We start from the raw sequence: 144,179 nt of genomic DNA on the forward strand, positions 1-144,179 counted from the left end.
TAGACCCAGATGAAGAAATCCAACCTGAAGTGTCTGTTCTACGTACAGTGACTTTAGACCACCAGCTCAAGTCCCATCGTTTCAACAGGTTCTCCACCTGAATGTTGCTCGTTCATGCTATAGCCTGTCTAGTTCATATAGCTCAGTCTTACAAGTCGACATTACCTGTGAGCCAGAGGCCCTGCAAGGGTTGGCATCACTGTAAACACGCCTTTACTGCTGCCAATCTGGAAAAGTCCAAAAATATAATAATTCGCACTATACAACACAAATGTTATGCTAAAGAAATAGTCTACCTCAGCAAAAGCCAAATAGTCTCCAAAGATAGCGCTTTGAAAAAGCTTGATCCCACCATTGACCAAAATGGGTTGCTAAGAAAGAAGGATTCAGTAGTGGCGTCTGTTGACGCCAGACGGGAAGTGTTCTGCCCAGCAGGGTTAGAAAATGATTCTAGTTCATTCTGCCAGAGTCATGGTATTCCTGAAGTGGTTAGTGTGGTTATAGCACCATCTAGCTGTGTTAAATTGAGGCCTCCAGGACACATCAGCAGAGCTTGCAATAGAAAGACCAGCACTCCGTAATTCCAATAATGAAGAAAAGCTTTCTTTATTCGTCACCCATATGTGACGCGCGTTTCGACACCAATCTGTGTCTTTGTCAAAGTACAGGTGATAACAGCTCAATTGCACATACATAAGATACCATTTAAATACCTATTGACCGTGCACCTGGACCCCGACTGAAGCGCAGTGCCGCCCATTTGCTTCTAATTGACATCAGCAGAGCTGTCCTTTTGCATATCTCCTTCTTAAACTTCACGATCCTTGTAAAAGCAAATCTGTTTTACCAAACAATCCTGTTTTACCAATCAATCAATCACATATGTACAACCTGTTGACCAATAAACAAGTTAGACTACAAAGAACAGTCCTCTTATTTGGAAGATAGGAATGGTTTATGTTGAATGTGAGACTGCACACTGTTTGAACGTGTATGAAGACAGAACAGTGATCATTATACCATCGCTCTTCCCCATAATGAATAATTGTTTGCTGGCAGCAGATTGTGATTTTTAACCTGTCAAAAGATTTGGATTGCACGTTCATTGGGGAATCAGCGTCAGTATTAGACTGCCAGATGAAAATCGGCAGGTGTAATACAGGTTTTTAGTAGACACTGAAGCAGAAAAACTGTCCATAGCTTACCGAATTTCATCTTTAACCATAATCTTGATATCATTCATAAACACTAGTGTCTTCTCTGGATAATTTTAATTGTATTATCAGGGCATAGTGGTTTCTTATTAGGGTCCATTCACATGTCCGTAGAACGGGCCCATTCATTCTCTAACTGGGTCGGAAGAGATGCGGACAGCACACTGTGTTTCCGGAGCCCGCCCCTGATCTTTCGGTCCACGGCTCCCGAAAAAAATAGACCATGTTCTATTCTAGGCAGTTCTATGGAGGTGCCGGCCGGGTGTAGTGCGATACACTACGGACGTGTGAATGGACCCCAAGATGATTCCTGCTTTTTAGTACACAATGCACATCTATTAGATGGTTGCACTTTAGGTTTGTTACTCATTTTCTTTTCACCCTACAAACATGAAAGAGGTATGATTATAATTAATTATAATAATTGAGCCCCCAGACATATAACACTGTGTACCGCTAGCACTCTTCCCCGCACAGTGATAATCATCTTAGAGTAGGTAGCTTTCAGAATACAATGATGCTGCTGTCAGTTTCTGTGCGGGGCCTCTATCCATGACATCTGCACCTGCTCCATACTCTGGTCTCACAGCCTGGACCCTCAAACTCCTCTGAGCGCCATGCTCACTGGAAGTGACAATATCTCCCTGATCCGGCCTCTGACCCGGAAGTAGAATAAAACTTAACGCTCTGTATCTTGCTGAAGCTTCTGGCCAGACATACAGTCTCAACAGTAAGCGCTTGATTTCTCTTGGGGGGAGGGATGGCTTACACTTACTTAAGTATCGCGATCCCAAGCAGAGACTTTGTGAGGGAGCTACTGGCTATACCACCTTTTTCTGCTATTCTTAGTTTCTGTGGGCTAACAAAGCCCCAACCTCTCCGCAATAGTCTGTCCTATACAGGGACAGGAAAAATAATGATGGTGAGAAGGGGAGGGGAAAATGCAACTTCTCTGAGCAATTTTCCTGCCCATTGCAGAAGTGGAGTCAATATCAGGGTGCTGTTGTGAAGACGACTAGAGAAAAGTAAAGTTACAGTTATAATAATCGTTCTCTATTGAATGATAGCTACCACACCCTAAAATATGATATAGCAGAATAATACACAATGTGGAAGTTTACTTGATAAAACAATATTTTCTACAATTAACACACCCATTTGTTGTAATTATAATTACACAATTGTACAGCTATGCTGAATAATGCTGATGTAAGTCTGCCACCTTGTGGATAATGTTAGAATAAATAAAAAAATTCTGGATTACAGATTTATTTTTTTTCTTTAGTAAAGATAAATAAATATGTATACACAGAGTGGTAAGTATAGCAACCTGCAGCAGGTCAATTTGGGCTCAATGCCCTTCCTACTATACATACATATCTCCAACATTTCAGACTGTTGCACCTGCAGAAGAGAAATTGTGGAAAATACCAGCAATGCTTAAAAAAGTAGGGATCTAAAAGGGTGAGCATGGACTTGTTTATAATGGTAATGCTGAGCTCCAATGAGACAGGGGAGAGAGCTGTTGGAAAACCAATGCATTCTGCCAACAGATATTTGAGGTGTATTGGCAAGCCTTACAGAGCCTAGCCAAACGGTCCAGCGCCATTTCTCAATTTAGTTTATGGATCCTTACAGGTTGCACTAGTGATGACGTGCCCCATTGGCATGTGACCGTTGCAAGTGATCATGTGCCATACACACTGGCACTACCTCTGCAGCAGGTTTGTAGGTAGCGGTTTTTATCCCTTTCACTGGAAACAGCATAGAATGTTTTCTCTGATATATTTTATACTATTTTCACCAACTATTTAAATGAAACTAACAAGCTGGAACACACAGTTAGGAACTTGAAATACTTTGTTTAATATGCAAGATTTCCCCAATGTTCATAAGCTGTGCTGTCACCAAACAAAACATCCAAATAGTACAAGTTGTCACATGGTGGGGGGGGGGGGGGGGGGGGGGGGGGTTGGGAGTAGTCCGTTCCGCTAATCAGGAGGCTTCTTCAGTGGCAGATTGCACTGTGGACTCTGGTTGGCTTTCTGGTACAGAAGACTGCCGGTGCGAGACCTAGAACGAGAATAACAACAGCTGTAATGAGGATTGTTAAAGGGATCCCGTCACCCCATAATGTAGTGACAGACATGCAGAAATCAGTGCTAACAGGAAGTAGTTTTAAAGAACTTAAATCTGAAACTGTGTGGCGTGCAGCCATAGATGCTACGTAAGCTGCTCTCGCCCTCTGGCTGCCGATTGTCAGTTTTCCCCTGATGTTCATAGGAATAAAATGGTCATAGCGGCCAGAGGCGGGGGCAGTAGGCATATCATTGGGCTCATCTATCGCGGCGATGTGAGTGCAGCATAAGGCGGCTAAGACATTCCCTTAAAAGAGAATTTATCACTATTCTTGAATTGTCTGTTTAAGCAAATACATTTGCATTCTCCATAAAATAAGCATCTTTTCTTGGAACTTCTTTTTGTGTCATTCCTTCTAGAAATTCATGAACAATTGGACAATTTACCCTACATCCCTACACAGTGACACCAGCAGCACTAGCTGAATAGTGTCAGACTGTGAAGGGACACACTCCCAACCCAGTTCTCATTGTATAAATTTCTAGGAGGAGTAATGTGATAAACTACAATAATGGTCAGAAAACGTCGGCACTCCAGCTGCTGTGAAACTACAACTCCCAGCATACAAACTTGCTTAGCTGTTCTTGTATCGCTTATAGAAATGAAAGGAGGATTCGGGGAATACTTTCAGATCAGCAGAAGAGGCTAAAATTTAATGTTGATAAGTGCAAGATAATGCACCTGGGACGTAAAAACCCAAGAGCAGAATATAAAATGAGTGATACAGTCCTAACCTCAGTATCTGAGGAAAGGGATTTAGGGGTCATTATTTCAGAAGACTTAAAGGTAGGCAGACAATGTCATAGAGCAGCAGGAAATGCTAGCAGAATGCTTGGGTGTATAGGGAGAGGCATTACCAGTAGAAAGAGGGAGGTGCTCATGCCGCTCTACAGAGCACTAGTGAGACCTCATTTGGAGTATTGTGCTCAGTACTGGAGACCATATCTCCAGAAGGATATTGATACTTTGGAGAGAGTTCATAGAAGAGCTACTAAACTGGTAAATGGATTGCAGGATAAAACTTACCAGGAAAGATTAAAGGACCTTAACATGTATAGCTTGGAAGAAAGGCGAGACAGAGGGGATATGATAGAAACTTTTAAATACATAAAGGGAATCAACAAGGTAAAAGAGGAGAGAATATTTAAAAGAAGAAAAACTGCTACAAGAGGACATAGTTTTAAATTAGAGGGGCAAAGGTTTAAAAGTAATATCAGGAAGTATTACTTTACTGAGAGAGTAGTGGATGCATGGAATAGCCTTCCTGCAGTAGTGGCAGCTGCAAATACAGTGGAGGAGTTTAAGCATGCATGGGATAGGCATAAGGCCATCCTTCATATAAGATAGGGCCAGGGGCTATTCATAGTATTCAGTATATTGGGCAGACTAGATGGGCCATATGGTTCTTATCTGCCGACACATTCTATGTTTCTATGTTTCTAGGTTGCTGATCCATTAGCTGGAAGCCGGGGGCATATTTATTTAAAGGGGTTGTTCAAAGTGGCACATCTATTCAATTCCACAGTTATACATTTAGTGCCTTTCTGATATATGTAATATATTCAGCTGCAAGTATTCCAGGAAGCAAATAAAGTTTGGAATCGATGAATTTTCCTAAGACTCAGAAAATAGAAGCTTTAAAAAAAATGTCTTTTTGATAATAACTTTATTTTCTTTGACTATACTTTGCACAGAAGTATTACCGTAGTTGTGGGGATTAAAAGGAACACAGAAAATACACAAAGAACATTTTTAAAAACTTCCATAATCCTCCTTTAATTTAATTCGAGCCAGTCTCACGTAGATAAGACCTTTCCATTTTTTCAAGCAAAAGTCTATACGGATCAGGTGGACAGTGTAAACCACCTTCCCGACATCTGCCGCACAATTATGGCAGATGTCAGGTCTTTAACCCCCTAACTGTTTTGCCCCAGTCCAGCTCCAGCAGTGGGAAAAAGAGCTAACTGGAGGGGGAGGGCTGCTTTAGATGCTGCTATCTCCTGAATGGTAGCAGCAGGAAACATGCAACTGGTCCTGTTTGAAAGCGGACATTCCAAGCTTTCAGACAATACCAGTATATACAATGTCATACAATTACAGCAATATGTTCAGTACAGGGGAAGATATCACTGATAGAAATTGGGATGTGGTGAATGCAGCTGAAAGTGAAAGTAAAAACAGGTTTTACCTGTGATTATTCCAGACTCGATTTCTAACAGTGATTTCTCCTCTGTTGCTTAGACTTTAGCGGTCAGCTAAATGACAGCTAAAGTCTAAGCATTAACTTGTATTAACTTCCTCTACTTGATAAATGCCATTTGCTTAATGAAGGAATAAAAAAAAAATAATAATTGAAAATACTTAAATATTATTTTATAATAACTATATTCACAAATACCTTTCATTACTTAGAATGAATTGTTTTGTCTAGGGAGCAATTATTAGGAGAAATAAAATGGCCGCTGTCCTATCAGTACACACAAAACCTGTCCTAATCACACAGGAGGACAAGTTACTTCACCACAATGAGCCATAGTGCTGCCCCATCCTCCTCTCTGCTTGTCAGGAATCATGATCCTGAATGTAAGTGAATCTCTGTGGGAATGGAGAAGATGAGGAGACATGAGATGAGCAGCAGCACTTGTTTACAGTCTCCATTACCACAGCCTGTCCTCTGTACTTCTTTTCTCTTCATGAACTACATTCCCCAGAGATTCAGCTAAAGTTCTTATCATCTGTATTCAGGATCATAATCCCTCACAAGTAGAGAGGAGGAGGAGGAGGAGGATGAGGCAGCTCTTTACTTTAGTGTTGCAAAGTAACTTGTCCTCCTGTGTGATTAGAACAGGTTTTGTGTGAACTAATCGGACAGCTGCCATTTTGTTTCCCCTGATGACTGCTCCCCAGACAAAATGAGCCATTATAAATCATGAAAGGTATTTGGGAATATATTTATAATAAAGTAATATTTTAAGCATTTTATTTTAAGTATTTTCATTTTCTTAATTCCCAGAGAACCCCTTTAAGGGCGACAACCCCTTTAAAGAGCTGACATCTGCCATAATTGTACGGCAGATGTCGGGAAGGGGGTTAACAATGTCCACCTGATCCGTGATAAATGAAATCACCTGAACGGAGACAACCACTTTAAAGATAGTGCCAGGTGGCGGAGCCTGAACGCGCATGGAGAAGGAAGCTTAGTCCGGAGCTCCTCTCTTACTCGTCGCTATAACCGGCTTTTAAACAGCTTTTCACAACTCCATCATGGCGAAAGTCGGCAGGGATAAAAGCAAGGAGGCCCCAGGATCACTCAGACCTTTGAAACAACAGGCAGAAATGGAGAAGTACTGGAAAAAGAAGGACTTCGGTGCTGGCACACTGGCGTCCAAGATGGCGCCGGATCCGACACTTTAGACTCAGATGCTGCAGAGGACTCAGACAGCGCAGCAGGAGGGGTGAGTGATGCAGAACCCATCACCCGTTTTTTTTTTTAAAGCAAACCATTACGCTAGCCCTGCGGCCCCTTATGAAGGAACTAAAAGATATTGGGGCGGACCTCCGCCATCTTGGGGGCCGCGTGGATGCTCTGGAGGAACAGTCTGTGGCGTTACTTACCTTTAGCGGTACAGTGAGATCCAAATTCCTGGAACAACAGCGCTAATTAAATGAAGCCTTTAATCAAATAGAGGACTTGGAAAATCGCAACCGTAGGAATAACCTGCGTTTTAAGGGCATACCAGAGAGGCACTGTACAGTACACCTACCTCAAGTATCCACCTCCATTTTCGCTGACATATTGGGTCAGGATAGAGCTGCATCTATAACAAACATATCCACAGAGCCCTGCGCCCTAAACCGGGCACGTCTGACCCTCCTAGGGACGTAATTTGTAAACTGCTAAACTTTGCAGACACCTCTGCAGTTTTACACCAAGCGCGGGAAAAAGGTGAAATCCTGCTGGATTCCCCTCCGGTGCATATATACCAGGATCTCTCTCCCACAACCCTGGCAAAGAGGAGGACACTGAAGCCTCTGTTAGAGCACATCAAAGCACATGGTTTACTATACAGATGGCTTCATCCTTTTGGGTTGGCGATTTTGAAAAACAACAAACAGCTGATTATTCGGACCCCAGAGGACTTACAAGCAGCCTGGTCCAAGTTGGAGATCCCTCCGGTGCAGGTGCCCTCCTGGATGCCGATGGAAGATGGCCTTTCGGGCCTTCCTACAGCACCGGACTCCTGGTACACAGCAAGGGAAAGAAGGCGACTTCAGCGGGTGAAAAAAGTCAGCACAAAGGACTCCGCAAGTTGAGCTAACCGAGCGTAAGGGCCTTACGCAAGTGTTCATTTATCCTCAAGGTCCCATTATTTGTTCTCTATGAGGCTACTGTTTCCTGTTTAGAGACTAGGAGGTTTATATTTTGAGTTCACCTATTTTATTTTATTGGATACTTAGAAATTTACACCATGTAGAAGAATCCTGTGTTATGGTCTCTCCTCCACTTACATAGAAATTATCTACGATCTTATGTTTCTATCTAGTCTGCTTTTGTTCAATATCGGAGTCTTTTCCCCCCCCCCCCCCCTCCTCCTCTCCATTTCTCCACTATTCTCCTGATGCAATACCTTCCTGTTGCCATATTGTGTCTCACCACAGTAGGCAATCCCTCAATCCGCTCTCTGCTGTACGTTCTCGTAGTAATGTGCCAGCCGGTTTGGCTGCCTATGTGAGACAGGCTAAATTATGGTGCTACTTTCACACCACTTCCCCCCCCCCCCCCCCTCCCCAACTATCTTGCTACAGTTGATGGGCCCAATCCGGACGAGCTGTTGACTGCCCTGGGTGCCCTCTTTTGGGCCTTGGGGTTAGGCCAGCTTGGACTCAAACAATTGCTTTCTATATTACTGTTTTTGCAATTTTTATGTTATGTTTTATCTTACCTGTTTGCTGGGGCACGCTGAAACAAGGAAACATGTTTCAACTGCTTACAAGGGACCTATTTCTATCCAGCATGTGACATGACCAAACATACAACATACCTCAAAAGAGATCGCAGGTTTTCACGCTGTTACACAAGAACTCACCTTCTATACTATTGTTGCAGGAGACATTTTAAAATACATAAGATTCCCAAACTTCAATACTCCTCTTACGACAAATGGTTTCATAGCTGCAATGGCTCTCAGGCAGCGAAAGGGGTCAGTATTGCTTTTAAAATAGGCTTAGCCTATACATGTGTCCAATCCAAGTCTGACTCAAAAGGTAGATTTATATTTGTAAAAGGGAGACTGGATAATATATCACTTTAGCAAATATATATGCCCCAAATTAAGGGCAAGTGAAATGGCTAACTAATACTATTCAACAGCTGCAAATATTTGCGGAGGGTTTGATACTTCTGGGAGGGGACTTCAATGTTACACTTAACCCTTTGTTAGACTCATCATCTTCACGCTCTGCTATTTCGTTCACAGGTTTAAGTAATCTGAAATCGTATTTAGACACAGTCTCCATTTAGTAGATATCTGGAGAACGCTTCATCCAGATGTTAAAGATTCTACCTTTTTTTCGCAGGTACATCATTCATATCAACGTATTGATTATTATTTTTATATCCCAAGCGCATTTAGCCGAGGTGGGGTCTGCAGGCATAGAGTCGATCTCGATCTCAGACCATGCTCCTATTCATGTCACTCTACGGCTTTCTACATTTGAAAGGAAAGCCTGGTCCTGGAGATTGAATGAGACTTTTTTTTCTCCTCTTCTACTTAAAGATCTATTAGGGACCAGATTCGCAAAACATTTAATGTATGCAAAGCAACGTATATACGCTCATGGAGATAGGGGAGGGAAGATGATGACCTCTTTACTTAAAAAGGTTTCTCGGGTCGCACTCATATAGCCTCTGTACGTTCCTCCACAAACTCTGTTACATCAAACTGATGAAATCGCTTCCCAATTTACTACTTTTTATGGGCAGCTATATAACCTAAATGTAGAAGAAGAACTGGGGAGGAGAGAGAAATGTACAGAGGACATCAGGATCTTCTTGGAGTCTTTGCATCTACCAGTGCTTTCCCAAGGGAATGTATCATTATTATTGGAACCTATATCAGAGTCAGAAATTCGGCAAGCTCTGTCATCGACACCCATAGGGAAAAGTCCAGGTCCTAATGGCTTGCCCATAAGTTATTATAAGAAGTTCCAAACTGTCCTACTACCCCACTTTCAATCTCTGCCATACGCTGCAGAAGGGTGGTGAATTTCCCAGACAGGCGTTAAAGGCTCACATTGCTATCCTGCCGAAAGATGGCAAAGATCCGGAGCTCTGCAGTAGCTACCGTCCAATCTCACTTCTGAATTGTGATGTGAAATTATGGGCAAAAATCTTGGCCAGACGCATACAAGCATTCCTTCCTTCTTTGATACATAAGGAGCAGACAGGCTTTGTACCCTCCAGAGAAGGCAAGGACAATGCAACTAGGGTTCTAAACGCTATACACTTTGCAAAGTCCAATAAGATTCCCATGGTCCTTCTTGGCACGGACGCCGAGAAGGCCTTTGATAGGATTGAATGGATTTTTATGAAAAAACTTTGCTAAGATTTGGCATCCCAATACCCTTTCTTAATGCTATTTTCTCACTATATACAGTCCTGATCAAAAGTTTAAGACCACTTGAAAATTTGCAAAAAATGTGCGATTTTTTTGCGCGAGTGCTAAACATTTTAATGCTTTTTGCACGCGCGTGAGAAAAATCGGCATGTTTGGTACTTGGTTAGGTGTTGTGTAGATTGTATTATTTTCCCCTATAACATAGTTATAAAAGAAAATAATAGCATTCTTAATACAGAATGCTTAGGAATATAGTGATGGAGGGGTTAAAAAAAATAAATAAAAATAATTTAACTCACCTTAATCCACTTGTTCGCGCAGCCCGACTTCTCTTCTTTCTTCAGGACCTGGTTAAAGGACCTTTGATGACATCACCGCCCTCATCACATGATCCATCACCATGGTGATGATCATGTGACGGACCATGTGATGAGCGCAGTGACGTCACCACAGGTCCTTTTCCTACTGCACAGCAAAGATGAAGACAGAAGAGCAGCAGGGTTGCGCGAACAAGTGGATTAAGGTGAGTTAAATTATTTTTATTATTATTTTTTAACCCTTCCAGACCCATTTTACTAAGCATTCTGTATTAAGAATGCTATTATTTTCCCTTATAACCATGTTCTAAGGGAAAATAATAATCCCGAGCGTCTCTTAGCAACAGTGCGTGAAAATCGCACCGCATCCGCAATTGCTTGCGGATGCTTGTGATTTTCACGCAGCCCCATTCACTTCTATGGGGCCTGCGTTGCGTGAAAAACTCACAAAGTAGAGCATGCTGCGATTTTCACACAACGCACAAGTGATGCGTGAAAATCACTGCTTACTTGCACAGCCCCATAGAAATGAATAGGTCCGGATTCAGTGCTGGTGCAATGTGTTCACCTCACGCATTGCACCCGCGTGGAAATCTCGCCCGTGTGAAAGAGGCGTTAAAGTCCCTTAGGGGGACTAATTATAAATGAAAAAATTTTAAGATGTTTTTATAAATATAAAAAAAATGTAAGCAATATATAAATTTTTAAAACACCCAACTTTCCCCATTTAAAAAATAAACAATAAAAAAATAATCATCATTAGGATCACCATGTACTAAAACACCACTATTGAAACAAAAAAAAGTACTTCTCCTATATGGTGAATGGTGTAATGGAAAAAAAAAATCAAAATGACCAACTTAAGTGGTTTTTTTTTATTCCTTCACTCGCCCAAAAAAATTAATAAAAAGTCATAATATAAAAAGTCATACACACCCAAAAATGGTATGTTACTGGAGGATATAGAAACAAAATTGTAAATGTGTCAAATGTACTTACCCCTGAAGGACCTGGCCTCCTTAAAATAATGCCTTCTGCAAGCAGTGCTTTAGAGGTCTCCTCAAACAGCTTGTCTTCACTCACTTCTCCTGCTTTTTGAAGTTCTGTGTATGTTTCCACAAATCTGAGCCAAAGAAGAGTTACCAGACAATGATTGAAGATGTTCAACCAAATATGTTCCCATCTTTAAAGGGAGTCTGTCACCTACATATGGCCAAATACAGTGCTTACATTGCCCTATAGCACATCTATACATGAATGTAATAGTACCTTTGTCTTTACACTTGCAGAAGCTGGAAAAACTAACTTTGATTGATATGCAAATGAGCACTCGCAAGTGCCCAGGGGCGGCGTTCACTGTGTTGGTGCCCAGGCTGCCTGCCTTTTTTCATTGTTCCCCCGCCCCAGCCTCTGCATATGCCCGCCCTGGGCACTGCCTCGCTGGGCCGGAGCATGTGCATTGCGATGCCCATCGTTGGCACGGCATCGCTTTAACTACTGCGCATGCTCGGGCGAACGGCGCAAAAACCAGCGGCAATGTGGCGTTTTCTGACGCATGCACAGTAGTTAAAGCGATGCAATACCCACAATGGGCATCGCAGTGCGCATGCTCCGGCCCGGCGAGGCAGTGCACAGTCGCGGGATCTCGGCCGGACCTTAGGATGACGCAAGGGAATAGGAGGGCGGGCATATGCAGAGGCTGGGGAACAATGAAAAAAGGCAGGGCAGCCTGGGCACCAACACAGTGAACGCCGTCCCTGGGCACTTACGAGTGCTCATTTGCATATCAATCAAAATTCTTTTTTCCAGCTTCTGCAAGTCTAAAGACAAAAACAAAAGGTACCATTACATTCATGTATAGATGTGCTATAGGGCAAAGTAAGCACTGTATATGGCCATATGGAGGTGACAGACTACCATTTGTCTACAGGAGTTTCACACTAGTACAGTGACTTTTGGTGGCCACTGCAGCCAGATGATACATACTCGCCAATCAGACATTATGGAACTACAAACATTGCTTTATGTGGTGGTGTTTTAAGACCGCTTCCTGCCATTTTTTGCCCCCTCGTGTGTTATTTTTTTTCTTAAATTTTTTTTTTGTTCGTGCAGCAGGCATTGGCTTCTTTCAGGACCTGCAAAAGGACCTTTAATGACGTAATCGCGCTCACCACGTGGTGAGCGTGGTGACGTCAGCACAGGTCCTGCTGAATGAAGATAGAATCTTCTGTCTTCATTCAACAGGACCTGCGCTGACGTCACGGCGCTCACCACGCAGTGAGCGCGATTACGTCATCAAAAGGTCGTTTGGCAGGTCCTGAAAAAAGAAGAAAGAAGACTATGCCGACTGCGTGAACAAGTGGATGAGGTGAGTTAATTATTTTTATTTTTTAACCCCTCATGCCACATTTAGTAAGCATTCTGTATTAAGAATGCTATTATTTTCCCTTATAACCATGTTATAAGGAAAAATAATACAGTAAATAGACTTTAATGGGGTTACTCATCCCGATCATCTACTAGCAACCATGCGTGAAAATCGCACCGCATCCGCACTTGCTTGCGATTTTCACGCATCCCCATTCATTTCTATGGGGCCTGCGTTGCGTGAAAAACGCAGAATATAGAATATGCGTGAAAATTGCAGCAATGCACAAGTGATGCGTGAAAATAAATGTTCATCTGAACCGCCCCATTGAAGTGAATGGGTCCGGATTCAGTGCGGGTGCAATGCGTTCACCTCACGCATTGCACCCGCACGGAATTCTCGCCTGTGTGAAAGGGGCCTAAGATAGCTAACAAGTGAATTGGATCAAGTCTGCAAGGAGCGCTTTGCCAACCAAAAACTTTCCCTGTTTTGTTTTGGCATAAAACATGCAGGGTTGTATGGAGAAATTATGGCCATCTTAAAGCAGCCCAATATCTGCATACCTAGATTTTTTTTGTACTATAAAATTTTAATTAACATTAATGAGTCCCTGTACTTTCACACAATTTCATTTAAAAAATATGTCAGCATCCACCTGAAGCTGTAAAGTCATGGTCACTAGTGGTCTCACTTCCACCGAATTTGCAGTCCTATTGTCAGGCAAGATTGGCACTGGTAACAGCCAGCATTTCAAATGACCCACTAACCCAGGAGGTCAATTCTAATATTCCAATAGTCTTCTGACTATAATTTCCTGTTTCTGGTCCTATAATTAAAATATAACTTTTATTTTCCTTTTATTAAACACTATGTTCCACACAAAAAAACACTTATTAAAATACACTGCTCAAAAAAAAAAGGGAACACAAAAATAACATCCTAGATCTGAATTAATTAAATATTTTTCTGAAATACTTTGTTCTTTACATAGTTGAATGTGCTGACAACAAAATCACACAAAAATAAAAAAAATGGAAATCAAATTTTTTAACCCATGGAGGTCTGGATTTGGAGTCACCCTCAAAATTAAAGTGGAAAAACACACTACAGGCTGATCCAACTTTGATGTAATGTTCTTAAAACAAGTCAAAATGAGGCTCAGTAGTGTGTGTGGCCTCCACGTGCCTGTATGACCTCCCTACAACGCCTGTGCATGCTCCTGATGAGGTGGCGGACGGTCTCCTGAGGGATCTCCTCCCAGACCTGGACTAAAGCATCTGCCAACTCCTGGACAGTCTGTGGTGCAACGTGACGTTGGTGGATAGAGCGAGACATGATGTCCCAGATGTGCTCAATTGGATTCAGGTCTGGGGAACGGGGCGGGCCAGTCCATAGCATCAATGCCTTCGTCTTGCAGGAACTGCTGACACACTCCAGCCACATGAGGTCTAGCATTGTCTTGCATTAGGAGGAACCCAGGGCCAACCGCACCAGCATATGGTCTCACAAGGGGTCTGAGGATCTCATCTCTGTACCTAATGGCAGTCCGGCTACCTCTGGCAAGCACATGGAGGGCTGTGCGGCCCTCCAAAGAAATGCCACCCCACACCATTACTGACCCAATGCTAAACCGGTCATGCTGGAGGATGTTGCAGGCAGCAGAACGTTCTCCACGGCGTCTCCAGACTCTGTCACATCTGTCACATGTGCTCAGTGTGAACCTGCTTTCATCTGTGAAGAGCACAGGGTGCCAGTGGCGAATTTGCCAATCTTGGTGTTCTCTGGGAAATGCCAAACGTCTTGCACGGTGTTGGGCTGTAAGCACAACCCCCACCTGTGGACGTCGGGCCCTCATATCACCCTCATGGAGTCTTTTTCTGACCGTTTGAGCAGACACATGCACATTTGTGGCCTGCTGGAGGTCATTTTGCAGGGCTCTTGCAGTGCTCCTCCTGTTCCTCCTTGCACAAAGGCGGAGGTAGCGGTCCTGCTGCTGGGTTGTTGCCCTCCTACGGCCTCCTCCACGTCTCCTGATGTACTGGCCTGTCTCCTGGTAGCGCCTCCATGCTCTGGACACTACGCTGACAGACACAGCAAACCTTCTTGCCACAGCTCCCATTGATGTGCCATCCTGGATAAGCTGCACTACCTGAGCCACTTGTGTGGGTTGTAGACTCCGTCTCATGCTACCACTAGAGTGAAAGCACCGCCAGCATTCAAAAGTGACCAAAACATCAGCCAGGAAGCATAGGAACTGAGAAGTGGTCTGTGGTTACCACCTGCAGAACCACTCCTTTATTGGGGGTGTCTTGCTAATTGCCTATAATTTCCACCTGTTGTCTAACCCATTTGCACAACAGCATGTGAAATCGATTGTCACTCAGTGTTGCTTCCTAAGTGGACAGTTTGATTTCACAGAAGTGTGATTGACTTGGAGTTACATTGTGTTGTTTAAGTGTTCCCTTTATTTTTTTGAGCAGTGTATATATGGAGGGCTTGGACCTGTGGGCTCAGTGTCTGTATGATTCTGAATGATCAGGAGGACTTTACTCTTACACATAAGGATCACATACAGGCTAATTGTATCTAACCTGTGTGATTACACTTTAGTGCCTGTAGGTGTCGCCCGACACCAGGCATATAATCAATTACGCCGCACTTTGTTACTAAATGTTGCGTCCTAGGCTCTGCCTTAGTTACAATGTCCCTCACTGACTATTTCTGAGTATCTATACTATTCATGTATTTCTAATCTGGCCCTCAGGAGGGTTCGGCGTCTGCAGATCGCCTTTCCCAAAGGCGATCTGCAGACGCCGAACCCTCCTGAGGGCCAGATTAGAAATACATGAATAGTATAGATACTCAGAAATAGTCAGTGAGGGACATTGCAACTAAGGCAGAGCCTAGGACGCAACATTTAGTAACAAAGTGCGGCGTAATTGATTATATGCCTGGTGTCGGGCGACACCTACAGGCACTAAAGTGTAATCACACAGGTTAGATACAATTAGCCTGTATGTGATCCTTATGTGTAAGAGTAAAGTCCTCCTGATCATTCAGAATAATACAGACACTGAGCCCACAGGTCCAAGCCCTCCATATATATTTTAATAAGTGTTTTTTTATGTGAAACATAGTGTTTAATAAAAAGGAAAATAAAAGTTATGTTTTAATTATAGGACCAGAAACAGGAAATTATAGTCAGCAGACTATTGGAATATTAGCACTGGTAACAGAGACTCAGAATACGGCCGAGAGGAAGTGGAGGCGTGTCAGAACTAGTTTCTACACTGCTTCTGAACATCACAGGAGCATCCTGCCTATCTGTAACGGTCCATTCACACGTCCTGGTGTATTGCGGACAAGAATAGGACATGTTCTATTTTTTTGTGGAGCCGCGTCCCGGAAGTTCAGGGCCGAAGCCCAGAAGTTTGGGGCCGCGCTCCGGAAATGCGGATGCATCCATTACTGCCCCATTGAGAATGAATGGGTCCACCCCCATTCCCGATATTGCGGAACGGATGCGGACGTGTGAATGGACCCTTAGGCCTCTTTCACACGAGCGTGATGGATTAGGTCCGGATGCGTTCAGGGTGCGCTCAGTGAATCTCGCACCATTTTGCAAGCAAGTTCAGTCAGTTTTGTCTGCGATTGCGTTCAGTTGCAAAATTTTTCCCGCGCAGGTGCAATGCGTTTTGATGCGTTTTTCACGCGCGTGATAAAAAACTGAAGGTTTACAAACAACATCTCTTAGCAAATATCAGTGAAAAACGCATCGCACCCGCATTTGCTTGCGGATGCAATGCGTTTTTCACGCAGCCCCATTCACTTCTATGGAGCCAGGGCTGCGTGAAAAACGCAGAATATAGAACATGCTGCGATTTTCACGCAACGCAGAACTCATGCGTGAAAAACAACGCTCATGTACACAGACCCATTGAAATGAATGGGTCAGGATTCAGTGCGGGTGCCATGCGTTCACGTCACGCATTGCACCCGCGCGGAAAACTCGCTCGTGTGAAAGGGGCCTTAGTGTGATTTATTCCTCCTTATCAGCTTTCTGAGCTCCTTAGAAGAAAACAAACATAGTGGGAGGTAAGGATACACACATTGCTTCTGAGAGAAATGCATCTATCTATGCAGCGGAAACAGTGAGCAATATTGCAGAACGAGACATTAGGGAAGCCCAAACATAACTGTTCCTTCATAGTTATGATTGTACAAAGACGCACAGTCATTATGCAAACTTTATTTTTATTTTATTTATTTTTTTAACTCAGGTACAGGCCACGGTAGATGTGTATTGATAAATATGTGGAAATAGTGGTATGCGGTGAGCATCATGTCATACTAATTCCAAAATAAAAGCTACCTGGGTTTTCAGAAATATAATTGGAATTTTTTTCAATTACTTTTTCTTACCTTTGACAAATAGATTTGAAGTTTTTTCGGTATAAATGAAATATTCCTGCACCACCATAAGTCTCATAAAATTTACTGATGAAAGAAAGAAAAATAACATGGTCAAAACAACAAAACTATAATATTGTGTGTAAACGAGAGTCCATGGAATCTATTGTATTACACTGACATAATGCTGTAGTTTATTACAATAGATTCAAGGACTCTCAGGCTCACAAAGAATTATATATCATTATAATACTGTGCGATCCTGTCAGAGGAGCGGAGGTCAGAATAGGAACTCTAAGGTCTGGAGGCGTTCAGGGAAACTTGCACTATTTTGCAAGCAAGTTCAGTCAGTTTTGTCTGCGATTGCGTTCAGTTGTTCATTTTTTTTCCGTGCGGTGCAATGCATTTTGATGCGTTTTTCACACGCGTGATAAAAAACGGAAGGTTTACAAATAACATCTCTTAGCAACCATTAGTGAAAAACACATCGCATCCACACTTGCTTCCAGATGCAATGCGTTTTTCCCTGAAGCCCCATTCACTTCTATGGGGTCAGGGTTGCGTGAAAAACGCAGAATATAGAACTCGCTGCGTTTTTCACGCGAAGCAGTTCTAATGCGTGAAAAAAAAACGCTCATGTACACAGACCCATTGAAATGAATGGGTCAGGATTCAGTGCGGGTGCTATGCGTTCACGTCAAGCATAGAAAACTCGTTCGTGTGAAAGGGGCCTAACTGCCACATGCTGTGAGTTTCTCGCATTGAACTCACTTGTGTGTGTCTGGCCTAACTCTGGAGTCTCATAGCATCATATTGATTTATGATGCTATGTAACCTTTATAGTTCTGGAATGTATTAGATAACACTGACAGCAATACGTTCTAAGGGTTACATAGTGTGCTAAATCAATAAAATGCTATGTGACCCCAGCAGTGCTGGAAGGGCAGGACGGGTGCTGTTGAATACTCACGCTGCGAGTCCGGAGCGTAACACTCGCTCGTCTGAAAGGGGCCTAATAGATAAGAGTTCAGTCTCAGTGCTGCCCAATCACCACTCGTGAATCTCTCTAGTCTGAATGAGCCCTTAGTTAGTACCTCTACTTTTATGCATCTTATACCTATAAGCAAAGCAAATCAAGCAGATCATAAACTCACGCGCGTATGACATCTTCACTGTACAGAATTGCAGGCACATTGTCCGGCAGCTTGTTCCTGCGGTTGAGCGGTTTCTCATAGGTTGGCTCCCTTTTTGGTGGAAAAGCAGCATATACATCGTACCAGATGGGCTTCTCATTTCGCTTTATTACCCCAGCTCGCATGAGATCTCGTGTTCTATTAAAGATACAAGCCACAGTTACAAACATCTGTCCCAGTTGTATAGTAATAGGTAGATCTTCTGGAGAATGGTGTAGGTAAAAAGGTTCTTTAGTTTGGAAACCCCTCCCAATACTTTCGGTCTGTGACGGCTAACCTAAAGCTGTAGTAGAAATGAATGGAGCATGCTGGGAGTTGTAGTTTCACCACAGCTGGAGTGCCAGGGTTAGCTATCACTGCTTTAGGTTCTCCAACAATGATCAGTTTCCGAGCCAGTGCACCACCAGGACCCCAGTATTAGAGGTCACTAGGACTTTCACACTACTGTTTTTCCTGGCTACCTGCACATGTTGTGGATTACACGTGGAAAAACTACAGCGTAATATGGTACCAGCAAAGTGAATGAGATTTGACATAACTCATGTACACTTTGACATTTTTCCCAGTGCCTAAAATGACCTGCCATGCAGATTTTTTATTTTTTTATGTGCATTTCACCCTTTTCAACATCAAAATCCACAAGTAACATGCGGAGTTGGGTGTGGAAATGCTGAGAAATCCACACAAAAATCGGCAAGGAATTTCTGTCTTGAAACCCACACCCATGTGCAGGCCCCCTAAGGCCTCTTTCACAAGGGCGTCATGTTTTTGGCCCGGATAAGCTGCGGGTGCGTTGCGGGAAAATGCGCGATTTTTCCGCGCGAGTGAAAAACATTGTAATGCGTTTTGCACACGCGTGAGAAAAATTGGCATGTTTGGTACCCAGACCCGAACTTCTTCACAGAAGTTCAGGTTTGGGTTAGGTGTTGTGTAGATTTTATTATTTTCCCTTATAACATGGTTATAATACAGAATGCATAGTACAATAGGGCTGGGAGGGGTTAAAAAAATAAAATAAATAATTTAACTCGCCTTAATGCACTTGATCGCGCAGCCGGCTTCTCTTCTGTCTTCTTCTTTGAGGAATAGGACCTTTGATGACGTCGCTGCGCTCATCACATGGTCCATCACATGATCTTTTACCATGATGATGGATCATGTGACGGACCATGTGATGACTGCAGTGACGTCACCACAGGTCCTATTCCTGTGCACAGCAAAGATGAAGCCAGAAGGAGATGCCGGGCCGTGATCAAGTGGATTAAGGCAGGGCTCGACAAATCCCAGGCGCCAGGTCGCCATGGCGACCAGGAATTTAGTCCTGGCGCTTGGGTATTTGTCAGCCCGTTTTCAAAGGTGCCCGGGAGCTGCCGTTCTGTCCGGAGGCAGCACCGTGTGAAACAGCTCCGTCACAGCACACAATAGCAGAGACGCTGGCAGCAGGGAGGGGAGGGACTCGGGAGGAGTGTAATCTGATCCTAGAGTGGAAGCTTTTTTGAGTTAAAAGAACCGTCAGTCAGACTCTAGAACAGTTTACACTGAGGCTGTGGCTGATGCTTTTGCAGCAGTGATAAGATTAGGGACAGGAGCAGAGAGATGAGAGAAGTGACAGGACAGAGTTTAGATTAGTTTGAATTAACCCTTTAGGATCAAATTAGCTTCTCAAGGAGATCTATATGTTAAAAGGCATCCCTTCTTCGGTCTCATTCAGTAGCTATATAACTAAGGGTACTTTCACACTTGCGGCAGGACGGATACGGCTGTTCACCCTGTCGGATCCGTCCTTCCGCTGTTTCGCCGGACCGCAGCTCTGTCCCCATTGACTATAATGGGGGCAGAGCTCTGGCGCAGCACGGCAGTGCATGGTGAAAGGCCGCCGGACTAAAAGTACTGCATGTCCAACTTTTTAGTCCGGCGGCCTTTCACCGCGAACTGCCATGCTGCGCCGGAGCTCAACCCCCGTCCCCATTATAGTCAATAGGGTCCGGGAACGGAGCGGCGGTATATGTAACATGGTATACAGCATTATTGGGGGGCTCTCTGGAAAAGTGGGGGGGGAGCGCTATGGGGGCACCTACTGGGGGCTTTATGACGCGGCTCCGCCTGGCTCCTAACTTTTTTAGCTGGCTCCTAGATTCCAAGGAAATTTGTCAAGCCCTGGATTAAGGTGAGTTAAATTATTTTTATTTATTTTTTTAACCCCTCCAGCCCTATTTTACTTTGCATTCTGTATTAAGAATGCTATTATTTCCCCCTATAACCATGTTATAAGGGAAAATAATAATGATCGGGTCTCCATCCTTCTTTGCGTGGAAAACATACAAAGAGGAGCATGCTGCCATTTTCACGCAACGCACAAGTGATGCGTGAAAATCACCGCTCATGTGCACAGCCCCATAGAAATTAATGGGACCGGATTCAGTGCGGGTGCAATGTGTTCACCTCACACATTGCACCCGTGGTGAAATCTCACCCGTGTGAAAGGGGCCTAAAGAGTTTGCCCAGTATTCTGGTATTTAAAGGGAACCTGTCATCACCTTTATGTTGCCCATACTAATGGAAGAATAAAGTAGAGACAGGTGAGTTGATTTCAACGATCTGTCATTTATTAGTTAAAAGTAAGTGATTGCCGAGAACCAACATCGAAATCATTGCAGACTGGGCCTGGAAAAGAGTCCCGGCCACCTGAGAAGAGTCCTGGTTACTCATGAATTCCTGCTCTCCTGCCCACCTGCTGATGACTGACAGGCTTCTACCTAGTTTTCTCCCTTTCTCTTTAGGAGAGAACTGACAATCATCAGCAGATGGGTGAGAGAGCAGGAGATTATAATAACCAGGACTCTTCTCAGGTAGATTTGACTCTTCTGAAGGCCTGGGCTGCAATGATTATGATGCTGGTTCTCGGCAACCACTTACTTTTAGCTCATGAGTGACACGTCGCTGAAATCAGCATTTCTGTCACTAGTTTATACTGCCCTCAGTGAAGTCAGCACAAGGTTGATGACAGGTTCCCTTTATGTCTACTCTCAGGGTAGGTCCAACACTCAGCTATTCACTGATCATTTGTTCGGGAGCAGCTCCGACACCCTGCACCCACGCATTTCTCTACACAATGGATGGAGCTGTGTAGTTCTGGTGCTGGACCTACAACAAAATAGCTGAGGATAAGCCCATCAATACCAAAATCTTTTAAAGATGACCTGCTGACATATCTCACTTAGCAAATAATATTGTTCCCCACAAAACAGCGATTCGGGAGTTACTTTTCTTAGAACACTATGTTGTGCTGTTCCTCTGTTATTCCTCTCAGAAATGTGAGAAGAAATTCATGACTGAGTGTTACCAGCTGGGGTAGTGCAGGCTGATGTCCAGACTGCACAGGAACAGAACCCTTCACCAAGGGAAACACCAGCACCTAGTTATCAATTCAGTCATCAGGAGGAAACACAGGGAGATGGTACAATGCTGAGGTCTAAGAAAAGAGGTTTCAGATTTGTTCTTTATAGGAAATACAGGTATTTATTACGACAGATGTGTCATAAGCAGCGACAGGTCCTCTTTATGGTGGCCATACACAGTTGGGGAACGCAGCCTGAACCCTCGGTTTTTGTAGAACTGGGTGACCATCTTAGTATGTACGGGGATGACCAATTCTGCCCGATCAATTTTTTCCCAGAGGAGATAAGCTACCATGAAAGGAGTGTGATGGCTCCTTACTCCCTTCTACCCCATTCAGAACAGGTCTGCATTGGAATTTAGATGTATATGGGGCCGCCTAAAATAGCAGATTGCTGGCTCGGCTATTTCCGTCTGCCCCATAGAAATGAAAGGGAGCAGGGGCCACAGGTGCGTGGTGCACTCCTATTCACTTCTATGGGAGCAGCGCTTGGTGGTGGTGGACGGACCCTGGGAAATCCAGGGTCCTCTAGCCAAAGCTCTTCCCGCCCCATTCTCGTTGTAGGTGCAGGTCCCAGAGGTGGGATCCGCACCTATTAGACAATGGGGGCCATATCCTAGCGATAGCATTAGTTCATTCATCGGGAAATGGTCAGCAGTATTAGGGTGCCATCGCACGCGGCAGAAAATTCTGCCACTGAAAACCAGTTCCATTCATATGAATGGGGCAGCAAACACAGATTTCTGCAAGCCCCATTAAGGTGAATGGAACCGATTTTCAGTCACAGAATTTTCTGCCACAAAATCCGTGTGTGAATGCACCCTCAGACTGCCAGATGATCGCTGACTACTTACTACGACCACTCGTTAGCGATCATCGTCAGGTGTGATACAGGCTTTATACTCCAAGCCTGTGCTAACATACAACCCAAGTGACTGGTATCTGTGGGCCCAGCTGGTGATGTTACTGACTGGCATTGCCATACCCCTTCATTTTGATGCAAGTACACCGAAAAGGGGTTTGATACATTAGCGGGGGCCTTATTTAGACGTGGTACAAGATATTATTGGCGCAGTATGTGAGCGAGGAGAGCTTACAAATGCTAGAACAAAGGGCAGTGGTGGCAATGTAGTTCACAGGTGTACACACCCGTAATGATCATAAGGGCATGACCGCGTAACTGTGGCGTGCCCACCCTGCTTTCGAGTACTGCACAATCATCCGAACAGCGGCCTCAAACTAAACTAATTATGATTGCATTATTTAGTTGGTCTGTATCGTTAAGGATGCAGTCACACGAACGTATCCGTTTTGTGGCAAAATACAGATGCAGTCCGTGTGCATGCCGCAGTTCTCGCGTGTGCCATTGTAAAAACGGATAAGAATTCTCCATGTTCTATAATTTGCGGCTCAGCTGCATGGATGCGGACAGCATGCAGATGATATCCATGTGCTGTTCACATTTTTGCAGCCCCATAAACATAAAAAGATGTGGATTGGACATGGACCATATATGACCAATATGGTCATGCACAAACTTATTTTCTGTCTGTGTCGTTCTGTTTTTTTATGCGGAACCATTCATTTTAATGGTTCCGCAAAAAAAAAAAACAGAAGTTACTCCGAGTGCATCCCGTTTGCCTGTAAAAATAAAACATGTCCTATTATTGTCCACATTACGGACAAGGATAGGACTGTTCTATTAGGGGCCGGCTGTTCTGTTCCGCAAAATACAGAATGCACATCCGTATTCTTTTGCGTATACGTGTTTAGTGGACCGCAAAATACATACGATCTCGTGCATGAGCCCTAAGGTTAAGGCTACATTGGATCTAACTACTGTCAATGGTATCACAGCGCAACACGACTTTTACTCCATTGACTTTAATGTAAAGAGTCGCGTGACAGCAAGCTGCTCATGTTTTAGTTTTTTTCCCCCCTGACATATCAAGGTATAACTACAAAGGCTATTTTCACACTAGCGTTGTTTAAATCCGGCGAGGAATTCCATCGCCGGAACTGGCCGCCGGATCCGGAAAAACGTGTGAAAACAGATTACATTTGAATCCTGATCAGGATTCTGATCACAATGAAAAAATACATTGAAAAAAACGGATCCGCCATTTATGGACTTTAACTTTTTTTTTTTTTTTTTCGGGTTTAACATGCAAAAGCCGGATCCGGTTTGACTGAACACACGGCGCCGGATCCGGCATTAATGCAAGTCAATGGGAAAAAGACCGGATCCGGCGTTCAGTCAAAGTGTTCAGGATTTTTGTCCGGAGGTAAAAATACAACATTGTACGTTTTTCTGAAAAGCCTGATCAGTCAAAAAGACTGAACTGAAGACATCCTGAACAGATTACTCTCCATTCAGAATGCATGAGGATAAAACTGATCAGTTCTTTTCCGGATTTGAGCCCCTAGGACGGAACTCAGTGCCGGAAAAGAAAAACGCTAGTGTGAAAGTAGCCTAATGGTCATGCAATAATGCGGACGATGTGCGGCCAGTAAAGCTCCATTCACACGTCCGTGGTGTGTTGCGGATCCGCAACACACCCGCCCGGCACCCCTACAGAGATGCCTATTCTTGTCCGCAAGCTGCGGACAAGAATAGGACATGTTCTATCTTTTGTGGAGCTGCGGACCCGAAGATCGGGGCCGCGCTGCGCAAATGCGGACAGCACACTGTGCATCCATTCCGTCCCCATAGAAAATGAATGGGTCCGCACCCGTTTCACAAAATTGCGGAATGGATGCGGAGCCATTTGTAAGTGTTTTGCGGATCCGCTAAACACGGACACCGGCAATCTGCATTTTGCAATTTGCGGACAGCATATCACCGGCACTATAATAGAGAATGCCTAATCTTGTCCGCAATTGCGGACAAGAATAGGACAAGTTCTATTTTTTTGCGGAAACGGAACCCCGGATGCGGAAGTGCGGATCCGCAAATGCGGATGCGAACAGAACATTCTGGACCCATTGAAAATGAATGGGTCTGCACCCATTCCGCAAAATTGCGGAACGGATGTGGACGTGTGAATGGACCCTAATAGTAAAGACCAACTAAATTGTCCGGTCCTAATTAGTATAATTAGGCCACGTCACAACCACGCTGTGTGGTCGTACCTTCTTTCAGACAGACCACACCAGTTAGAGCAGTACAGAAAATACTACATGCAGCTATATGTGAGGGTGGTAGTAGGAGCAGATCCAAGGTGGTGTGACTAATAAACCCCATGCACTATACCATAATACAGCCCAGAAGCCAGAGTCCCCTCTAACAAGGGCACAGTATGTACCTGGTGAACACAGTTCCCAGCTTCTCCAGTCTGCTGCCAGCCATGCTGCCTATGATGTTCCCGATTCGTCAAATACATGCATCGGTCATCTATAACTCGTCCTGGCTAAAGAACGCCCAGCGGCCATATTTGTTACTGGAGAAAGCTGCCCAAAGTCGAAATACAAAAAAAGCTATGGATTTTATTAATACATCACAACACTCTAGCCCTTCCTTCTACTTCTGCAGTGTGCTTATAATAGGACGGCAACCTCATGGCACCAAGATGGATGCGCTATTTACTACAGGACAGGCGTACTAATCAAACGCTGAGTAATCAGATCGAGAATAGCACTTTGAAACACCTTCATCGAGCCCTCACAAAATAGTTACCATTAGAGTTAGTTCTACAAAGCTACAATGTAGAGACGTTATACTGTCCAGTGCTTAGAAATGAGTAAAGTGAGTTTCGTAGATTGAATATCAGACTGTGACCTCAGAAGACTAATGGGTTCGGCGCATACTTCCGGTTGACATTGGTCTCCGAGAACATGGCCGCCAATGAGGAGATGGTGTTGGTGACGTCACGTACCAGTGTTCCGATCCTCCAGCCAATGAGGGCGCGGCGTGCGGAGTTTGAATCATATCCTAGGAGCACGGCAGATAAGTGTCAGTGAAAAGGCTGCAAAATGGAGAAGAAGTCAAGGAAGTTTAAGGTAACAAGGGGCTGGGTGTCCCCAATACATTAGCGGAGATGTCACTGCACTGTCCCCTCCCCGAGTATCCTGCCCGCACTCTTTATGTATTCTGCAGACGGCTTCTTGCCACTGGGACTAAATCCATTTGTGTCACTTTTTTGTGAGATGGCAGTAATCCTCCATAAAGTTAGATGTGCTTATCCTGGGGGTCTCCCTGTCTGGACCCCGTACGGATCCATAGTATACCAGGTAGGCCTGCACACACAAAGGTTGATGCATTGGCCCTGGTGCAGACATGTTGTAGGCGGGTCCAAATTGACAGAAGGCGAGGCAACAGAAATAGGCAGGGTTAGCAATACCACAGTGCAGTATAAACTACCGCCCCAGCAGAACCAGATACCACAGTGTAGTATAAACTACCGCCCCAGCAGAACCAGATACCACAGTGTAGTATAAACTACCGCCCCAGCAGAACCAGATACCACAGTGCAGTATAAACTACCGCCCCAGCAGAACCAGATACCACAGTGCAGTATAAACTACCACCCCAGCAGAACCAGATACCACAGTGCAGTATAAACTACCGCCCCAGCAGAACCAGATACCACAGTGCAGTATAAACTACCGCCCCAGCAGAACCAGATACCACAGTGCAGTATAAACTACCGCCCCAGCAGAACCGGATACCACAGTGTAGTATAAACTACTGCCCCAGCAGAACCGGATACCACAGTGCAGTATAAACTACCACCCCAGCAGAACCAGATACCACAGTGCAGTATAAACTACCGCCCCAGCAGAACCAGATACCACAGTGCAGTATAAACTACCGCCCCAGCAGAACCAGATACCACAGTGCAGTATATACTACCGCCCCAGCAGAACCAGATACCACAGTGCAGTATAAACTACCGCCCCAGCAGAACCAGATACCACAGTGCAGTATAAACTACCGCCCCAGCAGAACCAGATACCACAGTGTAGTATAAACTACCGCCCCAGCAGAACCAGATACCACAGTGCAGTATAAACTACCGCCCCAGCAGAACCAGATACCACAGTGCAGTATAAACTACCACCCCAGCAGAACCAGATACCACAGTGCAGTATAAACTACCGCCCCAGCAGAACCAGATACCACAGTGCAGTATAAACTACCGCCCCAGCAGAACCAGATACCACAGTGCAGTATAAACTACCGCCCCAGCAGAACCGGATACCACAGTGCAGTATAAACTACCGCCCCAGCAGAACCGGATACCACAGTGCAGTATAAAATACCGCCCCAGCAGAACCAGATACCACAGTGCAGTATAAACTACTGCCCCAGCAGAACCAGATACCACAGTGCAGTATAAACTACCGCCCCAGCAGAACCAGATACCACAGTGCAGTATAAACTACCGCCCCAGCAGAACCAGATACCACAGTGTAGTATAAACTACCGCCCCAGCAGAACCAGATACCACAGTGCAGTATAAACTACCGCCCCAGCAGAACCAGATACCACAGTGTAGTATAAACTACCGCCCCAGCAGAACCAGATACCACAGTGTAGTATAAACTACCGCCCCAGCAGAACCAGATACCACAGTGCAGTATAAACTACCGCCCCAGCAGAACCAGATACCACAGTGCAGTATAAACTACCGCCCCAGCAGAACCAGATACCACAGTGTAGTATAAACTACCGCCCCAGCAGAACCAGATACCACAGTGCAGTATAAACTACCGCCCCAGCAGAACCAGATACCACAGTGCAGTATATACTACCGCCCCAGCAGAACCAGATACCACAGTGCAGTATAAACTACCGCCCCAGCAGAACCAGATACCACAGTGCAGTATAAACTACCGCCCCAGCAGAACCAGATACCACAGTGCAGTATAAACTACCGCCCCAGCAGAACCAGATACCACAGTGCAGTATAAACTACTGCCCCAGCAGAACCAGATACCACAGTGCAGTATAAACTACCGCCCCAGCAGAACCAGATACCACAGTGCAGTATAAACTACCGCCCCAGCAGAACCAGATACCACAGTGCAGTATAAACTACCGCCCCAGCAGAACCAGATACCACAGTGCAGTATAAACTACCGCCCCAGCAGAACCAGATACCACAGTGCAGTATAAAATACAGCCCCAGCAGAACCAGATACCACAGTGCAGTATAAACTACCGCCCCAGCAGAACCAGATACCACAGTGCAGTATAAACTACCGCCCCAGCAGAACCAGATACCACAGTGTAGTATAAACTACCGCCCCAGCAGAACCAGATACCACAGTGCAGTATAAACTACCGCCCCAGCAGAACCAGATACCACAGTGCAGTATAAACTACCACCCCAGCAGAACCAGATACCACAGTGCAGTATAAACTACCGCCCCAGCAGAACCAGATACCACAGTGCAGTATAAACTACCGCCCCAGCAGAACCAGATACCACAGTGCAGTATAAACTACCGCCCCAGCAGAACCAGATACCACAGTGTAGTATAAACTACCGCCCCAGCAGAACCAGATACCACAGTGTAGTATAAACTACCGCCCCAGCAGAACCAGATACCACAGTGCAGTATAAACTACCGCCCCAGCAGAACCAGATACCACAGTGCAGTATAAACTACCACCCCAGCAGAACCAGATACCACAGTGCAGTATAAACTACCGCCCCAGCAGAACCAGATACCACAGTGCAGTATAAACTACCGCCCCAGCAGAACCAGATACCACAGTGCAGTATAAACTACCGCCCCAGCAGAACCGGATACCACAGTGCAGTATAAACTACCGCCCCAGCAGAACCGGATACCACAGTGCAGTATAAAATACCGCCCCAGCAGAACCAGATACCACAGTGCAGTATAAACTACTGCCCCAGCAGAACCAGATACCACAGTGCAGTATAAACTACCGCCCCAGCAGAACCAGATACCACAGTGCAGTATAAACTACCGCCCCAGCAGAACCAGATACCACAGTGTAGTATAAACTACCGCCCCAGCAGAACCAGATACCACAGTGCAGTATAAACTACCGCCCCAGCAGAACCAGATACCACAGTGCAGTATAAACTACCGCCCCAGCAGAACCAGATACCACAGTGTAGTATAAACTACCGCCCCAGCAGAACCAGATACCACAGTGCAGTATAAACTACCGCCCCAGCAGAACCAGATACCACAGTGTAGTATAAACTACCGCCCCAGCAGAACCAGATACCACAGTGTAGTATAAACTACCGCCCCAGCAGAACCAGATACCACAGTGCAGTATAAACTACCGCCCCAGCAGAACCAGATACCACAGTGCAGTATATACTACCGCCCCAGCAGAACCAGATACCACAGTGCAGTATAAACTACCGCCCCAGCAGAACCAGATACCACAGTGCAGTATAAACTACCGCCCCAGCAGAACCAGATACCACAGTGCAGTATAAACTACCGCCCCAGCAGAACCAGATACCACAGTGCAGTATAAACTACCGCCCCAGCAGAACCAGATACCACAGTGCAGTATAAACTACCGCCCCAGCAGAACCAGATACCACAGTGCAGTATAAACTACCGCCCCAGCAGAACCAGATACCACAGTGTAGTATAAACTACCGCCCCAGCAGAACCAGATACCACAGTGTAGTATAAACTACCGCCCCAGCAGAACCAGATACCACAGTGCAGTATAAACTACCGCCCCAGCAGAACCAGATACCACAGTGTAGTATAAACTACCGCCCCAGCAGAACCAGATACCACAGTGCAGTATAAACTACCGCCCCAGCAGAACCAGATACCACAGTGCAGTATAAACTACCGCCCCAGCAGAACCAGATACCACAGTGCAGTATAAACTACCGCCCCAGCAGAACCAGATACCACAGTGCAGTATAAACTACCGCCCCAGCAGAACCAGATACCACAGTGCAGTATAAACTACCGCCCCAGCAGAACCAGATACCACAGTGCAGTATAAACTACCGCCCCAGCAGAACCAGATACCACAGTGCAGTATAAACTACCGCCCCAGCAGAACCAGATACCACAGTGCAGTATAAACTACCGCCCCAGCAGAACCAGATACCACAGTGCAGTATAAACTACCGCCCCAGCAGAACCAGATACCACAGTGCAGTGCAAAATACCGCCCCAGCAGAACCAGATACCACAGTGCAGTGCAAAATACCGCCCCAGCAGAACCAGATACCACAGTGCAGTATAAACTACCGCCCCAGCAGAACCAGATACCACAGTGCAGTATAAACTACCGCCCCAGCAGAACCAGATACCACAGTGTAGTATAAACTACCGCCCCAGCAGAACCAGATACCACAGTGCAGTATAAACTACCGCCCCAGCAGAACCAGATACCACAGTGCAGTATAAACTACCGCCCCAGCAGAACCAGATACCACAGTGCAGTATAAAATACAGCCCCAGCAGAACCAGATACCACAGTGCAGTATAAAATACAGCCCCAGCAGAACCAGATACCACAGTGCAGTATAAACTACCGCCCCAGCAGAACCAGATACCACAGTGCAGTATAAACTACCGCCCCAGCAGAACCAGATACCACAGTGCAGTATAAACTACCGCCCCAGCAGAACCAGATACCACAGTGCAGTATAAAATACAGCCCCAGCAGTGGCAGCGGCACAGGGGGGAGGGAGAGACTGCTTCCTTCTCCCCTGTGCTGCTGAGGGAACATGGCGCACGCTGAGAAGAGCGCTCCATGTTCTCTGATAGTATCGGTAAATGGCAAATCTCGGTATCGAAACGATACCGGTACAAAACTATTGATTGGGTATCCATAATTCGATACCCGTTGCAACCCTAGCACACACAGATGTTAAAGCAAACTTTAACTTTTTAAATAGCTTTTGTGGTGTTAAAGGCATTGTCTCAAGATATAAATGTGTCCACTGGTTAGGGGATACGTTCCTGAATGGTGGGGTCTGACCATTGGGACCCCATAATTCTTTAAAGAGCGGCTGGAATTAGTCAAGTACAGCTGAATGGTGTGGCAGTATACATGCTTCACCACCTCTCCATGCATGATTGCACCTCCACTAATCGGATTCATATCCCCTCTCCATAGTGCAACTTTCTAACTTAAAGGAGTCACTTCAGCAAATGTAATTTATCATGTAGAGAAAGTTAATACCAGGCACTTACTAATGTATTGTGATTGTCCATATTGCCTCCTTTACTGGCTGGATTCATTTTTCCATCACCTTATACACTGCTCTTATCCAGGAGTTACGACCACCCTGCAATCCATCAGTGGTGGCCGTGCTTGCACACTATAGGAAAAGGCACCAGCCTCGGGAGTGTGCGTAGGCTGGAGCCTTTTCCTATAATGTGGATTGCAGGGTGGTCGTAACTCTTGGATATGATCAATGTATAATATGATAGAAAAATGAATCCAACCAGCAAAGGAGACAATATGGACAATCACAATACATTAGTAAGTGCCTTGTATTAACTTCCTCTACGTGATTAATGTCATTTGCTGAAGTGAGACAACCCCCTTTAATGTAAGCACTAACATATGTGAAAATCATTTCTCTGTGTCAGAGGTGTCCATACTATTCCCACAATCAATATAGATCACCTTTCCACAGTATAGGTGATCAGTGTCTGATCACTGGGGATCCTGAGCCCCTCGCTCCTCTTCTTAGTGGAGTCTGAATTGGACGGCAGTCAAGCATTTGCCTTGCCACTCCATTTAAAGTCTATAATTCTGCTTTCTCTGTCAGTCCCGTATACTGACACCATTGAAAAACTGCTACTAAAAACATGTATTCCTGGGTATTTTTATGTGCTTTTAAACATAAAAACCCCTGTCTGAGGCTAGCATATACTGGCAGATTGGCACCATTACCAGAAGACCTTGTGTGTGCATACAGCCCCTTCTCCTGAGATGTGGATGTTTCATAGCTATATTGTGCTACATTATTCACTAGTGCTCTCCTTTAGACTCCTCCTGGCTTTGTGGCGGCTGACGTAGAAGTGGATATTATAACCTGTTTGGACAGAAATGAAAGGGTCTTTCAAGCAAGAATGCTAGAAATTTTTCGAAAGGTAAGCATCTTTATACAGAGTGCTTAAAGGGAGTGTGTGATCAGAGAATTGATCGTTTTCATGTCACTCTCAAGTCTGGTTTTGCGTTGTGTGGTTGCACCAAATTTATGACATGGTGCACAGTTTTAATGTATTTGGTGCAACTGCATTGTGTTGTATGACTTATTCTTTAAAAAAAATGCACAATGGGCCTGCCTGGCGTTGGACATGACTTTTCTGAGACATTTCAAGTGTCACAGATAGTAAATGTGTCATAATTCAGGTCTAAGCTCACTTTTCTTACTTAAAGCGAACCTTTCACCAGGATTTCACCTAATAAACTATTACCAGTACCTTATAGATTATGCTCATTCTGTTTAAATGCATTTTTGTCCCGCTTTCCTGGGATGTATATTGATGAAAAAAACGACTTATAAAGTCCTTGTCTCCAGCTCCTGCAGTCACGGTGGAAGTCAAGGGGGTAGCCCTTCCCTCACTCCGGGCTGTACCTCCCCTGCCCTAACCCCGCGCGCGCCTGAAGAACAGAAGACAGGGAGGCATCAGGGACGGACGGCGCATGCGCAATTCACTTACAGGATCGCGCTTCAGTCCGCGCGATAGACGGGATCGCGCTGCTACTGAGACCAACGGCGCATGCGCCGCCAGTACAAGCGCGGTCCCGGCGACTGAGCCGGGTGTCAGTTACACTAGTTAGAGGAGGGGTTAGGGCAGGGGAGTTACAGCCCGGAGTGAGGGAAGGGCTACCCCATTGACTTCCACCGTGACTGCAGGAGCTGGAGACAAGGACTTTATAAGTCGTTTTTTTTCATCAATATACATCCCAGGAAAGCGGGACAAGAATGCATTTAAACAGAATGAGCATAATCTATAAGGTACTGGTAATAGTTTATTAGGTGAAATCCTGGTGCAAGGTTCGCTTTAAAGAGGCTCTGTCACCATGATCAACCCTATTAAACCATATAGGGCTTATAGGGCTCATCATGCTGATTAAAACGGTACCTTTTGTTTGTCTGTATGTTAAGTAGCCGCAGAGATATCTGTATTTTATTCATATACAAATGAGATGTTCGAGCACCAGAAGGTGGGGCTGAGGCATTTCAGCACTGCTATATAACACCCCCTGTGCTCTGCACACTCCCCCTCCCATTGATTGACAGGACTAGACATGCTGAGGGCAGAGCTGTATCCTAGCATCTAAATATAATATACACTATGTAGTATAGCTTCACCACACTGAGATCTGCTCAGAAAGCTAATATAATATTACTGCTTTATTCACAAGCACAATATATGATTATAAAGACACTAGTAATATGTGTTAGCTTATAAGCATTGAAAAAACATGCATCTCTGTGAAGTAATGCTATAGCTTAGTGGTATAGTGGTTTACCCTGCAGATAGAGATCTAAGGTTCAAATCCCAGAAGAGAGATACATTTTCTTTCTGTTATTTTTTTTCTCTTATTCAAAACCATATTAAAAGGCTATACTATAATAAATAATATATAATAATAAGGCCTTACTTTATTGAGAATAGTGTTTTTTTTTTCTAAAACCTATTACCTATTTATTCACAGACACAATATATGATTATAAAGAAGCCAGTAATATTTATTAGCTTTCTAAAAAACATTATTCTCAATATAATAAGGACATAGACTTTTCTTATGGGATAAATGGAAGAAAATCTCTCCTGAGATTTAAACCTAGGATCTCTACGTACAAAACCAACCACTTAACCACCAAGCTATAGCACACTTTCACACTCGCGTTTGGTGCGGATCCGTCATGGATCTGCACAGACGTATCTGTTCAGATAATACAAACGTCTGCATCCGTTCAGAACGGATCAGTTTGTATTGTCTTTAACATAGCCAAGACAGATCCGTCATGAACACCATTGAAAGTCAATGGAGGACGGATCCGTTTTCTATTGTGGCAGATTGTGTCATAGAAAATGGATCCGTCCCCATTGACTTACATTGTGTGTCAGAACGGATCCGTTTGGCTCTGTTTCATCAGACGGACACCAAAACGCTGCAAGTAGCGTTTTGGTGTCCGCCTCAAAGTGGAATGGAGACGGGACGGAGGCAAACTGATGCATTCTGAGCTGATCCTTTTCCATTCAGAATGCATTAGGGCAAAACTGATCCGTTTTGGACCGCTTGTGAGAGCCCTGAACGGATCTCCGAAACGAAAAGCCAAAACACCAGTGTGAAAGTAGCCTAAGCTAACACATATTACTGGTGTCTTTATCATCATATGTTATGCCTGTGAATAAAGTAATATGTAGATTAACCTTCTGAGCAGATCTCAGTGTGGTGAAACTATAGTGTATATGATATTTACATGGTAGGACACCGCTCTGCCCTTAGCCTGATGTCTAGCCCTGTCAATCAAGGGGAGGGGGCGTGTGCAGAGCACAGGGGGTGTTACATAGCAGTGCTCAGAATATTCAGCCCCGCCCCGAGTGCTCGAATTGCTCATTTGCATGTAAATAAAAACGCAGATTTCTCTGCAGCTGTTTAGCACACAGAGAAAAGAATAGTATAGTTTTAATCTGCATGATGAGCCCTACAAGCCAGTATGTCTGGTTTAATAGGGTTGATCCTGGTGACAGCGCTCAGTCCCCCAGATGGCGACCAAAACGGTCGCCAATGCGCCTTAAAATTTGCAGATGGCGACAAGACAAGACTGGACCGCCGCACTGCAGCTGAATATTGCATTGAAGCACAGGAGCCCATAATTTCTTGCCCTCACGCTGTTATAGGCTTCAGGCCTAGAAGGCCTGAGGCCTATGTGGTAGTAAAAGCCCAGAGCAGGTGGGCGTGATGACGTCATTGCGCCCGCCTGTGCCGGGATGCAGAGCACTGACGTGTGCGCATCTGCGTCTCACCATCCCGGGCCGTACCAGCAACGAGTGAGCGTCGGCGAAAGGACACAGGTGAGTAAAAGATTTTAGATTTTTTTTTTTTTAACTGCCGGCATTGGGGGGCATTACTGGTCGGAAGGGTAGTACTGAGGGACATTAGTGGCTGGAAGGGGACACTAGGGAATATTACTGGCCAGAAGGGTGGCACTGGGACACATTACTGGCCAGAAGGGTGGCACTGGGGGAGATTACTGGCCAGAAGGGGGGCACTGGGGGAGATTACTGGCCAGAAGGGGGGCACTGGGGGACATTACTGGCCAGAAGGGGGGCACTGGGGGACATTACTGGCCAGAAGGGGGGCACGGGGGGACATTACTGGCCAGAAGGGGGGCACTGGGGGACATTACTGGCCAGAAGGGGGGCACTGGGGGACATTACTGGCCAGAAGGGGGGCACTGGGGGACATTACTGGCCAGAAGGGGGGCACTGGGGGACATTACTGGCCAGAAGGGGGGCACTGGGGGACAGTACTGGCCAGAAGGGGGGCACTGGGGGACATTACTGGCCAGAAGGGGGGCACTGGGGGACATTACTGGCCAGAAGGGGGGCACTGGGGGACATTACTGGCCAGAAGGGGGGCACTGGGGGACATTACTGGCCAGAAGGGGGGGCACTGGGGGACATTACTGGCCAGAAGGGGGGCACTGGGGGACATTACTGGCCAGAAGGGGGGCACTGGGGGACATTACTGGCCAGAAGGGAGGCACTGGGGGACATTACTGGCCAGAAGGGGGGCACTGGGGGACATTACTGGCCAGAAGGGGGGCACTGGGGGACATTACTGGCCAGAAGGGGGGCACTGGAGGACAGTGTGGGGGGAAATTACAACTTTCGGGCATTTTACTGCTGTGGAGGCAGTGTGGGAGGGAAATTACTACTGTGGGGGGGAGATTACTACTGTGGGGGCAGTTTGGGGGGGAAATTACTACTGTGGGGGCAGTGTGGGGGGGAAATTACTACTGTGGGGGCAGTGTGGGGGGGAAATTACTACTGTGGGGGCACTGAGGGGGGGAAATTACTACTGTGGGGGCACTGAGGGGGGAAAGTTGCTACTGTGGGGGCAGTGTGGGGGGGGGAATTACTATGTTGGGGCCGTGTAGGGAAAATTACTACTGTGGCGGTAGTATGGGGGGAACTTACTATTGTGGAGGCACTGTGGGGGGGAAATTACTACTGTGGGGGGGGGAAATTACTACTGTGGGGGCAGTGTGGGGGGGGGGGAATTACTACTGTGGGGGCAGTGTGAAGGAAAATTACTGTGTGGGGGGAGATTACTATTGGGGAGGCACTGTAGGGGCATTTCTATTATCAGGACATATTAGGGGACATTATTTTAGGGAACCTATACAGTCATTATTACCTGGAGCACAATCTAGGTTTTTATTTTTACTGGGGGCATTTATAATAGCTGTAGATTCTATGGGGATATTTTTTCTATTGGGGTCACTATTTTTTCAGCAGTATAGTACCTAGGGCATTGGGGAGCACAATGGGCACAGTATTAGGAGTGGCAGCAGGATGGGGAGGTTGATGGAAAAATTGAGAAACCTAACATGTCTGTGTAACAAACTCTGTAGAGACAAAATGAATCTGAAAGAATTTGTCATGGTGGTCTGGGTCAAATAGAGAAGAAGAGGAAAGAGAAGGTCTACATGACAGAAGATGTCACTGGATGTAAGAGGTATGTGGTTCTGTATTCTTCTATATGTAGTGCTGGCTCACTACTGTGACCTGCGTCTCATCTTCTCTTCCAAGTCCTTTTTTTAATTAGAATTGTATGCCTTTTAAATTTGGTAACTAAAAATTTTATTTGGCTCCTAAATTTTTCTTTTAAATCAAATATTTTTTTATTGATTTTATAGCATTTTATAGTGAACAATACAACAAAGTAGGAAAAACCCCACCCCGTCCCTCCCCAGCCCATTCTTGCAGCCATTATAATAAACAATATAAATTCAAAGGTCCATTTTTCACGTCTTCTTATTGATCATAAAACGTCCATGAAAGCAGAGGTAAGTCCTTCACTAGGCTCCCCATGTCCCACCATCACAGCATACATTACTCTCACATACATTCACTACAGCTCACTATAGCAATACTATGCAGGGTAACATTCAATTTTCAAAAATCTACTCTCCCGCTACATTGTTACATTTAGGACATTAGACTAAAACATCGTAATGATCTATCCACAAAGACCATATTTTATTAAATTTTTTGTTGTTCCCTCTTTTCTGGTACACATAGCTTTCTAGTTTGACTAGTATATGTATTTTGTTTATCAGTTGCGACAAGAGTGGAGGATCAGGAGCAATCCAATAGAAAGCTATCAGCTTCCTGGCTTGGTATAATATTCTCAGGATAGCCAGCCTCAATTCACTAGAGACTGGGATATCTCCCATATGACCTAGTAAATATACCAAAGGGGATAAATCAATCTGCACATGATATACAGTGTTGATTAATTCCCGAACATCTATCCAGTAGCGCCGAAGTCTCGGGCAATTCCATATCATGTGAACCAGGTCTCCGTTATGAGCTCCACATCGCTGACAGGTATCATCTGACCGATAACCCATTCTAAACAGCAAAGCCGGTGTCCTATACACCCTATGTAATAGAAAGAGTTGAGAGACTCTATGAGCCTCACTTACTGCCACATTTGGAAAGCTTTCTACTACCTCTTCCCACTGCTCTACTGACAAACCGGGAATATCTTGCTTCCATTTGTCATATAATTTTAACGGTTGAGATTTCTGAATTGCTTCCATGAGGGTCAGATAATGAAGTGTAATTACTCCTTTTGTCGCCCCTCTAGTAGAAGTAAGATCTAGTATGACATGCTTTCCAGCGGGAATTATTTCCTCCTGCTTCCCCTGCGCCTGAATAGCATGTCTAACTTGCAGGTAAACGTAAAAGAGAGATTTAGGTAACTCATATTCCTGTTGTAGTACTGCAAAACTCTTAAGGGACGTTTCTGTGTATAGCTTATACATTTGGTCAAGACCATATCGTTCCCAGGCCTTGGCAGACGGGATTTTATCCAATTCCTTATAGGTAAAATTCGGCCATATTGGAGTAAAGTTCCTGTATCCACGAATTCCTGCTATATTCCTAGCTTTCCACCATACCTTATGTATAACACGCAGAAGGCTATATTGTCCTCCCATTTTGTCAAAAGTACCGTCCTCTAGGGCTGCCATTATACATCTACCACCAATAAGATGTTGCACAATCCTTCCTACTGTGTTAACAGTGTCATTTTCTCCCCAACCTCTGATATGTTGTAATTGGGCCGCTAAGTAATACATCCAGGGGTCTGGGACACCCAACCCTCCCTGGGTCTTGGATCTACATAGAGTAGCAAGCTTTATACGTGGAATCCCTTTCTTCCAAATAAGGTCACGGAATATCGCATTAACAGTGTGGAAGATTTTAAGTGGTATCCAAGTCGGTGCATTATGAAGGATATACAAAAGTTGCGGCATAAGTATCATTTTTAAAAGATTAGTGCAACCAATTAATGTCAAGGGTAATTTAGACCACACCTGAACCTTTTTCCTAAACTTATCCAGGAGTGGCAGTATATTAAGGTTAGCAAATTCGTTCATTTGTGCTGACACTTGAATGCCTAAGTATTTAAATGCTGATACTACCTGCAAACCTGCGGTATGACAGGAGTCAATCTCTAGATTTGGAGACAGTGCCATAATCACCGACTTGGACCAATTAATGGATAAGCCTGATAATTTCCCAAAATCGTTAATGATCGACATGGCCTTAGGAAGAGATGAACGCCAGCTCTCCAGAAACAGTAATAAATCGTCGGCATATAGAGCGACCTTTTCAGTCAGTGTGCCATAGACCATACCTTTCACCTCACTTGCCTTTCTCAGGGCAGCAGCTAACGGTTCCACCGCCACTGCAAACAGCAATGGTGATAGGGGACATCCCTGCCTAGTCCCCCTATATAATCTAAAGGAGGCCGATAATTTTCCATTCACTTGAATCCTGGCAGTAGGACAAGCGTACAGTAGCCTAATCCATTGTATGAATCCTGCCCCTACCCCCATAGCCTTAAGCACCGATATTAAGTAGAGCCATTCCACACTGTCAAATGCTTTGGCCGCATCTAGAGACGCGACCACCGCATCCGAGGTGCGGACCTGGCCTACCTGAATATTAAGGTATAACCTTCTAATATTCACTGCTGTCGACATATTGGGCATAAATCCAGCCTGATCAGTATGTATCAATGAAGTAATTACTGAGTTGAGGCGTTTGGCCAGGACTTTTGCCAAAATTTTTACGTCAACCTGCAATAGGGAAATAGGACGGTAAGACTCTGCTTCTAGGACATCTTTTCCCGGTTTTGGGATCACCGCTATGATCGCTTCGTTCATAGTTGCTGGGAGTTCGCCTAATTGTTGGGCCTCTTTCAGCACCTCTAATAACTGAGGTAATAGCACAGATGAGAAAGTTCTATAAACCTCAACAGGTAGACCATCGCCCCCTGGTGATTTGTTATTAGTCATATCACCTACAGCCATTTCTAATTCCCGCAGGGAAACAGGAGCATCCAATATGGCTTGTTGCTCAGCTGTGAGAGTGGGTAGGCCCAGTGGGTGCAGGAAACTTTCTATCTCCGACTCAATGGCTGTAGATTTAGATGTATACAGGGAGGCATAGAACGTATACATGATCTGTGCTACCTGCTCAGGTGAAGTATGTAACACTCCATTAGAATCTCGCAATGCTGCTATATAGTTAGTCTGGTGTTGAGCCTTGGTCAGCAGGGCAAGTAATCTCCCTGCTCTTTCTCCTTCCTCATAATATTTCTGTTTCTGAAAGAATCTCCTGTTCTGTGCATTTAGTAATAGCCTTTCATTTAACTTTTGCTGAACCTCTTTCCATTGGCCTTCATGTTCTACAGAGGGGGTCATTACGTAATTAGTCTCAGCATTTTTAACCCTTAGAAGCAATTCCTGTACTTTAGCCCTACTTTCACTTCTCCTCCCATTAACTTTGGCAATCAATATGCCCCTTAAAAAGGCCTTCATGGCATCCCATACAACAAGTCGGGAGGAAGTATGTGTGTTGAATTGGAAGAACTCAACCAACTCCTCCTTAACCTGAGATGTGTCAGCCAGGACAGTTAACCAGTATGGGTTAAATTTCCAGCACCTTTCTCCCCGAATTAAAGGGGACACTAAGCAAACAGTAAGTAGGATAGGGGAATGATCAGATAGTCGCCTAGGGAGATATACGATATCTTGGAGTAGCTGGCCCATTTCCTCATTACCAAGGATCATATCTATCCTAGACAATGATTTATATGTACTTGAGTAACACGAATATACTCTAGTTTCCGGGTTCCTAAGTCTCCAAAAGTCAAGCAAGGAAGCTTCCTGTAAAATCCGCCCAAAGGGGGTTACTTCCCTATTAACCGTTAGTGTGTTATCATTAAATTTATCTAGTACAGGGTTAATCATATTGTTGAAATCTCCCAATAAGACCACAGGAATACTCGGGAGGTCTATAATAAGTGATATCAACTTTTTAAGGACTATTGGTGAATAGGGTGGGGGTATATACACACCAATAATAATGCATTCAGTGTTATATAATTTACCATGTAAAAATATAAAGCGCCCTTCTGTATCCACACGTTTTGTCTTGCATTCAAATGGGATGGCTCTGTGTATAAGAATGCTCACACCCCTGGCATACGTAGAATACGTGGCATGAAAACAGTGCAATGCCCACTGAGGCGTAAGCAAACGTGTTTGATCTGACGTTAAATGAGTTTCTTGAAGGCAACATATTAATGGCTGGTACTGCTTCAGACTATCTATGACCGCCCTTCTTTTAATTGCGTCTTTAATGCCCCTAACATTCCAACTTAGGAATTTAACTGAGTTAGCCATACTCGATATTTACATATGTTGAATATTTCGCCAGCTCAGTCAAGGACCTCTCCCTCACAGTGTTAGTTTTAGAAGACAATATAAAATTTCTAATAGGATACCTCTTAAATAACATTCTCATGGCTGCAAAGATTAAACAAATTCCCCAAAACCTTTCAAGCTCAACATAAACCCTCGTAGGCGGGTTACTGAGTTCGCCAACTAGTTCCCTCCTGGCATTCCCATACCGGGACTGGAGGCGTAAAGAACAACAGAACCCATCGGCGTTATCAGGCCCATGGGTAACAAATATTACCCAGTGGAGGGGTGACAAGCACATAGTTAACTGCACTACCGTGCTCAATAAAACTGTATATAACCAAGCTTAAACAGTTAAACCATTAGTATCCGAGCTCCCGCCCAATTCCCGACAGTATGTATTTAGAACGATCTTGTCATGGACATCAAATACTGGATTAGATCATAGCAGAGAAATAAACTAATATCACTTATGATTACATTGCAATAAGACTCTCTGAGGTATATCACAAACACACATTCAGTCATACACCCTGCCCAGAAATACTTATACAGCCGGGGACTTTAAGAATCACAGCAGCTCAGACTCCATCCACATTCTGTCTTGCTTCTCTTAACTGGCGTTCATGACGGTCCAACCACCGCAGAGCTTCCTTGGGGTCTTCAAAAAAGGATGTATTTCCCAACGCCGCAATTCTCAGCTTTGCTGGATAGATCATGGAGTAGGAGACGTCCAGTCCTCTCAGCCGTCTTTTAATATCAAGGAATCTCGCCCTTTTCTTTTGGACCTCCATAGAATAATCAGGAAAGAAGGATATCTTGTGCCCATCAATAGATATTTCCGGAAGTTCTCTAGCTTTTCTGAGGATGATGTCACGATCCCTGTAGTGGAGAACTTTCATGAGTACAGGCCTTGGCGGAGCACCTGGGGGTAAAGGGCGGGTAGGGACCCTGTGGGCTCTCTCTATCGCAAATAAAGGAGTCAAAGTTTCAGGTCCAAACTGATCCTTCACCCATTTCTCAAAGAATTCCGTAGGCTTCGCCCCTTCCACTTTTTCCGGAACCCCCACCAGTCTGACATTATTTCTGCGCAGGCGATTTTCCAAGTCGTCTTGCTTAGCCATGAGGGAATCCAACTGGCGTGCTTGGTTAGCTGACTCTCTCTTAATGGGTGTTATGGCATCTTCCACATCCCCCATACGATCTTCCAGGGCAGTGGTACGTTCCGCCAATCGTTTCAGATCGTGCCGCACAATGGAGATATCCTCTTTTATAGTTCCCACCTGCATATTGAGAGCAGTTAATGATTTACTACATTTTGCAATGGCTCTCATAACATCTTTAAGTGTGGGCTCTTCAGTGTCTGAATCAGGAGCATCCGCCCCGGTGTCCGCATCGCAGGCCAGCAGAGGATCATATCTATTTGGGCTGCAGACTTCTCTTAAGTCTGCTCCAGCCTCTTCCTCCTCGATAAATTGCCTATTGGCAGATGAGGCCCGCTTATTTCTGTCCCTTGTAGCCTGTGAGAGAGCAGCGTCGCGTGCATACTTGCCGAGTCTCACTGCAGCCTCTTTCTGTATTGTGCCTGCACGCTCCCGGCGGCTCGGCGTGTCGGGCCCGGCGCCATCTTGGATCTCCCTGGCTGCGCCCCGTCCTTCTCTCTTTCTGGACATGGCGGCAGGATCGGTGGTTTTAGGCAGCAGGACTTCACTCCTCAACTGACTGGCGATATCGGCGGCTCAGGAGGGTGTAGTTTGTGCAGGTACAGATGTGTCCACAGGATAAATTGCCGGGTTCAGTGCGGGAGCTCAGCGAACTTGCTGCCGCTCACATGCCTGGCTAGCCACGCCCCCCCCCCCCCCCCCCCCCCCCCCGGCTCCTAAATTTTTCAGTTTAGGAGCCAATTGCTCCTGGCTATTTTTTTTAGTCTGGAGCACTGGAGCTGCTTTAAACATAGACCACTTTGAAAAGTGACGCCTCCTAGTTGTCACAAAAAAGTTGCAATTGTCATGCCGTGCAACATTTTTGTACCTAAAACCTGACGTATCTGGTTTGATAAATGTCCCCTCCCCCATATTGTTTAAATCTCATTTTTATGTTAAACATACTTTTTTTTTTTTTTATATATATATAGTTTATTTTTTTTCCATGTCACTATCCATATTTAACCACCTCAGCCCCCAGTGCTTAAACACCCTGAAAGACCAGGCCACTTTTTACACTTCTGACCTACACTACTTTCACCGTTTATTGCTCGGTCATGCAACTTACCACCCAAATGAATTTTACCTCCTTTTCTTCTCACTAATAGAGCTTTCATTTGGTGGTATTTCATTGCTGCTGACATTTTTACTTTTTTTGTTATTAATCGAAATTTAACGATTTTTTTGCAAAAAAATGACATTTTTCACTTTCAGTTGTAAAATTTTGCAAAAAAAAACGACATCCATATAGAAATTTTGCTCTAAATTTATAGTTCTACATGTCTTTGATAAAAAAAAAATGTTTGGGTAAAAAAAAAATGGTTTGGGTAAAAGTTATAGCGTTTACAAACTATGGTACAAAAATGTGAATTTCCGCTTTTTGAAGCAGCTCTGACTTTCTGAGCACCTGTCATGTTTCCTGAGGTTCTACAATGCCCAGACAGTACAAACACCCCACAAATGACCCCATTTCTGAAAGTACACACCCTAAGGTATTCGCTGATGGGCATAGTGAGTTCATAGAACTTTTTATTTTTTGTCACAAGTTAGCGGAAAATGATGATTTTTTTTTTTTTTTTTTTTTCTTACAAAGTCTCATATTCCACTAACTTGTGACAAAAAATAAAAAGTTCTATGAACTCACTATGCCCATCAGCGAATACCTTGGGGTCTCTTCTTTCCAAAATGGGGTCACTTGTGGGGTAGTTATACTGCCCTGGCATTCTAGGGGCCCAAATGTGTGGTAAGGAGTTTGAAATCAAATTCTGTAAAAAATGACCTGTGAAATCCGAAAGGTGCTCTTTGGAATATGGGCCCCTTTGCCCACCTAGGCTGCAAAAAAGTGTCACACATCTGGTATCTCCGTACTCAGGAGAAGGTGGGGAATGTGTTTTGGGGTGTCATTTTATATATACCCATGCTGGGTGAGAGAAATATCTTGGCAAAAGACAACTTTTCCCATTTTTTTATACAAAGTTGTCATTTGACCAAGATATTTATCTCACCCAGCATGGGTATATGTAAAAAGACACCCCAAAACACATTCCTCAACTTCTCCTGAGTACGGGGATACCAGATGTGTGACACTTTTTTGCAGCCTAGGTGGGCAAAGGGGCCCATATTCCAAAGAGCACCTTTCGGATTTCACTCCTCATTTTTTCCTGAATTTGATTTCAAACTCCTTACCACACATTTGGGCCCCTAGAATACCAGGGCAGTATAACTACCCCACAAGTGACCCCATTTTGGAAAGAAGACACCCCAAGGTATTCCGTGAGGGGCATGGCGAGTTCCTAGAATTTTTTATTTTTTGTCACAAGTTAGTGGAAAATGATGATTTTTTTTTTTTTTTTTCATACAAAGTCTCATATTCCACAAACTTGTGACAAAAAATAAAAACTTCCATGAACTCACTATGCCCATCAGCGAATACCTTGGGGTGTCTTCTTTCCAAAATGGGGTCACTTGTGGGGTAGTTATATTGCCCTGGCATTCTAGGGGCCCAAATGTGTGGTAAGTAGGTAAATGACCTGTGAAATCCGAAAGGTGCTCTTTGGAATGTGGGCCCCTTTGCCCACCTAGGCTGCAAAAAAGTGTCACACATCTGGTATCTCTGTATTCAGGAGAAGTTGAGGAATGTGTTTTGGGGTGTCTTTTTACATATACCCATGCTGGGTGAGATAAATATCTTGGTCAAATGCCAACTTTGTATAAAAAAATGGGAAAAGTTGTCTTTTGCCAAGATATTTCTCTCACCCAGCATGGGTATATGTAAAATGACACCCCAAAACACATTCCCCAACTTCTCCCGATTACGGAGATACCAGATGTGTGACACTTTTTTGCAGCCTAGGTGGGCAAAGGGGCCCATATTCAAAAGAGCACCTTTCGGATTTCACAGGTCATTTTTTACAGAATTTGATTTCAAACTCCTTACCACACATTTGGGCCCCTAGAATGCCAGGGCAGTATAACTACCCCACAAGTGACCCCATTTTGGAAAGAAGAGACCCCAAGGTATTCGCTGATGGGCATAGTGAGTTCATGGAACTTTTTATTTTTTGTCACAAGTTAGTGGAATATGAGACTTTGTATGAAAAAAATAAAAAATAAAAAAATAAGCATTTTCCACTAACTTGTGACAAAAAATAAAAAATTCTAGGAACTCGCCATGCCCCTCACGGAATACCTTGGGGTGTCTTCTTTCCAAAATGGGGTCACTTGTGGGGTAGTTATACTGCCCTGGCATTTTCCAGGGGCCCTAATGTGTGGTAAGTAGGTAAATGACCTGTGAAATCCTAAAGGTGCTCTTTGGAATATGGGCCCCTTTGCCCACCTAGGCTGCAAAAAAGTGTCACACATGTGGTATCGCCGTATTCAGGAGAAGTTGGGGAATGTGTTTTGGGGTGTCATTTTACATATACCCATGCTGGGTGAGAGAAATATCTTGGCAAAAGACAACTTTTCCTATTTTTTTATACAAAGTTGGCATTTGACCAAGATATTTCTCTCACCCAGCATGGGTATATGTAAAATGACACCCCAAAACACATTCCCCAACTTCTCCTGAGTACGGCGATACCAGATGTGTGACACTTTTTTGCAGCCTAGATGCGCAAAGGTGCCCAAATTCCTTTTAGGAGGGCATTTTTAGACATTTGGATACCAGACTTCTTCTCACGCTTTGGGGCCCCTAGAATGCCAGGGCAGTATAAATACCCCACATGTGACCCCATTTTGGAAAGAAGACACCCCAAGGTATTCAATGAGGGGCATGGCGAGTTCATAGAAATTTTTTTTTTTTGGCACAAGTTAGCGGAAATTGATATTTTTAATTTTTTTCTCACAAAGTCTCCCGTTCCGCTAACTTGGGACAAAAATTTCAATCTTTCATGGACTCAATATGCCCCTCACGGAATACCTGGGGGTGTCTTCTTTCCGAAATGGGGTCACATGTGGGGTATTTATACTGCCCTGGCATTCTAGGGGCCCTAAAGCGTGAGAAGAAGTCTGGAATATAAATGTCTAAAAAATTTTACGCATTTGGATTCCGTGAGGGGTATGGTGAGTTCATGTGAGATTTTATTTTTTGACACAAGTTAGTGGAATATGAGACTTTGTAAGAAAAAAAAAAAAAAATTCCGCTAACTTGGGCCAAAAAAATATCTGAATGGAGCCTTACAGAGGGGTGATCAATGACAGGAGGGTGATCAATGACAGGGGGGTTGATTAATGACAGGGGGGTTGATCAATGACAGGGGGGTTGATCAATGACAGGGGGGTTGATCAATGACAGGGGGGTGATCAATGACAGGGGGGTGATCAGGGAGTCTATATGGGGTGATAACCACAGTCATTGATCACGCCCGTGTAAGGCTTCATTCAGACGTCCGGATGCGTTTTGCGGATCCGATCCATCTATCAGTGCATCCGTAAAAATCATGCGGACATCTGAATGGAGCTTTACAGGGGGGTAATCAATGACAGGGGGGTAATCAATGACAGGGGGGTGATCAGGGAGTCTATATGGGGTGATCACCACAGTCATTGATCATGCCCCTGTAAGGCTTCATTCAGACGTCCGGATGCGTTTTGCGGATCCGATCCATCTATCAGTGCATCCGTAAAAATCATGCGGACTTCTGAATGGAGCTTTACAGGGGGGTAATCAATGACAGGGGGGTGATCAGGGAGTCTATATGGGGTGATCACCACAGTCATTGATCACGCCCCTGTAAGGCTTCATTCAGACGTCCGGATGCGTTTTGCGGATCCGATCCATCTATCAGTGCATCCAAAAAAATCATGCGGACGTCTGAATGGAGCTTTACAGGGGGGTAATCAATGACAGGGGGGTAATCAATGACAGGGGGGTGATCAGGGAGTCTATATGGGGTGATCACCACAGTCATTGATCATGCCCCTGTAAGGCTTCATTCAGACGTCCGGATGCGTTTTGCGGATCCGATCCATCTATCAGTGCATCCGTAAAAATCATGCGGACATCTGAATGGAGCTTTACAGTGGGGTAATCAATGACAGGGGGGTGATCACCACAGTCATTGATCATGCCCCTGTAAGGCTTCATTCAGACGACCGGATGCGTTTTGCGGATCCGATCCATGTATCAGTGCATCCGTAAAAATAATGCGGACATCTGAATGGAGCTTTACAGGGGGGTGATCAGGGAGTCTATATGGGGTGATCACCACAGTCATTGATCATGCCCCTGTAAGGCTTCATTCAGACGTCCGGATGCGTTTTGCAGATCCGATCCATCTATCAGTGGATCCGTAAAAATCATGCGGACGTCTGAATGGAGCTTTACAGGGGGGTAATCAATGACAGGGGGGTAATCAATGACAGGGGGGTGATCAGGGAGTCTATATGGGGTGATCACCACAGTCATTGATCACGCCCCTGTAAGGCTTCATTCAGACGTCCGGATGCGTTTTGCGGATCCGATCCATCTATCAGTGGATCCGTAAAAATCATGCGGACGTCTGAATGGAGCTTTACAGGGGGTTGATCAATGACAGGGGGGTAATCAATGACAGGGGGGTGATCAGGGAGTCTATATGGGGTGATCAGGGGTGATTAGGGGTGATCAGGGGCTAATAAGGGGTTAATAAGTGACGGGGGGGGGGTGTAGTGTAGTGTAGTGGTGCTTGGTGCTACTTTACTGAGCTACCTGTGTCCTCTGGTGGTCGATCCAAACAAAGGGGACCACCAGAGGACCAGGTAGCAGGTATATTAGACGCTGTTATCAAAACAGCGTCTAATATACCTGTTAGGGGTTAAAAAAAACACATCTCCAGCCTGCCAGCGAACGATCGCCGCTGGCAGGCTGGAGATCAACTCTCTTACCTTCCGTTCCTGTGAGCGCGCGCGCCTGTGTGCGCACGTTCACAGGAAGTCTCGCGAGATGACGCGTATATGCGTGACTGTGCGCAGGGCTGCCACCTCCGGAACGCGATCCTGCGTTAGGCGGTCCGGAGGTGGTTAAAGAAAAAAATATATCTAAAATCCTGCAGTTTTCCCACTGGCCACTAGGGCTAATATATTGAGAATTTCTGTTTTGTACAGATAACGTTTCAGTAGCCATGTCATTCCATTTAAAAGTGAATTTCAGTTTTTATAAAACCTCTGACGTGTCCTAGAGACATACCAGAGGATTTCCCGGGGGAATGATATACCAACAAAAGAAAAGAACAGCAGTGGCCGAGCTTGCACAGTCTGATCCCTTTAGGCCTCTTTCACACAAGCGAGTTTTCCATCTCTATGCAATTTGTGTTGTGAACGGATAGTATCCCGATTGAATCCCGACCCATTCATTGCTAGTGATGAGTGAACCGGGTTTGGCCTGCTGTGTCTGAACCTGGTTTCTTCACGTGCTTACTCATATCTCTAACGAACGCATCTCCTCTGAACCTGGTTTGATTATCACTAGTCTGTGTACGTGAGCGTTGTTTATCACTGATCAGCTTTGCGTTCAGGAAAAATCGCTGCGTGTTCTATATTGTGCGTTTTTCACGCAGCTCTTGCTCCATAGACGTGAATGGGGGATGCATGAGAAATGGAAGGCACCGGATGCAAGGCGTTTTCACTGATGGTTGCTGGGAGATGTAGATTGTTATTCTTCAGTTTTACTTCAGTCACGTAAAAAACCCATGCAATCCGGATGGAAAAAAAACGCACCGTTTTGCTGATAAGAGCAAGACTTCAGGTTCGGATACTCTTTAAAGAGAGACTACACACACCAATTTAAGGATAGTAAACTATAGAAGTAAGGCAATAATAATAATCGGGCAATTGTATGTCCTTCTTTTACAAGTTAAGTATATACAAAGGATAAAGAACTTATATCACCGATTGAGTAAACGTCATATGACAGCGAGACATCAGCTGGGAAGCTTCTGACTCCTCCCCCCATCCCCCAAAGGGTTACAGCTTTTATATAGATTTAAATAAAGAACTTCACTCCCTAGTGGAGTGATGCCAACACATACGCAGTACAAGGGTCACTGTATATATCTTGTTCATCCATTATTATTCCGGACCCTGGAATAGCCAATTTCCGGATCAGAGCAGACTGCCCATAATAGAGATGCTTATTCTTGTCTTCAAAACGGACAAGAATAGGACATGTTCTATTTTTTTGCGGGTCCACGGAACGGAGGAACGGATGCAGACAGCACACGGAGTGTGTATGGGTGTCTGGCACTACTTCATGCTGCACTCAAGGTGGTGTAAGCCTGCTGACAGATTCCCTTTAAAAGCGTTATCCTGCAGCAGAGAATTATGTTCCAATGAGCCTACTACTCTATATTGGGTGACCGTGATTAGGCATTACTTTGCCGTCAGCAAGTAACACAAAATGCAAGCAATTTTACAGAAATTACCTCCTGTCATGAGCGAAGGTGTATGCGGGTGTTTGTGTTGACATACCTTTTTAGGGGGCTCCTTGGATATTGTAACAGTTTATTATATATTAGTTTTGTGTCAGGTTTTTGATCATGTCTGTTATGACACTAGTGCGCCATATTAATGCTTTCTTATCTTTCTTAAATCTAGTACGATCGCCCTTTTGTCAATAATATTGTTGTAAATATTCAAGATTTTACATATATGACAGCAGAAGGTAAGACAGCTTTTATTCTTTATAGTTGTTCTTTTTGGGTCAAGATTCACCTTCATCACTATTTCAACAGGTTGTGCCAAGTTTGTACAGGATAGGGGTTAAATAACTTATCGCTGGGGGTCTAACCGCTGGGACCCCGACCGATACTGAGGGCAGGGGTCCTGCTCCCCCGATCTGATGGAGGGACGGGTCAAGTATGCACCCTGCTGCTCCTTTCGTTCCGTTTGGGACCGCTGGAAATAGCAGAGCGCTGTACTCGGCTATCTCCGGCAGTGTCATAGAGAATGAATGGAGCAGCAGAGCACATGACTGACCTCCATCAGATCGGGGGAAAGGGACCCCCATTCTCGGGGTCTGTGTGGGTCCCAGCAGTTAGACCCCCAGCGATCAGTTAGTTATCTCCTATCCTGTAGATAGGGGATAACTTGCATACTTGGCACAATCCCTTTAACCACCTCAGCCCCCCTAGCTTAAACACCCTTAATGACCAGGCCACTTTTTACACTTCTGACCTACCCTACTTTAACGGTTTATTGCTCAGTCATGCAACTTACCACCCAAATGAATTTTACCTCCTTTTCTTCTCACTAATAGAGCTTTCATTTGGTGGTATTTCATTGCTGCTGACATTTTTACTTTTTTTGTTATTAATCGAAATTTAACGATTTTTTTGCAAAAAAATGAAATTTTTCACTTTCAGTTGTAAAATTTTGCAAAAAAAACTACATCTATATATAAATTTCTCTCTAAATTTATTGTTCTACATGTCTTTGATAAAAAAAAATGTTTGGGTAAAAAAAAAATGGTTTGGATAAAAGTTATAGCGTTTACAAACTATGGTACAAAAATGTGAATTTCCGCTTTTTGAAGCAGCTCTGACTTTCTGAGCACCTGTCATGTTTCCTGAGGTTCTACAATGCCCAGACAGTAGAAAAAACCCACAAATGACCCCATTTCGGAAAGTAGACACCCTAAGGTATTCACTGATTGGCATAGTGAGTTCATAGAACTTTTTATTTTTTGTCACAAGTTAGCGGAAAAATTATTATTATTTTTTTTTTTTCTTACAAAGTCTCATATTCCACTAACTTGTGACAAAAAATAAAAACTTCCATGAACTCACTATGCCCATCACGAAATACCTTGGGGTGTCTTCTTTCCAAAATGGGGTCACTTGTGGGGTAGTTATACTGCCCTGGCATTTTAGGGGCCCAAATGCGTGCGAAGTAGTTTGAAATCAAAATCTGTAAAAAATGGCCGGTGAAATCCAAAAGGTGCTCTTTGGAATGTGGGCCCCTTTGCCCACCTAGGCTGCAAAAAAGTGTCACACATGTGGTATTGCCGTACTCAGGAGAAGTTGGGCAATGTTTTTTGGGGTGTCATTTTACATATACCCATGCTGGGTGAGAGAAATATCTTGGCAAAAGACAACTTTTCCCATTTTTTTTTTTATACAAAGTTGGCATTTGACCAAGATATTTATCTCACCCAGCATGGGTATATGTAAAATGACACCCCAAAACACATTGCCCAACTTCTCCTGAGTACGGCGATACCACATGTGTGACACTTTTTTGCAGCCTAGGTGGGCAAAGGGGCCCACATTCCAAAGAGCACCTTTAGGATTTCACAGGTCATTTTTTACACATTTTGATTTCAAACTACTTACCACACATTAGGGCCCCTAGAATGCCAGGGCAGTATAACTACCCCACAAGTGACCCCATTTTGGAAAGAAGACACCCCAAGGTATTCCGTGAGGGGCATGGCGAGTTCCTAGAATTTTGTATTTTTTGTCACAAGTTAGCGGAAAATTATGTTGTTGTTTTTTTTTTTTTTTTTATTACAAAGTCTCATATTCCACTAACTTGTGACAAAAAATAAAAACTTCCATGAACTCGCCATGCCCCTCATGGAATACCTTGGGGTGTCTTCTTTCCAAAATGGGGTCTCTTGTGGAATAGTTATACTGCCCTGGCATTCTAGGGGCCCTAATGTGTGGTAAGTAGGTAAATGACCTGTGAAATCCGAAAGGTGCTCTTTGGAATGTGGGCCCCTTTGCCCACCTAGGCTGCAAAAAAGTGTCACACATGTGGTATCTCCGTATTCAGGAGAAGTTGGGCAATGTGTTTTGGGGTGTCTTTTTACATATACTCATGCTGGGTGAGAAATATTTCGGCAAAAGACAACTTTTCCCATTTTTTATACAAAGTTTGCATTTGACCAAGATATTTATCTCACCCAGCATGGGTATATGTAAAATGACACCCCAAAACACATTCCCCAACTTCTCCTGAGTACGGCGATACCAGATGTGTGACACTTTTTTGCAGCCTAGATGCGCAAAGGGGCCCACATTCCTTTTATGAGGGCATTTTTAGACATTTGGATCCCAGACTTCTTCTCACGCTTTAGGGCCCCTAAAAAGCCAGGGCAGTATAAATACCCCACATGTGACCCCATTTTGGAAAGAAGACACCCCAAGGTATTCAATGAGGGGCATGGCGAGTTCATAGAATTTTTTTTTTTTTTGCACAAGTTAGCGGAAATTGATTATTTTTTTTTTTTCTCACAAAGTCTCCCTTTCCGCTAACTTGGGACAAAAATTTCAATCTTTTATGGACTCAATATGCCCCTCAGCGAATACCTTGGGGTGTCTTCTTTCCGAAATGGGGTCACTTGTGGGGTATTTATACTGCCCTGGCATTCTAGAAGCCTTAAAGCGTGAGAAGAAGTCTGGAATATAAATGTCTAAAAAATTTTACGCATTTGGATTCCGTGAGGGGTATGGTGAGTTCATGTGAGATTTTATTTTTTGACACAAGTTAGTGGAATATGAGACAATAAACAGTAAGAAAAAAATGAGACAGTAAGAAAAAAATAAAACTCCGCTAACTTGGGCCAAAAAAATGTCTGAATGGAGCCTTACAGGGGGGTGATCAATGACAGGGGGGTGATCAGGGAGTCTATATGGGGTGATCACCTCCCTGTCATTGATCACCCCCCTATAAGGCTCCATTCAGATGTCCGTATGTGTTTTGTGGATCCGTAAAAAACATACGGACATCTGAATGCAGCCTTACAGGGGGGTGATCAATGACAGGGGGGTGATCAGGGAGTCTATATGGGGTGATCACCCCCCTGTAAGGCTCCATTCAGACGTCTGTATGTGTTTTGCGGATCCGATCCATGTATCCGGCGTGGATCCGTAAAAAACATACAGACATCATTCTGAATGCAGCCTTACAGGGGGGTGATCAATGACAGGGGGGTGATCAGGGAGTCTATATGGGGTGATCACCTCCCTGTCATTGATCACCCCCCTATAAGGCTCCATTCAGATGTCCGTATGTGTTTTGTGGATCCGTAAAAAACATACGGACATCTGAATGCAGCCTTACAGGGGGGTGATCAATGACAGGGGGGTGATCAGGGAGTCTATATGGGGTGATCACCCCCTGTCATTGATCACCCCCCTGTAAGACTCCATTCAGACGTCCGTATGTGTTTTGCGGATCCGATCCATGTATCAGTGGATCCGTAAAAATCATACGGACGTCTGAATGGAGCCTTACAAGGGGGTGATCAATGACAGGGGGGTGATCAGGGAGTCTATATGGGGTGATCACCCCCCTGTAAGGCTCCATTCAGACGTCTGTATGTGTTTTGCGGATCCGATCCATGTATCCGGTGTGGATCCGTAAAAAACATACGGACATCTGAATGCAGCCTTACAGGGGGGTGATCAATGACAGGGGGGTGATCAGGGAGTCTATATGGGGTGATCACCCCCGTCATTGATCACCCCCTGTAAGGCTCCATTCAGACGTTCGTATGCGTTTTGCGGATCCGATCCATGTATCAGTGGATCCGTAAAAATCATACGGACGTCTGAATGGAGCCTTACAGGGGGGTGATCAATGACGGGGGGGGGTGATCAGGGAGTCTATATGGGGTGATCAGGGGTTAATAAGGGGTTAATAATTGACAGGGGGTGGTGTAGTGTAGTGTGGTGCTTGGTGCTACTTATTACTGAGCTACCTGTGTCCTCTGGTGGTCGATCCAAACAAAAGGGACCACCAGAGGACCAGGTAGCAGGTATATTAGACGCTGTTATCAAAACAGCGTCTAATATACCTGTTAGGGGTTAAAAAAATCGCATCTCCAGCCTGCCAGCGAACGATCACCGCTGGCAGGCTGGAGATCCACTCGCTTACCTTCCGATCCTGTGAACGCGCGTGCCTGTGTGCGCGCGTTCACAGAAAATCTCGCGAGATGACGCATATATGCGTGACTGTGCGCAGGGCTGCCGCCTCCGGAACGCGATCTTGCGTTAGGCGGTCCGGAGGCGGTTAAAGGGAACCTGTCACTTGGATTTTGTGTATAGAGCTGAAGACAGGGGTTGCTAGATGGCCGCTAGCACATCCGCAATACCCAGTCCCCATAGCTCTGTGTGCTTTTATTATGTAAAAAAAACGATTTGATACATATGCAAATTAACTTGAGATGAGTCCTGTACATGAGATGAGTCAGGGACAGGACTCATCTCAGGTTCATTTGCATATGTATCAAATCGTTCTTTTTACATAATAAAAGCACACAGAGCTATGGGGACTGGGTATTGCGGATGTGCTAGCGGCCATCTAGCAACCCATGTCTTCAGCTCTATACACAAAATCCCGGTGACAGGTTCCCTTTAACATGCATTCTATGGCAGAAATGAGAATGTCAGCCGTAGATTTCTACTGTAAAATACATGTCAGATTTTTTGGTAGGCAAATCTGTGACATGTGAATCTCATTCACGTATTGATTTTTTGCCACATGCTGCGGTTCTTTAGTGTCATGTCCAATCCCTTATGATTTCTTCTGATAGCATTGAAGTTTTCATCCCTTGACTTTGAAGGGGAAAAACAACCACAATGAAACCTCAAGCAAGTTTTAGGAATTCTAGGAAATGTTTTTAACGTGCACAGTAGGGAACTGTGGCTACAACAGCCGCATGATGTCCACAGTGTATTGCGATCTGAGAGTCGGCAAAATATTGGGATTGTTCCTGTTCCTGTAACCACACAGGTGGACGCCACACAGGTGGACGCCACCAAAATAAAGTCCAGAATAACAAAGGAAAATGGATAAAATTTGAACAGGGGCGGACTGGCCATAAACCCTACAGGGAAATTTGCTGGTGGGCTGATGCCCAGGACCCGGAGGCCACCTTAGTCTTCTTCAAGCCACGGAGAATGTAACGATCTGACACTCCCAGTTTTAATGAATGAGCATCAGGTACTTATGTATCCGGCCTCCTCAATTCAACTTTATCACCATTATCAGGATGGTGATACACTTGAAGCCCATGGCTTCCTGCCCTGCTGTTCACCCTCATAGGAAATAGACACTAGGCTTAAAGGGGTTTTGCAGTTTTTCTAACAGCCTCTGATTGGCGGGACCCCTGCCGATCAGCTGTTTGCGCTGGCAGTAGCGCCGCAGCCTTCTCGCTGTTTACAGCAGGCCCAGTGACGTCATGACTGGTATCACTGGCCTGGGAGCGGCTAAGCTCCATTCAAGTGAACAGAGCTTAGCCCAGGCCATTGATACTTCTCAAACAGCTGATCGGCAGGGGTCCCAGGTGTCGGAGCCCCGCCGATCGGATGCTTGATCATCAGTTTCAAAAAACTGCAGAACCCCTTTAAAGTCTATGAGGCAGTGTACAGACAATACATGGACACAGGCATCTAAGGCCTCAGGCTGGAAGAGGCCTGTGCCCCGCACTGCAGATTGTATGGCTGACCTCACCCATTTGTGTTGGCCCTGCCTAATTGTGTTGCCACACCTTCTGGTCACTTTTAGTTTTTTTCTAGGGCCACTTTAAGTTCCCAATCCGCCCTTGAATGTGCAGTTATGTTATATTTATTTTAAAAATGTAACTTTGTTAAAACTCCTTTTTTTAAAGGGGTCTTCCACATTTGGGGGCCTTTTGGTCTGAACTCCCCTCCCCCAAACTGTGCCAAGCAGCATAATTACCTGCTCCCTGCTGCTGGGTTTTGTCTCCTTGGCTCTCTCGCTGCCACTGACCTGCCATGGTCTTGCGGGTCAACATCCAATTTGGATGGCATGTGTGTTGCTGAAGCCTATGAGTGGCAATCTATCCTCTGTGCGTCACGTCAGTAGGTCATGTGATGGAGGACACGTCACAACTGCAGGCAGTCCTTGGCTGCAGTGGCACATGTAATCCCTCTCAAATCACATGTTGATACTCCGGACTGCGACGCTTCAGTGCCAGCGGAAGACTAAAGGAGCCAGTAGTATCTGTTCGGTGGGGTCCAGAAGCCGGGACCCCTGCCGATCAGCTGTTTGAGAAGGCACTTGCGCTCATGTGAGCTCCACAGCTTTCTCTGTGCTTACCAAGCACAGCGTCATACATTGTATAGCAGCTCTGCTTGCTATCGCAGCTCAGCCCCTTTCACTTCAATGGAGCTGAGCTCCTAGGCCATGTGACCGATGAACGTGTCGTCACTGGCCTAGTAAAAGCTGAGAGAAGGCTACAATGCTACTGCAATCGCCTCTGCCTTCTCAAACAGCTGATTGGCGAGGGTCCCGGGTGTTTGATCCCCACCAATCAGAGACTGATCACCTATCCAGAGAATAGGTCATCAGTTGTAATGTGTCGGAAAACCCCTTTAAGCTTTTTCCATTAGATACGTTAGGTATATATATATGTCAAGCTAATAGAAGTAATTAAATTAAATTGTCACTAACATTTCCAACAACTTTGCATAAATCAATAGTACAAGCAACCATAAGAAACTTTGTAATATATCTTATCAGAAAAATGTCTAGTTTCGCTGCTTGAACACTGTGCTTAAAATAAACACTGTTCATTTTTATGATCTATCCAATCCCTTTAACAGCAAGAAAAGTCTGCATTTATTTCTCCGGAGAAAGAAACATTGAACATACTGGTAAAAAATGTTACTGTAAAAAAAGTTTGTAAATCGTTTTGTCTAGGGTCAATCAGTGGAGTAGCTAAAATGGCCGCTGTCACATTCCTAAACAAGGAATCTGCATTAATCACACAGCAGGCGTCAGGACATTCCATGTTTAGGAATGTGACTCCACTGATTGCCCTTAGTGAGTCCTTATAAATAATAAAATTAATTTAGGATTGTATTTACATTAACCTGTTTCTTGCTGGTTTTTCTACTTCTAGTTTACTGAAGGGAGTAGGTGTAATTCATATGCATTTTTCTTACAGGTCGACGTCCTTGGACCTTTGAAGCAAATATTTTTGAGGATGGGGTATTTGATTTCTATTAATTTATATAAATCGCCTACTACCTTTAGCTCAAGTAAATGTAGTCGACAGTTAAGTTATTCCTTACCAGTTAGTAAGAACTTTAACCTCTTAAGTCATGTTAAAATTGGAAAAACCCTCCCAAAAAGTCACTTTTTTTTATTGTAGATTTTTAAAGGGTTTCTGTCAGCAGGAAAATGGCTGACATTAGTGATGTAGTAATGTCAGCTGAGAATAACTATATTAATGCCACCTCACTGCGTGCTGCTGTTATTGAGAAAAAAATTACGTTTATAATATGCAGGAGGGGCGTTGCTCCTGCTCCTAGAGGCTCCGTTCTCCCACCTCTGGCCGCGCCCTGCTACACTTGATTGACAGGTCCAGGCACCGTTGGTCTCCTCTTGCCGGCCCTGTCTCCTGTGGAAATCTTGCGCCTGCGACATCCTGTTTAGTATTCGGTACAGGCGCAGTGAGTGAAGACAGCAGCCGGTGAGCGTCCTTCACTTACTGTGCCTGCACCGAATACTGAACAGGACAGTGCAGGCGCAAGATTTCCACAGGAGACAGGGCCGGCAAGAGGAGACCAACGGTACCTGGCCCTGTCAATCAAGTGTAGCAGGGCGCTGGCAGAGGTGGGAGAACGGAGCCTCTAGGAGCAGGAACAACGCCCCTCCTGCTCCTAGAGGTTCATTTGCATATTATAAAAGTTATTTTTTTCTCAATAACAGCAGCACGCAGTGAGGTGGCATTAATATAGTTATGCTCAGCTGACATTACTACATCACTAATGTCGGCCAGGTTAATAACCATTTTCCTGCTGACAGAAACCCTTTAATATGTGTCTGCAGTAAATCTTATTGGCGCACAACTGAGGGGACGCTATTGCATTTTTAAAGGGACACTGTCACCTGGATTTTACTGAGCTATTAAAGGGAACCTGTCAGCGGCAAAACCCATCCCAAACCGCCAGCAGTACCTTCAAGTAGCCGGCAGTGAGTTTCGAATGAAGATTTTCTTACTGCATTCTGATGAGGCAGAAGTATGAAAAACGATCTTTTATCCTCCGTCCGCGCTATTTTCCAGTCAGGCTTGAAGTCAAGGGGGCAGCGGTTTCCTTACTTTAAGTCAAGGTAACTGCGCCCCCTTCCCTGCCCCTTCTCCTGTGACTGCCAGCCGGCTGTTTGGCAAAGCCAGCCGGCTGTTGGGCATAAACGCTGTCAGACGCAGGGAAGGGGGCGTGGTTACCTTGACTTAAAGAGGACCTTTCACCGATTCTTACCCTATGAACTAACTATACAGACATGTAGAGCGGCGCCCAGGGATCTCACTGCACTTACTATTACCCCTGGGCGCCGCTCCGTTCTCCTGCTATGCCCTCCGGTATCTCCGCTCACTAAGTTATAGTAGGTGGAGTCTGCCCTTGTTCTTCTGTAGCGCTGGCCAATCGCATTGCAGAGCTCACAGCCTGGGAGAAAATAACCTCCCAGGCTGTGAGCTCTGCGCTGCGATTGGCCAGCGCTAGAGCAGAACAAGGGCAGACTCCGCCTACCATAACTTAGTGACCGAAGATACCGGAGGACATAGCGGGAGAACGGAGCGGCGCCCAGGGATAATAGTAAGTGCAGTGAGATCCCCGGGCGCCGCTCTACATGTCTGTATAGTTAGTTCATAGGGTAAGAATCAATGAAAGGTCCTCTTTAAAGTAAGGAGGCCGCTGCCCCCTTGACTTCAAGCCTGACTGGAAAATAGCGCGGATGGAGGATAAAAGATTGTTTTTCATACTTCTGCCTCATCAGAATGCAGTAAGAAAATCATCATTCGAAACTCACTGCCGGCTGTTTGTGATGGGTTTTGTCGCTGACAGGTTCCCTTTAACATCACCACATCAGTCTCCACGATTTATATTAAAATATACTAGTATTACTGCCCTGTGTCTTGTAATTTGTCTATAAAATCGCTTTTATTAATACGCTAATTACCTCAACAAGGAGCCCAAGGGGCTGTCCCTCCGGCCATTGGAGCCCAGCACCGCCCCACTGTTAATTTATTCACTGGTCATCGCCGACGTAATGTGTTTGTTGCACCCGAAATCACACGGGTCACACTCTCCATGCACTCCTCACCCTCCCCTTCTGCTGCCACAAACTGAGAATTGTAAAAGTGGCAGTGGCTGGACCCTCGGACTGCCTGCTTCATCAGGTACAGCAGCTCTTACAAGGCTCTGATGTCAGCAGGCCACGCACAGTGGGTTCTCTCACAAACACTGCAGGCCACTGTCTGAGGTGAGATAATCATTGCTCTTCATGGCAGATACGGCCCTGAGGAGAAGGTGTGATGAGTAATGACTACTATTAGACACATAATTGCAGAGGCTTGGTGATTTACATGACATTACAGTGGCCACTGTTGGGGGAAAAGGGAGTGTCATATGCGGGCTAAGTCATAGCCAGGGGTATCAGCAGTAATTAAGAGTATAAAATCTTCATTAAAGAGCAGTTCCAAGGTCTTTAACCCCTTCAGCCACTGTGACGTATCGGTACGTCACAGCTGAGGTAATGTATGGAGGGGCTGGCTGCAGTGAGCCCGTTCCACATGCGGCTGTATAATACAGCAGGCACCTGGCCGCAATAACGTGGAATGGCGATCATGCCGAACCCCGTCATTTAACCGCTCAGATGCTGCGATCAACATCGATTGCGGCATCTGTGAGGTACGGCAGAGGGATGCGGCTGCCTCTGCCTTCCGATCTTAGCCCCCACAGTCAAATTGTGGGGCTCCGATCGGTTACCATGGCAGCTTGGATGCATCTAAAGCCAGGCCTGCCAATGGTAAGTTCCCTGCTAAGCTGTGCACGAGGCATGGCTCAGCTGGAAGCATGTCAAAATTGCAAAAGGGATAAGGGATCAAAAGATCCTAGGTTCTAGCCCCTTAAGGGGTTTAAAAGTTTTTATAAAAGTATAAAAAAAAAAATTAAAGTATTAAAAGTTGAAAGGGGTTGACCGGGCTTTTTATTTTAATTTAGTTTTTATTAGGTTTTCAGTTTTAGAAACATAAACATACAAAAAAAGAGAAAGGGAAGCAGACAGGAAGAGCATTTTGTTGTCACTCCTGTCTAGTTCAAAACATATTTCGGCATTTGTGATTTTCCAGACTCATACAGTCAAATTATCTGATTAGCGTCATACTTCCGATACTAGCGAGACTATTACAGTAGAATATAACAATAGCTATCTCAGACAGGTCCATAGTGTTATGGACTTCTAAAATCCACTTTTAACTCACAAATTATTTACTGTAACATTTTCTCAGTACGGTTTGAATATGAAAAACAAAGAAAAATAAAAAAGGGGAAAACAGCAGAAAAAGAAGGGTGCTCGGGATTGTCTTATACTCCACTCAGTATCCGGTATAAAAGAAATTACCTTAGTAATGTAGCTCTTTGCCTGCAAATACGGGAAAAAGGGGAATACTGTATTTGGGTATTCCCTTTGTAGTTCATGGATTGGTTTAACTGACCGAGTTTGTGTATTTATAAGTTTGTCTATATTAGTGATATATCTTGTGTTTGCCAGCGCGTAAAGATTGGATGTGAAGACCCATTCTAAAAGGAAGGGTTCAATACCAACCTTAATTGTACTGAGAGTGATGAGTGCAATTTGTGCAGACCCCTTGACCTGCACCACGCTCGCCATGTTGTCATGAGGAGTGGATTATCCTTCACCGTTTGGGGCAAATTCCCATGCGGGGTACGCAATAGGTTTGGCAGTGCTATGTGCGGAGTGAAAGATTGGTCTATCGTCACCGAGATATATCTCAATGAGGAGTGTAGCCAATCCCGCACCACTCTCATCAGGGCCGCAATGTTGTACAATTTAATGTTAGGGAAGTTTAAGCCCCCATTTAACTTGGGCTGCTGCAGTATATGCCAAGCTACTGTAGGGCCCTACCGTTCCAGATACATTTTCTATATAGTTCGTTTATTCGTTTTTCGTCTTTAGGTCTAAGGTAGATAGGCAACATTTGGAGCATGTATAGTAACTTGGGAAACTCAGTAATTTTAAAGTGAACCTGTCACCGGTATTTTGTGTATAGAGCTGAGGACATGGGTTGCTAGATGGCCGCTAGTATATCCGCAATACCCAGTCCCCATAGCTCTCTGTGCTTTTATTGTGTAAAAAAACCGATTTGATACATATCCAAATGAACATAAGAGTCATATCTTACTTGTGTGTCCAGAGAAGAGTCATATTTTCAAGCTCTGACTCATCTCAGGTTAATTTGCATATGTATCAAATCGGTTTTTATACACAATAAAAGCACACAGAGCTATGGGCACTGGGTATTGTGGATGTGCTAGCGGCCATCTAGCAACCCATGTCCTTAGCTCTATACCCAAAATCCAGGTGACAGGTTCCCTTTAAAGAGATTCGTCCTCCCCACATAGGATAGTGAGAAGTATTTCCAGCTCATGAGGGTGGATTCTAGAGAAGAAAGGTAGGGTTCTACATTGCATTTATATAGTTGTGATAGTTTTTGAGGGATTGAGACTCCCAAGAATGTTATGGCCCCATCCTGCCATGAAAACGGAAAAGCCCTCGTCCATGCCGGTCTCTTGGGCCCGCTCAGAAGTAATGCCTCCGTTTTATTCAAATTAATGATGTATCCCGATAGGGAGCCAACATCCTGGAGTTCAGCTAGCAGCTTCCCGAGCGAGACCCTGGGATCAGAAATCATCAACAAGACATAGTCTGTAAATGCTGCTGCTCTTATTTCACTGTTACCTATCGTCACCCCACGGAAACTTTGCGTGGCATGAAGACTGTACAAGAGCGGGTCCAAGGACAGATTAAATAGAATCGGGGATAGGGGGCATCCTTGCCTCGTGCCCCTGAAGAGATCTAAGACCCTTGAGTTTTTCGCGTTAATGGTTATCATTGTTGTTACATCAGTATACATGTTAATTATGAACTGTCTAACCCCTTTGCCGAAACCACGGGTATCTAAAGTTGTGTGTAGGAAGGGCCAGGACACCTTGTCGAATGCCTTCTCGGCATCTAGGCTGAGAAGAAGCACCTGGGGCTGCCTGGTTTGCATTCTATTGGCAATGATTTTAGCTAGGAATTTATAGTCCTGGTTCATTAAGGTTTATTGGTCTATAGGATTGTGGCAGGTCGTGGTTTTTATTTGGTTTGGGAAGCACAATCATCCTGGACTCCGTGAACTGGTGTACTTCTGTGTCCCCTCTATAAGATTGGGTGTACAGAGATGTCAGGTGGGAATGATCTCTGGTGATAGCATTTTATAATATTCTGCCGTTAGACCATCTGGTCTTTGCGTTTGGCGGTTATGTGATCCGGAAATAGCTTGTTTCTCTACCTTATCTGTGATGTCTGTGTCTAAATATGCTCTCTATTCCAGGAAAGACCGCATTCCCTCCTGGTTTGTGGGAGAGGCCATGTAGAGGTCTTCATAGTATTTAAAGAAGATCTCGGTTATTTCATCGGTAGTAGTGTGCATTTGGTCTGTATCCGGGCATTTAATGCGGGTTATTGGTTTGTTGCTTTTAAACAGTTTGGTAAGGGAAGCAAGTAGTGTTCCTGCTCTATTTCCCCAGCGGAAATACTTATTCTGTATGCATTGGGTAAACTAGTGTGCCTGGTCTTGAACAAACGTATCTAATAAGGACTTTGCATCTAAGAATGCTTGTCTTGTTTGGGGTGTAGAGGCCTCCGTATGAGCTTGCTGGGCTGACAAAAGGTCTGCATGAAGTATGTCAAATCGCTCCCTCGTTTTTTTCTTTTTATGTGCTACATAAGTTATTATATGATCGCCTTGGAGGTCCCCCATAAGAGTGGTGTAGATGGACGTCATTGTCATTCAGATATTTATTCTAATGGACCTTAAGATATGTCCTAAAGTCTTCCGACTCCGAGAGGTATATGGGGAACAGGCGAGATCTTGTTTGTGGTTGTAGTGCCTGAATTGTGACTGTAACAGGGGCGTGATCCGAAATTATTATAGGGTGTATGGTGACATCTATTAAGCTATCCAGTATGGTGGTAGAGGTTAGGATTAAGTCAATACGCGAAAAGGAATAATGTGTTTAGGAATAGCAACTATATTCTCGGGTGTTGTTATATATCGTTTTTCCATATGTCACATAGATGCAGTCTGTCCATTAGCTGCAATATGGCACGAGAAGCCGTCGAGCTTTGTGATCTATTATGAGATCTGTCTAGCTGTGGATCCAGTGTAGCATTAAAATCTCCTGGCAGTATGGTCTTGCGTGTCGCACGATTGGTTAATATCTCTTTTTAGATTTTGGTTAAAAAAAAACTGGGTCTGGGGAGTTAGGGGCATATATGTTTAGTAAGGTGTATGGTACATGTTCTAATAGGACATCTAAAAGGGAGGTAGCGTGCCGCCAGATCCACTAAAGAGTCCTGTATCTCGTATTTCAAACCTTGTCTGAACAGTATCGCCACTCCCCTAGATTTAGAAGTGTGCGAGGCCGTCAAGCACTCCGAAAGCCAAGAGGCTTTTAAGGCAGGCTGGGAGGACGCTTTCCAATGTGTTTCTTGGAGATAAATGATGTCTGGCTTAAATCGTTTGAGGTGAGTCACTATCTTCCTTCTCTTTGTTGGAGTATTTAATCCTGCAACATTCCAAGTGAGTAGTTTGTGATGTGATGAGGTGTTATCAGGTGTGGTAGTCATCTGGCCAAGGGGGTACACTGTAGTCATCAGACAGGGCATTCACACAGAAGTCCTCTCCCACCCGTCCCAGCGAGCGAGTAAGAGTGGTCCCACACAATGGAGGAGGGGGTCCCAGATCCCAAGCATCACAGTTATCAACCTGAAACATAAAACATAACTTGTAATAAACAAGGTTAAACATCAGTAGATGTCAAATGACATCCCTCAATGAGACATTCAAGTGCAGTTCAAGGAGTAAAAGGCAAGAAAGCAACTTGAGGTTGGGAGTTCGCTCCCCCAAATTCTAACTCGAGGTCATTCCACGTCCTGCTGGCCGAAGAATCTTCTAGCGTCCGCTACGGCCTTCGTGTTGCACTCGCAGCTTCGCTCGATACAGGAGTTGGAAACGTATGTTGCGATCATGACGGAAGTTGCAAATGCTTACGAATGCCTTGCGTTTCTGCGTCACTATTGCGGAAAAGTCCTGGAAAAGGTATATTTTCTGACTGTCTACCACCAGATGTCGTTGGTTGCGATACGCTCGTAGAATTTTCTCCTTTGTGGCCCAGTGAACATATTTGGCAATAGCAGGTCTGGGGTGCCCCCCCTTCTTGATCCCTGGGTGGTCCTATTCTGTGTGCCCTCTCTATTATCATAGGATCCGCTGACAATTCGAGATTTAGGGCCTGTTGGATTTTGATCACCAGGAAAGCTGTCAGGGCCTCCCCAGTCACTGACTCCGGGATTCCTACCAATCGGAGGTTATTTCTCCTATCTCTGTTTTCCAGATCTTCCAGTTTTTCTCGGAGCAGTGTCTCCGTGGCTTCCCATTGCCATATTGAGGCCAGTACCGTCTTCATGCTTGCTTCCCCTGCGACCATTTTATTTTCTAGGCCAGTGATTTTTTTGCCATCACAGAGTTAATGGAGGCAGGCAGGATGTCGAACCTTTTATCAAAAAGTGGTAGCAGCAAGCAGGACACCTCCTGTGCCACTGCCGCGGCTTGTGTATTACCTGGAGGCGACTCAGGCGGCAGGCTATGTGGAGGCGAGAGATTTGGAGGCGTAATAGTCTGATAACATTTCAGGTGGCGAGAGCGGTGATTCCGGAATGGACTCGTCTGCTCGTGTCGTTGAGGATATATGTTTGTTCCTCATCGTGGCTTTGTTGAGAGCTTTAGGTGGTTGAGATTTAGATGCCGTTTGGGCTGGTTGCGTTTTGCGCTGCTGTCTTTGCGATTAGAGTCCCATAAGGAATTTGTCCATTCCTGTGCCCAGATCCGAGAGGGTTAAAGCAATTGGTCGAGGGGGGCCGTAAGAGAGTCAGTTGGCTACATTGGGAAGCCGAACCTCACCCCTTCTAGGGCGTCTACAGCATTTGTTTGCAGGACGGGTTCAGCAAGATAGACTCAGTATTTTTGCAGTCCTGTTTAACAAGATAACTGACGCAGATTGGCGCCTCCACAGAATGGCTGTTATTTCTTTGCCACTATGTGGTATTGTGGGGGGCCTGTTCCAGTTAGAGTGGTGGGTCTGCAGATGAATCGTCCCCTTTATCTTTATTTGTGGGAATGCTCGTGGCCAATATGGCCGCTGTGGCGGGAGTTTATGTCTCGATCTTATCTGTGGCGGCAGGTCTCTGAATAGCCGCTCTCCCAGCTAGTAGGGGTCGGAGCACGAGGGGGGTCGGGTGTCGACCCCTTCGTTTGGCACTGCGCCGGCCACCTCACCTCCAGAAGCGTAGCTCCGAATTCTCCCTTCTTGATGCAGCGGCTGTGTGTGTGGGAGTGGCTGGTCGGGACGCACCAGGTACTCTGCGCTGCTTTGGTAGGGGTCCTCCGGGTACAGGGGGGCCAGCTGTTTCCCCTCACCCACTTAGTGTTTCGATGCTGGCTCCGGCTCTGCAGCCGAACCCGGCGTCCGAAATTGAAGATGCCCGACGTCAGGGAGGAACAGCGACTTGTCTAGATGCCTTTCGGCTCTCCGCCGCAGACTCCGGGGCAATATAGTCTGTCGCCCTCTGAGCTGTGCTGTCACAGGAGGCTTGTCCCCACTTTGGTACTGCGTCTGGTGCTCTGTGGAACATCGATGGATGCAGATTCCATGGCTGGCGGGGAGAGTGCTGCTAAAATTCGGCCATGCTGTATGTCCCGCTCCCGGAAGTCGTTGTCCGGGCTTTTACTATTGATGACCTATCGACAGGAAGCGGAGACTGTGTGCGCCATCTCCTCATACGATCTGATATTGAGGATAGGTCATCAATAGTTAAAGAACGGACAACGCCTTTAAATCGCCCCCTTTCCCAATTTGACATAAAAATAATATAAACAATAAAAAAATATATAAACATATCGGGTATCGCTGCATCTGAAACGTAGCTGCATCCAAAACGAAGTTGTGAGCGTGGTAATGGAAAACAAAATGAAAAACGCCCGATTCGCCAGTTTGTAGTCCCCCTTTTCCCCCTCAAAAGTTGAATAACAGTGATCAAAAAGTTGTATGTACCACAAAGATAGTACCAATGAAAACTACAGTCTGTCCCGTAAAAAAACAAGCCCTCGTACAGTTCTGTGGATAGAAATATAAAAAAGTTAAGGCTGTCAGAAAATGGCGATGCAAAGAAAATGTTAGATTTTTTTCCCCCCAAAGGTTTGTATTACTTTTATCACATTTATTACTAAGTTTGGTATCACCATATTCCTATTGAGCCGCAGAATAAGGACATCATGTCATTTTTAGCGCACAGTGAAAGCCATGATGTCAAAGCCCGAGAACCTTGTTGGAATTGTGTTTTTGTTTTTTGTTTTGTTTTTTCAATTTAACCCCACAAAAAAAAAATTCCTCATTTTCCAATAACAGACATGGTAAATGAAATGGTGCCCTTAAAAAACACAATGTATCCTGCAAAAAAATAAGCCCTCATATGGCTATATGAACAGAAATCTTAAAAAGTTATGGCTATCGGAGGTTGGGGAGGAAAAAATTAAAATGGCCCCTGTACTTAAAGGGATTAAAACTCTTGTAACATGGCCACTTATGGAAAACGTAATCCCTGAGAACCTTTTTAACCTCCCAATTAAAAAGAAAGTCATTATAAAGCTTTGTAGACTGAAAAATAAAGGGGAAGATTTATCAAAACTAGGGTAAAGGAAAACTGGCTTGGTTGCTATACAAGTTTTTGATAAATCTCCCCCAAAGTTCTTTCTCTTGGAAAGAGTCTGTGAGAACATCTGCGAGCATGATCAACCCAATTAAACCAGGCATACCACCTGGTAGGGTTGATCATGCTGTGGGCAACGACCCCTGTCTTGTACCAACCTGATCTGTCAGTTGGAGAAAATGCTACTTTTATTTTCATGCTAATCCCCTTTAGAGCAGTAATCATCACTCTTCCGATGCCTTGCAATTAAATCTAGTGTATGTGTTGGCAAAAGTTCAATCAGCGTAGTTCAGGGGGCCGTGGTAATGCCCTGAAGTGATTTAGGCCTCTTTTACCCGAGCATGGCGGGATTGGCTCCGGATGCGTTCAGTGAAACCCGCACCATTTTGACTGCAATTGCGTTCAGTTTTTTCTGCGCGGGTGCAATTCGTTTTGAGGCGTTTTTCATGCGCGTGATAAAAAACTGAAGGTTTACAAACAACATCTCCTAGCAACCATCAGTGAAAAACGCATTGCATCCGAACTTGCTTCCGGATGCAATACGTTCTTCCCTGAAGACCCATTCACTTCTATGGGGCCAGGGATGCGTGAAAAACAAAGAATGAGGCCCCTTTCACACGGGCGAGTATTCCGCGCGGATGCGATGCATGAGGTGAACGCATTGCACCCGCACTGAATACCGACCCATTCATTTCTATGGGGCTGTTCACATGAGCGGTGATTTTCACGCATCACTTATGCGTTGCGTGAAAATCGCAGCATGCTCTATATTCTGCGTTTTTCACGCAACGCAGGCCCCCATAGAAGTGAATGGGGTTGCGTGAAAATCGCAAGCATCCGCGAGCAAGTGCGGATGCGGTGCGATTTTCACGCATGGTTGCTAGGTGACAGTCTATTCACTGCATTATTTTCCCTTATAACATGGTTATAAGGGAAAATAATAGCATTCTGAATACAGAATGCTAGGTAGGTGATCAATTGAGGGTTAAAAAAAATATAAAAAAATTAACTCCCCTTCTCCTCTTGTTCGCGTAGGTCCCGGTCTCTTCTTTACTTCTCAAAAGATGAACTATCGGCTAGGACCTGTGGTGACGTCAGATCACATGCTCCAATCACATGGTCCATCACTACGGTGATGTACCATGTGATTGGAGCATGTGATCTGACGTCACCACAGGTCCTTTAGCCCACAGCTCATCATTAAAGAAGTAAAGAAGAGACCGGGACCTACGCGAACAAGAGGAGAAGGTGAGTTAATTTATTTTTATTTTTTTAACCCTCAATTGATCACCTACCTAGCATTCTGTATTCAGAATGCTATTATTTTCCCTTATAACCATGTTATAAGGGAAAATAATAAAATCTACAGAACACCTAACCCAAGCCCGAACTTGGGTACCAAACATGTGGGATGTTTCTCACGCGAGTGCAAAACGCATTACAATGTTTTGCACTCGCGCGGAAAAATCGCGGGTGTTCCCGCAACGCACCCGCACATTTTCCTGCAACGCCCGTGTGAAAGAGGCCTAAAGAACATGCTGCGTTTTTCACGCAACGCAGAACTGATGCGTGGAAAAAAACGTTCATGTACACAGACCCATTGAAATGAATGGGTCAGGATTCAGTGCTGGAGCTATTCGTTCACGTCACGCATTGCACCCGCGCGGAAAACTCGCTCATGTGAAAGAGGCCTTATTGTTTAAGGGTCCATTCACACGTCCGTAGAATGTGTCCGCACCCGTTCCGCAATTATCCGGAAAGGGTGCGGACTCAACACAGTGTGCTGTCCGCATTTCCGGAGCGCGGCCCCGAACTTTCGGTCCGCGGCTCTGGAAAAAAAATAGAACATGTCCTATTCTTGTCCGCAATTGCGGACAAGAATAGTCTGTTCTATGGGGGTGCCGGCCGGGTGTATTGCGGATCCACAATACATTATGGACGTGTGAATGGACCCTTAGATGCCACCTCAGTGAATGGCCTTTATGAAATGTGTTCAGAAAGTGAACAAGCCCTTTAAACTGTATAGTTTTGAGTAGTGGCATGGTGGCTCAGTGCTTAGCCCTATTGTGTTGGAGCTCTGGGGGGTCCTGGATTTTAATCTGACCAAGGGCAACATCTGTATGCGTTTGGCCTGATTCACACAGTCAGTGATTGGTCAGTTATTTTCATCAGTGATTGTGAGCCAAAACCAGAAGTGAAGCCTACACAAAGATTGGGTATAATGAAAAGATTTGCCCCTGTCCTGTGTTTTTTGATCCGTACCTGGTTGTGGCTCACAATCACTGATGCAAATCACTGACATGTAAACAAGGCCTAGTTCATACTTCAGTGATTTCCATCAGTGATTTTCAGCCCAAAAAAGTGCGGGTCCAAAGCACAGAATGAGTGCACATGTTTCAATTCTACCTTATCGATGGAGGCTCTATTCCTGGTTTTGGTTTAAAAATCACTGGTGGAAATCACTGAATTGTGGTCTAGGCCTAAGGGCTCATGCACACAAACGTATTTTCTTTCCATGTCCGTTCCATTTTTTTTGCGGACCATATGCGGAACCATTAATTTCAATGGGTCCGCAAAAAAACTGAAATTACTCTGTGTGCATTCAGTTTCCGTATGTCCGTTCAGCAAAAAAAAAAAAAAATGTCCTATTATTGTCCACATTATGGACAAGGATAGGACTGTTCTATTAGGGGCCAGCTGTTCCGTTCTGCAAAATACGTAATGTACACGGACGTCATCTGTATTTTTTGTGGACAGCAAAATACATACGGTCGTGTGCATGAGGCCTAAAGCTGCATTCACACAGTCAGTGTTTGTCAGTGACTGAGCTAAAACCAGGAGTGGGTCAAATACAGAACAGGAGAACATCTGTGGGCCCTGTGACGATGCCTCAGAATATGTTGGTGCGTTTAAAAAAGCTAATAATTTACTAGTTGAAATTGGTAAATGAGCCCTTAGCTATCAAATTAAGATCTAATGAATCTGTTGTACATGCTGCAATTCTTCATTATACCCTATTCATTGCTTGTTTTGCTAACTTGGTGCTTTCTTTTTTCTTTTTTTAAGGGGTCAGAAGAGTTTAGTAAAGAGGTCGTCAGTGGTAATGATTTTTTTTCCTATAAACATAAAGGGGGACATTTATCACAATTATTAATAATTGTGGCACATATCACTCCAATGGGAGATAGATTTAGGCCGAGTTCACACGAACGTGTGTGACCCGTGACTGTGCTGCGGCCCGCAAATAGCGGGCCGCAATGCACGATCGCCAGCCGTAGGTCAGCCGCATCGGATCGCGGACCCATTCACTTTAATGGGTCCGCGATCCGCCCGTTCCGCTAAAAGATAGGACTTGTTCTATCTTTTTGCGGAACGGAAGTACGGGACGTAACCCCACGGAGGCACTCCGTAGTGCTTCCGAGGGGTCCTGTCCCGTGCGGCCGTTCCGCGATTCCGGAATAGCGGACCCATTGAAGTGAATGGGTCCTCATCCGTGATGCAGAATTCACACGGAACTGTGGCCGTGTATTGCAGCCCGCGATTTGCGGGCCGCAATACGGCCACAGATCACACATTTTTGCTATCTTGGCTTAACCCAAAACTACAGTAATCAAGTATCTCATTGTACACCGATCAGCCGTTGCAACAAAACCTAATAATGTGCATGTTCCCCATGTGGTTCAAAAATAGCACTAACATTTCCAAGAATTCCACAAGGCTTCTGGACTATGGTCCTCTAAGCTATGAGGTAAGGCCTCCACAGATTAGAGGTTTCCTAGCACGTCCCACAAATGCTTCATCATGTTAATGTCTGGAGAATTTGGAGGCCAAGTCAAAACCTTTAACTCCATCTTATTCCAGGACAAAGCTCTGGGCTCTTTGGTGGCTGAGACCGTGATTGGGCACATAGGTCGGCACTTTTTCCTATAGTGTGCAAGCACTACCACCTCTGCTGGATTGCAAGATGGTCAACTCATAACCCTTTGATATGAGCAGTGTATAATGTGATGGAAAACGGAATCCAGCCGGCAAAGGAGGCAATATGGAAAATCACAATACATTAGTTATTGCCTTGTATTACCTTTCTGTATATGATAAAAGTCATTTTGCTGAAATGAGACAACTGCACTAAATAACCTATTTAAATAAAGTTTTTATGTTAAACATACTTTTAAATAATTTTTGGTGCAGTTATTTTTCATTTTCCGTGTCACTTTTCATCATTATCATGACAGGTATCATCTAAATATACGGTAGATAACACAGGATCCACCATTTTACAATGGGTGATTGTCACAGTGTATCTATTCTTTCCTTGTACAGTCGTGGCCAAAAGTTTAGAGAATGACACAAATATTAGTTTTCACAAAGTTTGCTGCTAAACTGCTTTTAGATCTTTGTTTCAGTTGTTTCTGTGATGTAGTGAAATATAATTACACGCACTTCATACGTTTCAAAGGCTTTTATCAACAATTACATGACATTTATGCAAAGAGTCAGTATTTGCAGTGTTGGCCCTTCTTTTTCAGGACCTCTGCAATTAGACTGGGCATGCTCTCAATCAACTTCTGGGCTAATTCCTGACTGATAGCAACCCATTTTTTTTATAATCACTTCTTGGAGTTTGTCAGAATTAGTGGGTTTTTGTTTGTCCACCCGCCTCTTGAGGATTGACCACAAGTTCTCAATGGGATTAAGATCTGGGGAGTTTCCAAGCCATGGACCCAAAATGTCAACGTTTTGGTCCCCAAGCCACTTAGTTATCACTTTTGACTTATGGCACGGTGCTCCATCATGCTGGAAAATGCATTGTTCTTCACCAAACTGTTGTTGGATTGTTGGAAGAAGTTGCTGTTGGAGGGTGTTCATGGCTGTGTTTTTGGGCAAAATTGTGAGTGAGCCCACTCCCTTGGATGAGAAGCAACCCCACACATGAATGGTCTCAGGATGCTTTACTGTTGGCATGACACAGGACTGATGATAGCGCTCACCTTTTCTTCTCCGGACAAGCCTTTTTCCAGATGCCCCAAACAATCGGAAAGAGGCTTCATCGGAGAATATGACTTTGCCCCAGTCCTCAGCAGTCCATTTACCATACTTTCTGCAGAAGATCAATCTGTCCCTGATGTTTTTTTTGGAGAGAAGTGGCTTCTTTGCTGGCCTTCTTGACACCAGGCCATCTTCCAAAAGTCTTCGCCTTACTGTGCATGCAGATGCGCTCACACCTGCCTGCTGCCATTCCTGAGCAAGCTCTGCACTGGTGGCACTTTGATCCCGCAGCTGAATCCTCTTTAGGAGACGATCCTGATGCTTGCTGGACTTTCTTGGACGCCCTGAAGCCTTCTTAACAAGAATTGAACCTCTTTCCTTGAAGTTCTCGATGATCCTATAAATTGTTGATTGAGGTGCAATCTTGTGAAGCCATTTTTATGCAACGCAATGATGGCTGCACGCGTTTCTTTTCAGGTCACCATGGTTAACAATGGAAGAACAATGATTTCAAGCATCACCCTCCTTTTAACATGTCAAGTCTGTCATTTTAACCCAATCAGCCTGACATAACGATCTCCAGCCTTGTGCTCGTCAACATTCTCACCTGAGTTAACAAGACGATTACTGAAATGATCTTAGCAGGTCCTTTAATGACAGCAATGAAATGCAGTGGAAAGGTTTTTTTGGGATTAAGTTAATTATCATGGCAAAGAAGGACTATGCAATTCATCTGATCACTCTTCATAACATTCTGGAGTATATGCAAATTGCTATTATAAAAACTTAAGCAGCAACTTTTCCAATTTCCAATATTTATCTAATTCTCAAAACTTTTGGCCACGACTGTACATTGACCTTTGCACAGATCACAGAGGTACCATGTATCCACTTTCTTTCTCTTTTTACTATTTAAAAATTGTTTTATTTTATAATGACCCAGGTATTTTCATTTTCATTTTTTCCTCCCTGCCTTCCAAGAGCAATAGCTTTTTTTCATTTTCTGCTCACATAAATAAGGTCTTGTTTATTGCAGGACTAGAATTATTACCTATCAGTGTAAACCGAGAGGTAGACTATAAAGCAGACCTGCGGATCCTAGGGACCCTGTGGATCCTAGGGATCTGAGAGACCACTTATCCTGGCCATTACATTGGGATGACGGCTGTATATTACTGCTGGCATCTGCTGCTGATGGCACGAGCACAGCTCTTGTGCCCATGCTATCCACTGAATGTAACCTGATGTCCTAGCGCAGAAAGAACACTGCCATTGGGATGGAATGACATGTTTATTTCCTGAAAGGGGTTAATGCCATGCCTGATCAGTGTATGTGAGAAATGAAAATAGTTTGGATTTATCAGTATTAGGGCCCATTCACACGGCTGTATGAACGGGCCGGGACCCGTTCCGCAATTTTGCGGAACAGGTGTGGACCTATTCATTTCAATGGGGCCGCAAAAGATGCGGACAGCACACCGTGTGCTGTCCACATCCGTAGTTCCATTTCGCGGCCCCGCAAAATAATGTTAGAACGTGTCCTATTCTCGTCCGCAATTGGGGACAAGAATAGGCCTTTTCTATGATAGAGCCGGCCATGTGCGGTCTGCAAATTGTGGAACGCACAAGGGGTGGCATCCGTGTTTTGCCACCTAACGTTTTATTCCTCCGTTTGACGTATACGTTAGTAAAAAAAAGACACAAAAACGCAGCACAGTACATTCTTGTATCCTGCAGAGTCTGGAAAAAAAAAAACGATATATGTTTTTTTCTCATCCGTATCATTGGGGGACACAGGCTTGACTGCGGTATAGCTGCTGCCACTAGGCGGCGACACTAAGCACAAAAGTGTGAGCTCCTCCCTCCACCTATACCCTTCCTACAGGGACTAAGCTAAAACCGTTTTAGCTTAGTGTCTGTAGGAGGCAGACCTCCCTGCTTTGCAGGTCTGCAGATTTTTTTATTTTCTTCTAGCAGGATTACAGACAGTCCAATCTGTCTGCACTCCCACCCAGGAGACGGGAGACCAGGGAGTCACCAAGCCCATTGCTCCTTTCCAGTCTCCAGAAGACAAGAAGGACCAGAGGTTCCTAAAGCCTCTGCATCCTGCCAGCCTTCGGGTCACCACGGCCGCCCACGACAAGTCCCCTCTCTTTTCCGGTGTAGCAGACCTCCCTAAGGGGCCACACACCGAAGGTGGTGACTCGGCTGCAACCAGGGGGGCAGAACATGCCAGACTGGTAAGTATTCCTGGCTCCAAACCCCCTTTTTCTTCCCCCCCTCCCCTTCTCAGGTTACTTACTGTGGATGGCCCTCACGAAGCCTTGTCCCGCCAGGCGTGGAAAGGGTTAACAGCTGCGTGGAAAGCTCTCCGGTGGGGTAGGGGGATGGTGAAGGGAAGCCCTATGTGCTTGCCAAGCTTCTTTCTGGCCCCAACAACACCTGCCCGCCCCCACCTGTTTTTCACGGAGTTCCGTTATTCTCCTCCACCGTGGCCGTTTGTAATTGAGGCCCCGGCTTCTACTGCGGCCTACTTTTGATTCCCTTGCCGTGGGAACTTCTCACCCAGCTGGCATCTCCGCTCGGCCGGGGCTCCTTGCGGCAGCACCTCTGTACAGGGGGCAGGGAGGAGATACCTCAAAGGGTAGTCAGTTGGTGCGCCAGCGCTCTTTTTCATGGTCGCTGGGGGCTGACTCCATTAGGGGGCGGGGCATGAGTTCTTCCTGCTTCCCCCCTCCTTGATCTGGCTTCCTGACACAAATTCTTTGCGCTTGTTTCTCTGACCCCGCCCATGGCTTGCTCAGGAGGTCCTCTGCGGACTCTAACACCAGGTCTTTTTCCGGACAGGCTGCAGTAAGGGACACAGGCTGGGTGAGCTCTTTCTCCCCTTCCTACAGGGTCTAACTTTAGCCCTCCTATCTTTCACTACAAGTACTCGCTATGTCTGAACCCAGATGCCAGGCCCCAAAGCCGGCGGTCAGTTACGTGTAGGGCTGAAACGATTACTCGATTGAATCGAGTAATTCGACACAAAAAAATCATCAATGCAAATTTTTTGCATCAAGGATTCGTTTGTGTCATGTGACCACGGAGCTGGAGTGAAGCGCTTGCTATTACTTACCGCTCTGTGGTCACCCGCCGGCCCGTACTGCTCTGCACTGGATCCTGACACATCGTCAGGTCATAGTGCACATAAGTGCGCACTATGACCCGACGCTGTGTGACGTCAGGATCTAGTGCAGCGCGCGGAGAAGAAGAGGAAGGAGCTATGGAGCGGCGCCCCTACAGGAGAGGTAAGTATTTTATTTCACTGGAGCTGGGAACAGGGCACTGAATGGGGACAGCCGGCAATGGATGGCATGGAGGGGCAGATGGCAGTGGGGTGCATGGACGGGCTGACTAATGGCAATAGGCGACATTGAGGGGCTGATCTGATGGCACTGGGGGACATGTAGGGGCTGATTACTAAAATTATCGTTTACTGCAGCCCTAGTTACGCTCGCCTCTGGGGACTCTTCGGAGGAACTTTCGGATATTGCAGTGCAACTTTCCCACGCCAGTTCTTACATCTGTAAGGCCTCTCAAGATGCGGCCAGGCTTTTGGTCTGCTCTTCAGCCCTATTGGTGGTTATTCGCCGTACCTTGTGGCTATCTTGCTGGGCGGTGGATAATCCTTCTAAACGGGCCTTAACGTCCCTCCCTTCTGCAGGTAGAAGACTTTTCGGCAAGTGACTGGATGAGATTATCTCTGATACTACAGGGGGTAAAAGCACCCATTTGCTGCATAGCAGGATGAGCTTCAACAGGTCTCAAAAGCGCAGACCTCTTTTTCAGCCCTTTCGGAGTTCCTCCAGCCCAAAGAGGCCAGCCGACAAATCTGCCCCAGAGCAGAAGCGCAAGCCACCTTTCAAGCCTCGCCCTCCCTGGCGTCCTCCTCTGCATGACGTTGTGGTCTCTGGTGCCCCCCATTCATCTTCATCTGTTCCAGCATGTCTGGCTAGCTCACATCTCGGATGCCTGGGTACGAGAAGTCATCTCGGAGGGTTACAAACTGGAGTTCCGGTCCCCACCTCCGCCCCGGTTTTTTCGCTTCCAGATGGAGTCCCTGCGTTCGGTCATTGCATTCAGTCCATGGACCCAGGGGAGTACCTGTCCTTGATAGACATCAAGGACGCCTACCTCCATGTTCCCATCTGCATCGATCACCAGAAATATCTTCGGTTCGCAGTGGGACCTTTTCATTACCAGTTTGCAGCCCTCCCGTTCAGTCTTGCCACAGCTCCCAGAGTCTTTACCAAGATTCTGGCTTTAGTCATGGCTCTGCTTCATGCCAGGGGGATAGTGGCGATTCCGTACTTGGACGATATCCTGATCAAGGATCCGTAATTCTGGGCAACGGCGGACAACCTACGTATCGTCCAGGACACCCTGGAACGCTTCGGGAGGGTTCTGAACCTATCAAAGTCATTTCTTCACTTATCTCGGCAGCTGATGTTTCTGGGCATGCTGTTCAACACCGATCGGGCCAAGATATTCTTGCCCCCGGACAAACTCTCCACACTCCGTCGTCAGATCCTCTTTGTTGCGGCCTTAACCTCTTCCCATCCGCCAGTGAATGAGGGCTCTGGGCCTCATGGTATCTTCCTTCGAAGCAGTGTCCTATGCTCAGTTCCATACCAGAGCTCTTCATCGGCACATTCTGACCATTTAGGACCGTTCCCCAGCCTCCCTGGATCGACTCATCCGTCTCCCTGCCCCAACACGCCGAGACCTTCTGTGGTGGTTGATGTCTCCGATGCTGACATCGGGCCGCTCCTTCCTTCCCCGCCGCTGGATAGTGTTGACGATGGACGCCAGTCTCCGGGGCTGGAGGGGAGTTCTGGACAATCTCTCAGTCCAGGGTACCTGGTCCCGCGAGGAATGCTCCCTTCCGATCAATATTCTGGAATTGCGGCTGATTTGTCTCTCTCTGGTTCATTGGACAAACAGTCTCCAGGAGTATCCAGTTCGGGTTCAATCCAACAACTCCATGTTGGAAGCAGCGCTCATCCTCTCCTGGGCGGAGAGCCATGTCCCAGCTCTGTCGGCAGTTCATATCCCCGGCATCGACAACTGGATCGCTGACTTTCTCAGCTGAGAGAGACTCGATCCCAGCGAATGGGCTCTGCATCCACAGGTCTTTCTCGCGATCTGCGAGCGATAGGGTTGGCCGGATGTGGATCCCATAGCCTCCCGCTTCAATTGCAAGGTAGAGAACTTTGTTGCGGGGTTTGGACAGCCTTGTGATCCTCTGGATGCAGTAACGTTTCCTTACGCGTTCCTTCCTCTTCCGCTCATTCCACGTCTTGGCACACATCCCTAGTCTCCCTCCTCGCCGACGAACCCTGGTGTCTTCCCCTTCGGGAGGACCTCTTGTCGCAGGGACCGATCTTCCACCCGAATTTAGGGTCTCTACATTTTAACGGCATGGCTGCTGAAGCCGCTGTGTACTAAGGGCTCGGTGTTTCTCGGGTGCTGTGGTCCAGACCATGATTCGTGCTAGGAAGTCGTCGTCCTCCTGGATCTGTCACCGGACCTGGAAGTCCTACTTTAGTTGGTGCGAACGCCACCAATTCTCCCATTCGGTTCTCCTTGCCGTGACCCTTGTCTTTCCTGCAGTCGGGCATGGACTTGGGGCTGACTCTCAGTTCTCTCAAACGGCAAGTTTCGGCCCCTTCCATTCTTTTTCAGCGGAACTTTGCTTCGCTTTCTGTGGTGCGGACCTTTCTGCAGGGATGGCGCACGTTGCGCCCCTTACCGTCCTCTGTTGAATCCTTGGGACCTTAATCTGCACTCTCCAGTCCTCTCAGTTTGAGCCTTTGCAGCAGGTGTCCCTTCACTTCCTGTCCTACACTGTTGCCTTTTTGGTGGCAGTCACTTCCATTCGTAGGGTGTTGGAACTAGCAGCTCTTTCCTGTCGGTCGCCCTTCCTTATCCTCCATCAGGACAAAGTAGTCCTTCGCCCTGTCCAGTCCTTCCTTCCGAAGGTCGTGTCGGCATTCCATCTTAATGAAGAGATCATTCTCCCTTACTTTTGTCCTGCCCCATCGAGTCGCTTCACACTCTGTATTTGGTTCGGGCCGTTCGCATCTATCTGTCTCAAACATTCTCTTTTCAACGGACGGATTCACTATTCGTCATTCCAGAGGGACCGAGACGAGGGCTGGCTGTGTCCAAAGTTTTCATTTCCCGATGGATTAGTTTGGCCATTGTGAAAGCGTACCGCATCAGTGGCCGGGCTCCGCCCTTCCGGGTTACTGCTCATTCTGCTCGGGTAGTAGGGGCCTTTTGGGCAGTACATCATTGGGCTTCGGCCCTTCAGGTGTGCAAGGCGGCTACCTCTTCGTCTTTGCACACCTTTTGCCAGATTTTACAGAGTACACACCTTTGCATCTTCTGCCGCTTCTCTGGGGCGTAGAGTTTTGCAGACGGCGGATCTCTGATTGGCCGGAGGGCTTCTTCGTTTATGGCCCACCCCTGGGACTGCTCTGTAACATCCCACGGTCAAGCCTGTGTCGCTTAATGATATGGAGGAGTAAACTAGATTTTTGTACTTACCGTAAAATCTTTTTCTCTTCCTTCATTGGGGGACACAGCTCCCACCCATTCTCTCTTGTTACGGGGCTCGTTGTGGCCTGCGTCGTTCTGGGTTTGTACATTGTTTGGTTTTCATGTTTTTCTTTTGCTTCTCCTACTGCTTTTGCACAAACTGTTTTAGCTTAGTCCCTGTAGGAAGAGTATAACTGGAGAGAGGAGCTCACACTTTTGTGCTTAGTGTCGCCTCCTAGAGGCAGCAGCTATACCACAGTCAAGCCTGTGTTCCCCAATGAACGGAAGAGAAACAGATTTTACGGTAAGTACAAAAATCTAGTGTTTAAGGCTACTTTCACACTAGCGTTCGGGGCTCCGCTTGTGAAATCCGTTTGAAGGGGCTCACAAGCGGCCCCGAACGCATCCCTACTGCCCCAATGCATTCTGAGTGGATGCGGATCCGCTCAGAATGCATCAGTCTGGCAGCGTTCAGCCTCCGCTCCGCTCAGCCAGCGGACACCCGAACGCTGCTTGCAGCGTTCGGGTGTCCGCCTGGCCGTGCGGAGGCAAACGGATCCGTCCAGACTTACAATGTAAGTCAATGGGGACGGATCCGTTTGAAGATGACACAATATGGCTCAATTTTCAAACGGATCCGTCCCCCATTGACTTTTAATGTAATGAATTTTTTCTAAGCTATAATGCAGACGGATCCGTTCTGAACGGATCCAAACGTCTGCATTATAGGAGCGGATCCCTCTGTGCAGACAGCAGACGGAACCGCTCTGAACGCAAGTGTGAAAGTAGCCTTACAATGGTAAAAAAAAAAAGTATATATTGTTTTTAAACAATGGAACTCTATGGTGAACAGATGCCACTGTACGCCATCAGTCTGTGGTATCCATTTTTTGTATACATTTAATGGATAGGAAAAATGTAATGTGAACCCAGCCTTATCTGTAGGATTGTGAAATGACCAGCAGATGGCCCTGTTGGCTGTAGTAGATAATCTATGTAGTAACATTGGTGATACAGTGCTGAAACTTGATGGAGAAGTGAATTAAACTGGAGATACAGTGATAGTTATCGGATTAATGCATTACCGTCTTGTACCTGTCCTTTTAGTTTATTTTTAATATAGTGTATGGACAGTGATGTGAAACATTTTTGTAATATACTATATTAGGCAAAGGTGCTTATATTTTACTACAAAACAGCGTGGAAAGAGTCCTTGTAGGAACACCGACAGTAAGTGTACCTACAGTCAGTGCTAAGCGCTGACAGCCTGATTCTCCCCTTTCTTCCCTGTTAGTTACTAGAGTAGAGAGAACAGAACTGCCAGCGCTAACAGTAGACATACAGGGACATAGTACACTTACTGTCAGCGCTGTGTGCTGGCAGTCCAGCTCTTCTCTCTCTTCCTTGCATTCAGAAGCACAGGGAAGAGAGAAGAGAAATTTACAGATCTGCCAGTGGTCAGTGCTAGCAGCAAGTCAGATAGGCAGGGAAACGGGTAGAGAGGACACCTGTAGCGAGCCAGGACCTGGAGTAGTGAGATAAGAGGCAAGCTGAGAAACCTGCCTCTGTATGTTCTTCAGTACTCAGTAGAATGCTGTAGACTGACTCTCATTAGCCATGATCAGTTTGAGTGTTGCTAAGGAGACTCTTATACTGTTTTCTATTAAAAATAAATCTCTTTCCCTAATAAAATATATCACAAAAATGCTTCATATTCCTCTCCCTACACTATATTAAAGGGTTTGGCCTCCTTTTTGGGAGGTTTTGGCAAAGCCCCCTTGTGGTCAGACATGCAAAAGGAAAGCATACTTACTTGCTTCCTGCAGCTGGGTCCCCAAACTTTCACTCCCTGTCCGCAGTTGCCTCACTGAGATCCCCGCTGTCAACATCCACTTGACACTGCTGAAGCGGTGACCTGCTTACCTTGCACCAAGTCAGTTGGTCATGTGACACAAGAGAGGCAGGTCACTGCTGTGGCCAGTGATTGGCTGTAGCAGTGTCAAACCAAGTGTTGAAAGTGAAGGACCCAAGCAAGGCAGCCAAGGCTGGGGAGCAAAGTGTCCAGGACTTAACGGCAGGGAAGCATGTAAGTATGCTGCCCCTTTTTCAGGTCTGGCCACGAGGAGGGTTTCTAAATACCCCCCCAAAAGTGGCCAAAGCCATTTAAAAATAAACTGAAATTACAGGTATATTGCCTGCACATTTGATATGTTCTCCATTTTTTCTTCTTGATCTCTCATAGAAACTGAAAACATTGGTGTGGCTACTCCGTTAGTGCTGCCTAAGGTGAATATATTTTATTTCAGATAAAAAAGGTTTTTCTATGCACATAGTGCTAAGAACGGTACAAGCTGCAACCAATGGAACATATTTAAATGGTCGCAAGTAGAAAATTATTAAATGTCCAGGACTAATATTGTCTACATTTATTGTACATGCATAAAATTTATAATATTTTTGTAGACTCTTCAGCTATGTATTAGTAATGTGACTCCATTTTTACACTGTACGGCTGGCCATTCACAAGATAGTTATTAGCGGACAGCTATCTCTCCCGTCCCCAAAATACATATGCATGCGTTAGAGTATGTTCACACTTTTTTAAATACAAGTTGGAAAAATCTGTGTTTATTCCAGTATCTATGTAAAAAACTTAAGGGTCAGTCACATGTTTGTAGTTTGAATGCCGTGGATCTGATCATGAATTAGTCCCATTCAGTGGTGCTAATCCTTGTGCAAGATAAAAAAAAGATTGAGATTGCTCAGTGGTTGATAGCTTTCATGTTCTGGGCCCACTTTTGGTTTTGGCTTGCAGTTACTACTGCAAAATTCTGACTGTAGAAAGTGATCTAATGTGTATGGCAGGCCTAAAGAACCACTCCAACACAATTTATTATTCTCTGGTCCATTAGAAAGGTACATAATGTAAATTGTAGGGTCTAATCCTCAGCTGTCATGTGACCAACACTCGACCCTTTCAAATGACACCGGACAGGACATCTATACATTCCTATGAGACTAGGGCTGCAGTAAATGATTATTTTAATAATCGAGTATTCTACCGATTATTTTTTACGATTAATCGAGTACTCTAATAAGAAAAAATGAATTAATAGACTGCTTTTCTTTATAAAAACTCATCAGACCTCCTGCCATCAGTCCCCAACACCCTTCGTTCCCCTCTGTGCGATCAGCCCAAGTGCATCAGTTCCCCCAGTGCCATCAGCTCCACTATTCCCCAGTACCATCAGCCCCCCCCCGTGCCATCAGCTCCGTTCCCCCAGTGCCTTCAGTTCCACTCCCCCAGTGCCATCAGCTCTCCCCCACCTGTGCCATCAGCTCCGTTCCACCAGTGCCTTCAGCTCCACTCCCCCAGTGCCATCAGCTCTCCCCCACCTGTGCCATCAGGTCCGTTTTCCCAGTGCCTTCAGCTCCACTCCCCCAGTCCCATCAGCTCTCCCCCACCCCAAGTGCCTTCTGATCCACTCCCCCAGAGCCATCAGCTCTCCCCCGCTCCATACAGGCAAACCTTGCGCCTCCCCTTGTATTTTTATTCACACTGTTTACCAATCATCACAAATAATATGTTCACTATATTGTACGGGTTATTACCACAGATACCCAATACTGTTCTGTGATATTTCATACTTTTTGTTTAGTATATATCACAAAACAGTATCTAGCGTACCGATAATAAAAAGCTGTACAATATAGTGGACTTATTTAGAGATAAACGAATTTCATATTTTGAAATTCGTTCACGCTTCGTTTACTAATAAAAGGTGAATTCCCCTGCATAACGGAAATGGGACGAATCCGTTTTGCAGCCCATAGACTTCTGTTATGACGGAATGAATACCGGAATGCCTCTAAAGCCATTCCGTTATGCATTCCATCGTAGAATTGCATTATGGTCCGTGGTAACGGAATCCATAACACAATTCACCTTTTACCAGTAACGAAGCGTGAACGAATTTCATAACCTGAAATTCGCTCATCTCTAGACATATTATTTAAGGTACTAGGGCTGGGCAATAATGACACTATAATGAAAGCCAATGTTTGCGGAAGCTCTGAAGGGTTGTTAGTGGGGGAACGCCTACATACACCTATAGATCTCACCTATAGACCCGGGCGGTTTCATTACAGGACACATCTTAGAGGAAGAAGTAAGAAGTGTAATGAACCTTAAAGAATGTGTAAGGAAATGCAAACACAACCTTTGATCATCTGAGGGACTGCAATCAGTAAGTCCCAGGGTGTCAGTACCTATCGGGAGAGGGTGACAGGGTGAAAGTACCTACTGTGGGTGTGGGAGGGGGGGGGGGGGGTCCTGTCAGGTTGCGAGTCAATTGGCACCGGGCAGGGGGGCTGTCAGGGCCGGCTAGCATCGGGCAGGAGGTGTCAGGACTGGCTGGCATAGGGCAGGGGCTGTCAGGACTCGTAACGGGGTGGGGTTGTCAGGATTCGTATCGGGGAGCAGTTGTCATGACAGTTACCGTGGTGCTGCTGGGCATCATCTGCATTGAAGTCCATTAAGTGTGTTTCGGCAGCTGCTGGTGCTCCTGCTGCTCCATGTGCTGCCCATAGGGGACAAGTGCAGGACGTCGGGCTGGTGCTCATCCCGCTCCTGCAGGGCGATGGGCCATATCCTATAACACCCGAAACCGGGCTCTGTCACATCGCGCTCTGGCGGCTCCCCCCCAGCGCGGGTCACCAGGGAACTGCTGAGCGCCTCCTTTCCAGCAGGGGCGCCGCCGACACTCCATCATTCCATGGACGTGCTGTGGAGTGTCCAGAGGCCCCCTGCTGGAAAGGTGAGTATTCCGAGTGTAAGCGCTTCACTCCCGCTCCGTGGTCACGTGACACAAAGGAATCCTCGATGCAAAAAATTTGCATCAAGGATTTTTTTGTCGAATTACTCTATTTAATCGAGTACTTGTTGCAGCCCTATATGAGACTGACATTGAGGCTCCCATAGGAATACATAGAGAAACTGGCTTCCTGTCCACACATAAGATGGTGTGTTACTTGGAGAGTAAGAGTGTTGGTCATATGACACAGTTGAGGATCAGAAGGGAGGTTATAACTCATAAATACAGTCTCTTGTAAGAAGATTACTTTCATACAGTTAACATCATGTACCTTTCTAACAGGTCAGAGAATAAAAGTTTTTGTGGGAGTGCTTCTTTAGGCTGTAGGTACATGGCATGATCCTAATACAAGTTTCTATAGGCATTTAATTATTTGATACATGAATCTCTGAGTATACATTCTATGGAAATGTATGTAAAAACATAATTTGTATAGTGAGAGGGTGTGTGCCATTATGGGAACATTTCACAATAAATGACTAGTGCTGGGATTTGATTTAGTGGGGTTGAATTTGCAGGGCTTCTTTCAAAAATACCAAGTACACCCCCAAACAATGTGTGGAAACACCCTAAAAGGAGTATTCTCATCATGCCGATAGACATGCCAGAAATATTCCCTGCTTCCCTTGTATGAACTGCTTGGATGTTTTCCCAATTTCCACTGAAATGAATGGGAACAGTTGTGCACATGAGCGGCCACCTCTCCATTTATTCCTCCCTCCCTTAGTTCTGGATATAGGTCTTCTACCCCTGCATGTGGGACTCCAGTTCTGGATATAAGTATTCCTCCCCTGCATGTGGGACTACACTTCTGGATATAAGTATTCCTCCCCTGCATGTAGGACTGCAGTTCTGGATATAGCTATTCTACCCCTGCATGTAGGACTACAGTTCTAGATATAAGTATTCTACCCCTGCATGTGGGACTCCAGTTCTGGATATAGGTCTTTTACCCCTGCATGTGGGACTACAGTTCTGGATATAAGTATTCCTCCCCTGCATGTGGGACTACAGTTCTGGATATAGGTATTCCTCCCCTGCATGTGGTTTTCCAGTTCTGGATATAAGTATTCCTCCCCTGCATGTGGGTCTCCAGTTCTGGATATAAGTATTCCTCCCCTGCATGTGGGACTCCAGTTCTGGATATAAGTATTCCTCCCCTGCATGTGGGGCTCCAGTTCTGGATATAAGTATTCCTCCCCTGCATGTGGGACTACACTTCTGGATATAGGTATTCCTCCCCTGCATGTGGGACTCCAGTTCTGGATATAAGTATTCCTCCCCTGCATGTGGGGCTCCAGTTCTGGATATAAGTATTCCTCCCCTGCATGTGGGACTCCAGTTCTGGATATAAGTATTCCTCCCCTGCATGTGGGACTCCAGTTCTGGATATAAGTATTCCTCCCCTGCATGTGGGACTCCAGTTCTGGATATAAGTATTCCTACCCTGCATGTGGGTCTCCAGTTCTGGATATAAGTATTCCTCCCCTGCATGTGGGACTCCAGTTCTGGATATAAGTATTCCTCCCCTGCATGTGGGACTACACTTCTGGATATAGGTATTCCTCCCCTGCATGTGGGACTGTAGGTCTTCTACCCCTGCATGTGGTTTTCCAGTTCTGGATATAAGTATTCCTCCCCTGCATGTGGGACTACAGTTCTGGATATAGCTATTGTACCCCTGCATGTAGGACTGCAGTTCTGGATATAAGTATTCCTCGCCTGCATGTGGGACTACACTTCTGGATATAGACCTCATGGACTCTGCTCTCTGAAATCCTGCGACAGCTCACGTCAGTGCGAAGTCAGTTTACTGATGCAGCTGCCCACAGTGGGCAGTGTACATCACATGCCCGGGCCTGGCTCTGACTCGGATGTCAGAGAGAAGAGTCCATGATGTCAGGGCACTGGGCTGGCTTACATAGAAACATGGGAGGAGCGATAACGGCATTCTCAGGAGAACATGGGCACTTGCATTCAGAGAGGAACGCCCCTGGGCACTTGCAGCTCATTTTCGTATATATCTTCAAACTTTGTTTATTCAACATCAAATGTAGAGAAATGAGAAAGAAAGGTACGATCTGTTAACTGTTTACGTCACCTACAGGACAGTGATAACAGTTAAATATGTCCAAATTAGGTGACAGACAATACAAGCCACTCACTAATGTATTGTGATTATCTATATTTCCTCCTTTGCTAGCTTCATACATTTTTCCATCACATTATTCACTGCTCATTTCCATGACCACCCTGCAATCCAGCAGCAATGGCCGTGCTTGCACACTATGGGATAAAACACCGGCCTCTCTGGTGGCCAGGACCGTGGGAGCTCACATAGGCTTGTGCTTGTTTAGTGTGCAAGCAAGACCACTGCTGCTGGATTGCAGGGTGATCATAACCATGGAAACGAGCAGAGAGATGGAAAAATGAATGAAGCCAGCACAGGAGGCAATATGGACAATCACAATACATTAGTAAGTGCCTTGTATTAACTTTCTCTACATGATAAATGCTGAAATTGGGTTCATGGAGTATTGTTTCCTTCCGCACTCCAGAAACATAGTAATACCTGATGTATGTTTGTTTTCACTGGGGGACTGACCCTTTGGGAGAGGGACTGATAACTGCTTTTAATGACATGGAATGGAATATGACCTACTTCATCGATGTGTTTTTGTGTTTTCCTTTAGAAAATGCCATCCGTTAGAAAAAGTCAAGGTTTGAGTCCAAGGAAATGGACATCTTGTGATTTACCGGTAGTGGTTAACTCACCATGTTCAAAAAAGAAATCATCTACCACTTTTGAAGTAAGCATTTGCATTCTTGTATTTATAATAGACTATTGTCTGCTGTTTCTAATGCTTTTGTACCTCTTTGTTCTTCTGGATAATATGTATTTGACCTTTTGAAGAGGAACTTGACACATCTAAATGGGGAAATAGTTATAACAAGCCCCAGAAAAATGGATAGGTACTGGCTATTGGAATGCAGTGACCTAAAATACTATTCTTTTTGCATGAGACCTACTATTATTGTGCAAAAGTAGTAAAACATTAAACTATACATACAGTATTTGGTATGGCTGTTAATTGTACTGACATATAGGCCCATAGCAACCAATAAGCGCTCTCTTAAAGAGCTTTCTTAAAGTGTTATGAAAAAATGAAAGGTGAGCTCTGATTGGATTGCTGTGGGCAACTAAGACCGTTTTCCTGTTAGTTTTGATAAATGTAGCCCATAAAGTATTATCCCACACAGTTTATATCCTCAAACTATGTCAGAATAATGGTATTACTAAAAAATACAATTCATCCCACAAAAATAAAAACCTCTCATATGGCTACAGTGACAAATTTGAAAAAATGTATATTATCAGAAAAAGAAAAAAAATAATAATAAAAAAATTTGAAAATCATCAGACTTGTTATTTCATGGGGAGTATAAGTATTCAGTTAGACATGTCAGGAGAGATTACATGTCCTGTTTAATGTGAATTTTTATTTCTGTCTTCAGGTTGAACCGTTTTATGGCCAAACCACTGCCTTAATGGAACATAATGCTAATGGTAACACTTTCTTTCTGAGAACCGTTTCAAGTACTAGGTTTAGTCATTTTAAAGATTGTCCAGCCCTTTGACATGTTATACAAAAAATGTAAACTAACAAAATGAGCAGTACTCGCCAAGTGCTCCTGTGACATTGCTTTCTGGGTCCTTCACTGGTCTCTGTATCTTTGCCTCCTGTGATGTTGTGTCGAAGACTTCAGTGGTGATAGCCAGTGATGGTCAGTTCACAGTGTTCGCCAGCGAACACATGCGGGCTGCCATCTTTAGTAAGGTAGACTCACATGTCCGGCGATGCACAGGTAAGCCCTTACCTGTGCCGGGAGCTGGTCTGAAATGAAATGCAGTCACTGGGAGCAGGCAGTTCCGAGAACAGCCCGATGAAGGCCTCTGGCGGCTGTTCTTGGAACTGCTTGCTCCCGGTGACTGCATTTGATTTCAGACAGGCTCCCGACACAGGTAAGGGCTTACCTGTGCATCGCCGGACGGGTGAGTCTACCTTACTAAAGATGGCAGCCCGCATGTGTTCGCTGGCGAACTGACCATCACTGGTGATAGCTGCAGCCAGTAATTGGCTGCAGTAACATGTTATTGTCATGACCAGAGCGGGATCTGGGAAACGCCATTGGGGTGTGGGGTTGGATCAGTGTAAGTTTTTCATAAACAAATTCAAGGGGTTGGACAGCTCCTTTAAATTAACATTCCGTTTTTGCTATTTTCCAGAACACAAAGAAATGTCACCACGAAATAGTGGCTTGGGCGTTATGAGAAAGAACATGCCTGTTGCTTTGCCAGTCAACATCACCATTTACGAACAAATGAAGAGATTTATGGAGCGGAACAACAAAGAATGTTTTTCAGAGTCTTCGGGAAAGTACGCTGTCTGTCAAGAAGATGGTAGTGGATCTTCAGACCGTGAAGAAGCAAGCTACTCTGAACCAGGGAATAAGACTCTTGGGGATTATTATCCACAAATGATTGAGAACCTCTGCAGCCTATTGGATTTTCAAGTGAAAAACCAAATAGCTGATAATATTGTCCGGCATTACAAGCGCCTCATTTTGCGTAAGAAAATATTAGAAATGAAAATGGTTAACAGAAGCATGTCCAGGTCTTTTAATAGGACGTACACACTATGCCCTGTACCCAGTTCAGAGGAAATCGCGACTGCTCCTAAGACTTATGTTTCCACACAGTTGCAGGAACCACGTTTGAGTTTATTTTCGAAGCTATGCAAATATGACAGACCAGCTGCCGCAGTCCCACCTCACGTGGACTTTCAGAACAATGCTAGTAAGCCCTTTCAATGTATCTTAGATAGTCAGACCATACACAAGGACAGTCCCTTTCAGAGCCAACAGGAAAAGGAAATGAATGGTGCTATGTCTCTTGGATACAGCTCGGGAACATCTCCCTCATTTAAAATGTGCATCAGTCCAAGTAAGAGTATAACCAACAAAAGCCATATAGATATTGCCATAGCCCAATCTCCATACTGCAAAGACTCTAAAGACCTTCTTTCCCTGAGCAGAAAAAACGTCATTTCTGGGATTTCTATGTTACACAGTCCTAAACAAATGATTGCCAAACCTAACTGCAATATGAGCGAAGAATCAAAAAGCCCAAGGAACTCAATGACCACTGACAGCCAGAGGGAAGTTGATAGAAACGTTGCTAGTTTTTATAAGGACCATGTTAAGCAACCACCGGAAAGAACGAGCACTCTGACCAGGAGAAATTCCATCTCTGCATTTTCCGGAGGTCACAGTAAAAATGGGGATTTTGAAAGTCTGTTTAGAAATCTAACCAAAAATGGACCCCAGCCAGTCAATTCAGCCCAAATTGAATTATCAAAAACTGCTTATTCTTCATTAGGTAATTCTCCAGGATCACTTAGAGCCAAACGATTGCTAAGTCATGAATCTTTAGTTTCAACATCAAAGAAACCCAGGAGAGTAATCAGCAGCTTAAACTCATCTTTTTCTATGGACTGTAGTGATTCGTTTGGCTTAGAACTAAGCTCTTCTCGTGCTCAGCAACATTCAGTAAGTTATTTTTAATATTTGACAATTGTGAAATACTTGATCTGCTGAATAAAGAAGGTCTGACTACATATGAACAAATCTGCGAACCTTTCACCAGGATTTCACTTAATAAACTATTACCAGTACCTTATAGATCATCCTCATTGTGTTTCAATGCATTCTTGTGCCGCTTTCCTGGGATGTATATTCATGAACAAAACGACTTATAAAGTCCTCGTCTCCAGCTCCTGAAGTCACACTAGAAGTCAAGGGGGTAGCCCTTTCCTCACTCCGGGCTGTAACTCCCCTGCCCTAACCCCTCCTCTAAGTAGTGTAACTGACACCCGGCTCAGTCGCCGGGACCGCATTTGTACAGGCGGCGCATGCGCTGTCGGACTCAAGCGCGATCCTGTAACTGAATTGCGCATGCGCCGTCACCGATGCCTGCATGTCTTCTCTTCCTCACGTGCGATTCAGTTACAGGATCGCGCTTGAGTCCGACAGCGCATGCGCCGCCTGTACAAGCGCGGTCCCGGCGACTGAGCCAGGTGTCAGTTACACTACTTAGAGGAGGGGTTAGGGCAGGGGAGTTACAGCCTGGAGTGAGGAAAGGGCTACCCCCTTGACTTCTACCGTGACTTCAGGAGCTGGAGACGAGGACTTTATAAGTCGTTTTTTTCATGAATATACATCCCAGGAAAGCGGGACAAGAATGCATTGAAACAGAATGAGGATAATCTATAAGGTACTACTGGTAATATTTTATTAAGTGAAATCCTGGTGAAAGGTTCGCTTTAAGCAGTGGGTCAGATCACTTCACCTGATTGCTTTAACTGTTTTATATACACGGGTGTTAAATGGGTTTTCCTACAAAGAACATTTATCATGTGTCCATAGGGTAGATTACAAATGTCAGATTGCTTGGAGCCCCACCACTGGTATTCCCACCAGTCAGTAGAAGGAAAGTCCTGAGCCCCCATTCTTCACTGCACAACCGTAGTAAGGAGGAGTTTGATTACAGCGGTGGTCTAGCATGTTCCCTGCTGCTCCATTTGATGCCCATACGTCTGACTGAAGCAGCCAAGTACAGGGCATGTCTGTTTCAGTAGGCCCAAAATAAATAGTGCAGCTGCACTACCGCGGTGCAAAGCTGTTTTAGATAGTATTGGGTCAAGCATATAGTCCCCATTGACTACTTCTTTCCCCTTCCATGTCAAAAAGAGGCACAGAAATAAGTCTACAATATGCAAAGCGCACCATATAAAATAAGCTTCCTGGACTTTTGTGAGTATGGCAAACTGAGTGTATTTTAACCCCTTCAGGACTTGTGCCATACATGTACAACATAAGTTGGGGTTTTGAAGATGGCTCCCACTCAGGAGTCAAGCAGGCACCATAGTCGCTGGGTGCCTGCTGTTTTGCACAACATACACCTTGAGGCACTGTCCGTGATCCGCGATAATGCTGATCATGGACATTTAACCCCTAAGATACACATAGTGAATCTCCCATAAGCTGCAATGTTAAATCATTGCAGTCCATTGGAAAAGCAATCAGATGATCGCATGTTAAAGTCCCCTAGGAGGACTTAAAAGAAGTGTAAAAAAAAGTTTTTAAAAATATAAAGACTCACCCAGTTCCTCCGTACTATTAAAATATAAAAATATTTATTCAATATGGTGAATGGCATAATAGAAAAAAATGGCTGATGTGCTATTTTTTTTGTTGCTTCACGTCCCCAAATAAAATTGAATAAAACGAGTTATACAGACTCCAAAATGGTATCCATAAAAACAGGTCGTCCTGCAAAAATTAGCCCCCACACAGCTCCTCAGATGTAAATATAAAAAAGTTACGGGGGTCAGACTATGACGATGCAAATAATTATTTTTTTCAAAGGTATTTTTAAAGTATTAAAACAAGAAAAACTATAGAAATGCTGTAATTATTGTACTGACCCGAATGAATCAACAGGTCAGTTTTACCACATAGGAAACACCATAAAAACAAAACCCATAAAACTATGGAATTTTTCCAGTTCCAGCCCAATTGGAATTTTTTTCCCACTACATCCTATGCTATATTAAATGGTGCCATTGGAAAGTGCAAATAATTCTGCAAAAGTCCTCGTATGGCCATGTAAAAGGGAAAATTTAAGAAAAAAAAAAAAAAGTTATTGCTCCAGAAAGCAAGGAGTAAAAAATCTAAATGGGAAAAAAGACGACTGGCAGGACTATGTAGGGATACCTCCCCTACTTGTCAATTTATCTTGAGCATTTCTAGGAGGACTAAAAAAGTGTCTCCACTTAGGCCACGCATTGTCGGCTCTTCGAGTGAGTGGATACAAATTGGAGAAACACAAATGGGCAGATTTATCAAAACCAGTGTAAAGGAAAACTGGCTTAGTTGCCTATAAGGAGCTTTGAAAAATGAAAGGTGAAATGTGATTGGTTGCTATTGGCAACTAAGCCAGTTTTCCTTTGCAACAGTTTTGATAAATCTGCCCCAAACTGGGCCAATTTGCACCACTTTTTTAGACAGGTTCTAGATTCAGACACATTAGTAAATCCGGGCCAGTGTTCTTAAAAAGAGGCTTTAGAATTCTTATAGGGAATACAAGGATTTATTAAAAGAGGAATGTCAGGAGGACTATCAGGTCCTCTTTAGCAATGTGATTTATACTTGAACACTCATGCAATGTTTCATCATTTTAACAACATTTGTTTTTCAGGCTGCTGCCTCACCTCTTCCACCTTATATGTCACCAAACAGTTCAGGGTCACACAGTAAGTAATATGTAAAATGATCAAAATATTCTATTCATCTTCTTTTTTTTTTATTACATAAAATACACATAATTATATCAATTACTCATCATAGTTAGAAAAATCAACCCAACCATTAAAATCCCACCCTGTACGGTGTCCTGTCAAGAAAGAGAAATTTAGGGAGAAGTCCACCTCGACCAGATCCTTAACCAAGCCTTTATTTTCTTCCTATTTTTATATAAAAAAAATTATATTTTCACTCTGTTTACCAAATTGGACCAAGTCCGTATCTTGGGAATTTCTTTTGCCATCCAGCCAATTATTAGCAAAACCAATACGGATATATGAGGTTAGATAGTAAAAGATATTATAATCACACAGTAGTCTTGATTAAATAATTCATCTTATTGTCTTAACAAATACTTCTCAACATGATTAGCAGACGCAAAAATAAAAAATTGTTAAAAACAAATCGGTTATGGTGGTCTGACAACAGGGTGAAGGTGATGAAGTGAAAGTGCATAAGTAAATAGGTGGCAATGTAGCCACGGCACAACCCGTATAGCCATGAGAATAGCTGCTTATACAAAGGCAATGTAGGCCGATTTACATGCAATACAAGTAGTAAATTAACAAAATAGAAAAGTAAATGACAGTAATCATGCCCACCAAAATGAGTAATACCATTCCGAGTCAGACCACCACAAGTGGCATCTTCAGTTCCTTAAAGAGAACCTGTCACCACAAAGGGCAATGCAATCTGCAGGCAGCAGGTTATAGGGCAGGAGGAGCTCAGTAAAAATATTCAGTAAAACATAATTTATACATTTCAGACCCTCTCTGATGTCATTTGTACTCTGGGGAGGTCTTTTTACATGGACCGATGTGTCAGGCAATTATTGGAAACGAACCAGATGTTTCTGATAATTGCCTGATTGTCATTGGAGATGAGGACTGCATTCATATGGGGACTGAATAGAGACTAGCGATTACTAGAGCAATCGCATGTGCCCATAGAAGATCATTGTTCCTGGGCAGCAGACCGCTATATACACAGCCCAATCTGCTGCCCAGAAACAGTGATTTTTGGTGCCAGCAGAGGAAAACGATAACCCCATGACCGAACATATATACGAACACTCATCCCAGGTAATTTACCTGATTAGTTGTCCATGTAAAAGGACCTTTAGGCCCTATTTCACACGAGTGTGACGGATTGGCTCTGGATGCGTACAGGATGCGTTCAGTGAAACTCGCACCATTTTGCAAGCAAGCTCAGTCAGTTTTGTCTGCGATTGTGTTCAGTTGTTCAGTTTTTTCCGCGCAGGTGCAATACGTTTTGATGCATTTTTCACGCGCGTGATAAAAAACTGAAGGTTTACAAACAACATCTCTTAGCAACCATCAGTGAAAAACACATCGTACCCGCACTTGCTTCCGGATGCAATGTGTTTTTCCCTGAAGGCCCATTCACTTCTATGGGGCCAGGGCTGCATGAAAAATGCAGAATATAGAAGATGCTGCATTTTTCACGCAACGCAGAACTGATGAGTGAAAAAAAACCCGCTCATGTACACAGACCCATTGAAATGAATGGGTCAGGATTCAGTGCAGGTGCTATGCGTTCACTTCCCGTGCGGAAAATTTGCTCGTGTGTAAGGGGCCGAAGGGGACTTAGGTGGTACACAAAGATAGCTGTCAGTCACTGATAACTGTACTCGCCGTGGTCATAAGTATAGAAAGTATACGTTTTACTGAATTTATTTTATTTCAGCTCCTGCTGCTCTATAACATGCTGTCTGCAGATCGTATTGCATTTCGTGGGGACAGGTTCGTTTTAAACCTCCTCATAACTGGTGTACTTTACACATTGTTTTGCGCCAGCAGAGGGTGTATGACATTATTAGTACTTTTCAGAAAGGTGCAAAAAAAAGTGTAGAGACACATAATAAATTTGCTACATACCAACAATGCCGGTTTTTGGCATTTGAGCAAAAATCGTTGCATGTTTTTGTTAGGAAATGTTTTCTAATTTTTAAGCAAAATAGTGGTAGCAAGATTTTACCTATTTATATCATATGATTTGTTTTTCACAGGGTCCTCTTCCCCAAGGTTTAATGGCAGAAGTCCTAAAAGAACAAGTGCATGGTATAGTAAACTTATATATATATATATATATATATATATATATATATATATTTATAATTCTTCTCACTTCACTTACAGCAAAAGACCTGAGAGTCCTAGATTGAACACTCTGACTCCTTGTAAGAAACACACTACAAAGAACTGTGCACACCCAAAATACAGTATACCACAAATATATACATAATCTTTATTTAGACACATATAGAAAGACAGGGCCAATCTTTTTTGATCAGGATGTTCAATCTAAAATGAGCCAAAAGATACTGGAAGGGCACCGCTGAGTAAAGGCTCATGTACACGAACGTATTTTCTTTCCGTGTCCGTTCTGTTTTTTTGCGGACCGTATGCGGAACCATTTATTTCAATGGGTCCGCAAAAAAATGGAAGTTGCTCTGTTTCCTTATTTCCGTTCTGGGGAAAAATAGAACATGTCCTATTATTGTCTGCATTACGGACAAGGATAGTACTGTTTTATTAGGGGCCAGCTCTTCCGTTCCACAAAATACGGAATGCACATGGATGTCATCCGTATTTTTTGCGGATCCGTTTTTTGTGTGCCAGTGCACCAAACCAGACTCCTTTTAAGAAACACACCGCAGAAAACTGTGCACACCTGAAATATGTAAGAAATATCTAACCTTTATTAAGTCACATGTAGAAAAAAATAATGCCAAGTTAAGAAAAAAATGAAAGTAGAAAACACTCCACGTGCCATTAATAATAATAATAGGACAACTGCAGGATGTACAGAAAGTCCAGCACATGCGGTTCTTTGTATTTGTTATTGCTGCTTATTGATTTGTTATTTTGTCATCTTCTAACCTTCTCTAGCCATATTTTGTGCATATCCTGCAGGTGTACCGTGGCCAGATAGATATGGTTGGAGGCAGTGAAACACTTGCAGGACCTCAACCTTATGCCTCAGAGCTCATGCACATGACCGTGATTTTTGTCCACAATTTTTGAGAGATGGATGTGGCCCGTTCACTTCAATGGGGCTGCAAAAGATGCGGACAGCACACCGTGTGCTGTCTGCATCCTTATGTCCGTTCCGCAGCCCCGCATAAAAAAAGGATTTTTGTACTTACCGTAAAATCCTTTTCTCGTTTGGATGCATTGGGGGACACAGCACCATGGGTATATGCCGAGCTGCCACTAGGAGGCTGACATTAGAAAAGAAAAGTGTTGGCTCCACCCAGATGGGCTATACCCTCTGCTCAGACACTAAACTAACCATTTGAACCGAAAGCAGTAGGAGCATCAAAAAACCCAACGATCGGTGAAGCCAAAATGTCCTAAACCAGAAAAAGGACCATTATCAAAGGATCCTGGGAAATCCGGAAAACCTGAACGAAGAAAAAAACAACATGGGTGGGATCTGTGTTCCCCAATGCATCCAACGAGAAAAGGATTTTACAGTAAGTACAAAAATCTCTTTTTCTCGTGAATAGCATTGGGGGACACAGCACCATGGGACTTCCCAAAGCTAGGTAAATGGTCCTGAGTTCCAGCATATTGATCTGAGTTCCAGGATAATAATCCCGCATCGACCACTGACCCTGGGATGAGAGAGACCCGAAGACTGCCCCCCAACCTGTCAGGCTGGCATCTATGGAGATCATCTGCCAACGGGGGGGGAAGGAAGGATCTTCAGTGGGAGACAGCGGGTTCAGCCACCAGCGCAAGTCCCGGCGGACCTAAGGGGACAGATTGCAACCATCCGGTCCAGAACACGCATGCATGCCCTGATGGGCAGAGGAGATGAGACACCCCTGACTGGAGAGCCACTACCTTGTCCTGAGGGAGGAAAACTCAGCCAAGGCGAGCGTCGAGGACCATGCCTAGGAATAGGGTTAGGCGATATACGATATAAATTTGTGCCACGATATGGATTTTGTGCATATCGCCGGACCGCGATATGACCACGGAGCGGTAGTAAATGATCGCGCTCTCGGCGCGCACCATGTTCTCCTGAGCAGGCACAGTGGAGAAGGAGGGAGTCCCTCCCTCCCCACTGTGCGTGGCTGCCGCTGGCCACCAATAAGAACAGAGTAGGAGGAGGAGGGGAGGGACTGTGGCCACTGCGCCACCAATGAATGCCTGAATACCAACGTAGCGTTCATGTGCCAGCCATATCCCGGTCCCTATGACTGCATGCTGCGATCTGCCGCAATTAACCTCTCAGTTGAGGGGTTAATCGCGCGGATCACAGCGTCCTGTCAGAGGTCGGGTGCCGGGAATGTTCTTCAGTCTCTGCATTGGTGGCAGTGGGCAGTTCCGATCGGAGTCCCAGCAGTGTAATGCTGGGGCTCCGATGGGTTACCATGGCAGCCAGGACGCTACTAAAGACCTGGCTGCCATGGTATGTTAGTGTGCAGCATTATACTCACGTGCGCCGTGGCTGCCGGTCGCTCCTTCTTCTGTCTGTGCGGCGCATTGCTAATGCTTATAGCATTAGCAATGCACCGCACAGACCTATGAGAAGAAGCAGCGCCCGGCGGCCACGGCGTACGTGAGTATAAGGCTGCTCACTAACATACCATGGCAGCCAGGACTTCAGTAGCGTCCTGGCTGCCATGGTAACCGATCGGAGCCCCAGCATTACACTGCTGGGACTCCAATCGGAACTGCCCACTGCCACCAATGATGGGGGGGGAGGGGGACCCTGTGGCCACTGCCACCAATGATTAATACTGGGGAGGGAGGGGGGGTGGGTTTGAGTTACCAGAGGGGGCTGATAAGAGGGAGAGGCTGGGGGTCGGATCAGGGGCTGGGGGGCGGATCAGGGACTGGGGGGCTGATCAGAGGCTGGGGGGCACATGAGAGGCTGGCTGCCATGGTCAGCTCCCTGCTGTTGTGTGCACAAAGCACAGGGCAGCAGGGAGAGTGTAAAGTCCTATTCACCCTGATAGAGCTCTATTAGGGTGAATATGTCAAGGGTTCTAGCCCTTAATGAGGCTAATAGTTATTAAATAAAAAGTTTAAAAAAGTTTAAACACCCCCCCCCCCCACCCACAAATATAGAAAACAATATATCGCGATATATATCGCACATGCTTAAAATTATATCGCAATATAGATTTTAGGCCATATCGCCCACCCCTACCTAGGAATTCCATCCTCTGACTGGGAACCAGGGAGGACTTGGTGTGATTGACCAGCCAGCCGAACTAGGACAGCACGGACAGGGTGATGTGGAGACTGGACAGGTTGTCCTCCCGGGACGGAGCCTTCATGTCACAGTCCCTCAGGTGCCCATGTGCTTTTTTCTCTAAAAAAAACTCTCGACTGCTGAAAGAAATTATGACGTGGATAATAGGGATTTGCTGGCCATTAAGTTGGCTTTTGAAGAATGGTGCCATTGGTTGGAAGGAGCAATTCATTCTATTACGGTAATTACTGATCACAAAAATCTGGCTTCCCTTGAGTCAGCTAAACGACTGAATCCAAGGCAGGCCAGATGGTCGCGGTTTTTCACCAGATTTAACTTCATTGTCACCTACCGCCCTGGGGTTAAGAACGTCAAGGCAGAGGCTTTGTCGCGCAGCTTTCCTGGAGGGGGGTGGTGATTCTAAAGATCCTAGTCCTATTTTTTCTGAAGGGGTAGTCATATCTGCCCTTTATCCTGATCTTGAGGCTAAGGTGTTGGAGGCCCAAGAGGATGCACCGGACTCTTGTCCTCCAGTGAAATTGTTTGTTCCTTCAGACTTGCGTCATAAGGTATTTGAGGAACATCACTGTACTGTCTTGGCTGGACACCCTGGGAGTAGATCCACTGTCGATCTCTCATCTTACGCAGATTTTGGTGGCCGGGACGTAAGTGTGTTGAGGACTATCTGTCAGCCTGTTGTACCTGTGCTCGTGCTAAGGTGACACATACTCGGCCTTCTGGATCTCTTCTTCCATTACCCATCCCGTCCAGACCTTGGACGCATTTGTCCATGGACTTTGTCACAGATTTACCGAATTCTTCGGGAAAAACCGTGATCCTGGTGGTAGTTGATCGGTTTAGCAAAATGGCGTATTTTATAGCATTGCCGGCTCTACCTAATGCCAAGACTCTTGCACAGGTGTTTGTCGATAACATCGTGAAACTACTTGGCATTCCCTCTGATGTGGTGTCTGATTGGGGGACTCAGTTTGTTTCCAGATTCTGGAAAGCGTTCTGTACTCGACTGGGAGTACAATTATCCTTTTCTTCGGCTTTTCATCCTCAGTCGAACGGACAGATGGAGCGCACCAATCAGAATCTGAAGACTTACTCGAGATGTTATGTTTCAGAGAACCAGGAGGAGTGGTCTTCATTCTTGTCGTTAGCTGAGTTTTCCATTAATAACCGTAGACAGGAGTCCACTGATAAGTCGCATTTTTTTGGGGCATATGGATTCCATCGGCAGTTTGGCACATTTTCTGGTTCTCAAACTTCCGGTATTCCTAAGGAGGAAAGATTTACCTCTTCTTGGTCTTCGATTTGGTGGAAAATTAAAAATAACCTGAAAAAGATGGGCAACAGGTATAAGCGTGTGGCTGACAGGAGACGTATGAATGGTCTGGACCTGAGAGTGGGTGATTCTGTGTGGCTGTCCACAAGAAACATTAAGCTTAAGGTACCTTCTTGGAAGTTGGGCCCAAGATTTCTTTGTCCATATAAGATCACTGCCATTGTTAACCCTGTAGGGTTTGAAAATCCATAACGTATTTCATAAGTCGAATCTAACAGCATCCTTGATTTCTCTTGATTCAGTGTTAATAGGGTTAATGACCACTTCCCTTTTCTTAGCTGTTGCTCAGTGGTCATCACTTCTACCCTTTATAGTCTGACCCCACCCTTCTGACTATGCGGTAGATAGCTTCATTTGGATTTGGCTGAGCTGGTGTGAGTTTGACTCTGGTTTTCCTGCTCGTCCTTCTCTACAGAAGTTAAGTGTCGCGTTTGTTTGTGTTTGTTATATTCCCTGTTGTTTGTACAGATGTAACAGGGTTAGCACTCAAACTCTTAAAGGGATTCTGTCATGAGATTTGAGGCCTATAACCTAAACATATGGCTAGGTCCCTACTAATACCCTGAATCCGAAACTGACCTTATTAAATGTGCCTGTGGCAATATTAGCGTATAAAACAGGTTTTTATAACCTGTCATTCACCTACCTAAGGTGTCCAAGGGGACGTCGCTTCATCCAGGGTGCCCGGCTGCAGCCATCTCCGTCTGGTGCCCAGCGTCGCCTTTCCACTAGAAATCGCTGCCCTCCCTGTCTATAGTGCCTCCTTCCTCACCTCAGCCCCGCCTCCGCAATCGTCCGGTCCCTCAGGTTATGCCTAGTGCGCACGCGCGGGATCTGGCAGAGGGCCTGGACGATTGCGGAGGCGGGGCTGAAGTGAGGAAGGCGGCACTATTGAAAGGGAGGGCGACGATTTCTAGACCTGGCCATATGTTTAGGTTATAGGCCTCAAATCTCATGACAGAATCCCTTTAACTCAAATTTCTTAAATCATCGTGTTATCTTGAAACAAAAGCCATTGAAAAGCAATTGAAGGTGTTTACTTAGTTTAGATAACACATTTCAGGAATCTCAGAAAGCATGAGTGTTAACTCTGCTACATCGGTATCTGGGCCGGAGACAGAGATTTCCATTCGTCCATCTGGGGAGGAATGGATTGTCTCTGGTCCTAACCTTTTCCAGGGCCTTATAGGGATATAAAGGCCTAGGTACACTGCATATGAATATTCCTACTTTCAAGGTCTATTCATATTGATAGATAGTTAGCGCCTGGATTAGGGTTGTCTAGGAGGTGACCTGTTTCTTCCCTAGTTTCCAGGCCCAGTTACTGTTCCCCTTCCCTCCTGTGTTCAGTGTGGAGGGCGGGCATGCCAGGAGGGCTTGGCCTTGAAGGAAGGACGAGCAGTCTTTTTATCCTGATGGGAGGAGGAGTCCCGAAAGGAGCGAAAACGCTGAGACCACGATTAAGGCATAGGACGGTAGCGGCGGGAATGGTTCTGGGGCAGGAGGGAACTTTTCCCACCCGTGGCCTCAGAAATAAGCTCCTCCAAACGTTTCCCGAAAAGCCTACCACCCAGGAATGGGAGAGATATGAGCGCCTTTTTGGAGGCTGCATCCGCAGCCCAGGCCCAAAGCCAAACCGTGCGGAGGATGGCCACCGAGTTAGCAGCCGCCCTACCAGAGTGGCATGCCGATTCCAGGGAAGCATCACAAAGGTACCTGGAGGCCTGGAGAAGATAAGAGGCAAGGAGATGGCGCACCCCTGAGCAGAATTTGTGGGTAAGGAGTAGGACCAAACAAGCTGTTTGGCCAATACGATACAGGCCTTAGCCACCCAAGACGCGGCAAAGGCAGGGCCGGATAGTGGAGCCTGCTGCAACGAATACAGACTTGGACAAGGAGTCTATCTTCTTGTCCAATGGATCAGACAAGGACGTGGTGTGAATAAGGACTTTGCCCGCATTCTATATATGAATAATCCCATAGAAATTCATTTGTTTCTCCTTGGAAGCACTTCCAATCATCACGGCAAACCCTGTCCGCGTATTGGCCAAAACCGGATCATCACTGCACACGTGGGACGCTGAAAGACTGACGTCTTACCCACACGCCTGTCCTTCCGCGAGACTAGAGAAGGAGAGCCGGATTCACAAGAGCGACTACAAGCAGGATAGCCGCGAAGACACCAGACAGGTAACTGCAGTTGAGGTTGCTATCGGCGTCCACGTGGGACGCCACGGCTGACCTGACAACCCACTGCCTGAAAGTTACACTCACCCATCTAACAAACATGAATATTACTGTATCGAAATATTGTAACAGTATTCAACAGAACTCCCCTAACCACCACTAACTTATTGGGACATTGTGCAATATAAACTTTAGCAATTTATTACTGTTGGCAGCACTAACCACTATAGAAGGACACAATTATCCAACAGAGGAAAGGAGACTACAAGATTATTATAGGAGAAGACACTGGACTCTCTATTACAGCTATATTTTTTCTATATTTTATATATATATATATATATATATATATATATATATATATATATATATATATATATATATATATGTATGTATATATATATATATATATATATATATATATATATAATGTTTTTACCCATTTTTCTCCTTTTTTTTTTTTGATTATTTTTATTTTTTTGATTATTCATCAAGAATATTTACACTAACTAATTTACCAGCACCTGGATCAATTTGCCTACCAAACAGATTGGACACAAATTTTTCAAAATACTTTATTTTTTTTTATTTTTTTTTTATTTTATAACTTTTTAACCACCTATCTCATTATTGCACATGCACTTATTTGCACATTTGCAGCAATTGCAATTAAGTTTGTATTGAAGATAAACTCCGGCCCCAGGCAAAATCCTGCGCTAAACTGGGATAGGAGGGGAAGGAGACCCCTCCCAGGAGCCGAGGGAAGCGGGGAGGGGCCAAGAAAAAAGCCCGGGAAGCGAGGGCCCCCAGGTTGTTAACAGTGCTGGGTCAGAAACCAGGAACTTCTGGATTGCAGGCAAACACTTTAACCTGGGGAGCCACACGCCATGCTAGAAGCAGGGGAAAAACAAGGGGAAAAGGGGGACCTGTCAGGCCCCCCGATATGATAGGCTCCCACCCCCTGGGAAAAGAGGCTGAATTAATCCTAGACCCATGGGACAGGGACGCAAACTCGCACATATGTGGGATTACCGGCATACCACTGTGGATGGAGTAATGGGGGACTGGGTGACCGGCGAGGTACTGTACGCGCCCGCAGGGGGTGCAACTACAGTGGATATCCACGATGGAGCCCCATCCTGCAGCAGGCCGAGACCTGCAGGAGAAGAAAAAATAATAAAATAAAAAACAAAAAGCAGCAAGACCTGCAAAAAAACTGAGCACGTCATGTCTGCCTCCTACGGACACTAGACTAAAACTGGTTAGTTTAGTGGAGGCATGCTCAACCTGCGGCCCTCCAGCTGTTGCAAAACTACAACTCCCAGCAGGCCCGAACAGCCTACAGCTATCAGCCTACAGCAGGGCATTGTGGGAGTTGTAGTTTTACAATGGCTGGAGGGCTGCAGGTTGAGAATGCCTGGTTTAGGCCTCTTTCACACTTGCGTTGTCCGGATCCGGCGTGTACTCCACTTGCCGGAATTACACGCCGGATCCGGAAAAACGCAAGTGTACTGAAAGCATTTGAAGACGGAACCGTCTTCCAAATGCGTTCAGTGTTACTATGGCACCCAGGACGCTATTAAAGTCCTGGTTGCCATAGTAGGAGCGGGGAGCGGGGGAGCGGTATACTTACAGTCCGTGCGGCTCCCGGGGCGCTCCAGAATGACGTCAGAGCGCCCCATGCGCATGGATGACGTGATCCATGTGATCACATGATCCATGCGCTTGGGGCGCCCTGACGTCACTCTGGAGCGCCCGGGGAGCCGCACGGACGGTAAGTACACTGCTCCCCCGCTCCCCGCTACACTTTACCATGGCTGCCAGGACTTTAGCGTCCCGGCAGCCATGGTAACCACTCTGAAAAAGCTAAATGTCGGCTCCGGCAATGCGCCGAAACGACGTTTAGCTTAAGGCCGGATCCGGATCAATGCCTTTCAATGGGCATTAATTCCGGATCCGGCCTTGCGGCAAGTGTTCCGGATTTTTGGCCGGAGCAAAAAGCGCAGCATGCTGCGGTATTTTCTCCGGCCAAAAAACGTTCCGTTCCGGAACTGAAGACATCCTGATGCATCCTGAACGGATTTCTCTCCATTCAGAATGCATTAGGATAATCCTGATCAGGATTCTTCCGGCATAGAGCCCCGACGACGGAACTCTATGCCGGAAGACAAGAACGCAAGTGTGAAAGAGCCCTTAGTGTGTGAGCAGAGGGTATAGCCCATCTGGGTGGAGCCAACACTTTTCTTTTCTAGTGGCAGCCTCCTAGTGGCAGCTGGGCATATACCCATGGTGCTGTGTCCCCCAATGCCATTCACGAGAAATAGAACATGTCCTAATATTGTCCGCATTACAGACCAGGATAGAACTGTTCTATTAGGGGCTAGACTTCTGTTCTGCAAAATGCCAACACATATAGCCGTTATCCAACGGTCGTGTGCATGTGCCCTTATTCACACAGTCAGTGCTTGGTCAGTGATTTCCATCAGTGATTGTGAGCCCAAACCAGATGCAGATCTTTCCATTCTATCTTATCTCTATGTAGGCCCCAATCCCGGTTTTGGCTTACAATCACTGACTAAAACACTGAGGTGTGAATAAGGCCTGGTTCACATCTGAGCATTTTACAGCGCGTTCCTACGCGCTGTAAAACGCTCAACAGGCGAAAACCCATGGTTCTCACCTGCGCGTTTTACAGCGCGTACGAACGCGCTGTAAAACGCCCTACACCCAAAGAAGTACAGGAGCTTCTTTGCGGCGTATTGTCGCGTGTTCGCGCCCATATACTTCAACGGAAGTCTCTTACATTGGACACCTCATTGTAGACATGGCTGTTTTTCATTGGACGCCTCTGTGGTCAATCGCAAGAACGGGCGTACGACGCTCAAGTGTGAACCAGGCCTAAGGCTTTACTCAGTGGTGTCCTTCCAGTATCTTTTGCTTCATTTTAGATTAACTATCCTGAGAGTACAGCCACGCGGAGCAGCCCCACTGTGGTTGGGATGCAGGTTACCGCAAAACTGTGCGTCCATGACCGATTTAATGCGGTTCTCAATAGTTAATAAGATGCTGCTGTGGCTTGTATGGTACTCGGACACATCCTAACCACAGCACGGCTGCTCCATGTGATCGTACACTGATCAAAATGATTCTAGCACAAAAGAGGAATGGAGGTGCTTCTCATAACAAGCAATCCACTAGTTTATAGGGGAAAGGACGTGTTTCTTTTGACAACCAATCAGATCACTTTTCTTTTCCTTTTTTTAGAGTGGTGCTAGAAAAATAAAAGCAGTGATATTTGGTTGCTAAATAGAGCGCCTCCAGTTCAGTTTTAATTTAGCTTTTCATCTCATTTTCGCTCTATAAATGCTGACTATAATAGTACCATCTCTCTTTTTATTTTCCTCATCCTAACCTAAAATTTTTATTTCTTTTTATTTTCTTTGTTTTTTCCCAAAGTGTACACAGGAAACTAATTTACCAAGAAGACTAGGGCAGCATGTCTTGAAGCTAAAAGGAATCTCCTCAAAAGCATCATTTTGTAACTGAAAAGAGAAATACTATCCGCCTTATGTACCTGTCTTAGTTCTTATTCATAGCATGTTCCTACAATCAGGCTTCAAGTTACACACGGGTATTTTAATTCTTTTATCTCAATATTTGTAAATGTGCATTTAATATGCAGTGTTTCCAGCCAAAAAAGTCAAAAAGGCCATATACATATCAGTCAGTATTTAGAACAGTTTGGTAATGGTTATACAGAGGTCAGCCATTTTTGAAACAGGAAGTGTAGCCATATTGACAGGCAGCTTAATTGGCTACCAACTGATGTCAAGGGTAAGGCCTCCAGCACACGAACGTGTGCGCCCTGTGGCCATGCTGCGGCCCGCAAAATGCGGGCCACAATGCACGAACACCGACCGTGGGGCAGCCGCAGCGGATCGCGGACCCATTCACTTTAATGTGTCCGCGATTCGGACGTTCCGCAAAAAGATAGGACATGTTCTATTTTTTTGCGGAACGGAAGTACGGGACGAAACCCCACGTAGTGCTTCCGTAGGGTTCCGTTCCGTGCTTCCGTTCCGCACCATTCCGCATCTCCAGATTTGCGGACCCATTGAAGTGAATGGGTCTGCATCCGTGATGCGGAATGCACACGGAACGGTGCACGTGTATTGCGGATCCGCAAATGCGGTCCACAATACGGCAACAGGACACCTACGGTCGTGTGCAGAAGGCCTAAGGCTCAGTCTCCGAGCGGCCTAGATGTGGGCGAGAACCATGGGCCTGCCTCAGTTCCGTTTCCTGCAGTGAGAAGAGACAGCACAATATGGAAGCACTTCTCTCTTCTTGTTCTAGTGATTGCAGCAGAGAATGTACTTGGTATTGCAGCTCAGCCCTATTCACTTCTATGGAGCAGAGCTGCAACTAGGCCATGTGACTGATGTACAGTGATGTCACTCGCCTAGGAAGAGGCCACAGTGCTCACAGAGAGCCAAACCTCTTCTACCAGCTGATCAGCGGGGGTCCCGGGTGTCGAAGCCCCGCTGATCTGATATTGGTGACCTATTCTGAGGATAGGTCATCGATATAATTTACTGGATAACCCCTATAAATTCCTCTCCGTTCCCCTGCTGCTGGTCCACACTGTCTATCAGTACTGTAGACGACATATAATAATTCATCATCAATACAACAAGCGACAGGGTATGGAGAAGAATCGGTAAGGTAGGTATTTGTAAATACCTGAAATACCCATATCCCTGTTACATCTGGGGCCAGTCCTTGGGGTCATAGTAATGATGCAGATACTGTTGGGATCTTTTTTGAAAGATATAGGGAAATACAGTTTTAACTTCTTTTTACTCATGAGGGCCTGTAGGTTAGAGCCGAATTCCCCTCAAAAACTGATAATTCATGAAACACTGCACAGTTAGGCCACCTGAAGAGGGGAGCGGATGAATGAATTTATGTGCATTTCTGCAGCATATACGCAACGTCTAATTGCAGTTTTTGGTGCGGATTTGATGTGGTTTTGCTGCAGATTTCACCCATCCATTGAAAAGGATGAAATCAGCAGCTAAAACCACAAACGTAATTGATATGCTGTTTATTTTAAAATCCGTGCAGCAGATCAATTTCCGCACAGAAAAAATCTGCAGAGTGTACAGGAGATATGTGTAATCTAATACACTTTTCTGGTTTGTAAAACGTTGCAGTTTTTTCTGCATGCGAGTCTGTGCAGAAAAAACGCACATATTCTGCAAAGTGTGCAGGTGGCCTTAAAGGTGTATTCCCATCTCATAAGTCAGGGATGCCCAACCTGCGACCCTCCAGCTGTTGTAAAACTACAGTTTTGCAACAGCTGGAGAGCCGCAGATTGGGGCATCCCTGTCATAAGTAATAGTGTATCCTAGTGGTGAGATGGGAGTACTGTACCAGCCGAATCAAAGATTTCTCCTGTGCAGCAAATGGTGTAAACATAAATAAAAGCGCTATTACTCGCCTTACCGATCCCTTGCCAGATCCTCGCTGCGCTCTACCTTCTGCGACTGTCTTGGCAGGAAATGGCTGTGAATACCACCTGGCCAATCACTGGCTGAGCAGTAAATGGAGGTCGGCAGCTTCAGGCTTTCTGCTCTGTGAGTAGAAACGCTTTTCTTTTTTTCTACCATTTGCTGCACAGGTGAATTGTTTGATTGAGCCAGAATACCCCTTTATTCTGGTACCCACACACTGGCTGCGCCATGTCACCCTTGGGAGGGAACGTATATTATTTTTAGGATGTGACACACTGTGTTTTCAGGTTTGGACTGGAGTCGGATGTTGAGCATTTTAAAGCAGAATTGTTTTTTGCATTGTCAGCATTTTTGCCTCGTTGACTTCATTATAACATGTTTTAGGCTACTTTCACATCAACGTTTTGTACTCGGCTTTTGAGATCCAGCACTCCAAACTTGAATGAAACGCTTCCGTTTCATTTAATGCCTCCAGATTAATCCGTTTTGTCTGTATCCGTCTGTATTAAACAGAAACTGAACAAACCGGTTACGGCATGAAAATCATTGTAAGTCAATGAGCACATGCGGGCTGCCATCTTAAATCACAAGTCCGGCGATACACAGGCAAGTCCTTTCCTGTGCCTGCGCCGCGAGCTGGGCGAACACGGCGACCTGGCCATCACTGTCAATGAGTGCCGGATCCATTTTTTATTTATTTTTTGTTATAAAAAAAAACCCGGATCCGGCACCATTGACTTACATGTCGAATCTGGTTTGTTCAGTTTCGCAGACCAGACACAAAACCGCAGCTTGCAGCGGTTTTGTGTATGGTGAAAACCTGAACAAAACGTAACAGAATGAATACTGACCTCGTTTGTTCTGATTTGTCCCTATTGACAATGAATGGGGACAAAACGGAAGAGTTTTGTCCCAGTTTTGAGATCCTCTGCTGAATCGCAAAACCCTGATGTGAAAGCTTTAATCTGTTTTATATGTTTTATTTTCTTTATTACTGTTAAAAAATGTCATGTTTTAATAAATAAAGATTTAGAAAGAAGTATGCGTTGTATCTATGAAGCTGCACAAAGCCTTTCTCCACCTGGAGCAAAAACACACAGTGAAATGTCCGTTTCTTTCTTCACCCCTTCCTATCGGCCATTATTTTCAATCCAGCAGAGGGAATAAGACAAAAAAAACACCACTAACATACCCCCCTTTTCACGAATGGTGGCACGTCACTATCATAACTGATATACACTAATAATCATGGTCTGTGGCCCATTTTGAAAAACCTTTTTAACCACCTCAGCCCCCAGTGCTTAAACACCCTGAAAGACCAGGCCACTTTTTACACTTCTGACCTACACTACTTTCACCATTTATTGCTCGGTCATGCAACTTACCACCCAAATGAATTTTACCTCCTTTTCTTCTCACTAATAGAGCTTTCATTTGGTGTTATTTCATTGCTGCTGACATTTTTACTTTTTTTGTTATTAATCGAAATTTAACGATTTTTTTGCAAAAAAATGACATTTTTCACTTTCAGTTGTAAAATTTTGCAAAAAAAAACGAGATCCATATAGAAATTTTGCTCTAAATTTATAGTTCTACATGTCTTTGATAAAAAAAAAAGGTTTGGGTAAAAAAAAAAGGTTTGGGTAAAAGTTATAGCGTTTACAAACTATGGTACAAAAATGTGAATTTCCGCTTTTTGAAGCAGCTCTGACTTTCTGAGCACCTGTCATGTTTCCTGAGGTTCTACAATGGCCAGACAGTACAAACACCCCACAAATGACCCCATTTCGGAAAGTACACACCCTAAGATATTCGCTGATGGGCATAGTGAGTTCATAGAACTTTTTATTTTTTGTCACAAGTTAGCGGAAAATGATGATTTTTTTTTTTTTCTTACAAAGTCTCATATTTCACTAACTTGTGACAAAAAATAAAAACTTCTATGAACTCACTATGCCCATCACGAAATACCTTGGGGTCTCTTCTTTCCAAAATGGGGTCACTTGTGGGGTAGTTATACTGCCCTGGCATTTTAGGGGCCCAAATGTGTGGTAAGGAGTTTGAAATCAAATTCTGTAAAAAATGACCTGTGAAATCCGAAAGGTGCTCTTTGGAATATGGGCCCCTTTGCCCACCTAGGCTGCAAAAAAGTGTCACACATCTGGTATCTCCGTACTCAGGAGAAGGTGGGGAATGTGTTTTGGGGTGTCATTTTACATATACCCATGCTGGGTGAGATAAATATCTTGGTCAAATGCCAACTTTGTATAAAAAAATGGGAAAAGTTGTCTTTTGCCAAGATATTTCTCTCACCCAGCATGGGTATATGTAAAATGACACCCCAAAACACATTCCCCACCTTCTCCTGAGTACGGAGATACCAGATGAGCACCTTTCGGATTTCACAGGTCATTTTTTACAGAATTTGATTTCAAACTCCTTACCACACATTTGGGCCTCTAGAATGCCAGGGCAGTATAACTACCCCACAAGTGACCCCATTTTGGAAAGAAAAGACCCCAAGGTATTCGCTGATGGGCATAGTGAGTTCATGGAAGTTTTTATTTTTTGTCACAAGTTAGTGGAATATGAGACTTTGTATGAAAAAAAGAAAAAAAAAAAAATCAGCATTTTGGGGTGTCTTCTTTCCAAAATGGGGTTACTTGTGGGGTAGTTATACTGCCCTGGCATTTTCCAGGGGCCCTAATGTGTGGTAAGTAGGTAAATGACCTGTGAAATCCTAAAGGTGCTCTTTGGAATGTGGGCCCCTTTGCCCACCTAGGCTGCAAAAAAGTGTCACACATGTGGTATCGCCGTATTCAGGAGAAGTTGGGGAATGTGTTTTGGGGTGTCATTTTACATATACCCTTGCTGGGTGAGAGAAATATCTTGGCAAAAGACAACTTTTCCCATTTTTTTATACAAAGTTGGCATTTGACCAAGATATTTCTCTCACCCAGCATGGGTATATGTAAAATGACACCCCAAAACACATTCCCCACCTTCTCCTGAGTACGGCGATACCAGATGTGTGACACTTTTTTGCAGCCTAGATGCGCAAAGGGGCCCAAATTCCTTTTAGGAGGGCATTTTTAGACATTTGGATACCAGACTTCTTCTCACGCTTTGGGGCCCCTAGAATGCCAGGGCAGTATAAATACCCCACATGTGACCCCATTTTGGAAAGAAGACACCCCAAGGTATTCAATGAGGGGCATGGCGAGTTCATAGAAATTTATTTTTTTTGGCACAAGTTAGCGGAAATTGATATTTTTAATTTTTTTCTCACAAAGTCTCCCGTTCCGCTAACTTGGGACAAAAATTTCAATCTTTCATGGACTCAATATGCCCCTCACGGAATACCTGGGGGTGTCTTCTTTCCGAAATGGGGTCACATGTGGGGTATTTATACTGCCCTGGCATTCTAGGGGCCCTAAAGCGTGAGAAGAAGTCTGGAATATAAATGTCCAAAAAATTTTACGCATTTGGTTTCCGTGAGGGGTATGGGGAGTTCATGTGAGATTTTATTTTTTGACACAAGTTAGTGGAATATGAGACTTTGTAAGAAAAAAAAAAAATAATTCCGCTAACTTGGGCCAAAAAAATGTCTGAATGGAGCCTTACAGAGGGGTGATCAATGACAGGGGGGTGATCAATGACAGGGGGGTGATCAATGACAGGGGGGTGATCAGGGAGTCTATATGGGGTGATAACCACAGTCATTGATCACGCCCCTGTAAGGCTTCATTCAGACGTCCGGATGCGTTTTGCGGATCTGATCCATCTATCAGTGGATCCGTAAAAATCATGCGGACGTCTGAATGGAGCTTTACAGGGGGGTAATCAATGACAGGGGGGTAATCAATGACAGGGGGGTGATCAGGGAGTCTATATGGGGTGATCACCACAGTCATTGATCACGCCCCTGTAAGGCTTCATTCAGACGTCCGGATGCGTTTTGCGGATCCGATCCATCTATCAGTGCATCCGTAAAAATCATGCGGACATCTGAATGGAGCTTTACAGGGGGTTGATCAATGACAGGGGGGTGATCACCACAGTCATTGATCATGCCCCTGTAAGGCTTCATTCAGACGTCCGGATGCGTTTTGCGGATCGGATCCATCTATCAGTGCATCCGTAAAAATCATGCGGACATCTGAATGGAGCTTTACAGGGGGGTAATCAATGACAGGGGGGTGATCACCACAGTCATTGATCATGCCCCTGTAAGGCTTTATTCAGACGTCCGGATGCGTTTTGCGGATCGGATCCATCTATCAGTGCATCCGTAAAAATCATGCGGACATCTGAATGGAGCTTTACAGGGGGGTAATCAATGACAGGGGGGTGATCACCACAGTCATTGATCATGCCCCTGTAAGGCTTCATTCAGACGTCCGGATGCGTTTTGCGGATCGGATCCATCTATCAGTGCATCCGTAAAAATCATGCGGACATCTGAATGGAGCTTTACAGGGGGGTGATCAGGGAGTCTATATGGGGTGATCACCACAGTCATTGATCATGCCCCTGTAAGGCTTCATTCAGACGTCCGGATGCGTTTTGCGGATCGGATCCATCTATCAGTGCATCCGTAAAAATCATGCGGACATCTGAATGGAGCTTTACAGGGGGGTGATCAGGGAGTCTATATGGGGTGATCACCACAGTCATTGATCATGCCCCTGTAAGGCTTCATTCAGACGTCCGGATGCGTTTTGCGGATCCGATCCATCTATCAGTGGATCCGTAAAAATCATGCGGACGTCTGAATGGAGCTTTACAGGGGGGTAATCAATGACAGGGGGGTAATCAATGACAGGGGGGTGATCAGGGAGTCTATATGGGGTGATCACCACAGTCATTGATCACGCCCCTGTAAGGCTTCATTCAGACGTCCGGATGCGTTTTGCGGATCCGATCCATCTATCAGTGGATCCGTAAAAATCATGCGGACATCTGAATGGAGCTTTACAGGGGGGTGATCAATGACAGGGGGGTAATCAATGACAAGGGGGTGATCAGGGAGTCTATATGGGGTGATCAGGGGCTAATAAGGGGTTAATAAGTGACGGGGGGGGGTGTAGTGTAGTGTAGTGGTGCTTGGTGCTACTTTACTGAGCTACCTGTGTCCTCTGGTGGTCGATCCAAACAAAGGGGACCACCAGAGGACCAGGTAGCAGGTATATTAGACGCTGTTATCAAAACAGCGTCTAATATACCTGTTAGGGGTTAAAAAAAACACATCTCCAGCCTGCCAGCGAACGATCGCCGCTGGCAGGCTGGAGATCAACTCTCTTACCGTCCGTTCCTGTGAGCGCGCGCGCCTGTGTGCGCGCGTTCACAGGAAATCTCGGCCATCGCGAGATGACGCGTATATGCGTGACTGTGTGCAGCGCTGCCACCTCCGGAACGCGATCCTGCGTTAGGCGGTCCGGAGGTGGTTAAAATGAAGATCAATTGATATAGGAAAAAGTATGTGAAAGACAGTAGGTGTTTAACCTCTTCAAGACCAAGCCAGTTTTCACCATAAGGGCAAATCCACATTTTTCACTTTATGTGATAATAACTTTAGAACGCTTTTACTTATCCAAGCCATTTTGCGATTATTTTCTCGTAACATATTGTACTTCATGATAGTGGTGAATTTTAGTCAATATGTTTTACTTTTACTTTAAAAAAAAAAGAAATAGCTATTACTTAACACTTACCATATGTGTACCATATGTATGCTGTTAAAGATAAAACAGGGCGCACCATAGGTTAATACCGTTTGTAAACAGGTAAATAAATTGTTCCAATACAAGGCTCACCTTTGATGGTTGTGCTACTTGTAGGCACAACTCTAGTGAAAGCTTGTCAAGACGTGTACCGGAGTCACGATTTGATGGTGGATCTACAGCCGCGGAGGGATGACTTCTTGTCGGAGATTCCTGAGGTCTCCAAGAAGTGATATAATACAAAAGTATGTGGATAGAATATCCCAGGGTAGTTAACTCAAGTATGATAATATTGTAGACGTACTGATTAAATACTGTTTACTGCCTAACTGAAGTACGTTAAAAACACTTTATTTTGTTATATTAAAAAATTGTCTCCACATTGATAGGCTGATAGGGTGAACTGGAACTATTGCAGACCAATTATATGCTGGTTCCTGAGTGCACCTACCACAGAAACTCCTTTTGTGTATAGGAGTATGAAGTATAAGGGTTATATCCTATTGTGGTCCTAAGAGTATATTTCTGCACTAGACTCACAGGGCTGTAGACCCCTTGGACAGTGCTAATTAGGACATAACAATAGAAGGATTGTTCCCTGTTGGGGCTCAACAAAGGGACGAGAGTCAGGCTGCACGTATTATCTGTACTGCAGTCTAATGCTCTACGCGTTTCCCTTCCGATTATTGTCGGTAATTCATCAGGAGCATTGATCCGAATGTTTGGCCAACACTATGTGCTACGACCCTGAAGGTGGGTGCGCAATAATCTAGCCAAACACACTTGGATCTACTGACTAAAGACACTGCACGCCTCTGATAGCGTGCGTGCAGCAAACAAACGAGCCTCCCGGCACTGTAGTGGCCGTAGCGCGCGCGAAGTGTGCGCTGATTAAATGGAGATGCCTCCTCCCCTTTCCTTGCCAGGCATCCAATGGGCGTACGATTGCTTGACAGGCCACTCCTCCTACTGTCGTCATCTGTAACTACTGACAGGCAGCCCATCCACGCACAGCCGTTCTCGTCGACACTGCCTCCTCCTGTCCTCATTCGTCGCTATGGCCGTGGGGAGTGTATAATCGTGACGTATGCTAGGGTCACCAACTAGGCGGGGACATGAGATCCAAAATATATCTTCAGGTTCAGGTAAACCCAGTGTCTAAAAAATCGGAACTAATTGAAACTTAAACTGCCATAGGTAGTTACCAAAAAGTAAGCAGAGATGTCCGACACCGACATTCCTGCTAGAGACATGAAGGATCCAATTGTATCCAGTCCCATCGAATCCCTATGTATGGCAGAAATGTCAACCTCTGGATTTTTACATTGTACACCAAAGGGCCTCTATGATGCTATTTCATTTGCATGTTTTATTGAATGAAGAGCGGTGCTCCCTTTTGGTCAGTGTATGTGATATATCCTCTGTCTCTCATTTGAATAGATATGGTGTTCCCCCTGATTATTCTCCCTCACTGTGATCTCCCTTTATCTGTCATACATGGAGACCACCCATGAGACGGGACCCATTTGGATCCCTTATGTCTTTAGCGGGAGTGTCAGAGGTTGACATTTCTGCCATACATAGGGACTCCGATGGGACTGGATAGAATTGGATCCTTTATGTCTCTAGCAGGAATGTCAGTGTCTTACATCTCTGCTTACTTTTTGGTAACTATGGCAGTTTAAGTTTCAATTAGTTCTGATTTTTTAGACACTGGGTTTACCTGAACCTGAAGATATATTTTGGATCTCATGTCCCCGCCTAGTTGGTGACCCTAGCATACGTCACGATTATACACTCTCCACGGCCATAGCAACGAATGAAGACCGGAGGAGGCGGTGTCGACGAGAACGGCTGTGCGTGGATGGGCTGCCTGTCAGTAGTTACAGATGACGACAGTAGGAGGCGCGGCCTGGCTAGTGATCGTACGCCCGTTGGATGCCTGTCAGAGGCCTGGCAAGGAAAGGGGAGGAGGCATCTCCATTTAATCAGCGTACTGTCATGACCATGGTCATGGTCATGACTCCTTGAGCCGCATGCAGTTGCCCGCGGTTTGCTCTTGTTGTCAATCACAGGTGAGGGCTGTTAGTATGTTGCCTCACGTGTGGTTGCCGTTGGCAACTTGAGGTTGTGGGCATTGGAGCAGCCTGAGCTGGTTGCTAGGCGGTCCGCTGTCTATGCATGCGGTTGCATCAGACAACGTGTGTTTGTATGTGTGCACTTTCTTTGTTTGGTATGCACGGGATTAAGTTGTATGTGCACTCCCCCTTTAAGTGGCTACCTTACCTTGTCTGGTGTTAGAAGGGTTAACTCCCTTCCTAGTCTGTGTGGGTGTGGCTACTTGGGCTATTTAGCTTCTGCTGGATGCCTGAAGCAGAGGGGGTACTCCAGCCATGCTATATGCTGGAGTCATCCTCCTGGTCTTCTGATGCCATCTATCCAGTGAGGGCCACCCTTGTGGTCATAGACATTAAGATGTTAAGAATATGTTAAGATGTTAACTTTATGTTCTTGTGGTGTCTCACCTTTTGCAGCTATGGTTTCCTGTGTGGTGTGTGCTGTGTCCTTTTATGTTGGTGTGGACATCAGCACTTGTGCACGGGTTCCAGGCTGTGTGTCTGTGGCAGCTAGGTGTGGTACTAGTTTCACTTACCTGCCATTGCCATATGCTGTATATGTTCCCCTTTCCTTGCAGCTTGGCCAGTGAGACTCCTGTTCGTCCGTGTCTAGGAGGAACAGGTTGTCTTACCCTGCTCCTAGTCCAGGGATTTCCTGAGGGCTAGTAGGGACCCGAGGTTCCGGAGTATGAGCCCTCCTACCATCTGGGTTGGCTCATACGGTTAGGAGTCAGGGTCAGAATTAGGGACGTTTTAGGAGGTGACCTGCTCCCTGATCCTGTCGTCCTGGCCTAGCAGCTTCCTATTATTCCTTTAACATCGCACGGCGGGGGGTTTCCCCCACTCTCCGCCGTGACACATACACTTCGCGCGCGCTACGGCCACTACAGTGCCGGGAGGCTCGTTTGTTTGCTGCACGCACGCTATCAGAGGCGTGCAGTGTCTTTAGTCAGTAGATCCAAGTGTGTTTGGCTAGATTATTGCGCACCCACCATCAGGGTCGCAGCACATAGTGTTGGCCAAACATTCGGATCAATGCTCCTGATGAATTACTGACAATAGTCGGAAGGGAAATGCGTCGAGCATTAGATTGCAGTACAGATTATACGTGCAGACTGACTCTCGTCCCTTTGTTGAGCCCCAACAGGGAACAATCCTTCTATTGTTATGTCCAAATTAGCACTGTCCAAGGGGTCTACAGCCCTGTGAGTCTAGTGCAGAAATATACTCTTAGGACCACAATAGGATATAACCCTTATACTTCATACTCCTATACACAAAAGGAGTTTCTGTGGTAGGGTGCACTCAGGAACCAGCATATAATTGGTCTGCAATAGTTCCAGTTCACCCTATCAATGTGGAGACAATTTTTTAATATAACAAAATAGTGTTTTTAACGTAATTCAGTTAGGCAGTAAACAGTATTTAATCAGTACGTCTACAATATTATCATACTTGAGTTAACTAGCTTCAATAAGTCCAATATGTGATGGCGGGTTTCCTCTCAGTGGACATTACCTCGGATACGTGGTTGGGTAATACCAAAGAAGTTTTTTCGGAACAGGAACTTCCGACCCAGACCTATACACCCAATATAAATGCGGCTTTTAAAAACCTGACTAGGGTGTATAAAAATCAAGTCAGATCTTGGTGGGAGGTATAAACTCTGGAAACATACCTCAAGAATAAAATTGTCCCAAGAGGACTGAGGAATCCAGTCCTACCAAATATCAGACTGAGGTCTGAGACACTGATGAACAAGTGGGAGAAGGAATCTGTCGATTCATCCCTACGGTTGATGAGATTTCCTCTGGAAGAAAAGAGAGAATTACTTGCAAAAAATACAACAGAATTGAAAGAAGTGATTGAAGTTGCAAAGAAATTCTCTCCTCTACCAGATTTTGCTAAAAGAGAAACATTGCTACAACAATCAGTGGAGAGATTTGCAGAATATTTAAAGGAGAGAAAACATAATCAGTTTGTGAGAGACATTATTGACTTCAGAGAAGGGAAAATTCTTGAATTTGCAGGTCAAAAAGTGACAAAAAATCCTACGGAAAGTGAGACAGACCTCTCATCCTCGGAGTACGAAACTGATCCTGAGACAGGGTCTGGAATATATTACAAATATCGTGGTAGAGGTAGAAGTAGAGGTACAGATAGAGCCCGTAGCCGGGGTAGTGGTAACAGTGAGATAGGACATCGAGGAGGTTTTTTAGGGACAGCTTTGGGGTCATTAGAACCGACCCAAGTGACGAGTGAATATCCACTCAGAAACAGGAGAGGCAACTAAGGGTGTCAGCTTATGTAGATACATCGCAGATTATCAACCTCTCCAAACGCGTCTTAACCACTGTTGAGATGACAGTCCTGAGTAAGGGCCTATCATTTGTGCCTGAATGTAGATTTAACCCCTTCATATGGGTGAAGGATATTAATCTATTTATCAGGAAATTGAAGTGGAAGAAGTTCTTCTGTACCCATGACAGGGAACAATGTGAAAAGTTGGGTATTGATCAGAATGAACTCCCAGATGTGAGACTACTGGCTGGTCTCCTAGCAGATGGTGAAAGAGGTTTGGGTGAAGGGCCCTTTACTGATTTGAAACCAGCGTCTAAAAAATATCCTCCAGTGGGAACCTATTCTCCTCTCGATGTTTTCCTCACTGTTGTTTCCGAGAAAATACGATCCTTACATGTCCAGAGTCCTTACCCTAGGAACATAACAGAGCAGGAACAACTAGCATTAGTGCAACTACAGGGAGATTCAAGTATTGTGATAAAACCTTCAGACAAGGGGGGAAACACAGTAGTCCTTGATGTCAACACCTACACACGGATGTGTAAGAAAATCCTTGATTATAGGACATGCTACATCAAGTTAGACCATAACCCTCTTGAGACATATAAAAACGAACTGAACCAAATTCTCAGTGGAGCGAAGGGGCGCAGATTGATAAGTGCGGGCGAACTTGCATACCTGTTACCCATGCACCCGACACTGCCGGCCTTCTACAGTTTACCCAAAATACATAAGGGGACTGATCCCTTAAAGGGAAGGCCGATAGTGTCGGGGATTGGGAGTCTTACTGAGAGAATCAGCATTTATGTAGATAAAATCCTTAGGCCTTTTGTGTTCAGCCTGCCGTCCTTTGTTAGGGACTCTATGGATGTGTTGAGGAGACTAAATGACATCAGATGTGATAATGATACCCCCCTCGCCAGCCTGGATGTAGAAGCTTTGTATAGCTCCATCCCACATCAACGAGGCTGTGAGGCGGTACAGACATTTATACTGTAGAGAGGGTCCCATTTCCGTGAGCATAACGAGCTTGTAATAACATTGCTCAACTTTATCCTGTACCATAAAATTTTTATGTTTGACCGTTCTCTCTACCGCCAGCTCAGGGGGGTGGCGATGGGAAGCCCCTGTGCCCCCACCTTCGCCAACCTCTACCTGAGCTGGTGGGAAAGAGAGATGGTGTTCAATGACGAGATGAAAGAATGGACCTCATCCTTTTTATTATGGATGAGGTTCATTGACGATATATTCATCTTATGGAGGGGTACAAAGAAAAAATTAACTGACTTTGTATCGAGGCTGAATATTAATACTCTGGGCCTCTACTTCACATGTGTAATTGAAGAAAAACATCTCACTTTTCTGGACCTCTCGATTGAGATTGACCCCTCTGGATATCTTAAAATAAAAGTGTTCCGCAAACCCACGGCCACTAATGCCCTCTTGAGGTGGGAAAGTGGGCACCCACACCCACTTAAAAGAGGCATTCCTAAGGGGCAATACCTTAGAATGAGACGGAACTGTTCTCAGTGGTCTGATTTTAAGGCATCAGCTGATGACCTGCAGAAACGGTTTGTGGAGAAGGGATATCCAAAACCTGTCTTAAAGGAGGCCTACCAGCATGCGGCTGCATGCGATAGGGAAAATCTCCTGCACCCCAAAAACAGGGCATCGGAGGATGCTCAACTACGTATCATAGGAACCTTTGACACGGCACACAAGGAGATACGTGCATTGTTGACTGAACACTGGGATATTCTAAAAACTGACCCGGATGTTGGGCATCTAGTGGGTGGGTATCCTATGATAACATACCGTCGTGGGGGGAATATAAAGGATAAGGTGGTCCACAATGCCTTTAACTCTCACACCAATGAGACCTGGTTAGGGGCAAACATACCAAACGGCACATATAAATGTGGAAATTGCATAGCTTGCAAAGTTATTTTGAAGGGTGCACACTTCACCAGCTTAACCACAGGGCATAAATACAACATCAAATCCTTTATTAATTGTAAGACAGTAGGGGTGGTATACCTCGCGACCTGCATTTGTGGATCACAATATGTGGGGAAAACTAAGTGCAAATTCAGGAGACGCATAGGGGAGCACTTATTGAAGATCAGAAGCCTTGGTGATACCCCTATTGCGCAACATGTGGCAACTAATCACCCCAGGACAACAGACTTTCAAATTTCAGGGGATTGAACATGTAAGACCACCTCCCAGGGGAGGAGATATTGATACACCCCTCCTCAGAAAGGAGGCGCAGTGGATTTTTAACCTGAACACTGTCAAACCAAAGGGCCTCTATGATGCTATTTCATTTGCATGTTTTATTGAATGAAGAGCGGTGCTCCCTTTTGGTCAGTGTATGTGATATATCCTCTGTCTCTCATTTGAATAGATATGGTGTTCCCCCTGATTATTCTCCCTCACTGTGATCTCCCTTTTATCTGTCATACATGGAGACCACCCATGAGACGGGACCCATTTGGATCCCTTATGTCTTTAGCGGGAGTGTCAGAGGTTGACATTTCTGCCATACATAGGGACTCCGATGGGACTGGATAGAATAGGATCCTTCATGTCTCTAGCAGGAATGTCGGTGTCTGACATCTCTGCTTACTTTTTGGTAACTATGGCAGTTTAAGTTTCAATTAGTTCAGATTTTTTAGACACTGGGTTTACCTGAACCTGAAGATATATTTTGGATCTCATGTCCCCGCCTAGTTGGTGACCCTAGCATACGTCACGATTATACACTCTCCACGGCCATAGCAACGAATGAAGACCGGAGGAGGCGGTGTCGACGAGAACGGCTGTGCGTGGATGGGCTGCCTGTCAGTAGTTACAGATGACGACAGTAGGAGGCGTGGCCTGTCAAGCAATCATACGTCCATTGGATGCCTGTCAGAGGCCTGGCAAGGAAAGGGGAGGAGGCATCTCCATTTAATCAGCGCACACTCCGCGCGCGCTACGGCCACTACAGTGTCGGGAGGCTCGTTTGTTTGCTGCACGCACGCTATCAGAGGCGTGCAGTGTCTTTAGTCAGTAGATCCAAGTGTGTTTGGCTAGATTATTGCGCACCCACCATCAGGGTCGCAGCACATAGTGTTGGCCAAACATTCGGATCAATGCTCCTGATGAATTACCGACAATAGTCAGAAGGGAAACGCGTCGAGCATTAGACTGCAGTACAGATTATACGTGCAGACTGACTCTCGTCCCTTTGTTGAGCCCCAACAGGGAACAATCCTTCTATTGTTATGTCCTAATTAGCACTGTCCAAGGGGTCTACAGCCCTGTGAGTCTAGTGCAGAAATATACTCTTAGGACCACAATAGGATATAACCCTTATACTTCATACTCTTATACACAAAAGGAGTTTCTGTGGTAGGGTGCACTCAGGAACCAGCATATAATTGGTCTGCAATAGTTCCAGTTCACCCTATCAGCCTATCAATGTGGAGACAATTTTTTAATATAACAAAATAAAGTGTTTTTAATGTATTTCAGTTAGGCAGTAAATAGAATATCCCAGGGCGCAAAAATCCAATCCAGATGGTAATATTGAAGAGATACTTTTATTGCAGAAGTACCGGTACTTCTGCAATAAAAGTATCTCTTCAATATTACCATCTGGATTGGATTTTTGCGCCCTGGGATATTCTATCCACATACTTCTGTATCATTTTGTAAATGTCAGGTTATTTTAAGGCTTTGAATTTTAGAAGAAATTTTAGAATTTTTTTTTAAGAAAAAACCTGCACTCTGCAAATCAGAGCCTGAATCAGGCTTTAGCTGCTCCATGCCCCCAGTCTGTGCCCCCTGCCCCCAATCTGTGGACCTGATGTGTCCTGCCTTCACCATCTGTGCGCCCTGCCTCCAACTTTGCCGGCCATGGCTAAAAACTGTGTCCACGGCCCTCATCTGCATCCCTTGGACGCATCTTCCTGTCATGCTGAAGGTTATGCATAGGCAAAACTTCAGAGAATGAAACAGTTGATGCAACCTCTCGTATATCATTTCCAAGTGTGTGAAAAGCTTCCTTCACCTTTGAAACCTCATTGCAAGCCAGATCATTTGTCCCAAGATGGATGTCATTGTCCATCTTGGGACAAATGATCTGGCTTGCAATGAGGTTTCAAAGGTGAAGGAAGTTTTTCACACACTTGGAAATTATATACGAGAGGTTGCATCAGCTGTTTCATTCTCTGCAGTTTTGCCTGTGCATAACCTTCAGCATGACAGGAAGATGCGCATTAAGGAATTCAATGTATGGCTTGGTGAATGGTGTCTGAACCAAGGGTTTGGCTTTGTGTCTCATGTTAGCTCTCGTTGGAATGGAAAAGAACTGTACAAGAAAGATGATTTGCATCTTTCTCTCAAGGGAACGAATGTCCTCAGTGAACAGTTCAAAGTATTTGCTAAGGATCATTTAAACTAGGAAAGGGGGGCAAAAGAGTGACAATCCAGCAGTCCGACTGCCCCCCAGAACAATGCCAGAAGATGTCAGTAGCACATAGGTTAAGAAATTACAAGCTCAGAGTCTTGTCTACAAATGCTCGCAGTTTAGGGAATAAGATCAATGAACTTGAGGCTATAATGGCATCTGAGAATATAGATTTAGTGGCTGTTACTGAGACGTGGTTAAATGGAAGTAATGACTGGGATATAACAATACCAGGGTTCTCTCTATATAGGAAAGACAGAGAAGGCAAGAAGGGGGGAGGGGTGGCCCTGTATGTGAAAGATAGCATAAAATCTAATTTAATACAAGTTAGCAAGACCAATTTAGAGTCAGTTTGGGTTACCTTGCAGCTTGATAATCATAAGGTAACTCGTGTAGGTGTGATATATAGACCACCTAGCCAAGTCAAAGAATTAGATGATCTACTATTATGGGAGACTTTAATCTTCCTGATGTAAACTGGAAAACCAAAATAGCTAGTTCTGCCAGGAGTACAGATATTCTAAATTCCCAACTGGGATTATCTCTACAGCAAGTAATTGAGGAGCCAACCCGGAAGGAGGCCATTTTAGATTTAGCATTCACAAATGGGAATTTGGTATCTGATATTACTGTAGTGGAAAGCTTGAGATCTAGTGATCACCAGCCAGTGTAGTTTACTATAAGTACAGTGACTGATTCACACCGCACATTAACAAAAGTTTTAGATTTTAGAAAAACTGACTTTTCTAAAATTAGAATCGTGGTATACGAGTCCCTATCAGAATGGAACAGTTTCAATGGAGTCCAGGAGAAATGGGACTACTTAAAAGTGGCACTATTGAAGGCAACAGAAAATTGCATTAGGCTTGTCAGTAAAAGCAAAAAAAGGAAGAGACCACTGTGGTACTGAGCAGAAGTGGCAAAATCATTAAAAACAAAAAGATTGCATTTAGTAATTATAAAAAAAAATATAAACGAGGATGACAGGCAAATTTATAACATTAGGTAGAGAGAGGCCAAACAAGTTATAAGAGCGTCTAAAGCGCAGGCAGAAGAGAAATTAGCTCAGTCAGTGAAAAAAGGCGATAAGACATTCTTCAGATACATAAATGAAAAAAGGAAACTAAAACAAGGAATTACCAAATTAAAAACAAAAGAAGGAAGGTATATGGAAGAAGATAAAGAACTAGCTGACTGCCTCAATGAATACTTCTGTTCAGTTTTTACAAAGGAAAAGGAAGGAAAAGGACCTCAGTTAGGAAAGAAGACTAATGAATCTTTTGATGGATGTGTCTTTACAGAGGAAGAGGTTTTAAGTCGGCTGTCTAAAATTAATAGCACGGAAGCACTGAAAAACTATAAGGAAAAAAATAGAACATGTAAAAAACAAATAAAAGCGGCCAAACTAGAGACCGAGAAATTAGTTGCCAAAGAGAGTAAAACTAACCCTAAAATGTTCTTCAATTATATAAATGTTAAAAAGTATAAATCTGAAGGTGTTGGCCCTTTAAAGAGTAATGAGGGGGGAGTCGCAGAGAGCGATGAGGAGAAAGCAAAGCTGTTAAATATTTTTTTCTCCAATGTATTCACTGAGGAAAATAAATTGTCAGATGACATGCAGAATGCAAAAATAAATTCCCCATTAAAAGTGTCCTGTCTGACCCAGGAAGAAGTACATCAGCGACTTAAAAAGAATAAAATAGACAAATCGCCAGGACCGGATGACATACACCCCCGTATCCTAAAGGAATTAAGTAATGTCATAGCCAGACCCTTATTTCTGATATTTGCAGACTCTATACTGACAGGGAATGTCCCACAGGATTGGCGCATGGCATATGTGGTGCCAATATTCAAAAAGGGGCCAAAAACAGAGCCTGGAAACTATAGGCCGGTAAGTTTAACATCTGTTGTGGGTAAACTGTTTGAAGGTTTTCTGAGAGATGCTATATTAGAGCATCTCAACGGAAATAAGCAAATAACGCCATATCAGCATGGCTTCGTGAGGGATCGGTCATGTCAGACTAATTTAATCAGTTTCTATGAGGAGGTAAGTTCTAGACTTGACAGCGGCGAATCAATGGATGTCGTATATCTGGACTTCTCCAAAGCATTTGACACTGTACCACATAAAAGGTTAGTATATAAAATGAGAATGCTCGGACTGGGAGAAAACATCTGTATGTGGGTAAGTAACTGGCTGAGTGATAGAAAACAGAGGGTGGTTATTAACGGTACATACTCAGATTGGGTCACTGTCACTAGTGGAGTACCTCAGGGGTCAGTATTGGGCCCTATTCTCTTCAATATATTTATTAATGATCTTGTAGAAGGCTTGCATAGTAAAGTATCAATTTTCGCAGATGACACTAAACTGTGTAAAGTAATTTACACTGATGAGGACAGTATACTACTACAGAGGGATCTGGATAGATTGGAGGCTTGGGCAGATAAGTGGCAGATGAGGTTTAACACTGATAAATGTAAAGTTATGCGCATGGGAAGGAAAAATGCAAGTCACCCGTACATACTAAATGGTAAAACACTCGGTAACACTGACATGGAAAAGGATCTAGGAATTTTAATAAACAGCAAACTAAGCAGCAAAAACCAGTGTCAGGCAGCTGCTGCCAAGGCCAACAAGATAATGGGTTGCATCAGAAGGGGCATAGATTCCCGTGATAATAACATAGTCCTACCACTTTACAAATCGCTAGTCAGACCACACATGGAGTACTGTGTACAGTTCTGGGCTCCTGTAAACAAGGCAGACATAGCAGAGCTAGAGAGGGTTCAGAGAAGGGCAACTAAAGTAATAACTGGAATGGGGCAACTACAGTACCCTGAAAGATTATCAAAATTAGGGTTATTCACTTTAGAAAAAAGACGACTGAGGGGAGATCTAATTAATATGTATAAATATATCAGGGGTCAGTACAGAGATCTATCCCATCAGCTATTTATCCCCAGGACTGTGACTGTGACGAGGGGACATCCTCTGCGTCTGGAGGAAAGAAGGTTTGTACACAAACATAGAAGAGGATTCTTTACGGTAAGAGCAGTGAGACTATGGAACTCTCTGCCTGAGGAGGTGGTGATGGCGAGTACAATAAAGGAATTCAAGAGGGGCCTGGACGTATTTCTGGAGCTTAATAATATTGGAGGCTATAGCTACTAGAGAGGGGTCGTTGATCCAGGGAGTTATTCTGATTGCATGATTGGAGTCGGGAAGGAATTTTTTATTCCCCTAAAGTGGAGAAAATTGGCTTCTACCTCACAGGGTTTTTTTTTTTTTTTTTCGCCTTCCTCTGGATCAACTTGCAGGATAACAGGCCGAACTGGATGGACAAATGTCTTTTTTCGGCCTTATGTACTATGTTACTATGTTACTAATACAAATAAGTCACAGGGGCCTGATGGGATACACCCAAAGCTATTAAAAAAGCTCAGAGGTGAACTAGCAAAACCATTAACAGATTTATTTAACCAATCACTGGTAACAGGAGCCGTCCCAGAAGATCGGAAATTAGCAAATGTTGTGCCCATTCACAAGAAGGGTAGTAGGGAGGAATCGGGCAACTATAGGCCAGTAAGCCTGACATCAATAGTGGGGAAATTAATGGAAATCATACTTAAGGAGAGGACTGTGGAACATCTAAAATCCCATGGATTGAAAGATGAAAAACAGCATGGGTTTACCTCAGGGAGATCATGTCAAACTAATCTTATTGATTTTTTTTGATTGGGTGACTAAAATAATAGATGGCGGAGGTGCAGTCGACATCGCTTATCTAGACTTTAGCAAGGCTTTTGATACTGTCCCACATAGAAGGCTTATCAATAAATTAGAGTCTTTGGGCTTGGACTCCCATATTGTTGAATGGATTAGGCAGTGGCTGAGGGACAGACAACAGAGGGTTGTAGTCAATGGAGTATATTCAGACCATGGTCTTGTTACCAGTGGGGTACCTCAGGGATCTGTTCTGGGACTCATATTGTTTAATATCTTTATCAGCGAAATTGCAGAAGGCCTTGATGGTAAGGTGTGTCTTTTTGCTGAAGACACAAAGATTTGTAACAGGGTTGATGTTCCTGGAGAGATACACCAAATGGAAAAGGATTTAGAAAAACTAGAGGAATGGTCAAAAATCTGGCAACTAAAATTTATAGTTGATAAGTGCAAGATAATGCACCTGGGGTGTAAAAACCCAAGAGCAGAATATAAAATCAGTGATACAGTCCTAACCTCAGTATCTGAGGAAAGGGATTTAGGGGTCATTATTTCAGAAGACTTAAAGGTAGGCAGATAATGTCATAGAGCAGCAGGAAATGCTAGCAGAATGCTTGGGTGTATAGGGAGAGGCATTACCAGTAGAAAGAGGGAGGTGCTCATGCCGCTCTACAGAGCACTAGTGAGACCTAATTTGGAGTATTGTGCGCAGTACTGGAGACGATATCTCCAGAAGGATATTAATACTTTGGAGAGTTCAGAGAAGAGCTACTAAACTAATACATGGATTGCAGGATAAAACTTACCAGGAAAGATTAAAGGACCTTAACATGTATAGCTTGGAAGAAAGACGAGACAGAGGGGATATGATAGAAACTTTTAAATACATAAAGGGAATCAACAAGGTAAAAGAGGAGAGAATATTTAAAAGAAGAAAAACTGCTACAAGAGGACATAGTTTTAAATTAGAGGGGCAAAGGTTTAAAAGTAATATCAGGAAGTATTACTTTACTGAGAGAGTAATGGATGCATGGAATAGCCTTCCTGCAGAAGTGGTAGCTGCAAATACAGTGAAGGAGTTTATGCATGCATGGGATAGGCATAAGGCCATCCTTCATATAAGATAGGGCCAGGGGCTATTCATAGTATTCAGTATACTGGGCAGACTAGATGGGCCAAATGGTTCTTATCTGCCGACACATTCTATGTTTGGTGTGTCCCACTGCTGTATCTGATGGCGGCAGCTCTGTTCCTGAACCACCGCCATCAGCAGCAAGTGTAAGCTTTATGCTGACACTCTGCTGTAACCCCTTAGATGCCGTGGTCAGCGGCATCCATGGGGTTAATAGAGGGAGGGGGCTCCCTCACTCAACCATCGGGCTGCCGCGCTGCTCTAGCAGCGGCCCGATGGTTGCCATGGCAATAGGACGCCTTGAAAAACTGATAGTATTATACTAGTACAGCCATCAGCCCCACTGGATCTTCAAAATAAAAAAAAAGTGTGAAAGTAAAAAAGAAAAATGTAACTTAAAAATTTAATAAATTACCTTTCCTATATCCGCTCATTTATAAGAGATTAAAAAATAAAATAAACTAGACATAATTGTTATCGCCGTGTCTGTAAATGGCCTGATCTATAAAATGATCATGGTACTAATCCCGCGTGGTAAACGCTGTAAAAAAAGAAAAAACAATGGCTGAATTGTTGGTTTTTTTTGCCTCACCTTAAAAAAAATGAATAAAAACTCATCAAAAAGTCACATGTATCCCAAAAATTATGCCAATAAAAACTACAGACGAACCTGCAAAAAATAAGCCCTAAAAATAAAATAAAAAGTTGAATAAAAAGCGATTTTATGATCTAAAAGGGATAGAACATAAAAAAAATACAAACTTAATGTGGCGCCATAACTGCATCTACCCACAGAATAAAATTATCTTATCAAATATAGCGCATGGAGAACCCCATAAAAATTAAAAACACTTGACAGAAATGCAATTTTTGCCTGCTTCACTTCCTAAAAAATGGAATAAAAAGCGCTCAAACACCCCAAAATTGTACCAGTAAAAATGACAGCCCGTCCTGCAAAAAAACAAGCTCTCACACAGCTACATTGACAGAAAAATAAAAAAGTTATGGCTTTTCAATTTGGTAAAAAGTGATTTTACACTTTTCTAGCCATGAAGTAAACGGGTTATTGATTCCAGAGTTTTCCGTCGGTTCGTTTGATAAAGCCGTCAGTCCTTTCAAAGCCTTTGTGATGCTTCCATCAGGGGCAGTGTTGTTCGGAATAAAGGTGCAGCAGGAACTTCTAATCCTCTTGCAGATGCCTCCTTTTTTCCGCCAGGATCATGTCGAGGGCTAGTCGATTCTGTAACGCCATCACCGATGAAGAGCTCAGTTGTTCTGCTATTCCTTTCACCGCGTCTCGGGTATAATTCACAAATCTCTGTTGATTATAATACAAATAGTTAATCCAACAACACACCTATTAGAAAGACCGGGCAATTATATACATGTTTAATAAAGTAGGGAGGACAAAATAAATAGTCACTAAACCAAACAAACATTGGACACCTCCACACACAGTACAGACCAAAAGTTTGGACACACCTTCTCATTCAAAGAGTTTTCTTTATTTTCATGACTATGAAAATTGTAGATTCACACTGAAGGCATCAAAACTATGAATTAACACATGTGGAATTATATACTAAACAAACAAGTGTGAAACAACTGAAAATATGTCATATTCTAGGTTCTTCAAAGTAGCCACCTTTTGCTTTGATTACTGCTTTGCACACTCTTGGCATTCTCTTGATGAGCTTCAAGAAGTAGTCCCCTGAAATCGTTTTCACTTCACAGGTGTGCCCTGTCAGGTTTAATAAGTGGGATTTCTTGCCTTATAAATGGGGTTGGGACCATCAGTTGCGTTGAGGAGAAGTCAGGTGCATACACAGCTGATAGTCCTACTGAATAGACTGTTAGAATTTGTATTATGGCAAGAAAAAAGCAGCTAAGTAAAGAAAAACGAGTGGCCATCATTACTTTAAGAAATGAAGGTCAGTCAGTCAGCCGAAAAATTGGGAAAACTTTGAAAGTAAGGGCTATTTCACCATGAAGGAGAGTGATGGGGTGCTGCGCCAGATGACCTGGCCTCCACAGTCGCCGGACCTGAACCCAATCGAGATGGTTTGGGGTGAGCTGGACCGCAGAGTGAAGGCAAAAGGGCCAACAAGTGCTAAGCATCTCTGGGAACTCCTTCAAGACTGTTGGAAGAACATTTCAGGGGACTACCTCTTGAAGCTCATGAAGAGAATGCCAAGAGTGTGCAAAGCAGTAATCAAAGCAAAAGGTGGCTACTTTGAAGAACCTAGAATATGACATATTTTCAGTTGTTTCACACTTGTTTGTTATGTATATAATTCCACATGTGTTAATTCATAGTTTTGATGCCTTCATAGTCATGAAAATAAAGAAAACTATTTGAATGAGAAGGTGTGTCCAAACTTTTGGTCTGTACTGTAGGTATTTTACAAACTTAGTAATTTATTAAAGATGATATCATAAACAATATCTGCAACAGCAGACTGTGGTACACAGGACAAATATCTAAGCAAAATTTTTATTAAAGAATGATATCATACATATAGAGCAGCATAATTAAATACTGGAGTAAGCAGCACATAAGAACAGACAGTAAAGGACTGATGGGCCGAGGGGTCGGCCACAGCAAAGATTCTGGCTAAAAATAAAGTGAGAATAATTCTAGTGATAATAATAATAAACGAGACTGCCAGCAAGAGGCAAAAAAAACGAGTATTAAATAAACCTGTTTCAAAGAAACTAGGTACAAGGATCCACAAGCTGGCAGCCAAAAGTAAACTGACAAAAAAGAATAAAAGTGTATTACCAGATGCTGCGTGTCGCCCCCTCGGTCACACCCCGCCCAACGCCATTTTGCCTGTAAAGGCTTCTTCCGGCTTCTGGTTTCTAGCCTTGAATTCAAAAGATGTAGGGAGTGACCTCCTTAGCCGTGACCGGACATTGGTTTGCTTACTGACTTGATCCCACTCAAGAGTCGAAAATAGAACAAATAGCATCAGCACCTTAATCGGGGTACATTGGCCAATACATTCGATTCGTATCCTGGGTTGGAGTTTTAGGTCTCCATACAACCACCAGATATCCGAATCTTGATAATCTTGGTGGACAAACCATTTGTCAGAGTAAGCGTCAGAGTCACTACTTGTCTCATTTAGCTAGATGTTATAGGAACAATATCCTGGAGGGAAAACACCAATGTCTTTGCCTGTACCATTGCGATTAAAACAGGTATAAGGTCCAGGGTATGGCGTTATACCAAAACCCATATGGTCTTTATCATGAACAATAGGATAAAGTAATTCTAATGTTCTGCAGCGGGAGGTGTCATTACTGGGAATAGTTTCAGTATACATTTTAAGGATGCACCTGAAACCGGTAACCTCATTCAAAGGGAAAGGTACCGTACCTTGCTTCTGGGAAAAAGGGGGTCAGTCAGCACATCCCAAAGCGCAAGGGCACGTTGCTATGGCTGAGAACAAGACTGTTAAACAAAACATGCAATGCAACAGCTCACTGCAAACCAAATAATGTACAAAATTGCATCATAATTGCAAATGCTATACTAATAAGTTAGAGATGCTTGGCAAATCGTTTTGTACAAAATTATTTGAGCCCGTCTGCTGCAGGTCAAGGCGATCTCTGTAAGACGGGTTCCTAACACTAAATTTTACCTGTTATGTGCCATGACGGCTACCATATAATTCAGAAAGTGCAGGTTCCACTTACATGCTGGATCCGCCTGAATTTCTGTCATTTTTGGTGCCAAAATGGCCTCCATTATATCCACGGAAAGCAGTTACCAGCATGCATGCCGGGCCCACTCCACATCACCCCTGGCGCCAAAAGGTCACCAAAGACTGCAATGAGAGTCCACACACTATCTCTCTCCTGGTGCCAGATGGCTTCAGTGAGTGAGGGGGAGCAGGCCAAGCTATATACTAACACTAATTAAAATCAGCCAATGGGGCAGATGAGCTGGTCAGGAGTGCACGACTAAGGAGGCAGCCACAAAGAACCGTATAGCGGATCTATTCTATCCATACATTTGTATTTGAAAACCCTGTCTCTAAGGCCATTTTGTCAATCGTTGGTGAAGATGTAGGAGGTACAAATGCAATTACACTCTGATTCTTATGTATTAGTATTGCTCTAAATAGGGTATCTGGGATTTGATCTGACTGTGCCTTTCCCCCTGTACAATATAGAATGAACATTAAGGCCCCTTTCACACGGGTGAGAATTCCGTGCAGGTTTTATACTGGGTATGCAGTTGTCACTCAGCCTAAGGCCCCTTTCACACAAGCGAGTTTTCCGCATGGGCGCAATGCGTGACATGAACGCATAGCACCCGCACTTAATCCTGACCTATTCATTTCAATGTGTCTGTGTATATGAGCGTTTTTGAAGGAGTTGTCTTACTTCAATATATAGATGGCTTACTTCTTTGCTTCCCAGGAGAGGAGGTGTGTAAACAAGCCTCGGTGTCTCTTCTCACCTTTCTGGCTGCAAATGGCTGTAAAGCTTCCCGCAAGAAGCTTCAATTTTGTTGTACCATGGTCACCTTTCTAGGGCACTGTATATCTACTAGGATTAGACATCTCACCCCAGACCATATAACTGCAATCCAACAAATTCCTCTGCCTACTACTGTGGGGGCTCTGAGAATTTATCTGGGTCTAGTCTTATACTGTAGGCCTTGGATCAGGAATGCCTCTGCTCTTCTGCAACCCTTAGATGATTGTCTCACCTCTCTTATTTTTTTATTGACAGATGAGGCTGTGGAGAACTTTCATACATTAAAACTAGTCATCAGTTCCACACCAGCATTGGGTCTGACAGACTACAATAAAGATTTCAGACTTTATTGCACTGAATGTCTTGGCCACGCTTCCTCTGTTCTCACCTAAGGTAAGGCTGGCCAACAGCGTCCAGTGGCGTATTACTTTGCCAGATGGAATGGGCCAATCCGCTAAAACCTGGGCTAAGGCAATACTGTACATACTGGGGGAATTATGTGCACCTTGTGGTAAGACCGTCCAGGTGTATTGCTTCCTGTCATGAGTGAAAGCAAAAAGATATCTGCAATCTGGATGTAACGGAACTGAGAAAAATGCATTTGCAAGATCCACCACAGTGAAATGGGGAGCACTATGGGGAATCTGTGCCAACAATGTATGTGGGTTTGGTACCACAGGGGTATTAAAAACTGTAGCCTCATTAACAGCCCTAAGATCATGTACCATTCTATACTGCACTGGCTGACCTTTTTCCCCCCTTTTCTTAATGGGGTACTGTAACGGACCGTTCAGCACACAACTATCGTTCAGACGATATCTTCCTTTCAATGCACAGGCAGCTACTGCAAGCACCAGTCTGCCGAACTGTAAACTACACGAACACTGGAAACCGCGGAACAGGAAAAGCGTACAATCGGCTTACACTCCTGGCAATCAGCATACAATCCAATTCACCCAAGAACGAGACGACACTTCGTTTTGAGGTCAAGCAGAACTGACTGTCCTGGGGCATACAGCCTGTTTTATTCACAATCCACAAACATAGTACTGCCCACAGGGTTTTGAAATACAACCAATCAATATATTACAACACATACAATGTAAGTACAGCAGCAAATCGGACACAATGGGACAATGGCACAATAGAAACACACCCAGCATATTCCTCCCCTCTGTCTAGGAGATAATTGAGTCAATTTCTGTATCTACACAACTATCTCCTAAGCTGAAAAGTTACACTTCTTATAAATTGTTACAACTTTGTGAGTTTACATTGTATATACATATAACTCATATCAATTTAACCAGTATAACTTGGGGACAAACCTATCCAAAATTCACTTGAATAGGTTCAGGGGTTTAAAAGTTAGTAAAAGTATCTTAAAGGGCCGTAATCCTGGGGCAGGAGGCGGGCAAACAGCCCCCTCCAAAACACTGTGGCGAAGTGGCTTTCGCCACATATATTCCCATTTGGGGGGAGACTAACCAGGTAGTTGACCTTCTGTCAGTCAGTGCCTGAGTTAGTCGAGTCACCCACCCACAGTAAATTACAATCAACAAGGCAGCCCCCCCACAATAATATACAATCTGCAGTGCAGTCCCCCCCCCTCAACACTTGGTTACTGCACCTGGGGAATTTTGTAGCTTGTTTCGGTCCCATGGCTTCAACATGGCTGTGTTGGGCACTGGTCTCTTGGCTATGTGGGTCGCTGAGTGAGCAGAGACCGGCGGTACTCTGCTCTGGTGCCAGCGCTTCAGCTGGGGGGGAACTGCAGATAGACAAGCCTGGGACAAGGGGACAAAGGAGGGCAGAGGCCAACTGTGCTCTGCCCAGTTGCCAGCTCTTCCGCTGGAGCAACCGGGGTATAGTCCTGCCCGGTGACAAAGGGAAAGTTAGGGCAGAGGCCAGCGGCACTCTGCCCAGATGCCAGCTCTTCTGCTGGGAGGGGAACAGGGGAAGCTAACGGCTCCTCTACTGACCTCAGTATCTCGGTAGAGGTTAGCTGTGGAGGGTAGGGATCGCTTACCTCCTCCTCCTGGTACTCACACTGCCACTGGAGATCTGGGCCAACTGCCCAGCATCCCTGTAGGGCCGGTAGAGAGACTTCGGTCCCATCTCCCCCTGCCTGCTGGGAGTCCTCCCAGGACCAGTCTATGAGGTCCGTGACCTCCGGTACTTCTGGTTCCTGTTGGGGGAGAGGACCGACTGTCTCTTCTCCCATGAATACCCACTGGCGCTGGGGAGAAAGGAAGGCACCTTCAGCTCCCTGTAACTCACTGCCGCTGGGGAGCAAGGACGGTACCTTCAGCTCCCTGGGACTCACTTGGCTGCTGGGGAGAGAGACCAACTATCTCTGCTCCCTGCAGGACACACTGCCGCTGGGGAGGGAGGACAGCACCTTCAGCTCCCTGTGGATCACTTGGCTGCTGTGGAGAGGGACCAACTGTCTCCTCTCCTAAGGGTACACAATGCCGCTGGATAGAGAGACCGGTTGTCTCTGCTCCCAATACAATACTCGGCTGTTGGGGAGGAAGGACGGCACCTTCATCTCCCTGTAACTCACACTGCCGCTGGGGAGCAGGGACGGCACCTTCAGCTCCCGGGAACTTGCTCAGCTGCTGGGGTATCTCCCCCCTGTCTACCGCTGCCATGGCCTGCAGGTACTCTCTGATGCTCCACTTCACGATCAGTACGAGGTTTTCCGCAGGGTTGGGTCCCAAGAGAGACAGCACTCCATTAACCTCTCTATCAAACTCCTCCTGAGTGTAGCAGGGCTCCATGCTTGCTCTGCTGATTTTGGTTCCTTTGTAGATAGGGACGCTGTACGGGTACTAGCGTTGCCCTCAGTTTGTAATCCAGGAACTGGTGTTGCCTTGTAGCTGTCCTTCTGGGCCGTGAGAATGATCCCGTTGCTTGCCACCAATTGTAACGGACCATTCAGCACACAACTCCGTTCAGACGATATCTTCCTTTCAATGCCCAGGCAGCTACTGCAAGCACCAGTCTGCCGAATTGCAAACTACACGAACACTGGAAACCGCGGAACAGGAAAAGCGTACAATCGGCTTACACTCCTGGCAATCAGCATACAATCCAATTCACCCAAGAACGAGACGACACTTCGTTTTGAGGTCAAGCAGAACTGACTGTCCTGGGGCATACAGCCTCTTTTATTCACAATCCACAAACATAGTACTGCCCACAGGGTTTTGAAATACAACCAATCAATATATTACAACACATACAATGTAAGTACAGCAGCAAATCGGACACAATGGCACAATGGGACAATAGAAACACACCCAGCATATTCCTCCCCTCTGTCTAGGAGATAATTGAGTCAATTTCTGTATCTACACAACTATCTCCTAAGCTGAAAAGTTACACTTCTTATAAATTGTTACAACTTTGTGAGTTTACATTGTACATACATATAACTCTTATCAATTTAACCAGTATAACTTGGGGACAAACCTATCCAAAATTCACTTGAATAGGTTCAGGGTTTTAAAAGTTAGTAAAAGTATCTTAAAGGGCCATAATCCTGGGGCAGGAGGCGGGCAAACAGCCCCCTCCAAAACACTGTGGCGAAGTGGCTTTCGCCACAGGTACAAGGGAGTGTTACATAGAGAGGTGATTTCAATTAGTACCCCATTATCAACTAAATCACGTACTATTTTGGTGATGGCATCCGTTTGTTGTATACTGAGGGGATACTGCGCCTTTCGAGGTTTAAGTTCTATCATCATTGGAGGGACAGATAAACGGCCAACATCCGTGGGTCCGGAGGCCTACAGATGTGCAGGTACTTGTTGAAGCAGAAGGGACACGCCCTCTTCAGAGAGTGTAGACACGTATTATGGAATGGATTATAATCACAGGCTGCCAAGAGACATATATCCTCTTTGCCTAGTTTACCTTGTAAGTTCACAGTACAATCAGGAAGATATGTTATCTGCGCATATATTGCCTGCAACAAATCTGCTCCTAGCAAATTAACAGGGGCAGTGTCTCTGACTAAGAAACGACTTAGCATTTGTTGGTTTGGGGCAAATGCAATTTGTATTGGCTTTGTGAGAGGAGTAGGAACCTCATTACCATCTACTCCTACACATGGAATACTATCCTTAGACATGAGGGATCTTTTTACATGTTTGCTGCGGATAACTGTTTTGGCTGCTCCAGTGTCAATCAAACAGGGGATGGGCTCCCCCCCCCCCCCCCCTTCCCCATTGATTAACAAAATGGAGGGCTGTATACTTCTCCATTCAGGCCTAGCCGATACCAGACCCTTGCGAATGCTTTCCCTAAGACCATCCACACTTTCCCTAAGACCATCCACAAAAGCTGCACTCAAAATTCTCCCATGCATATCTGAGGTGTACTCAAAGCCCAAATCCACCCATCTTTGCTGGAGTCTAGTGTAAAATTTCTCCACACTCTCATTTCTATCTTGATGCATATCAGACAATGTAACAGACTGATCACCTAATTGTTTTCTCCCCCATTCCGTGAGCCAGGCCCGGTGCTTCCATAGAGGCAAGGGGGGCAATTGCCCCTGGGCCCCCAAGTCCTTAGGGGCCCCCCCGCGCCGGCCCGCAACTAACTATAGGCAGGCAGGACAGTCAGTGTCACACGGAGATGACTGCTTCCATTGTGGAAGTGCTCATCTCCATAGTCATCTGTATCACCGTCCTCAGGACAGCGATACAGATGGCTGTGCAGGCGCAGCAGGGCAGGGGAGGGAGAGGTGTGCCCCTTCCTCTGATAGGCTGCCGGCCTAGTGCCTGCAGCCTATCAGAGGCCGCCTGAGCCGTACAGTGCGGTACACAGGCCGGAAGAGGCCTGCATCTCATCGCTGCCAAGGAGGTAAGTATAAGTGTTTTTTCAGTTTTTTTTTGTGTACAATACTGGTGGCTACTGGCACATGATGGGGGGATCAGGCTACTGGCACATGTTCATGGGGGCTCAGGCTACTGGCACATGATCGGGGGGCCTATGACTACTGGGACATGATAGGGGGTCCCTATGGCTACTGGCACATGATAGGGGGGCCCTATGGCTACTGGCACATGTTGATGGGGGGCTCAGGCTACTGGCACATGATCGGGAGGGCCTATGGCTACTGGCACATGATAGGGGGGCCTATGGCTACTGGCACATGTTGATGGGGGGCTCAGGCTACGGGCACATGATCAGGGGGGCCTCTGGCTACTGGCACACGATAGGGGGGCCTATGGCTACTGGCACATGTTGATGGGGGGCTCAGGCTACTGGCACATGATGGGGGCTATGGCTACTGACAAAATTCACACAAAAAAAACAACTAAAACAACAGAAAAAAAAATTAGGGGAACTCAAAACTACAGGGTGGGCCATTTATATGGATACACCTTAATAAAATGGGAATGGTTGGTGATATTAACTTCCTGTTTGTGGCACATTAGTATATAAGAGGGGAAAAACTTTTCAAGATGGGTGGTGACCATGGTGGCCATTTTGAAGTCGGCCATTTTGAATCCAACTTTTGTTTTTTCAATAGGAAGAGGGTCATGTGACACATCAAACTTATTGGGAATTTCTGTGCTTGGTTTTAACGTAACTTTATTCTTTCATGAGTTATTTACAAGTTTCTCTTTGTTTACAGCCATTGACATATCGCCGAGGTTAACACGTGAGGAGCGGATAGAAATTGTGTTGATGTCTGGTGAACTCAGTAACCGGGTCATTGCAGCAGATTTCAATGCAAGACACCCTACGGGACCACCCATCTCCCATGCTACAGTTAGCAAACTGCTTGCTAAGTTTTGTGAAACTGGTTCAGTGTTGGATTTGCCAAAATGTGGATGCATGAAATCTGTCTCTAATGAAGAAACATCAGTGGCTGTCCTAGCTTCATTCAGCAAGAGACCACAGAATAGCACTCGCCGCACGTCACTGGAGAATGGCATTAGTCGAACATCCCTTCGGCGGATATTAGCTATTCACAAATGGCACCCTTACAAACTCCAGCTACTGCAGCATCTCAACGAGGATGACCCAGATCGGCGCACTGAATTTTCAGAATGGGCAAAACAAAAATTGTAACAGGCCCCTCAGTTTACGCAGAAGATTTTGTTCAGTGATGAGGCAAACTTTTATGTGAATGGTGAAGTTAACAAACAAAACCACCGCTATTGGTCTGACACTAACCCACATTGGATAGATCCCTCCAAGACTGTTGGAACAAAAAAATTGATGGTATGGTGTGGTATATGGGGTACAAAGATAGTGGGGCCATTCTTCATCAATGGAAACCTCAAGGCCACTGGATATGCAAAATTGCTACATGATGATGTGTTTCCCTCTTTATGCACTGAAGCTGGCACGTTCCCTGAGTTTTTCCAGCAAGATGGTGCACCACCACATTATGGGTGTCAGGTCTGAGCATTCCTAGATGAACAGTTTCCTGGAAAGTGGATTGGTCGTCGTGGGCCAGTTGAATGGCCCCCAAGGTCTCCCGATCTGACCCCCTTAGACTTTTATCTTTGGGGTCATCTGAAGGCAATTGTCTACGCTGTGAAGATACGAGATGTGCAGCACCTGAAACTACGGATACTGGAAGCCTGTGCTAGCATTTCTCCTGCGGTGTTGCTATCAGTGTGTGAAGAGTGGGAGAAGAGGGTTGCATTGACAATCCAACACAATGGGCAGCACATTGAACACATTTTATAAGTGGTCAGAAACTTGTAAATAACTCATGAAAGAATAAAGTTACGTTAAAACCAAGCACACCATTGTTTTTCTTGTGAAATTCCCAATGAGTTTGATGTGTCACATGACCCTCTTCCTATTGAAAAAACAAAAGTTGGATTCAAAATGGCCACCATGGTCACCACCCATCTTGAAAAGTTTCCCCCCTCACATATACTAATGTGCCACAAACAGGAAGTTAATATCACCAACCATTCCCATTTTATTAAGGTGTATCCATATAAATGGCCCACCCTGTATATAATCTAGATTCTTCCGAATAGAGGAACTCGATCCTTTCTTTTTCCAAAAACTCTAGTCAGAGTCTGGCTGGGATCCAATTCTATGTCACAGGATATGCAACTGTCTATCCGCTTAGTTCCAGCATGTCCTACCAGACAAAGAAGGAATATTTAAACGGGTTCTTCCTTTCTAAAGGACAGATCAGCTATAATTTGAACCCTTCTATCGCGATAACACCAATTCAACTCTTGAGAATCTACTTGGGCAAAAGACTCAGAGGTTTTGAAAGAATTAAAGCTTTTAACCTTTGCTGCAGCTGGTGACCTCGTCTGATGGTTTTGCGCAAGTCCTCTCCTGGCGTTTGAATCGGAAATTATGCAAGCTGTCTGTCCCTGTTATCGCAATTTATGCGATTCCCTTCTTCTTTGTGTGGCGCCAAATTAATTAAGATTATAAGTATGAGCTCATACAGCTTTCTCAATGAGACCAATACAGGCTGGTATCATGGGAAATATGCCATCCTTTATTCAAGTCACATGCACTTATATAGGCAATATGAGGTAGACAAAAAGGGTGGTCCTAAATGAAAGTTTATTTGCTCTGTAACAAAAAGGGAGTAGCTTGTCAGCTTTATTCCTGAGAAAATTTTAGAAATTGCTTCTTAAATTCCAAGCCTTCTAAAGTCCTAAAAAATAAAATGTAATTTTCAAAAAATGCCAACATAAAGTAGACATATAGGGAATCTTAAAGGGGTTGTCCGAGTTATGAAAAAAAAAATATATAGCACTGAAAATCTGATATATAACTGAGCTAAGCAAGTTTTATGCAAATATATATATATATATATTTCCTCATTTCCCTGGTTCTTTTCTGGCCCTTTGTTTACATGCAATAAAAACAATCTCTGCCCCTCCCCCTGCTCTGCTAAGGGAGTGGCTACAAGAGCTGCCCTGAGTGACATGTCTGCCTGCTGGGAGAATCAGCAGCATGTTGTACGTGTAGGACTACAAGTCCTAGCTGTATAATGACACTGCTAAGGGAGTGAATACAAGAGCTGCCCTGAGTGACATGTCTGCCTGCTGGGAGACTCTGCAGCATGTTGTATGTGTAGGACTACAGGTCCCAGCTGTATAATGACACTGCTAATACACACAGGATCTTCCCCCTACCTTCTTGTGCAATGCTCTCTCTAGTATGTCAACTCCACTGCCAAGCATTGTCTCCTCACTGCCTGCAGAGCTGTGCAGCTGAAGGGGTTAAGAATCCTAGCAGAGAGTAGACGGCAGTGAAGGGGGGCGTGGCCAGCACAGTGACGTCTCGTTTACAGGCTTGTAAACAAACTTTATCAGAGCAGGGAGAGAAGCTGACATCACAGGTCATGTGACCCTCAGTGAAATCTGAGAAACCAGCCACCGGAGATAAAGTGAGTTAATTGGAAAGCTGTTACATTTGCTTAGTTAGGAACATAGAAAGAACAAAAAAATAACTCGGACCACCCCTTTAAGTAAAAACTTTATTAAAATTCGTGAAGGGGTTAAGGACTGGTACAATTTTTTTTTCTCCCAGTCTTCAAAGAGCCATAACTTTTTAAATTTTCCATTCATCTAAGGTTACTTTCACACTAGCGTTTTTTGCGGATCTGTCATGGACGGTTACAATAATACAACTGCATGTATCTGTCATGAACAGATGCGGTTGTATTATGTCTTATATAGCTATGACGTCATGAACACCATTGAAAGTCAATGGGGTACGAATCCTTTTTCTATAGTATTTGAAGAAGATGGGTCGGCACTGCGGTTTGCACGTGGTGCACGCGTCCAGGGAAGGCAACCTACTAGTATATAGCGAAGGAGGACCGGCACTCCCTTTCTTGATTATATGAAGAGACTTTTATTCAAGGCATAATAGCATCATCAATGACTAGTTTTGGCTCAAGCCTGAGCCTTTTTTAAAACTGCAATACTTCATTAGTGAACAAGACAGGATTTAAACACATACACTCCGTCCAGTGATGTCATCACTGACACATTCCCTTTAATTTTTAGTGAGGCATAGTGACCAAAAAGTCACCATGCAGGAAAAATATAAAAATTTTAGAGATATATATTTAGATTTTAATAAAGCTGACATTTTTATATCTATAAGTAAAATGGGTGATTTGAATTTGATATTTTAAAAACTTTTTTTTTACTTGAATATGTGATCTTCCAACGGCATATGCTTTTATTCACACATCAGTGTTTGTGAGCCAAAACCAGGATTGGAACCTCCACAAACATAAGATATAATGGAAAGATCTGCACCTAGCTGACCAAAACTGACTGTGTGAATAAGGCCTCATGCACAAGGCCATAGCGGTTTTTGTGGTGCGCAAATTGGAGATCCAAAAAACATTAGATACCGGCCATGTGCGGTGCATCCTGCCATCTATATAACATTCCTATCCTTGTCTGCAAAACGGCCAATAGGACATGTTCTATTTTTTCTGCGGGGCTGCGGAATGGACATATGGATGTGAAAAGCACAGTGTGCTGTCTGCATCTTTTGTGGCCCCATTGAAATGAAAGGGCCAAAACCATGGTCACGTGCATGAGCTCGAGGACATTATTCTGTTGAACAGAGACCAGAGACGAGCCCCCTTCCTCTGCTTAACTGCTTGGATGCCACTGTTGCTATTGATGCAGCATCTGAGGTCTCTGATCCTGGTCATTGTGGCTTTGTGTCGTCTGTATTACACAGCCGTCACCCGCCACATACAGAGCAGGAGCAGCTTGTAAACCCACCTCATATTTCCCCTGCACACAAATGCCGTACATGTGCAGTATTTTGCGTTAAAGGGGTTATCCTGGAATAATGACTTATGTTCAGGATAGGTCATCATTATCCCATCAGTGAGGGTCCCAGTCCCGGCATCCTCGCTCATCAGTGCTTTGATGAAAGATGCAGGCTCCCGGCAGCTTTCCAAGGACATCACCATACATCACATAGTGGCAGTGCTTGGTATTGCAGCCCAGCACCATTGACTTGCATGGGGCTAAGCGGCAACTTGGCCATGTGACTGGTGTATGGTGATGTCACTATCCTAGAATATTGCAGATCTGATATTGATGACCTATCTGAGGATAAGGGCTCATGCACATGACCGTATGTATTTTGCGGTCCGCAAAAAACGGATCTGCAAAATATAAGTATGACGTCCGTGTGCATTCTGTATTTTGCAGAACGAAACAGCTGGCCTCTGATAGAACAGTACTATCCTTGTCCGTAATGCGGACAATAATAGGAAATGTTCGATGTTTTTGCGGAACGGACATACGGAAACGGAATGCACACGGAGTAACTTCAGGTTTTTTTGCGGACCCATTAAAATGAATGGTTCCGCATACGGTCTGCAAAAAAAACGGAACGGACATGGAAAGAAAATATGGTCGTGTGCATGAGCCCTAAGTCATAAATATATTTTCCTGAATAACCCCCAGTCGGTTGTCTGTCATGGAGCCCAGCATTTTCCTACTGATAAGGCCTCATGCACACGAACGTATATTCTTTCCGTGTCCGTTACGTTTTTTTTGTGGACCATATTCGAAATCATTCATTTTAATGGGTCCACAAAAAAAACGGAAGGTACTCCGTGTGCATTCCGTTTCTGTATGTCCGTATTTCCTTTCCGCAAAAAAATAGAACATGTCCTGTTATTGTCCGCATTACGGACAAGGATAGGATTGTTCTATCAGGGGCCAGCTGTTCCATTCCGCTAAATATGGAATGCACACGGACGTCATACGTATTTTTTGCGGACCGCACATTGACACATTGTATTTCACGACAATGCTACATTTGAAGCAAGTAATAATGCAATACAATTGGCCAAAATGTACAACCCCAACGTTTCGGTCGGCTGTCGACCTTTATCAAGGGATCTGTGGCCTAAGTCATTTCAAGTTGCGCTCTTCCAGAGCACAACTTGAAATGACTTAGGCCACAGATCCCTTGATAAAGGTCGACAGCCGACCGAAACGTTGGGGTTGTACATTTTGGCCAATTGTATTGCATTATTACTTGCTTTGGATGGAACAAAAAATAAAATAAAAATGATGTAAAAACCACTATGTATTAAAAACACTATCTGATGAAGAAAAAATGGTGTGCCGTGAATTTCTCCTAAGAATCAATTGACTCATGTCCTCTACGAGCACCCACTACCTAGGGTGTGCAGATCTCATATCTCCCTTTTTAATGCTACATTTGAGTCCATATACAGTCATGGCCAAAAGTTTTGAGAATGACACAAATATTAGTTTTCACAAAGTTCGCTGCTAAACTGCTTTTAGATCTTTGTTTCAGTTGTTTCTGTGATGTAGTGAAATATAATTACACGCACTTCATACGTTTCAAAGGCTTTTATCGACAATTACATGACATTTATGCAAAGAGTCAGTATTTGCAGTGTTGGCCCTTCTTTTTCAGGACCTCTGCAATTCGACTGGGCATGCTCTCAATCAACTTCTGGGCCAATTCCTGACTGATAGCAACCCATTCTTTCATAATCACTTCTTGGAGTTTGTCAGAATTAGTGGGTTTTTGTTTGTCCACCCGCCTCTTGAGGATTGACCACAAGTTCTCAATGGGATTAAGATCTGGGGAGTTTCCAGGCCATGGACCCAAAATGTCAACGTTTTGGTCCCCGAGCCACTTAGTTATCACTTTTGCCTTATGGCACGGTGCTCCATCGTGCTGGAAAATGCATTGTTCTTCACCAAACTGTTGTTGGATTGTTGGAAGAAGTTGCTGTTGGAGGATGTTTTGGTACCATTCTTTATTCATGGCTGTGTTTTTGGGCAAAATTGTGGGTGAGCCCACTCCCTTGGATAAGAAGCAACCCCACACATGAATGGTCTCAGGATGCTTTACTGTTGGCATGACACAGGACTGATGGTAGCGCTCACCTTTACTTCTCCGGACAAGCCTTTTTCCAGATGCCCCAAACAATCGGAAAGAGGCTTCATCGGAGAATGTGACTTTGCCCCAGTCCTCAGCAGTCCATTCACCAAACTTTCTGCAGAAGATCAATCTGTCCCTGATGTTTTTTTTGGAGAGAAGTGGTTTCTTTGCTGCCCTTCTTGACACCAGGCCATCTTCCAAAAGTCTTCGCCTCAATGTGCGTGCAGTGCATTCCTGAGCAAGCTCTGCACTGGTGGCACTCCGATCCCGCAGCTGAATCCTCTTTAGGAGACGATCCTGGCACTTGCTGGACTTTCTTGGACGCCCTGAAGCCGTCTTAACAAGAATTGAACCTCTTTCCTTGAAGTTCTTGATGATCCTATAAATTGTTGATTGAGGTGCAATCTTAGTAGCCACAATATCCTTGCCTGTGAAGCCATTTTTATGCAACGCAATGATGGCTGCACGCGTTTCTTTGCAGGTCACCATGGTTAACAATGGAAGAACAATGATTTCAAGCATCACCCTCCATTTTAACCCAATCAGCCTGACATAATGATCTCCAGCCTTGTGCTCGTCAACATTCTCACCTGAGTTAACAAGACGATTACTGAAATGATCTCAGCAGGTCCTTTAATGACAGCAATGAAATGCAGTGGAAAGGTTTTTTTGGGATTAAGTTAATTTTCATGGCAAAGAAGGACTATGCAATTCATCTGATCACTCTTCATAACATTCTGGAGTATATGCAAATTGCTATTATAAAAACTTAAGCAGCAACTTTTCCAATTTCCAATATTTATGTAATTCTCTAAACTTTTGGCCACGACTGTATATTTCCTTTATTTATAAAAAAAAAAACCCAAATTTCCCCCAAATTTAGAAAAATTCTCAATTTTCTAAATTTGAATGTCGCTACTTTTAAGGCCTCTTTGCACACGACCGTATGGCTTTTTCAGTATTTTGCGGTCCGCAAAAAATGGATCCGCAAAAAATACGGATGACGTCCGTGTGCATTCCGTTTTTTGCGGAACGGAACAGCTGGCCCCTGATAGAACAGTCCTATCCTTGTCCGTTATGCGGCCAATAATAGGACATGTTCTATCTTTAAACGGAAATACGGCAACGGAAGGCATACGGAGTACCTTCCGTTTTTTTTGCGGATCCATTGAAATGAATGGTTCCGTATACGGAACGCAAAAGAACGGAACGGAAACGTGTGCAAAAGGACTAAGACAGATAGTAACCCCTCAATAACGTCATCATTCCCATATGTCTGCTTTATGTTGGCATCATTTTGTAAATGTTATTTTATTTTTTTAGGACGTTAGAAGGCTTTAAAGTTTAGAAGCCATTTTTCAAATTTTCAACAACATTTTCAAAACCATTTTTTTAAGCACCGATTCAGTTATAAAGTGATTTTGAGGGACTAAAACCACCCATGCATGACCCCATTTTAGAAACTACACCCCTCAAATTATTCAAAACTGATGTTACAAACTTTGTTAACCATTTAGGTGTTCCACAGGAATTTAAGGAAAATGGATGCGAAATTTCATAATTTCATTTTTTATGCAGATTTTTCATGTAAATCAATTTTTTTCTTGCAACACAGCAAGGGTCAACAGCAAACTAAACCTCAATATACATTATTCTGATTCTGCAGTTCACAGAAATACCCCATATGTGGTGGTAAACTGCTCTATGAACGCGCACAGGGGGACCCTGCCTGGGAAGGATTTACAATATATTTAAACACACAGCCTTATTTGGCTTATAATTACTCTTGTCCCAGACATTAAAACTTAGCCTTTAATCGATTTAGTTAAAATGTACCTACATTGAAAACGTGAGCAAGCTGAAAGGGTTAAAACTATCTGATACCCTATGAGTGCTGTTATACAGGGAAATACCTGCACGGATAAGGGCGGGGGTGCACTACCCCGCATTCTATCCCCTGAAAGGACACTAGCTGTCCTAATTATTGTATTAACAGTACATTGTTGCAGTCACCTACTGCTATAAAGTAATACTTGTGAAGCAACACTATCCTCAGTAAGGCTACATTCACACGTCAGTATTTTTCTATATCCCGATTTTCGGTCCGTTTTTTGCGGATCCGTTGTTCCTGAAAATGTTTCCGTATGTCATCCGTTTTTTGCGGATCCGCAAAAAACGGAAACATGTATAAATTTCAATAAGCAAATAAAGTTGTTTGGATTCCTTTGAAAAAAAAAATAAAATAAAAATTTAAATGTAATTTCCAGGAACGGAATCCGCATAAAACGGATGACATACGTAATGACATCCGAGTGTCTTCCGTTTTTTGCAGATCCATTGACTTTGTATTGTACCAGAATCCGAATTTTGCGGAAAAGAATAGGACATGTTTTATATTTAAACGGACATGCGGAACGGAACAACGGAAGCGGACAGCACACATTGTGCTGTCCGTTTTTTTCCAGAACCCATTGAAAATGAATGGGTCCAGATCTGTTCCGCAAAAAACGGAACAGATCAGGAAAGAAAAAACGGACGTGTGAATGGACC

The 144,179-nt window shown here is 44.7% G+C and overlaps 2 protein-coding genes across 3 annotated transcripts; one reads left to right on the forward strand and one right to left on the reverse strand.

Annotated features, from left to right (window-relative positions):
* Positions 1 to 3,181: 3,181 nt before the first annotated feature.
* On the reverse strand, positions 3,182 to 25,168 carry MRPS23 (mitochondrial ribosomal protein S23). The gene is made up of 5 exons (XM_040424902.1): positions 24,961 to 25,168; positions 18,220 to 18,396; positions 17,078 to 17,152; positions 11,287 to 11,410; positions 3,182 to 3,287 (listed from the first exon to the last, which is right to left on the reverse strand). The coding sequence occupies exons 1-5, from the start codon at positions 25,002 to 25,004 to the stop codon at positions 3,210 to 3,212; spliced, it is 498 nt and encodes a 165-aa protein (XP_040280836.1). The 5' UTR covers positions 25,005 to 25,168; the 3' UTR covers positions 3,182 to 3,209.
* A 397-nt stretch (positions 25,169 to 25,565) lies between these two features.
* On the forward strand, positions 25,566 to 104,199 carry LOC120995602. Of its 2 annotated transcripts, none has more exons than XM_040424899.1 (12): positions 25,566 to 25,654; positions 31,625 to 31,729; positions 49,383 to 49,449; positions 56,704 to 56,747; positions 69,663 to 69,696; positions 80,416 to 80,459; positions 85,741 to 85,857; positions 86,564 to 86,615; positions 87,336 to 88,657; positions 91,368 to 91,422; positions 93,501 to 93,552; positions 103,698 to 104,199. In XM_040424899.1, exons 1-12 carry the CDS (start codon positions 25,628 to 25,630, stop codon positions 103,729 to 103,731), a joined length of 1,953 nt encoding a protein of 650 aa, XP_040280833.1. In that variant the 5' UTR covers positions 25,566 to 25,627; the 3' UTR covers positions 103,732 to 104,199. The 2 variants fall into 2 exon arrangements, with proteins under 2 accessions (XP_040280833.1, XP_040280834.1); XM_040424900.1 differs by having other exon boundaries at positions 86,564 to 86,608; positions 87,335 to 88,657.
* The last annotated feature ends 39,980 nt before the right edge of the window (positions 104,200 to 144,179 follow it).

This window comes from Bufo bufo, chromosome 3 (assembly GCF_905171765.1).
Source record: "Bufo bufo chromosome 3, aBufBuf1.1, whole genome shotgun sequence".
Lineage (NCBI taxonomy): Eukaryota > Metazoa > Chordata > Amphibia > Anura > Bufonidae > Bufo > Bufo bufo.

Excerpts from the sequence above, each read along its gene's own strand:
- MRPS23 (XM_040424902.1), bottom strand. The coding sequence starts at position 25,004 with ATGGCTGGCAGCAGACTGGAGAAGCTGGGAACTGTGTTCACCAG. Across the intron at positions 18,397-24,960 it reads CTGGGAACTGTGTTCACCAG|AACACGAGATCTCATGCGAG; the intron begins GTACATACTGTG and ends TATCTTTAATAG. Across the intron at positions 11,411-17,077 it reads TTCAAATCTATTTGTCAAAG|ATTTGTGGAAACATACACAG; the intron begins GTAAGAAAAAGT and ends TCTTTGGCTCAG.
- LOC120995602 (XM_040424899.1), top strand. The coding sequence starts at position 25,628 with ATGGAGAAGAAGTCAAGGAAGTTTAAG. Across the intron at positions 80,460-85,740 it reads CTCCGTTAGTGCTGCCTAAG|AAAATGCCATCCGTTAGAAA; the intron begins GTGAATATATTT and ends GTTTTCCTTTAG. Across the intron at positions 93,553-103,697 it reads CCTAAAAGAACAAGTGCATG|TGTACACAGGAAACTAATTT; the intron begins GTATAGTAAACT and ends TTTTTCCCAAAG.